The sequence below is a fragment of the Hibiscus syriacus genome, unplaced genomic scaffold (assembly GCF_006381635.1).
Source record: "Hibiscus syriacus cultivar Baekdansim isolate YM2019G1 unplaced genomic scaffold, ASM638163v2 tig00112857_pilon, whole genome shotgun sequence".
Taxonomy (NCBI): domain Eukaryota; kingdom Viridiplantae; phylum Streptophyta; class Magnoliopsida; order Malvales; family Malvaceae; genus Hibiscus; species Hibiscus syriacus.
The window spans coordinates 480245-618991 of NW_024063412.1; the positions used below are offsets into that span (position 1 = coordinate 480245).

The 138747-nt window shown below is 34.7% G+C and overlaps 12 protein-coding genes, 1 long non-coding RNA gene, 1 other non-coding gene and 4 pseudogenes across 15 annotated transcripts; 10 read left to right on the forward strand and 8 right to left on the reverse strand.

Moving 5' to 3' along the window:
• Positions 1-4803: 4803 nt before the first annotated feature.
• LOC120184134 (synaptotagmin-5-like) lies at positions 4804-11007 on the forward strand. Its single transcript, XM_039188684.1, has 14 exons — positions 4804-5307; positions 6347-6421; positions 6501-6608; positions 7195-7227; positions 7349-7438; positions 7577-7702; positions 7914-8057; positions 8207-8623; positions 9000-9134; positions 9230-9448; positions 9545-9817; positions 9905-10039; positions 10125-10427; positions 10519-11007. Exons 1-14 carry the CDS (start codon positions 5113-5115, stop codon positions 10714-10716), a joined length of 2451 nt encoding a protein of 816 aa, XP_039044615.1. The 5' UTR covers positions 4804-5112; the 3' UTR covers positions 10717-11007.
• A 4726-nt stretch (positions 11008-15733) lies between these two features.
• Positions 15734-29447, forward strand: LOC120184160 (annotated as a pseudogene).
• Positions 29448-48047: 18600 nt separating this feature from the next.
• LOC120184218 (aluminum-activated malate transporter 9-like) lies at positions 48048-50980 on the forward strand. Its single transcript, XM_039188739.1, has 6 exons — positions 48048-48457; positions 48980-49117; positions 49230-49499; positions 49594-49730; positions 49832-49978; positions 50168-50980. Exons 1-6 carry the CDS (start codon positions 48103-48105, stop codon positions 50840-50842), a joined length of 1722 nt encoding a protein of 573 aa, XP_039044670.1. The 5' UTR covers positions 48048-48102; the 3' UTR covers positions 50843-50980.
• A 1588-nt stretch (positions 50981-52568) lies between these two features.
• LOC120184057 lies at positions 52569-58710 on the forward strand (annotated as a pseudogene).
• A 986-nt stretch (positions 58711-59696) lies between these two features.
• LOC120184075 (protein PLANT CADMIUM RESISTANCE 3-like) lies at positions 59697-61243 on the forward strand. Its single transcript, XM_039188640.1, has 4 exons — positions 59697-59862; positions 59962-60033; positions 60753-60962; positions 61035-61243. Exons 1-4 carry the CDS (start codon positions 59715-59717, stop codon positions 61118-61120), a joined length of 516 nt encoding a protein of 171 aa, XP_039044571.1. The 5' UTR covers positions 59697-59714; the 3' UTR covers positions 61121-61243.
• Positions 61244-61708: 465 nt separating this feature from the next.
• Positions 61709-61780, reverse strand: TRNAD-GUC. Its single transcript has one exon. It is a non-coding gene; the product is annotated as a tRNA-Asp (tRNA).
• A 136-nt stretch (positions 61781-61916) lies between these two features.
• On the forward strand, positions 61917-62372 carry LOC120184161 (the record flags this gene model as incomplete). Its single annotated transcript, XM_039188698.1, has 2 exons — positions 61917-62033; positions 62124-62372. Coding segments are annotated over 2 exons (201 nt in total), but the record flags the coding sequence as incomplete, so codon positions are not given.
• A 3739-nt stretch (positions 62373-66111) lies between these two features.
• LOC120184162 lies at positions 66112-69953 on the forward strand. Its single transcript, XM_039188699.1, has 12 exons — positions 66112-66318; positions 66410-66507; positions 66705-66791; positions 66890-67055; positions 67269-67796; positions 67890-68038; positions 68126-68311; positions 68411-68501; positions 68592-68775; positions 69489-69620; positions 69707-69802; positions 69898-69953. Exons 1-12 carry the CDS (start codon positions 66112-66114, stop codon positions 69936-69938), a joined length of 1965 nt encoding a protein of 654 aa, XP_039044630.1. The 3' UTR covers positions 69939-69953.
• A 4135-nt stretch (positions 69954-74088) lies between these two features.
• LOC120184216 (histone deacetylase 15) lies at positions 74089-83993 on the forward strand. Its single transcript, XM_039188738.1, has 17 exons — positions 74089-74353; positions 74467-74646; positions 74803-74917; positions 78759-78835; positions 79391-79466; positions 79572-79636; positions 79811-79866; positions 80134-80257; positions 80375-80500; positions 80625-80675; positions 81031-81099; positions 81506-81614; positions 82334-82413; positions 82886-82968; positions 83052-83097; positions 83394-83565; positions 83740-83993. Exons 1-17 carry the CDS (start codon positions 74150-74152, stop codon positions 83847-83849), a joined length of 1743 nt encoding a protein of 580 aa, XP_039044669.1. The 5' UTR covers positions 74089-74149; the 3' UTR covers positions 83850-83993.
• On the reverse strand, positions 76048-78729 carry LOC120184217. The gene is made up of 2 exons (XR_005521993.1): positions 78609-78729; positions 76048-76120 (listed from the first exon to the last, which is right to left on the reverse strand). It is a non-coding gene; the product is annotated as an uncharacterized LOC120184217 (long non-coding RNA).
• Positions 83994-86763: 2770 nt separating the features above from the next.
• Positions 86764-87504, reverse strand: LOC120184070 (oleosin-like). The gene has a single exon (XM_039188635.1). It carries the CDS (start codon positions 87289-87291, stop codon positions 86824-86826), a length of 468 nt encoding a protein of 155 aa, XP_039044566.1. The 5' UTR covers positions 87292-87504; the 3' UTR covers positions 86764-86823.
• Positions 87505-89745: 2241 nt separating this feature from the next.
• Positions 89746-91803, reverse strand: LOC120184058. 2 transcript variants are annotated; one of them, XM_039188625.1, is made up of 4 exons: positions 91435-91803; positions 91233-91354; positions 90310-90495; positions 89746-90017 (listed from the first exon to the last, which is right to left on the reverse strand). In XM_039188625.1, the coding sequence occupies exons 1-4, from the start codon at positions 91657-91659 to the stop codon at positions 89915-89917; spliced, it is 636 nt and encodes a 211-aa protein (XP_039044556.1). In that variant the 5' UTR covers positions 91660-91803; the 3' UTR covers positions 89746-89914. The 2 variants fall into 2 exon arrangements, with proteins under 2 accessions (XP_039044556.1, XP_039044557.1); XM_039188626.1 differs by having other exon boundaries at positions 89747-90017; positions 90310-90477.
• A 4287-nt stretch (positions 91804-96090) lies between these two features.
• Positions 96091-97367, reverse strand: LOC120184117 (annotated as a pseudogene).
• Positions 97368-100775: 3408 nt separating this feature from the next.
• On the reverse strand, positions 100776-102908 carry LOC120184116 (flavonoid 3'-monooxygenase CYP75B137-like). Its single transcript, XM_039188670.1, has 2 exons — positions 101936-102908; positions 100776-101528 (listed from the first exon to the last, which is right to left on the reverse strand). The coding sequence occupies exons 1-2, from the start codon at positions 102905-102907 to the stop codon at positions 100902-100904; spliced, it is 1599 nt and encodes a 532-aa protein (XP_039044601.1). The 5' UTR covers position 102908; the 3' UTR covers positions 100776-100901.
• Positions 102909-103824: 916 nt separating this feature from the next.
• On the reverse strand, positions 103825-106330 carry LOC120184118 (annotated as a pseudogene).
• Positions 106331-110238: 3908 nt separating this feature from the next.
• Positions 110239-112087, reverse strand: LOC120184119 (40S ribosomal protein S13-like). The gene is made up of 5 exons (XM_039188671.1): positions 111934-112087; positions 111777-111849; positions 111547-111685; positions 111065-111251; positions 110239-110457 (listed from the first exon to the last, which is right to left on the reverse strand). The coding sequence occupies exons 1-5, from the start codon at positions 111954-111956 to the stop codon at positions 110424-110426; spliced, it is 456 nt and encodes a 151-aa protein (XP_039044602.1). The 5' UTR covers positions 111957-112087; the 3' UTR covers positions 110239-110423.
• Positions 112088-131666: 19579 nt separating this feature from the next.
• LOC120184047 (probable inactive leucine-rich repeat receptor kinase XIAO) lies at positions 131667-134099 on the forward strand. Its single transcript, XM_039188619.1, has 4 exons — positions 131667-132223; positions 132308-132568; positions 132655-133515; positions 133615-134099. The coding sequence occupies exons 1-4, from the start codon at positions 131791-131793 to the stop codon at positions 134097-134099; spliced, it is 2040 nt and encodes a 679-aa protein (XP_039044550.1). The 5' UTR covers positions 131667-131790.
• A 1728-nt stretch (positions 134100-135827) lies between these two features.
• LOC120184110 (protein PPLZ12-like) lies at positions 135828-138268 on the forward strand. Its single transcript, XM_039188666.1, has 5 exons — positions 135828-136025; positions 136840-136960; positions 137086-137177; positions 137490-137586; positions 137774-138268. The coding sequence occupies exons 1-5, from the start codon at positions 135831-135833 to the stop codon at positions 138142-138144; spliced, it is 876 nt and encodes a 291-aa protein (XP_039044597.1). The 5' UTR covers positions 135828-135830; the 3' UTR covers positions 138145-138268.
• Positions 138269-138747: the final 479 nt, after the last annotated feature.

A 138747-nucleotide genomic window follows, 5' to 3' on the forward strand; every position in this document is an offset into this window, starting at 1 on the left:
AAATGGTCACCCGACTATTCATTATATTTCATACTTGTCATTTTCTGTTAAAAATTTGACAACAATGTGAGTTATACGTTACCATGTTGACTTAGATGAGTTTGGAACATAATAAATAGTTGAGGGACTCAACAAAGTAACTCCTTATTGATTGACCATTATGTAACTTTTAATAGTCGAATAACTCAATAAAATAGTACTTATCATATAGTTGGGAGACAATTTGTGTACTTTACCCTTTCTTATTAATCTAAGGTACTTACAAGCGCTAATATCTATTCTAAAAACTCATAACCATTTGACTATAAATGTCAAAATACATTCTAATCTCTGGTACTTGAACCTGGGACATCTAGGAATAACAACCATTTTTTTATAACCGAGGTAACTTGATTCGTGCTTATAGATATCTATTTGAATCTGAAGCTGATAGAAATCTTAATTTCCAAAGTTAATCATATACTAATTTTAGAGAAAAAAAATCTGTTCAAATAATCGTAAATATCCCAATCCTCTCATCCCTCCCGGGTATGTAATTTAATCCCAAATACACACCAACCGAGGTCCCATCCAAAGCACATGGGTCATTAGATGCTACAGAGGCCCCATCTGACCCATTTTCTTTACAGCTTCTCTCGTTCCTTACAAAGCCCACAAACTCCCAACCCCATCCATATTACAACATCTATCGTTTCGTTGTCTTCAAATTAACTACTCAATCAGCAATTTAGCTGGTCGAATCAAACATATTTTCGAACCAAACTAATTGTATAGTCGGCCTGTGATGCTAAATCTATGAACCATGGTAAAACCTTGGTCGTATTTGTCCTTGTGTTCATGGAGACATTTACAAGGTTGTGGTCCTTGCTGTCTGTCCTTTATGTTTTTCTTCTTTTAATGTACATAATTAATTGTGTATATAAAAGTGGTGGTTTTGTGTCACATAACTCTATAAATGTATTCTTTCCAACAACAAAAAAACACTATAAATGTAGATCTCAAAAAATGCAAAATTCACACTCAACTATTCCATATTTGTTTTTATTAAAATGAGTCATACTTCATCCAAGGCTTAATATCAAAATAAGGGCTCAAACTATACATTAATTTTCATATAGGTGTCTAAACTATTTTTTGACTCATCTAGGTGTCTAACGTTACAAATATTAACCATCTAGGTGCATCGATCGTAATATTCGTTAAATAACCTCGTTAAGTGACACGTGTCATAATCTTAAATTTTAAATTTTTTAATTTTCTTAAATAATTTTAAAAAAATAAACCCATGTATATCTCCCCCTCCCCTGTTGTCCCCCCCCTTCCTTGTTGTCCTTCCCCTGCCCTTTTGTTATTTCCATTTCCATGGCCAAACAACCAAAATTCAAACGGCAGACTAAATGATCGACCAAATGACTAAGGGGATGGCTGCCACAACCGAATTAATAGTCAATTACCACGATCGACCTAAGGGATTTAAAGGATTGGGTATTTTGGATTTTAGGGATAAAGGATTGAAGTTTATGGATTTGGAATTTTTTGATTTTGAGATGATAGCAATGGTTATGACTGGTCAGTGGGTGGCCGTCGAATGACTGGCAATTGAAGAGACTATAATAAGAGATTTAGTGAGTTTGGGGTTTTCTTGATTTTTTTTTTTTAAAAATTGGGCCTTTTTCAAAAATAAAATATCTTTAAGTTTTAAAAAAAATTCCAAAATTACCATATTATGACAAGTGTCACTTAACGAGCTTTTTTAACGACCGTTTCTAATCGAGGCACCTAAATAGGTAACGTTTGTAACATTAGGTATCTAGATGAGTCAATAATTAGTTAAGGCACCTATTTGGGAATCAGAGTATAATTTGGACACTTATTTTATTTATTAAACCTTCATCTAATTATGTATCAAATAAACAAGGATAAATTATAGAAAATGGTCGCTAAACTTATTGAACTGTTACAAAATGACCACTACACGTTATAAAATAGCAAAATCGTTATTAAACTTATTGAACTGCTACAAAATGACCACTACACGTTATAAAATAGCAAAATGATTACTAAACTTATTGAATTGTTACAAAATGACCACTACACATTATAAAATAGTCATTAATTTTGATAAATTCAACGATCATTTTATAACATTTTGTACTGATTTGATAAAATTTAATGTTCATTTTGTACTAGTTTGATAAAATCTAAGATCATTTTATAATAATATGATAAGTTTAATGATCATTTTGAACTAAATTGATAAAAATTAATAATTATTTTTATAATAATTTTATAAATTCAATAATTATTTTATAACATCTGAAATTGTAATGATAAAAAAATTATTTTAACATAATTCAATAATCATCTACGTATTTTATCTAATAAACAAAATATTAAATGTGACCAATATGCTAAACAATGACCTCCACTATCCCATCTCGTTTTCTAACATCAAAACAAATAAAAATGTCAAAGGCTTATTAGGCAACAAGTATATGCTCTTGGTGTCTTGATTCCAATAATTTATTATTCCCTTTGTGTCATTGATATTTGATTAATTTCATAAGATATATTAGTTATATACATTTGATAAATTAACATTTTTATTTAAAATATTAGGTTAAAAGAATCGTTGTTGATCCTATAGATCACGGGGTTTTATAACACCCCCGAATATCGACCTGGTAGTTTCGTATCGACTCAATAATTTATTTAATAGATCATTTACATCATGAGGTTCCTTTGGTTCGAATTTTAGTTTAATCAAGTGAGAAATTAACCTTGTATAAGATAAAAAAAATGGATTTTTAAGCTTAGGAAGAAAATGGAATGACTTAGAGTGTAATTTTATCATTGAAGAAAAACATGGTTGAATTGGAAGGAATTTTAGCTGATTTCACGTGGGTGAGGGAGCTTTGGGCACACCATTTTTCTCTCTCTCTTCCCCAAAACTTCTCCTTCTTCATTCCCTTTTTCTACTCATTATTTCTTCTTCTTTCAAGCTAGATAAATGGGAAAGCTTGCACCTTTCTTCATCTCATTCTTGAATACTAAATCTAGAGGTAAGATTATTAATCTAGGGCCCTCAAGCTTCATGAAAAGCTCACCATCTTCTTCAATTGTGGTTTTGAGCTTCATGAAGGTTCTATGGTGGATTTAAGCTCCAAAAGTTTCCTCCAACGTTTCCATTTGATTTTTATGTGTTATAGTCGTTGTTTGACATCTAGCCTCCTTCATTTTCATGTTGGAATAATTTTGTGACTTAGGTTGGTGAAAATTGGTGCAAGAACCCCCATGAGTTAGATCAAGGAAAGGTTGATCCTTGGATAAGCTATAGACTTTTTGAGTTGCTAAGAGCTAAGGTAACATACTATAAATCCTCCTTACTAATTGTAATATCATCTAAATGAATATGTTTGGGTTCATGAATCATGTATTAATAATTCATGACAAATTTTATGTTTAATGTTTGTAAGCATGAAAAGTGACATCTTTTGACCCCTATGAACTCAAATAAGACTCTAAGAATATTTGTTAGCCTTAGTCTGACGAATAGGTGAGTTTTGGGTATGATTTCATGCTCAAAATAGAGCACTTCTATCCATCAATATTGGTATTGTAAGAGCATTATCGATGCATGTAAATTTCGGGTCGTACCAGTACAAATTCCGATATACGTAAATTCTAGAATTGTACCTTATGCTTGAGAGCATGTATATGTATGATCGGGATGTGAGGTTCTGATGCACATAAATTCTGGACCTCACCTCGAGCTCTCGAGGATCCGTGGTAGCCTAAGGGCAATAAGTTTCGATGCACGTAAATTTCGTTTCTTACCCTGAAGCTATCACGTTTGGGATAGGCTAGTGTGTTGTTTGAGATGCATGTAAATTCGTTCGACCACATCGCCTGACCTATCTCATGTTTTTTGATATGTTTCTGCATACTCATGAGATATTAGGTAAGGTAGGGGTGTTGGCCACACCACTAGACTTACCAGAACATGTTTTTGAGTGTATTTGTATGCACATGATTCTGTTTAGTAGTATGATCATTTAATGAATGCATGTAGTATGCTATAGGTATTGTGTGATGCGGGACTTGCAAGCTTACCGTTCTGAATGTGTTTTCGTTCGCATATTTCAGGTTTCGTGGAGTGCGATGGGACAAAGATATCATCCGAGGAGTCTCAGTGGAGTATCAGAGTAAAATAATGATGGCCTAGTGGGCACATAGAGGTCATGAATCGAAAAGAGTCAGCTTGTAATTTTTTAATTATTTATTTTATTTATCGAGTTTGTAAATTTGGGGCTCTATTTTTGTAAATTGTTATTATTTTATATCTTGTATAAATATTTTGAAGTGAGTATGGTTTCACAGAAAAAGATTTCGTTGACCGCGTGGTGGTTTTATGTGGCATTCGAATCCATGGGATTCGAGAGTTACAGGTTCGAACACCAACGATTGCAACAATGAGGTTGAGCGTTCATTGTTAAATAATTGAGAGTATTTAAAATAAATATTACATTATAATTACTTTAACTTAATAAAAAATAGCTTTATTCACTTATTGTTAGTTTAGTTTAATATTTTAGTTTTTATTAAATCTGTTATTAGTAGTAACAAAGAAGATGGCATAATCCGCGTTCTTATTACAGTATTCAGTAATTAAAACGGTCATTTAACTTCGTATATTATTCTCTCATCTAGAAGTCTCGGTGAAATTATTTGTTAATTGCCAAAAAAGACAATAATAATATTTATAGTTTAGTCATCATTGTTCTCTGTGCATTCGGATTATGGAATGACTTTTGACTTTTCCTCTCTCTCTGTGGCTCTTAATTCTCTTACACGGAAGATGGAGACTCAAAGTTGGTATCTTTGGATTTGTTCCTTTGGATTCCTTTTATGAGTTTTCCATTACGAATACATCTGGATACTGTTATCATAACCCTTTTATTTGTCCTTTTGGCTCATTTTCTACGGTGGGGAGATGTCGAAAAAGTATGGATTTGTGAGTTTGGGCTGAGACTTTTAAGGTAAACCACAGATTTTTGTTTTCCTTGGAGGACGAAGATTTGGAGATTATTTTTCTTGTTGGTGTTAGCTGAAATGGGTAGAAGAAGAAAAAGAAGCTTGGTGAACGTTGATGGAGTTGTGGACTTTTTCAACAATGTTATGGTGGAGAAGAAGCCTTATCTTCCTTTTCTGATCCCTTTGATTTTGATATTCTGGGCTCTGGAGAAATGGTTTTTCTCTTTGTCCAATTGGGTTCCTCTTGTTCTTGCAGTTTGGGTAACCATCCAGGCAAGTTCCTTCCTTTTCGATGTGTTTTATGCTTATGGATATGAATCAGCTTTAATGTTCACATAGGAATTGTTTAGGGAATGATCCTATATTTTTCTTTTCATTACAAGCTCGTTATGTCACTCATTTGAATCTCTGTTACATTTTTCCATTTTAGATTTTCTATCTGATATTAAATGCCGCGAGGGGAGAGCTTATATGTTGTTAGAAATGCTTTAATACTCCTTAGGCATACTGTTACTCCATTTTGGGTCCAAAACATGTATAGATTCAGTTGATTAGGTGATGCTATTGGATTTTAAGTTCCCCCCATGTGACCTGCTGGCATTTTTGTTTTCTGTGTTCAGATAATTACTTTCTATTTGGCTCAATATTTGCAACTTGATTTTGAATATTTTTCCTCAAATAGCCAGCCAATGGTTCTTAGTGGAAGTAACATAGTCTTACATGATTCTGGTACTTGATACTCCACAATTACGCTTGCTTCCTTTACCATGTCAAATGTCATTGTTACTTCAAGAAAAGAATACAAATGGAGTTCATTGTTGAAAGGGAAACTCCCTATATTGAATTAAATCGAATGCATATCCGTTTTTTAGTTGGTTTTGGAGCTAGCTAGGCATAGCCCTTGTAGCTAAAAATTGCTGTTTTCCTTCATTATTAGGACGGTTCCTCGACCATTCTCTTTTCCTTACTATTTTAATTTTTCTCCAAGGTGTAGATTTCTTCTTGTCAAAAATTGGATTCCTAGGTAATTTTGTAAGCAGTCTATGTTTCTCTTATCAGTTACTCGAATGTCGAAACCTAAGCACTTTAATCGTTCTTGAGGTTCATCCTTGACATGTTTTTCATTTCTTTTCCTCACTTTGGACTTTATTTGATAATAATAACTAGATTTTCGATCACTAAACTATTTTGTGATATCTAAATGTTTTGAAAGAAAATAACTGTGCCCTTCACCCTTTTGGTTGAGTGTGTTATGGCAATTAGTTTTAAATTTTTATTATGATGACATTAAGGTATTTCTCCTCCATTGCAGTATGGTAATTATCAACATCGAATAGCTGTTGAAGACTTGAATAAGAAGTGGAAGCGAGTTACACTGAGTACTTCGGTACGTACAATTTCTTTGACTTTTTACTTCTAAGATATGTGAGTATTATCATGATCAATCATTCGGCACTTTTGAACAGCCATTAACACCATTGGAGCACTGTGAGTGGCTAAACAAGCTTTTAATGGAGATTTGGTCCAACTACATGAATCCAAGGCTTTCATTAAGGTTCGAATCTATTGTTGAGGTAAGGACTGTGGGATCTTAGAGAAAACTTATTGAATTTAGTCTTATTGCAAGCTCCGGTTTTAAGCATTTTATCTAGTTGAAAACTTGTGGGATCTTTGAATGACAATTTCTTCTAGATTAAAATACCGGACATTGCCTGGTCCTATGACAAATATATGTTTGTTTATATTAACTTTGGAAAAAGCTTAAGTTTGCATCGAAATATCTGCTGTCAATGGTATATTGATAGACCAGTTTAATGCTGTTCTTTCCCCCTCTATTCTCCCCTTCGAAGGGGAGCCCAACGATGAGCAAAATAAGGTTTCCATCCCATCTCACTTTGCAGGAGCCAGCATCATAGTAGCCCGTTTTCGTATCTTACTGCAATATTTGGTGGTTCTTTGGCTTTTAATGAAATATTAACCTCTTGCATGAAAATGATGATTTTTTTGTAATACATACTATATTTGAAGAAATATTCAATTGTGGTGCTTTGAGATTATATTGGTTTTAATTATTTCTTCTTAAAAAGAGAAATATATACAAACATTCTTTTAACTTCTTATTTATTACATTCAAATGATCAAGTGTTTTCTTGCATGCAGAAACGCTTGAAACATCACAAATCAAGACTTATTGTAAGTGATGCAATTTGCATTTGGTTTTCAAGAAAAAGTTCAAATTTACAGTTTTATCCTTTTGATTGATTTTAATATTTAGATACTCACATGTTCACCAATGAGATTATCATTCATGTAGGAAAGAGTAGAGTTGCTGGAGTTTTCACTAGGTTCATCTCCACCTTGGTTGGGTCTTCATGGGACTTGCTGGTCAACTTTTGGTGATCAGGTTTGGATTCTGTTTTTTTTTTCATTACAACTTGTTATTCAAGGCCATTTTCCTTTTCACATCAAATGGTTTATTTTCTGTTGTCTGATCAATGAAATATATTTGAGATCTTCACAAAGCATCTACTCATTTTGTCAGCGAGTTATGCGCTTGGGTTTTGATTGGGACACAACTGACCTCAGCATTATGTTACTTGCCAAAGTGGCCAAGCCATTGTTTGGAACTGCAAAGATTGTTATAAATAGCCTTCACATTAAGGGTGATGTATGTTGAAAAGCTTTTGCCATGTATCCCTTCTTTCTATTCTTTATATCGGACAATGAAGTTTTATCTAGAATCTTGATCTATTTGATAGATTGGTTTGCAAATTTACTTTTAGAAGTCTTTGAATGTGGAGAATTGACAAGTTCTTTTACAAATCCTTTTGCTTTATTAATTATGATATAGTGATACTTACTTTACTTACATACTGCAGCTTCTCTTGATGCCGATTCTGGATGGGAAAGCAATTTTGTACTCGTTTATATCAACTCCCGAAGTTAGGATAACGGTTGCCTTCGGCAGTGGAGGAAGCCAATCACTACCTGCAACAGAGCTGCCTGGTGTCTCTTCTTGGTTGGTATGTTTCTTTCATACTTTTTTCTATGTTTTCGTTTTTTTTTATTCTCCGGACAGCGAGGACTAATCTAGAAATCCAACAGGTCATCTCAAGAACTTTAGCTCTTACTTTCCAATGTTGGGCTAATCTTTATTTTTCTCATAATGCAGGTTAAACTTTTGACTGATACCTTAGCTAAGACAATGGTCGAACCTCGCCGTCAATGTTTCTCTTTACCAGCCATAGATTTAAGGAAGAAGGCTGTTGGCGGTATTGTCTACGTGACGGTCCTTTCCGCAACTAAACTTTCTAGGAGTAGCTTGAGAGGAAGCCCCTTGAGAAAGCAACCAAGTTCCGGTGTAGATTGTTTACAACAGCACATTGACGATAAAGTTATGCAGACATTTGTTGAAGTTGAGTTGGGAGAGCTAACCAGAAGAACTAGTGTAAGGCCAGGCTCCTGTCCTCAATGGAATTTAACATTTAACATGGTTTTACATGATAATACGGGAACTGTTCGATTCCATCTATACGAGCATACTCCAGGCAGTGTGACTTGCGATTATCTAGCAAGTTGTGAGATTAAGGTACCGTAAAGTTGATGCTTATTTTATCAAAAATTTCAATGCCAAAGATTGATATATGGCTTTAGGTGGTTTCTATACGGTGTAAAAGAAGTGCATGCAATATATTATGAGCCCTAGGACAGCTCTGGGAAATAAAATTACTTGCCAGTAAAGACGTCGAGTACTTGCTTTGCTTTGATATGTTATCTTTTACATACGTAGCTTAGTTGCATAAGTCCATGTTAATAAAAGGTTTATATAAAGAGTAACATGCTATTGATTATTGACCATAATAGATATTCATCGAACAACCTTCTCTTTTTCATAATATTCTTTATTAACATCATCTTTAATGGCACTGGTAAGTTGATTCCCCATTTTCGTGTCCATTGAGCAGATGAAATACATTACAGATGATTCCACAATGTTTTGGGCAATAGGGCCAGACTCGGGTGTAATAGCTAAGCATTCTGAATTTTGCGGCAAAGACGTCGAAATGGTTCTTCCATTTGAAGGGGTCGATGCAGGGGAGGTGCGACGCGATGTGCCTTTCTTTAGTGGAGAATTAAAATATTGAATTTTATGCACACGAACTAAAATTGTTATCTTATCTATATAATTTAACAGTTGACAGTGAAGCTTGTGGTAAAAGAATGGCAATTTTCTGATGGTTCTCTTAGCTTCAACAACTTACGTGTTAGCTCACAACCATCACTGAGCGGGTCATCGAATTTCCTTTCAAGAACTGGAAGGAGAATTAGTGTAACTGTAGTGGAAGGGAAGGATCTTATGACAAAAGACAAGAGCGGAAAGTGTAACCTGTATGTTAAATTGCAATACGGAAAGGTGTGATGAAGTTGAGGTTACGAGTCTGATATTACACATTGTCGCAATAGAATTCATTATGCTAACCATCGATCTTTGCTATGAATTCTTTTTCAGGTTCTTCAGAAAACAAAGACGGCACATTCTTTTAATCCGAATTGGAACCAGAAGTTTGAGTTTGAAGAAATAGGAGATGGTGAATATCTGAAGATAAAATGCTACACCGAAGAGGTCTTTGGAGATGACAGCATTGGCAGTGCTCGTATAAGTCTCGAGGGACTGGTAGAAGGGTCACCAAGGGATGTTTGGATACCTCTTGAAAAAGTGAATTCCGGAGAAGTAAGGATCCAGATAGAAGCAGTTCGGGTTGAGGACTATGACGGATCGAGGGTAACTTTTTATGCATACTAATTGATGATCTTGTATATCAAGTGCATCTATGCTGAATCGCTGATACGTGTTTCGTATTTCCACAAGGGTTCTGCAAATCATGGAAATGGTTGGGTCGAACTTGTGCTTATCGAAGCAAGAGATCTAGTAGCTGCCGATTTAAGAGGGACAAGTGATCCGTATGTGAGGGTGCAATATGGAAACTTGAAGAGGCGAACAAAGGTATTGCGACTTGAATGAATGATGTATGTTTGTTCTATATTCTATGCTTCAATAGTTTTTAACGGTTACACGGATTGCCCTTCAGATCATGTACAAAACGTTGAACCCTAAGTGGCATCAAACATTGGAATTCCCGGATGACGGCAGTCCTTTATTGTTGCACGTCAAAGATCACAATGCCTTGCTACCGACATCGAGCATAGGTGATTGTGTTGTAGAATATCAGAGATTGCCCCCAAACGAGATGGCCGATAAGTGGATACCGCTTCAAGGGGTCAAAAGGGGAGAGATTCACGTGCAGGTTACGAGAAAAGTTCCAGAACTAGAGAAAAGACCTAGTGCGGACCCCGAATCACCCTTAACGAAAGCTCATCAAATATCAAGCCAGGTGAAAACTTTTTGTTTAGGTTGATTTCAATGGCCCTATACAATCGAACAATGTCGAACTCTGACATCTAATTTGATGTCGGTTTGTACAGATGAAACAAATGATGATCAAGCTTCAATCTTTAATCGAGGATAGCAACCTTGAAGGGATTTCGGCTCCATTGAGCGAACTCGAAACTCTTCAAGACATGCAAGAAGAATACACGGTACAGCTCGAAACTGAGCAGATGCTTCTCCTGAACAAGATAAAGGAGCTTGGTCAGGAGTTTTTGAACTCATCGCCTTCCTAAGCAGAAGATCTTCTTGAAGTTGAAGCAATTCACCGTCTGATATTGCACGTTAATATTATCGTTCTACCAATCTAGTTCCCGCTTACCGGAATGCTTACGCACAAAAGATCACGTACATCACATGCTGCATAATAATCCTCGTAGATTAGGCATCACTGCTTCGTAGATTTGGTTGATTGATAGCACTTGTATTGCTTTTAGGATGGCATAAGTCAAACACAAATGGTAGCTAAGGTCATGTATGATGAGTTGTATCTCTTAAATGTACAAGCAAAGAATTTGTATTATAAAAAGTTTGTTGTTCTTTTACAAGTTAAAGGCTTTACGTATCTCGTGTTTGGCATGTTCTTATACCAAGAACCCTTGTAGGATGCAAAGCTGAACTTTTTACTCTTTTAATCATTTTCAGCAAGATTCTTTTATCTGTTTCGTTGCCAATTTAAAGGAGTTTGTTGACGATGAAGATGAGGCCCGCAACGAATGGGAAGATGAAGATAATCTGAAAATTTTGAACTGAGTATACTGTTTTTCTTCCTGGTTCACACCATAATCAATTCCATTGAGATAATCGGTCCATTTTCCCGATAACGTCAGGCTGGAACGGGAATGTTGATCCATGATGGCCGATTTGTCTTCCCATCTTGCATCGATTTCCTTGCATCATCTGGACATGAGCTGGCATGTACAATAGCAATTTGTTCATTTTTAACACCACCAAGGTTTGGTAATGTATTTCATTTCTCAATTAGGGTTGGGGCTATATATTTGAAACTTGAGTTTCAAGAATAGTGCAAGTAGGGTCGTAAACAAGTCGAGTCGAGTTTGAGAATTGTTGAGCTTGACTCGGTTCAAAAATTTGCGAGCTTAAAATTTTCAAGCTCAACACAGAAAACGATCCCTCGTAGAAATCCTCCCTAAGATGACAAGCCATGCAACAATAGCATGTCAAGGAACATGAAGAGGGAACCGATAAGCCTATGTCAAGGAACAATAACACCTGCAACACGCATTTCTGACCAAATCCAAGCAGTCGAGACAACACTCCAATCAGCCCCCAATAGTGGAAACACCTTGTAATACCCCAAAAATTTCAACAGGTGACTAAAATGCAATTATGAAAGTTAGTGACTAAAGTATAAAAATTAGAAAATTCCAGGGACCTAAAGTGTACTTTTGAAAAAGTTATATATATTTTTTGGTCTGATAAATTAATAGTTTACCTTAAAAGAAAAATTTTTGTGCCTGCCATATTTTCGATCCAAAATTTGTAGAAAAAGTTATTAATTGGGAAAATTCGGTAAAATAATCGGATATCCGAATTGAATAAAAAATTAACAAAAATTTGAAGGATGGTAGTATGAGGTTAAAATTGTTGTTTTAGTATTTTTTTTATGTGAATAATTCGAAGTGGATCAGTCAGATTAAAAGAATTTACTGTCTTAGTGAAATAGTGCAATTTAGTGACTAAATTGAAATTTTAGAAAATTGTTTGGACTAAAAGGGAAATTGATAGATGAGATTTTTATAGTTATTTAATAAAATTAAACTATAAATAAAGGAAAAATAATTAAAAATTCATTTTAAATTAGCTTCTAATGGTTTAATTAAGAGATATTTTGATAGAATTCTCTTGAAATTCTTCTTATTCTCCAGCAGCTGACCGTAACCTCCGTAGCCAAGGTGAGTGTGATTTTCTTTTTCATTTTTTCTCCATTTTAATTAGAATTTGGGCTAAAGTGTGAAAAAGGAAAATGTTCTCCACTAAATTCTCTTTCTTTTGGTATAACTTTTGCATGATTCCATGCATAAAAAGTGAAATGGGTAGTGTTATGGAATCAATTACAAGCTTAAAAGTTAATAAAAAAACACTAAGGGACTAAGATGTAAGTATACAGTCATGTATGGGTTGTGTAAGAAATGTTAATATTTGGTTATTTTTTATATAGGAATGATTAGAAATGAATGGAAAAGAGTTGTAGGTGACTAAACCAAGATTAAATCAAAGTTGGAGACCATTAAGGAAAGATTCCAAAATTTTTGGCCTTAAGGAAGAAAAATTATGTAAAATTTTCTTTGGGGTTTGGATTAGATAGAAGAATGGTTTCATGTGAATAGAATTAAGTTTTGGATCAATTTGAAGTAATGTTAAGTTTATGGGACCTTTTTGCAAGCTTGGTGAAGTTGAAAGATTATTAGGTAATTGTTGGGAAATTGAGTTACTATGCTGGATATTGGTGTTAAAATAGTGAATTGGACTATTTTGTAGAATGGTACAAGATGGAGGACTAAGTTGGAAGTCTAGGAGAAGTTGATGATGAAATGGTAAAAATATGGGATTAAAGAAATTGCTTGGAAAAAAATAATTAAAAAAAAAGTATTGTTTGGAGTTGAAAATGGTGATTGACGTGGAATTAAAGTGATTGGTAGGGACTAAATTGAGGATTTTTTAATTATGGTGATTGATTTAGAAGAAATGTGTAATTGTGGGTTAGTCGTTAAATTGGTTAAGAAATATTATTTCAAGGACTTGGAAGGGAGTATTAAAAGAAATAAATTTGATTTAAATTAAGGGAAATAAATAAGTTTTGAATATGCATCGATTATATTTTTAGAAATTTGTTTGGATATACGATTATAATATTAGTTTAAGTATTAACATTAATATGTGTTTGAAATTGTTTATATGTTGGAAATCGGTAATCGAGTAGTTCATGATTATAATCGAGATTAAAATGAACTGGATATGAGGGTTATAACGGTGATCGTAGAGGAAGCTAGTGAGGCACTAGGTGAAAACAACTTACTTATTTTATATCTAATATGAGAACGGCTTACGATGAGTCAACCTCGAAGGTTTTCGATTGAAACAATTTGAATTATTTTATGAAATATCTTTATATTGATTTACTAAATGGTTTTTAAATGATTTTGGGTTTGAATAACCCAAATTATTTTATTCGATATTTTATTTCACAGCATGTGAATATTTTTTTGCATGAGCTGCCCAGATCTGGTTTTATATAAATGATTTTATATGCAAATTAGTAACTAATTTTGAATAAAACTCATTGTACGAAAATGAGGGTTAGTGGTACAATGGCATGCCATGAGGTGGAGTGAATCTGAATATATTTCTGATATAGCACCAATGTGGATCACTCTTGATCTGACTCGGTGTACCTTAGTGGTATACGAGGTAGAGTGATTCGGTGCATTTGATTAGCTATATATATGCATTATATGGCACCAAGATGGGTCACTCGTGGTCTGACTCGGGTGCCTTAGTGATACACGAGGTGGAGTGACTCGGTGCAATCTATTCTGACAAGAAATTTGGTATATAGCACGCTCACTTGTTATCTAACTCATGTACCGCGTATTATTATGACAATATAGTGGGCAAAAGTTTGATATGAATAAGAAAAATATGAATTTGAAATGATCAAATTTTGAAAAGAAAAGTACAGTTTTACATTGATATGAACTAATATAGAAAATTACAAATCTAAAATGGCACAGTATAATCTGATTACAGAGTTTTATGATAAATTCTTCTTACGAGTTGACATATGATTTTATACATGTTTTATTTTGTTAATGTCTTTATACAATACTATTTGTTTTATAAGTTAAATATTTTATTTATTTTATTTTACTTAGTTGCATCACTAAGTGAAAACTTAGCGTGTGAGTGTTTAACACGTCTGTGCAAGCTATAAGGAGAAAATAGGGAGCGCGTCAGTATCATTTTCGAGGAATCAATTCAGCCACCAGAATCAGTAAGTAAGGACATTTTGTCTGTTAACTTATTTACTAGTGGCATGTATATTAAAGAAGTTTCTAGCTGCTCTGATTCGAATCTATTTAAGATATTTTTGTTTAAGTTATGAAGGTTTGGTTTTACAAAGGACATTATAAATTATAGATATTGGTTTATTAAATCGTAATTATTTATGATAGAAACGATTTTCAAATCATACAATTTTCTGACAGTTTTGATTTAAGATATGTTACATGACTGTCTAAAATTTTATCAGAATTGAATTTAAATTTTGTTATTTAAATATTAAATTATGATTTTATGCGATTATTAGTTTTAAAATAAAGAAATGTATTTTAAGATTTTAAAGAAATAGTTTTTTACTAATTTTCAAATAGTAAATGCTTTGTATGACTGATGTGATATCTTTAACTTGTATACATGTATGTATATAAATTAAGGTCCCGTTTGGTTCACGGATTAAAACATTCATGGGATGAATCTTTTTTTCCGTTTAACTTACCCACGTTTGGATGATTATTATTCCCAAGTGAGGGTAAACTTTGAATACCAACAGTAGTTTTTTCCCTGTTTTACTGGGAATGTTAATCCCCCAGCTCCCTTAGGTATTTGAACATTCCCTTCCTCCTTGGCTAAAATACCCTTCTTCCCGTTAGCTTGCTTATGCGAAGGAAAACAGTGCATCTTCTTTGATTTGACGAGAGCTATTGCATTCTTCCCGTTAGTTTTCTTTGGAGTTTTACGGAGAGAGTTGTTGCATTCTTCTTCTTTGATTTCCCTTTTCTATCAGGAAAAACAGAGGAAATAAGTGATTTTTTTAGGTTTGGGTCTTTTTTTCTCATGTTGAATTTCAATAAAGTTTGAAACTTATTATCAGCTTTTAATTCCAGCATGCAATTAGTTCTAAAGCTGTATTTTGTTGTTAATTAAGCTAAATAAACTTTTTATGCCTTTTACTTTTGACATCTCTTATCTGAATTTGTTGAATGTTTGGGTTTTTATTAATTTTCTTTTTAATTGTTAGTCGTAATTTGTGCTCAAAATTTTGGGTTCGATTACACGGCGATAATTTGGATAGGAAAAGGGAGAAGATAGAACCTTCAGTTGTTTGATTTCCTTGTAGCTATTTTTAATCACTTTACCGAAATGGATGTTTTGTTTTAGGGAGGTGGATGGTGTAATAACATTCTAAGTTATGTCTTCCGCAAAACTACTCGACGTGGTTCATCAAAATTTATGGAGAAGCAAATAAATTTCACTGGAATTTTGAGCTATAAAGCTGAAGGAAACCCTGGTTTGTACTTATAGTATCATCTTAACCTGTTCTTTTTGAGCAAGTATTTATGTTGAATTTTTTAATGGGGCCTCTTGTGTTCCGCAGATTTCTACAACTGGAACAGAGTGAAGTTACGGTACTGTGATGGAGCATTTTTTGCTGGGAAGGACAGAATGAAGTACACAATAGTAGTATTAAGTATTAACATTTTGCAGCATTTCCCTGAACTATATTTAAGTTGCTCACGACACAAATATCTTAGTCTGTGTAAAATTCGATTCAATCGATGCTTATTTCGCTAAGAAAAAATAGATAGATGCTTATTTCCGGTTTTTAGCCTTAAAACTACTGTTATTTTTCCGTTGTTTCCTTAGAAGCGATTGTTGAGAAAGATTTTTATAACTACTTAGTTTAAGAACAAATTGTTTTCTTCTATAGCTTGTATTCTATTAACTTTTTACTATCTTAATATGGTGAAACATTCATGGTTAATCATAAGAAACAAAAGAATAATTTCTTACTTGACCAGCTGAGTACTTGCAGAGCACATAAGATTAAACTTTGATTTCTGATGTTAATAATTTCCAATTTTCAGGATTGATATAGTTTACTCAGGAGAATCTTGTGTTGATGCATGGATTGAAAAAGAGGTCTGAGATGACAACTAGCTGAGAATTTGAATTGTTATGTTACTAGTTATTTAGCATATTTGGTTTCATATATATAGGAGAATAAAATGAATGGCTTGCATCATTTGTCATTATCCTTTTTTATGTCACATTATAGTGAGGGTTTTACTTTACACTTTCTTCAATGATAAGTTACATTAAACTAAAAATTGTGTTATTGGACAACAGGGAAAAAAGAAAGAAACAAATCATAGTTTTGATTAGCTTGAGAATCTTCTAGGATTATTATGAATGGATGGTACAATATCATCTGATTAGTTAGACATGCAGCATATCCTTCTTTCAACCTTCTTTTTTTTATATAAAAAACACTTCTTAATGTTGAGGCCTCCAGGTAAATCATATTCAGTTAGTTCTAGAGATGTTGCTGCAGAATATATTATAGAGAATTGGAGAGGCCTCATATCAAATAAAGTCGCTTCAACTCTTCTAAACTTTATGCATTAGGGGATAGTTTCAATTATTCATCCAGCATTAGGGGATAGTATAAATTATGCATCTAGAACTGTTTGCCCTGTAAGTTATTCCTATATATCAATTAACAAGCAGTGCATGGTATGAATGAATAGGAATCTACTTTTTTAACATCATTTCTTGTTTATTCTATTCAAGCAAGCCACACTTTAATAACCACGTTTGCTTGAAATTGAAAAAAAATGAAAACATGTATGTCCTCAGTTAAAGCTTGATTAAATGGGCTTTGGCTTCTTTGGCCTACAATAATAGAAGTTGGCAAGTTTGCAGCACGGACCAGGAAAAGAAAGCAGGCTAGGTGAAAACTTGTATGCCCTCAACTATTATCTTTTGTAAGTCTGAACATTGTACAAACTTTTGATGGTTAATGTTATACTTCTTTTTGTTATGTAAGCTAAACAAAGAATGTAAGCTTATAAAATTGTATTCGGTATGGATGAGTTCATATCTACTATTCGGTATCTTGGATAGTCTTGTCAAAATTATCGTGGCTAATTTTTGTTGCAACAGTTGTTTGTAGTTTATGACTTATAAATAATGTGATAATCTTGTCATTAACACTCTTAAAATCACAGCTGAAAAGGTTTTCAAGATATTGGATAATAACAGTCCTCTTGAACACGATGTGGTTCCAGACTTCCAGGTAAGCTTGGAAGCCAATCAAAGTTCAAGTAACTTCTTGCATTAAATACATTCATATGGCAAGACGGGTTATGTGACAAAATAGGGCAGTAATCTGTGATATCCCACATGTATACATTTACAGAAATTGTAAAAGAGGAAATAAAGTTCTTGTTTCAAATAAGAAGCTTGCCTTTGTGAATAAAGCAATGCTTCTGACAAACAAAAGTAACTACAGGAGTAAATCTATGATTCATTAGGCAATTTAATCACCTTCAATTGAGCAATGGGTGCATTAATACTAGCCCAATATTTGATCCAGAAATCTCATTTTGCTTCGCAGTTGCAAGCAGTTCCTCTGTCAGAGCAATCACATGCATGCTAAGGTTTCAGCATAAGAATCCATCTAAACAATATTATTTATTAATAAAATAATAAAGGTGAATTTTATCATATTTCGAACTTAGAATCTCAAGATGAACATCGCAAATCAGGTGAATGAGAAACAGGCTGGTCATCACGACACATAGCACACCTGCAAAGGAATCAGTATGAAAGTGATGGGCAGCTTGCCAAAGCTATATATTTCAGAAATTTCTTTTTCTCACTAAAGTTCACATTCTGGAACTGTGAACTCTTTTAATATATGAACCACCCTCACCTTTTCAACCCTGAAACAGAAAAAAAAAACCTCCAACAGTGCCATTACCATTATCAGTTAATTGATATTGCTTCTTTTAGCAACATGTCGATTCCTTCAAATGAGGGAATGAAGAGAAATGATATTTTCATCGCCTTATCAAAAAGCTTCACATCTTAAAATACACCCACAATCTAAAACTGATATTTAGATCACTTTTTGGTGCTGGTAAGTCTTGGATTCACTCGAAAGAATAATCAATTATATCTTCGATAAAGTATGCAGAATTAAGTATAAATATAAAAGATAATAAATAAATTATTGTATATTGAAGATATAATAAATATTATATATTAGATAACAAAAATAATTTAAATCTTTTTATTATTATGAATATCTATGATAAATTATTGTATATCGAAGAAAGTAAACCTTGTCGATTGAAAAATACAAGAAACCTTCCAGTGAATGCGTCACGTATGAACCGAAACTAGTTTCCACAATGTAAATATTTAGTTAAATGTTGATGTAAAATTTTAATATATTTTTACATAAATTATGTAAAAATTAATATTAATTAAAATAAAAATAATACATGATATATTTAAATACTCGAGTAATATATTATCAACGGATAGAATTTTTATATAAATAAATTTTACTTAAATATTTAAAATTTCACTTGTTAAAAAATATAGACCAAGGACAATTTAGTAAAATATACATTCCAGTAATCTTTTATTCCTTCAACCAAACACTGTAATCTTACATTCCTGCCAAACCAACCAAACACAGTAATGTAACAATCCCAGTAATCCTATTCCCTGATACTCTTTTATTCACACTGGTGATCTTACATTCCGTTAACCAAACGCACCTTAAGGGTGTTACACATCTCCCGAGCTTTGAGAATCCTTCTCACACACCAACTAAAACGTACCCTGGTGACAGCCTATCAGAAACTAACACCTTTCAAGACATACGAGTGAATCCAAGCAACCCAAAGAGACACTTGACCTGCCAGGACATTCTTAATAAGAGTAAACAAACAAGCCTTGTTCCAGGATTTCAAATCCCTCAAACCAAGCCCACCCTCCGACTTGGGTAAACAAATTTGTAGCCAACTAACCTTCGGTCCAGTGGCCGAAGAATATGCCCCTTTCCAAAACAAATAGACACAAAGTTGTTCAACGAACTTGATAGCTGTCGGAACCGTCTTTCGGTTGGGCCTCGAAATTGGGCTTCGACTTGGATTAAATGGTTAGAGTCGCCACCGACCACTTTAAAACAAATTTAGGTGGGTCGGACACCATCTTACATGATCTGTGTTATACCATAAACATGTCGGGTTCGGGAGTCGGTTACGGTCAATGAAGGATTAGCACCATTGAACCGCCCTTTCGGTACCAATTAATTTTCCGGTTGTCTTTATTTGCGAAAATTTAAATTTAAATTTAAATTCAAAAATTCAATCCGAATTAATTACCTTTTGATCGATTGAGATTATTACTGAAAAAGACAAAAAGAATGTTAGATAGAAAAATAAATAAATAAAAATGAAAAGACAAATAAAAAATAATAATAGTAGTGATATAAAAAAATAAATCAAAGGAAAAAAGAAATAAAGATTAAAATAAAATAAAATAAAAATAATAGTAAACAAAAACAAATCAAAGAAATTAAATTAAATTAAATTAAATTAAAAAAATTAGATAAATAAAAAAATATTTTAAAAGTAATAAAATTGAAAAATATGAAATAAAAATAAATAATACTAATAATAATTAAAAAACATGATAATAAATAAAAAAATAAAATAAGAATTTAGGGATCAAATTGCAAAAAAATGTAAAATATAAACGAGGACCAAATTAAATCAATTGAAAATTCAGTGGCCAAATTGCATATGGTGACTGAAACGAATTACACTTCAGAACATGGGGGACGACGGAAAGAATTTAAGAATCCTTTAATTACACAGAGGCCCCTGGTATTTAAATAGCTCAATTACTATTTTTCTCTCATTTCTCACCATTTCATCTCTCTCAAACGAGAGAGAACTCTCTCAACCAGCTCCCCAGCCGAACCCCTGCCACCGAACGTCGCTGTCTCCGCGGCGGTCGAAAAATCAAAGCTCACCCCGAAACACTCGTCTTAATGCCCCCAAGCCAAAATCGAAACCTAAACACTCAAGAAATCTCCCCACCGGCGTAGATCTATGCTCAAAGCTTCGGATTTTTACCTTTGATGCGTCGCCCTATCGCTTTTCCGGCGACCTTTAGTGTTCAACGGTCGTGCTCTCTTCCGAATGGTTCAGAAACCGAACCTTTTGGGTTATGTTCTTTGTTGTTTCAAATATGCTTGCTTCGTTGTTTGCTGCCTTGATTTTTAGTTGATGGTTGCGTTTGGTTTGTGATTGTATTTCTGTGATTGGCTGGTTTTTGGTGTTTTGGTTTATTGTCTTGGTAGTATGGGTTGATGGTTCTATGTGTTTGGTCGATGATGGTTTCTCGTGATGGTTGATCTCTGTGTTGGTATTTTGTGCCCTCGGTTTGTTGGCTGATATGCGTTATTGTTCGGTGTAGACGTTCACCCCCCTTTTTTCTATCTGTGGTGGGGTATTTATACCCCCACCGGTGCTGGTCAGTTCCGATGGTCGTGGTAACAAACCCGTTGTTGGCCGAGGATTTCGGGATGGGTCAGTCCCAATTTCCCCGGCCAAAAATCTCGCGCTGTTGTGACTGGCTTTCGATCTCCCTATTTCCCTCCTTTGCGGTGCCTGTTGAACATCTAAAAACCCTAACCCAGGATTGAGCTGGTTCAGGCCCAATCTGGACTGGATTTGGACCCCGTTTAGACCCTGACAAAAATAACAATAAATGAAATTAAATTATATTAGATTAATAAAATGAAATAAAATAAAATAAAATAAAATAAATATTAATAGTAATATAGATTATATAATATATATGTTTCAAAAAAAATTAAACTATATATTATATTTAAAAACGTTTTCAAAACTATATATTATATAGTTTTCAAAAATGATTTTAAAAATATTATATAAGCTTTCCAAAATGTTTTTTTAAACTATATATTATATAAATTTTCAAAAACTGTTTTTTTAAAAACTATATATTATATTTTCAAAATGATTTCAAAACTATATACTATATAATTTTCAAAATGTTTTAAAACTTACATAAGTTTTCAAAAAAGTTTTAAAAAACTATATAATATATATTTCAAAAAATATTTTTTGAAAACTATATATTATATTTTTAAAAAATATTTTCAAAAATTATATTATATTACTATAATAAAATTAAATAAATAAAAAACCCAAATTCAGACGAAAATAAATGTCTACAATTTACACCAGTAATTTGTTATGCTAAACAACACAGAACGAATACGCTGTAAACACTCCACATGGTTCAGCTTCAAATTACACCAATGGCTCAATCTAGCTCTAATCGGTTTAACAAGAGGATAGTAATCTTTCTCAGTCAGCTTTTAAGTCACCAAAGGAACTCCAAGATATCTGAGAGGGAGATGACCAAGTTTAAACCTTAAAATCTACTGAATCTCCTCCAACCACACCGTACTAACCGCCGAAGCAAACAACTCCTTTTTGGAGGCATTGAGCCTCAAATCAGACTACACTAAAATTACTCAAGCACACTTTTCCCCATAACAGAGTGCAACGTGCCCTTACCTTACAGAATATGAGGAGGTTAACCCTTGCAAGTTGTCCTCTAGTGTTTTTACAATAAAGTTTCGGATTTTTTATGATATAATTACAATTATTACATCCGAACGAAGAATTCAATATAATGTATAAATAAAATTCTAACAATAATTTTATAAAATTATAATTATAATCAATTATTATAAAGATGAAATATCTTTTAAATACTTGTAAAGATTAACATCAATGTCCATCTATTAGATGGAATACATAAAAGGATTGATAGGGAAGCGGTGACGGGTTAATGAATGTTGCTCTTGTTGAAGAACCAAACCTAGAAAGCTCTAGACTCGATGAAGAACAATAAGGAAGGAATAGGGAAGGTGACGGCAATAGCTAGGGTTCTTTAAGGTTTCTTTTAGGTACTGGAAACAATGTAAGAAACAAGATTAAAACAAGATAAACAAAAGATAAAGGAATTGAAAATAAAGTAAAATAACTAAGAAATCAAAAGATCTCCCTTATGAAAGTGAACGGTAAAGATGATTGATGGCATGGATGGATATGTGGAAAATCGATGGATAACGTCCTATCGAGCCCTCCTAGTCGCAATGAAAAGATAAACACGATAATATGACTCTAACCAACCCTCCTAGTCGCAATGAAAAAGCAAATTGGAGTGTGAAGATTAATCTCCCTCACAAGAACTTGAAAGAACTCAAGGAGAAGAAGCTTCGAAGGCACAAGGCAATCAACACTTGCAAAAACGAACTCTCGTTGTATTATTAATAAAATAAATCTTGATTTATAAAGTTGAATGAATCCTCCTTTATATAGGGGTTGAGAAGGTCCTAAATAACTAAAAAATAAAATAATAATAAACTAAACATGTCTGAATTATAATTCCTAATAAAATAATAATAACTAAAAATATTGTTTTAACTCAACCTTAATTCCTAATAAAATAATAAATTTGATCCTAAAATATAATTCTTCATCCTATATTAAATTATATTACAAATAATCAATATAATTATTGAAAATTTGTAATATTTACAAAATACGTATTAATCCCGTATAGGATTTCCTCCATGCACCGTCTTCAGTAAAATGGCCATATCTTGAGTTCCCGATATCGGATTGATGCGATTCAAAAACCATTGGAAAGATAAGAGACATACAGTCGTATCTACATAAGACAACTTGAACAAATAAGATCAGAATCGCATTCAAAAAGTCATCGTAAGTATGCTTCTGTTCTGATCTTCTTTTCTAATGCTTGAACGAGTGAATCATTTAGAAGAGTTATTACTTCTTCCTTTAATGTGAGTCTTGTGATGCATGTATCAAGGATGAAACAAATAGAAACCAATGCATGTTAGATGGAATGATAAGAAGATTGAGTAATAAGAAATGGAAATGGAGACTGACAACAAATGGCATAATGGTCTCCACTATTCAAATCTTAAACACAACTGTTAGTGTTCAAAAGAAAACATGGTCTCCACTTGTTTTGTTGTCGGATATGTCTGTATGAATTCCGATTATTTCCAGATCAGGAAAAAGCTCTTCTCGTATACTGAATGGCTCTTTACTACTTGATGTCTCGATCTAACAGATGATCTTCACTTTTATTGGATAAAAACCTGAAGAAGAAGAAAGAGTTAAAACTCAGAAAACAAGCAACCATGAAACGAATATAGGAGATGATATTGATCAGAAAAACAGATGAGAAGGATAAAGGAGATGTTATGGTGAAGTGATGGAGCTCCCTTCAGTCCAATAAGTGGGCAAAGATTGGGGATAGAGTTGCTCCCACGCCATGCATCGGGCTGAATTCAACATTAACCTTGTATAAGCAACGAAACCTCTGACGGAGCTTGATAAAAAAAACGTTGAGCAGAACCGAATGCATGAGATGGCAGCTCTATCCACCCCTCTGCCCCCTGTATGGACCAAAAGGAGCTCCTTCCCCTCATTCAAAACCAGAAAACAAAGAAAAAAGGTGTAAATGCAGCCACGCTCCTTCTCTTGTTGCTTCCTTAAATACCCAGATGTCTGCCCTTGACACTGGTACTGTTCGTTTGAGTGTGGGGTTAGGAGCAAAATGAAATTTATTTCAGGGTTAATTTAGAAGTGGTCAAGGGCCGGTTCTTCACAATACCAAAGCAGGTGTTTACGTGCGCATGGCAATATAGCTTCTGTTGTCGTTTCGAGATTTGGTGAAATCTTCCAAGAGATTCAGCCGTACCCTATTATTCTCATTCCACTCGCTGCGAAACAGAAGATTTTGATCTGCCCTTTTGTTTTCATGCAACAAGACAAGTAGTAACCATAGACTTATTCATATAAAAGGAGTGTCGTAAAGCAGCTTTCGTATATACACCACTGCATGGCCACCGCCACACCACTCTGAGCTAGCTTCACCCCGGCCCTCGTTAAGCCCCAACCGTGTGATTGTTTCTCCATTCGTCAACGTGGACTAAAGGACGGCCTTGATCTTGTGATGGAACACCCTTTTCCCTTGTTGGGGGAGTGGGCGTGGTTTGCTTTTAGTGACATTGCTTTTCTTAGAGTTCCGAGCAGAGGATAGTACGGTTGGTAGGGCATTTTGTATTTGTCTTGTCTCCAAGCTGCCGGCGATTCGATTCTTTCTTCACATGCATGCAGGCATGCAGCATGCGCAAATTATATTCAACTTCACTTTTACATATGTAAGGTGATTATAAAGGGATTTATTAATAAGGCATAAATACTTCTACATATGTTAGTTCTTCAAGCTCTAAATTTAAAAAAAATAATTTCTTTAACCACTAAATTCATTTAATAGGTTCTATAATTAAATTTTTTATTATTTAAGGTATGATATGACTCGATCTACGAATTTAAATGGAACCAGTGCGATTACCAAACATAGTCAGACCTAAATATGTGTAGGGTAAACTATACATTTAGTATCTAAACTATCATTTGGTCTGTCTTGATACCTAAACTTTCTTTTTTTAAAACCACACCTAACGTTTAGTTTTTGTTTCTTTTTAGTATCCCATCGACCACCGTTAAAAACTTAACGCGTCTAGTGTATAAACTATCAGTTTTGGCCCGTTTTAGTACCTAAATTTTCAAAGAAAAATAAAAAATTAACATTAAATTTTGAACATGGATACTGAAATGAAACAAAAACTAAACTTTAGGTATCGTTTTAAAGAAATGAAACTTTAGGTACTAAAAACGGACCAAAATTGACAGTTTAGGTATTAAATGTGTAATTTACCCATATATGTATGACTTAGGTCAGATAGTTAGGGCTTTCCAGCCCAGCCTATTTGGTCCAGTCCAATATCAATATATAGTTACATAATTAAAAGCCCAGCCTACTTGGTTCACTGTAATAACAAAACACTAATCGGTTAATGCTTCGGCTCATAAAAAAAAATCCGGCAGCACGAGCAAAAACGAATGCCGGCTGATAGCGGAGGAGACGTCAAGCGCTACCGTTAGGCGGAAGTATATTTACTTTGAAGAATTTGACCATAACAGACAAACCGAGCGGAAAAAACGGGTGTCCTCTGTAGGCGAAACTAAAACCAAATCCCTGGCTTTACAAGCCGAACCGATACGGAACTCGCCGGATTTGAACCGTTTCCAAGCCGTCCGTCCTTGCTCGTCTTCATCTTCATCGTATAGGGTGCATAGAAAAAGGCAGAAGAGAAGCAATTTCAGCAACTCAGGAGCTTCTCGCCAATGGGTCTTCTCTTCCAATGATTGTTCTGATTGTAAAGGTATCGGATTTTGGAGTGTATATGTTTTGTGAAATGAAATATTTTAATATAACTGTATTTCGGTTAGTTAAAACATTGGGCAATAGCCAAAAATCATATTTTGTTTTCTCTTGATGTTAATAATTTTTTAAATTTATGCTGAACTGAACCTGTTGAATGAAAAAGTTTATATATTGGTTTTGATTTATATTGAAGCACTTCTATTTGTTTCTTTTGCTAATTAGTTGACTTATGGTGTATTGTAGCCATGTGTGTTATTTGATCTGGCTAACTCCATAGTAATCCTATGGAAGGAATGATAGAAGCGATGTCCTAATGGATCAAAATATATCAAATGACTAACTTGTAATGGCAAACATGATTACTATATGTGAAAGTGAAATCATATGTTTTCTTTTTGTGTTCTAATGTATTTTCCTTTATCTTCAGGCTTCAGCAAGCAGTAAAATCCACAGTTCAATGATTATCTTCTGGTTGAACTTTGAAAGCTGAAGAACTTAGCCATTGTTTTTGAGTATCAAATATTTGAATGAGAGTAATTTTGGGCGCGTAGGGAGGATGAATTTTTCATACTTTTTATAATTTGTCTTATCTCGACATAATTCTTTTAACTTTTTCTCTGCAGATAAAGTCTTTTATAATAGTATAAGTTTGATTGGGTAGAATTGTTGCTTTTCTGTTCATATGCAGCATTTATTTCCTATGGTAATAAAATCATGCCGAGATGCTTATTCTCATACACATTGAAGATCAACACAATCTATTATTATTGCTATTATTTATTTTACGCTACAGACTGCTTTCAACTCATTTGCCTAATACAAATGCGAAACATGTAGGAAGCAGTTAACTATGATCGAAGTTTTCTTTTGCTATGGAGTTGTCCCTTTCAAAATTTGATTCATTGCTTGTGAGCTCATCTTTTATTAGAATTGTTTTATTGTTCTAGTTTTCATTTTTCATCTTTGTTATATCCAACTTTTAAAATGTTAATTCTGAATGCAGATTTACCCTTTTGCATGAAGAAAATATAGAGTTCCAGGATTTTGAACTCCGTGACAATGTTGCACAATTTTGTGTTTTGAAGGTATTTTGGGGATGATTTATTGCTGTTTACCCAATTAATTAAACCTTGCTTTAATCCCATTTTAAAAGTGGTTGATTTCTTGAGCTTTTGTTAAATTATGTGATTTTCTATTTGCCTCGAAGAATTTCCTCATTTTGGTGATTCCTGAAGGATGCTTGGAAGTTTATCAGTTGCAGTTAATTGGTTTTCTGATTCTACCATCTATAACATCTTATTACTTTATTATTTTCTTGCTAAATATATTAGGTCTTCTATCTTGTACATTTATCATGTCTTTATTTGTACCAATTGAACCCTCAACATAATGTGATATTGCTTCCCACCCCCCAACCCAAATTCTTACATGTCCGTCACTATTGCTTATACTTATTGTAGAAGTAAATTTCTATGATTCCTTGTCTTTAATAATTTTCACTATGAAGACAGAACGACATCAACCAAAGTCTAATTCGCATGCAAATCCGTCAAAGTAAGTTTAACTTTTTGCGCCATCCCCCTTTGTATAGATTTCAGTAGGAATTACTCTGTGTTTGGTAACATTAGGTCTCAACTTTCTTATGTTTCAAAATAATTCTCAAATAACGAAAGTTGTTATCACTTAAATGTATTTGGTTTAAATAAAATGCAAATGAATTAAGTGGAAGCTTTTTGTTCAAGAACTGTACCCTAGAACCTTGTGTCTGGAAGCCTAGGAGCATTTACATGAAAACTTTTGTGTAGGCTTCGCAGCTAAAAGGAAATTTTTCATTGATAATTAGTTGGATAGATTTATTTCGTATTTTAAAACTTTTCCTACAAAACTGAATATACAGGATAAAAAAAGGTGAAGCTGTAGATTATTGGTCGGAAATATACATGTGTTGTTCAACCCAAACCGTGGAGACATAAAGCTGGGCCAGTACTGGGTGCTCAATGATGTTTTCTATTTTTAATCCCACAGAATTAATGCAAAATCCTCCCAAGTTAAAATTTTTCTCGCCTGTATTTTATTCCTTCAAAAATATGGAGGGTGGAGGATCCTTCTTGTTTAGAATCTCGTTGTCTTCTATTCATTGAAGCCATTGATGCTTGGAAATATAACATGCAATGATATAGGTCCGGCTGTTTCTTGAGAAGGCTTACAAGCTATCACAAGAATGGGGCAACATCCCTGTTATACTTGTAGGAGATTTTAACAGCATTCCTCAGGTGGGGTCATGCAACCTAACTACTACATGAATACGTACGGATTCAGTATACATCTTGTTATCTTGTTTCTGCTGGCCCATTCTTATCTTGAATTTGTTTCCATCTTGTCTCCAGAGTGCTATGTATCAATTTCTGGCATCATCAGAGGTGAGTTTTGGTTCTTCTGATGTTTCAAGTCCATGTCCTTGAAGTATTCTTGGTTTTTTTCACTTGCTGACATTTATTTGTTGTCTGGCTATATGCATCATTAATTGTTATTTGATTTTCGTTTCGCCGCTCAATACTCAACTCCATGATCGCTGACGGATTTCTGGACAGCTTGAATATCCATCACGGATAAGAGAAATTAGAGCTCAAAACAAGGACTTATACAGGTTTTTCTTTTATTATGATTTTTTATATCCATTGGATATATCGGAGTACCTGAGATTGTCTCCATTGAGGTTATATTAGAAATTCTATCTTAAACAAAATTCGTGGCCGTGAATAATCCTGATTTTTCTCCATTTTCCTGCTTTGAACTACCTTCTTTATAAGCACTGATTATTATACACCAAGTGTATAGAGGTGTACTTTTATTTGCTTTAACTGGATTTGGTACATCAGGCACCGTGTTTGGACACCTGTCTCCATGCAGTTAATGTCTGCATGTAGTGATGAAGAATTAGAGCTCGCAACCAGCAATAAACGAGTTAGTCATCTGCAACACAAATTGAACCTTTGCAGTGCTTATCTCAGTGCTCCTGTAAGTTTTCTTTAATTTTCTTTGCTCTCTGGTATATTTTTGGGCATTGGAAGTAAATGGCTTGCCCTTACATTAGTGTATCCGAACTTTCTAGGGGAGCCGTATAACAAGAGATGGTCATGGAGAGCCCTTGGCAACATCGTACCACTCCTTAGTTTATGGGAACTGTAGATTGAAATATTGTTTCGTAAAATACTGCATATATTTTTGAAACTTCTAGTCACCGACTTAAAAGCGATTCGTTCAGGCATACGGGGGAACTTGTTCCCGTGAGAGTTCTCGACACTTTACCCATTGATGTATTGAGAAGAAATGCGAGGCTTCCTAGTGAGGTAGCCCTGTGGAAGTAATAAATTGATTAACTGAGCATATTACGAAGTTATTCTCTCTAACTTCTCGCGACTCATGGTATATTAATCGAGAATTTACTACTTTGCAGAGGTGGGGTAGCGACCATATTGCTCTTGTATGTGAATTGGCCTTTGCTGATGATTTGAAGGGACCTTAAATTGTTATGTTTGTATGGGGTTAAACACTATAGTCTATAGTGTCTTTAGGGATCTGAAAATCATGTAGCAATATCCTCATCCTCATGCATAGAGCGAAGGCACGAGATCGTCGGGGGACGCAAACGCTTCTCTCGGCGAAAGACTACTGATGTTCCGAAAGTAATGGAGGGGAGCATTGAATTTCTTAGAAGTTGATACATTAGTTGTTTATGTTTTCTTGTACTTGAAATAATGAAAATTCAAATATTGTTGACCTACACGGATGCATTCCATCAATATCTTTCGACTTCAATCCGCGGCCACAAGATTCAATTTCAATGAGCTTACGCTACAGTAAACGACACCTTATGATTTCCAAACTTCCACATCCCAAAGACATTGACCTCCTTGTGTGAATGGTCTTCACGAATCATCGCGGAACGTGCTCTCTCCTTTGCGGTTCCACATGTAACATGTTTACCATCCCATAACTCCTCGCGTATCACACAATAGCGCATTGCCAGCGCCATTAGCTTTCTGGGTCCCGTCGGTATTATTCCCACCTCTCACGTCCACAGATCCAACGCGTTTGCCGACACGTCGCGTGGTATAGCTTCTTCGTCGTTTTCAAGCATTCCCTACTCCATAACGTGTGGTTACGTAATCAAAATGACGTCATCGTATGAGCTATCAAAAGGATGAAAACGACTGTAGATTCCTATTTTTTATTTGGACATTGTGTCGTCAGATAATGAGGATTAAAAATAAAGATTTTAACTTTTTTTTTTCATCTTATTCGAGGAGAATAAGTTTATCTCTGGGGAGAAGATGAGAAAATTTTGGACCTGTATTCTTTGAGTATCGTTATTATCTACTGCTAGTAATTCATTGTTTAAGTCATAAAAAATTTATTATCAGTTATTAATATTTTATCCATCTTTAATGACCTTTTCTCCAAATAAAAAATAACGAGCTACCATCAAAAAGACTAATTATTTATTGATGTATGTATTAATTATATCATTTTATATTTTTTAACATAACAAAACATTAATAAAGTATGACTTTGGTCATGTTCCGTTTTTTGTCTTTTTTTTTGTCTTTTTTTTTTACCTTTGGCCGCTTCCTTTTAGACAAATTGTGGTACAAGAAACCAATCACCCACTCAAAGCAATTTCTTTTTTTTAAAGAGAAAAAGATAATATTTCCGTTTGGTTAAGATTACTTGGAGTTTATCCCTTGATGCATTAGATATTGTGAAACTAGTTATGGAGAAGGATAAGAGAAAACGGAGTGAAAAGGAACGGAAAGAGGGGGTAATATTGGAGGCAAAGAAGAAGAAGAAGAAGAAGAACGTAACAAGAGAGGAAGAGGAAGAAGCCGCCGCCAGTGAGGAAGAGGTGGAGGAGTTTTTCGCCATATTGAGAAGGATGAAGGCGGTGGTTAAATATTTCAACGAAGGCAGCGGAACCGACGGAAAAGGGTGGAGGGCCGCAGCGGTTGAGATTGAGAAAACCGTTACGGCAGCCGAAGATGACAACAGCAGCGACGTAGACGCCGCCAAGGAAGTTATCAATAACAATAAAAACAAAAATAGAAGGGAAGCCGTGTCGGAGATCGGCGTTTTGGACTTGAACGAAGCGCCGGAGGAGGAGGAGCCGATCAGCAGCTGATGTTGACTACCGCTGCCAGAAGGTAGAGGCTTGAATTCCACAACCACATGTCATGATTGTCGGATATTTTTGTTGGTGATTATTGTTATGTTAGATTAAAGTAGAAAGCTGATGGACGTTCAGAGTTTTAACTAATTTTATTTACTTTTATTTTCATCGATTTTTATCTTAATATTATGTAGAAATTAGCATAAAAAATTAAAAGCCGAATCTCTTCACCTCTGCCACAACTCAAAGTCTCAACAAGTCGGTGAACTGATCTTTTTTTTATTATAAAAAAATTTCGTGAAGAAATTACGGCTTACGTATAACGAATATAGTATTACCTTTAAAAGGTATAATGACATATTCGTATCGAGTAAATCTGCATGATTGATAGTGCGATAACGAGTTATTTCAATCAATGAAGTATTATTGACCTCACATCACATGCCAATATATTTGCATTGGTTACCATATATATGTACATGTTTTGATGTATTTTCATTGTAACTCTTATACTCGACCTAAGAGTTACAACTGAATCAGAGTAGTCATGCTGGTCTCATAAATAATTTATGGATGGAAATTTATTTAATAAATTATTTTAAAAACATTTATCAAATACGAGATCAGAATAAACGCATGCCACAATTCAAAGAAATGAAAAGTAAAAATTTAACCTCACACGACATAAATCGAGACTACTCCTCTGATAGCCAAACCGATTAAAACATCTGGATAATCTGAGAATAGAAACAACAACAAAGTGAGATACACAGCCTAGTGTGTCCTCTAAATACAAATAATAATTAAGATATTTCAGGAATGATATAAGAATAATAAAATAATCAAGTAACAACAAAACCATATATTTATTATCATAAAATCATAAAGAATTCACCTCAACCTTACCTCTCGTCATAGATGAACAGAACGGAAAATATTACATGTTGAAGGAAACCTGAGATCTCCAAAGTGGATCCAGAGGAGAAAACATAAATCAAAATGGAGTGTTATCCTCTGAAGAGAAACTTGAGTTAACCTCAAAAGAGGAACTCATCAGAAATCAGAAACAGGACAAGGATATTACCCTCTATAGAGGATCCCAAACAGAAACAAAACTGGGCTAAATCTCATACAAAACATATTGAGGAATAAATCTCATGCAAAATCAGGAAGGGAATTTTGCCATCCGTAAAGAATTCTATGCGAATATAAGAAATGCATAAACATGCAAATAAATGATGTCAGAATATTCAAAAGTCAGATATGTCACATATATATAAATATATATAATAAGTTCACGAATATGTTTACATACAATATCATATAACATAACATGTTAAATATATCAAATAGGTCAAGGGACACATCTATAGCTGCTAATCGATATTGTCTAAGCCTTATGTTTCCCATAATTAGTAATACTAGCTCCTAGGAACGGAAACCTAATGATAATATTTTATTGTAAAAAACTAAAGTAATACTTAATTAATCAGAATCAACGAATAACTCAATTAATAATACTCACGTGTATCTCGAATCAAATGTGTGAAGTCAAGCTGAGCTGAACTGAACAAAAGTGATTTAGATTTACTAGAGAGCGATACGAAGACATATGACCACCTTCAGAATATAATATCATTGAGCAAGATCATAAATTTCAGAATTTACTTATCATAACTATATTGTAATGTACTAAAATATGCAAAAACAAGGGTTTCGGGTTAGAATTTGACAAAAATAAATGCGGAAACAGACTTAGAACGTTGAAAAATATCAGGATAGAGATACGATCAACGGTCAAAGTCAAATGTCAAAGTCAGGCAGACTAATTTAATTGGTTTTGTAATTAAAACTGCATGGGACAAACCACACGCGCGTGGCGACACGTGTGGATGCTTGGAGGATGTTTCTGTTGCCGAAAAATACTAAAATTTGCATAATTGAAATTTAAAACACGGAGAAACACTTAACGGGATTGGTTCGCGAAATTGAACTTCGAAGATGAGATGCCGACGGTGATAGCCACGGCGGTCAAGACGATGATAAAATTGAGCAAAAACCAATGAAGGCTAGAGAGAGGGAGAGAGAGAGAATACGTGAGAGAGAAATGGTTTAAATTCAAAATAGGGGGGGGGGGGGAAGTCCACAAAACTGATTTTGGTTTTCAACATATTAACCTTGGTCTAATTGCAGCAGACATCCCTACACTTTTAGGGCACTCACACAATGATACTAATATTTTGTATGATTAAAATTTAACCCCATTTTCGGGTGTGACATTCATGGTATATGAGCATATCTATTCTCATCGATAATAAAATAAAATAGATGAATATGACATTGGATCTACAATAATATTAGATCACTCATTGCTTATAAATCCGAAGAGATTATCTGACATCAAAACATAATTCAAAGTACATGTTTTTTCTCTTAATCCCACTAATAAAATCAAAATTAAATAATTATCCCGCATTTAATCCAATATTAGGATATACATATTCAGTAAACACAAAGTTCTAAATTCATTCCGAACATTATCTTTCCCTCTCTAAAGTCTCTTCTCTTTCCCTTTAGATAAAATTAAAACATGAACCCATAATAAAAATTCGAAACCCAAACCCATTATGAAATAGTAAGCATATAACCCAAACCCCTCCTCCACTATTTGTCGAATGCTTTACAAATTACACGTGACTTTGTTTTCGTACACGTGACTTTTCTAAGTAACAACCACATGCAAAGTGTTCAAAACACAATTAATGTAAAAACAAGAAAGAATGCAAATTAATAAAAATATAAAATATAAATTACATAAGTGGTACTAAACTATGGTTTTTATATCATTATAATCATTAAAATTTTAAAATTTATAAAATAATTAATAAAATTTAGGTATACTTTCATATAATGAAATAAAAAAACAAAAAATAGATGAACTTAGCTATTATAACTTAACTTATTAAATTTGTCCAAACTCTAAAATCCAAAATACACGTGTGTACGGAAGTTAAACTTTGTAAACAAATATTTTTTTTGAATTAATCATTGGTATCCAGTTTATTGGCTGGCTAATCTAGATCGAGTACTACAGAGATAAGGGCGACCCTCCTAATCCAGTTTGCTTCATTCGCAAACGTCAGGATTCGAATCTTTGACCTTGTTTAAGGGACCTAATGACTCATCCCACTAAACTTTGTAAAAAAATATTAATATTATAATTTATTAAACAAGTCGCATAATTAACTTTTAAAATTAAACTAAATAAAATTTGAATTACAGTCTTTAATACAATGAACGAAAAAGGAAATTAGTTCACCAGCCACGTCCACCTCAAGCAACTCTAATAATTATTAATGGGAATTCAGAATTGGCAAAGGGAAAAAGGAAATTGATTCCGTGAGAGTGAAGGAAAAACACAAAAAAGGTGTGAACACATTAAGTTGTTGGAAGTCTAGTCGTTTCTAACACTATCTCCATCTAAATCATTCACGTGGGTTCCATTGTGTTCCACGCAGAGAGAGATTCGCCGATGTCGGGAAAGTAAATATATTATGTGATATTTTATTTTTTTTGAATTAATATTTAAATTAAAATTAAATAGCATAGATAAACTGATTTTACCATTTGTTATTATTCTTTAAGCTTATAGATTTGAATATGAGGAGTAAAAGTTTTAATTGTTAAATAGTTGAGAATTTTTAAATAGATATTACATTGTATTCACTCTAATTTGATTTAATTTTGATTCGTTTCATACTTTTCTCAATATATAAGTATAGCAGATGCATAAATGTAATGTACATTATATATACATGTACCATAATATTGATCATACATATATTATAATATATATATTGTAGTTTTCGTTGTATATTGTTTAATTTATTTAAATTATAGTTTGTAATCTTATGTTTAATCAATTTAGTCCTAAAAAATATATTATTCTATTCAAATCCAATAAATTTTTGTTCACCAACTTTTTAAATAGATTCAATTTAGTTCATTTTTATATTAATTTTAACTTAACATTTTATAATTATTTTGATTTGGTCACTCATTCGTGTGTATTGTTTAATTTATTTAAATTTCATTTTGTAATTTTATGTTTGCTCAATTTATTTCTTAAAATTATATTTTTATTAAAACTGGCACATAATTTTTTATATTTTTTTAATTTACTCCAAATCATATACAATTACAAATTACAATTCGTCGTTCATGAAAGACGAAAAATAATTAACCAAAAAATGACCCCACATGAACTCAGTTTGTACCCGGTAAGATTTGACTTGAATTTTATTTGTCAATGATGCAACTCGATTTGGACATGATCCGACTGAAGTTCATCTGAACTTGAATTAACCTGATATTTAACTCGTTTAATAACTGTTTTGACATGACATGACATAGATTCAAGCTAAAATTAACCCATCTGAATCTGATGTCAAATTATCTTGAAATGAACCAAATTGATTTGACCCTAATCCTATATGATATGAGTTGAACCATCAAATTAATCAGACATAATATGTATCCGATTAAATCTAAACTGAAAGGATCTGACTAAAACCTGAACGATATCTGATTTCACACCTCTACGTATGTTTATAGAATATTCTAAATTTAGAGAGATTATTTTATCATTTGCCCGTTATATTATTGCATTGAATAAAAAAATATTTTATTATATTATTATTTTATTTAAAATTAAGTTCTAATTCTATAAATATTTTAAATTAGGATTTTTTTTCTCGTGAAAAACACATTAAAATGATCATCAAATAAATTAATAAATAAATAACTGCAAGAAAAACGAGCGAAGCCCACTCTTCTCCTAATTCGATGAGGGCCCACGCAACGGACTTCAAACATAAAAAGTCTTAGATTTAAATTTAGTTAATTTAACAGAAAAATTCAATTTTAAGAAAAGGAAAAAAACAGTAACTGAGAGAAGAAGAAGAAGAGACGGATAAAGGCAGCGAATTCAGCGATGACACGTCAAAGGCAACCCTTGCCTTTTTCGCCTGCGCTCTGCACGCGCCTCTCTTTATCTTCAAATCAATTTAAAATATTTTTTTCTTTTTCTAATTTTATATTTTAAAAGATTTGTTAAAAAAAGGCAAAATCAAAATATCCCCATGTTTCAAACCACTATATAAATGCCCATTCCACATCCTCTCCCTTCCCACTCAAAATATTTTCCCGCATTTTCTCTCTCACACGTACTCTACACTTCTCTCGCTTTTTGGCATCTTCTTTTTAATTTTCTCGCTACCCAAACAGTCTGAATAAACTAAACTAGATTCAAGAGTGAGGTTGTTTTCGTAAGAATGGCGATAGAGCATAACAACGGCAACAAGAGAGCCCGGGTAGAGTGTGAGGATTTTGAGTCGGAGGCTAGCTTGGTCCCTGATTCAAAGTTCGCTCGAGTCGACTCTGGAAAAACGGGCTCATGCTCACCTGTCGTTACTTACGTGGAGCCGGACCCTGATGACGGGGACATTAAGTCGCCGGAGGCAAAGCGCATACCGGAAGAATTGCTTAGTATCCTGGAAGATTCCGATCCGGTCATTGAACCTGACCCAGAGATTCAGGGACTGGACTTGGTTATCAAAAGCTTCGAAGAAGAGATCATGGTCCCCACTCAATATCCAATTCCGGTGACGCAATCGGATTCCGGTGGGTCCCGGTCGGATCTAGGGTTTCTTTTACAAGCTTCGGGAGATGAGCAGGATTTACCGTTGAATTTTTCGTGTGTAGAAGAGGGGCTGAAATTTGGGACCGTTGATGTGGAAGAAGGTGGAGGGCCGGGAGCTGTTGGATTCGTGGAAACGACGGGGTATGAGTTTCCGTTCCCGAGTTACGAATCGTTCGAGTTCGGAGTCGGCGGGGACTCGGAAATCAATAGCAGCGATAATAATAATAGTAATAGCAATAGTAAAAGCGGCGATTTTGTGCCGTTGGGAGGGTTATTCGATACAGCAGCGGAAATTTCGGAGTTGACGTGGCGGCCTGAATCTCTTTCCGCTTTGTAGATAAATAAAAAAAGATAAATTTGGTTGCCGATTCTTATTCTCTTTTTGTAGATATGGATAATTATATAAGTGAGAGAAAAAAATGAAAACCAAATTTAGTTTTGTTCTCATTTAAAAAATTGGATTTTAACGAATAACTTATTTATATCTTTTAAATTTATTAATTAGACTTTAAAAAAGTTACGAAATTTATACATTTCTATAATAAAAATTACTTAATTAATTTCTTTTTTAAGGTTATAATAAAAAAAAAAACCTTACCGAGTGCCGATTGAGTCAGTAACTACTAACACGGTCAAAGAGGAAATTAATATAAATAAAATGAAAATATAATAAATATAGTTTTTTTGGGAACAAATAACTCGCCTTGGGCTTTGCAAGGAGCCCGTGGATTCGATTAGATTCATGCAAAATATATTAAATGATAAATATATTTTTTTTATGTTTAAATTATATGTTAAATTAATTTTTTAGTGTCTATTTTTTTTTGTTAAAAGAAGTGTTTAATATTTTTTCAGTTATAATTTAAGGTATTAACTGTTAAAAAAAGTTAATTTATATGTGTCATATTTATATATTTTTTAAAAATAAAATATTATTTAAAAATATTTTTTTAAATCTAAACGTGACACGTGTTATTTAACTGTAAATATCTAAAAGTGTAAAAAAAAAATATGGTACTTGAAAGTTTATTAAGTTACTAAACAATGGCAGTTCTCGTCCACGGATTTCCGTTCTATTTTTTTCACTTTTCCCCTTCATTTCTTTCTCCCTTTCAACTTGTTGTTATCGTTGATATTCGAATTTGTGATTTCTAAAACTATGAATTATTCTTTTAACTGATATAATTCTATTTGTGCACATCTATTTAGTTATTTAATTCAAAATATCAAATTAATAATAATTATTTGTATCTTATAATTTTAAGTTTAATTGATGTATAAGTTTAGCACATTGAGTAACAACTAAGTTAAAAAATTAATTGTAATTTATTATTTATATCATAATAATTTTTTAATTTTTAATGACTATATGTTATAATAGTTTTATTTTTGTGTATACTCCTCTAATTACTAGAATTTTAGATGAATTTTTAATATATATTATTGAATAATTTATACATTGTCGACACATATTTTTGTCCGATCACGCGACATTTACATGTTACTTTATGTGTTGTTATTTTTATTATATAGTGTGTATGTATTATATGTATACATATTATATATTATAATTTAACTACTAATTTGTTATTTATTGTTACAGGCCCAAAGACCAAATGCAAACAAGTCCCAATGGCCCACATCAACAACCCTAGCTTCCATATTTTCTCACAAGCACCGCAACCAACGTGCAAGGGGGAACCGCCCGTCGAGTTCCACGGTCAACCCGAAGACGCCTCTCGCCTCACGTCTCCCTCCACGTCACCGGAATCCTCGCCAACAACCAACAAATCACAAGCAAAGCAAGAATTTCAGTCCTAACGGGAGTCTAAAACCGGATTAGCACTATAAATACACATGCAAGGAGGAGGATATGGGGGAGAGAAAATTTCATACGAAACACACAAAGGGGGGGAAGGAAAACTACGAGCACGATTCGAACCCAAAAAAATCCATAGCTAAAAAAATCAAAACCAGAGGGTTTTTTCAGAAACGAAAAGGGAAAAACGAGAGCATTTGGGGAAACCAAAAATCAAAAGAGAGGCTATTTTTTCATATTAAAAAAGAGAACCATCCGAGGGGATCCATTGGAGAAAACTAGAAACATTTCCTCAAATACAAAGAAGAAAGCAAAGAGCCAAGTAAAAAAACTTGACATTTCCATTCGAAGAAGCAATTTTCGTTCACAACCAAGAACCTTCAAAAGGTAGCCTCTTTCCTTTGTTAAACTGTGTAAACATCTTCTTGTGAGTTTTATATTTTAAGTTATTTAATGAAAAGTGGTGGTGCTTTAATAATGGAAGGAAACGTGGTGGTGCTTTAATAATGGATGAATCTGTGCATAAAAGTAAAAAAGGAAAATTCCATGCTTGGTCCCTTCCTTTTATAAACCACTACGTGTATTTTGTTTTCAATTTTTGGGGCGGGGAAATCATCAGTTTAAGCCCTTATCTTTGTAACATTGTCCTTTGGTCACTGAATAATGTATTACTTTCATTACGTGTTTCAAATATTATTTGTATGCACTTTGGTCACTGTTTCAATTTTGAATATCTTAGGTTTAATCATATTTAAATCCTCCATGTTTCTATGTAATTTATTTTGGTCTTTTATTTTTTTTTCCTCTTTGATTTATTTATTTATTATGTTATTTATTTATTTATTCTTTGATTTATTTTTTTTCTTTATCTTTTTTCCTTTTAATTTATTTTATCATTTTTAATTTTTATTTTTTTACATTTTTTCTTTTGATTTATTTAATATATTATTATTTTATTTTATTTTCCCTTTTGATTTTTTTCTTTATTTATTTGTTTATTTATTATTTATTTTTGTTTTATTATTATTTTTTATTTTCATTCTCAGGTTTTTTTCCTTGATTTTTTAATGTAATTATTTATTTATTCTTTTTTCTAACATTTTTGACATTTTTTTTAAGAATTTCAATCGATCAAAGGTACGTGATCTGAATCGGGTTTTTAATTTAAATTCTAATTTTCGCAATTAAAGGCAACCGATAAATTAATTGGTACCGAAAGGGCGGTTCAAGTGTGCTAATCCTTCCTTGACCGTAACCGACTCCCGAACCCGACACATTTTTGGTACAACGCAGATCCGGTAAGATGGTGTCCGACCCACCTAAATTCGTTTTAAACTGGTCGGTGGCGACTCTAACCCAATTATTCAAGTCGAAGCCCAATTCCGGGGCCCAACCAAAAGACGGTTGCGACAGCTTGGCGACTCTACTGGGGACCGGTAAGTGAGTCAGGCCGAAATTAATTTTCGGTTGTCTTTTTTAGCGAAAGTTATAAATTTTAATTTTAATTTATTTATTCGATTCTAATTAGTTGCCTTTGATTATTTTTCAAGTAAATAGTTGTACTGACGTTTTTTTAATGATCTCAGAATTTTCAAAATTGTCATCTCTAGCTCTATACCCGAGCTCCGAACCCGATTTAAGTGGGGGTGAAAGCAACGCCTTCGTGTGAATTTATTCACCGTACGGGCCTAGCAAGTAGCCTTCGGGATTCATATACCTTATGTCTTCGTGTGAATTTATTCTCCGTATGGGCATAAGGGAATGTTTCCTCTCGAGTTTAACTTAGTCCACACAAGCCTGTGATGGGTTTAGGACTAAGGGTTTGGTAAGCCTAAGGAGGCACCAGCAAGGAGAACTCAGGTACCGTTTTTTAGAACCTAACTCGGGAGACTACAAGGAGTTAGAGCCCACCTCAAAACCTCATTTCAAACCCTAGGATGCCAGAATTATTTCATGCTTTACTTTCTGTTCAAAGCATGCGAACTAGACAAATATGCGGTTAGGATTTGTGTGGAATTAGCATGCGGGATAGAGATCATGTCCGGGTAGGAATTAAAGCATGCGGGGTAGATATCATGTGTGGTAGGACTTTTCATTTTCATTTTTTTATTTATCCTTATCTCACTAACTTTTTTCTCCTTTCATTTTTGTTCTTTTGCATTGTTTATCATTTTCATCATTAAAACGAGGTGTTGATCCACCAAAAACGTGTTTGTTAAACATGAATAATCTGCATTAATGGACAAAGGGGTTGTAATACAAGAGATGAAAATGCAGAGGACAATCTACAAGGCGACTATGTGGTCCCCACAATTGAAGAGTATATCACTCTGGTGCATTATAAAAGACTCAGGATGAACCGGGTATACACCAAGTAATGAAAGTCTATCTTTGAAGAATTGACTGCCAAAGGTTGCAGAGCAAAACGAGGAAAAGGTTACAGACCTGGACGCTCCTTTCAAAAACTATGAGAACAAGACGGCGAAACCCTAGCTGAGCTGAATGTCATTACTGACGAATTCAAGAAGAAAACTTCGATAGAGGGCTCCAATGGTGTTGCTGCTAGGGAACAGACTCGGCAGAGAGTGGAACCCGGAGGTGCAGTCCTTCGAGACTCTTTTTGGGGCAAACACTTTTGTCCCCAATAAGGATTATTTTTAATAACATACACATTTTTGGATCAATGCCTCGAACATTGCATGCATCATGCATTCCTGCATATTTCGCATTATTTTCCTCTTTTTTATTACATTCACATGTCTCATAAAAAATGAGAACATTTCGATCCTATGACATATAAGGAGCTTTACCAACAGTTGTTTGACGCACATGTGATGTCACCATATCCAGAGAAATCCATGAAGCCCATGTACCCTAGGTAGTATGATGAGAACGTTCATTGTGAATATCATAGCGGTGTCCCGGGGCGCACTATCAAGAACTACTCCACATTCAAGAAAGTCGTACAGAAGATGTGTAACCATAACTGGATCGACTTCAACAACTTGGGGGCATCCAAGTGAGGAAGATCATTTCATCATTTGAGGCATTCTGTTTGAACTTGTTTTTTCTCACTTTTTCAAGTTTTGTAAGAACATTTATGTTATTTTAATGATGACGATCAATGAATCACATTTGCAAACTTGCAATTCTTTGAATATCATTTGAATTAAGAAACTATGTGAATGGTTCAAAGTTACAGATCTTTGACAAAGTAACATGATTTAAAACAAGGACTTTGACCTTATCCAGAATATACCCTCAAACACCGTACCCTGCTCTTGCAATTAACCAATATACCTTTTTCCTTTCATAAGGTGCGGACAACACGGGGCATCATTTGCATATGACAATTACTATGTTTTTTATTTAAGACGTTCAATGACGATGATGATCTTTACAAATGAAAGAGTCGAGTAGGTGAATCCAGTTTAGGTCAGTTGCTTGAAAATTGAACTCTAAAGATGAGATTCCTTGACTTTCAAAAACACCTAGACTATGACAGGTTCTTCTTGACAATCTTAAGAAATTAAATCCGTAAAAACTGAGCTATTCCGCTAAGGCAATTGGTTATAGAGGAAACTTGAAAGCCCTGGCCTTATGGGTAGATTACGTTCAAACCATGACATTGCTCGGACACTTGGCAATTCGGTGTTTGCTCCACTGCTCTTGTCAGGCGAAAGACTCTGTGATGAAATGAACCCTTCAGTTAACTTGATAAGAGTGATTATAATATTAAGCTGTCCCTCTAAAGCAATTGGTTAAATACCCCGGCTTTATGGATTCAGCTAGCCAGATAATGACAAGTTAAATCAAATTTATCTAAGCAAGAAATTTTCGGTAAAATGGACTAAGGGAGTTAAGGAACACCTGTTATAGTCGACTACACACGAGCACTCAAGAATTTCATTTTTAGACCGATATCTTTCGCACTGCCTTTGTTGGAGGAGCCTACAAAGCTTGAATAAATAGAAGATTTCAGAGGACCGAAATAAAATGTCTAGTAAGTGGTCATTCTAGTTGCGTCATTATGTCCGCACCCAAATGAAATGCCAAAACATATGTCGATATTTTAAAAAAAATGACATTTTGGGTTACCAAAACCTTAGAAAGGAGACCAACCTAAAGCCAACTCATCCATTTGAACACTTGTCAAAGAGCTGTAACTCTGAAAGCATTAAAAGAGCTATTGATTCCTTTGATATACTCTGAACTCATGTTTATAATTTGATTCAATTGCAAACAATATTTTACAGAATTTTTATCCTTTTCCCTCCTAAAACAAGAAAAAGGAGAAAAACATTTTTAAACATGACAGTCTCAAATATGAAAGGTCTGTAAAGCCAAAGCTCGAGAAGCAAATGGGGCACGGTCAATTCCATGAACCAGATTGGCAGGCAAAACACAGGACTCCAATCCAAGAGATAAAACATAACTCATTCATGTTACATGCATCTCAGACATACTTAGGTGCATCACATTCATCATTTTAGCATACATAATTTTTGCAGCTTTTAGAGTCAAGCTTCGACTTCATGATGAAGGCTACTCGACTTGTAAGCGTCTTTAAATAACGATGGTGGTTGCTTAACTCGGCAGTAATAAGCTACACCTCAACCGACTTGACATCTCAGAATCAATTTCAGATAGGTTCGAGAACCAGTTCAAAACAAGTCTAGTTCGACTCAAACTCAACCATGAGCAGCATGTTTCCAGTTAACACTTTCAAGCCAGATTTCAATTCCACGACGGAAGACATCCAGCTCACAAAATTTGGCGAAAGGGGCCATCATTCATTTAAAGGAAATTTACAGCACAACTTAAGTCAAGAAAAGTTTTCTGTCAACAAACAACTTTCCAATTTCATTTAGAGTCTATTTCAACTTCGCAGCGAAGAAAATTGGACTCGAAACGACACAATTAGCTCGAGAGTAGATTTCAACTTCACGACGAAGGATATCTAGCTCAAGGCCAAACTTTACGACGAATGGGTCATCTATGGTTTCAACTTCATGACGAAGGGAATCGTGTCCACACGCAACATACAATACTTGGAAGGATATTCAAGTCAGGGCTCAACTTCACAATGAAAGGGCCATCCACGATTTTAACTCCATGACGGAGGATATCGTACCCACACACCCGCGATTTCAACTCCACGACGGAGGATATCGTGCCACTCAAGACAACGCAAGTTCAACTTCACGACCAAGGGACCGCTGGTTGTCAATAAACAATTTCCCAATTTCAACTTCACAACGAAGGATATTGGACTCCAGACAACGCAAGTTCAACTTCACGACGAAGGGACCGCTGGTTGTCAATAAACAACTTCTCAATTTCAGAGCCAATTTCAACTTCACAACGAAGGATATTGGACTCCAGACAACGCAAGTTCAACTTCACGACGAAGGGACCGCTGGTTGTCAATAAACAATTTCCCAATTTCAACTTCACAACGAAGGATATTGGACTCCAGACAACGCAAGTTCAACTTCACGACGAAGGGACCGCTGGTTGTCAATAACCAACTTCTCAATTTCAGAGCCAATTTCAACTTCACAACGAAGGATATTGGACTCCAGACAACGCAAGTTCAACTTCACGACCAAGGGACCGCTGGTTGTCAATAAACAATTTCCCAATTTCAACTTCACAACGAAGGATATTGGACTCCAGACAACGCAAGTTCAACTTCACGACGAAGGGACCGCTGGTTGTCAATAAACAACTTCTCAATTTCAGAGCCAATTTCAACTTCACAACGAAGGATATTGGACTCCAGACAATGCAAGTTCAACTTCACGACGAAGGGACCGCTGGTTGTCAATAAACAATTTCCCAATTTCAACTTCACAACGAAGGATATTGGACTCCAGACAACGCAAGTTCAACTTCACGACCAAGGGACCGCTGGTTGTCAATAAACAATTTCCCAATTTCAACTTCACAACGAAGGATATTGGACTCCAGACAACGCAAGTTCAACTTCACGACGAAGGGACCGCTGGTTGTCAATAAACAACTTCTCAATTTCAGAGCCAATTTCAACTTCACAACGAAGGATATTGGACTCCAGACAATGCAAGTTCAACTTCACGACGAAGGGACCGCTGGTTGTCAATAAACAATTTCCCAATTTCAACTTCACAACGAAGGATATTGGACTCCAGACAACGCAAGTTCAACTTCACGACAAAGGGATCGCTGGTTGTCAATAACCAACTTCTCAATTTCAGAGCCAATTTCAACTTCACAACGAAGGATATTGGACTCCAGACAACGTAAGTTCAACTTCACGACGAAGGGACCGCTGGTTGTCAATAAACAACTTCTCAATTTCAGAGCCAATTTCAACTTCACAACGAAGGATATTGGACTCCAGACAACACAAGTTCAACTTCACGACGAAGGGACCGCTGGTTGTCAATAAACAATTTCCCAATTTCAGAGCCAATTTCAACTTCACAACGAAGGATATTGGACTCCAGACAACGCAAGTTCAACTTCACGACGAAGGGACCGCTGGTTGTCAATAAACAATTTCCCAAACTCAGAGCCAATTTCAACTTCACTGCGAAGGATATTGGACTCGAGGCAACACAAGTTCAACTTCACAACGAAGGGACGGCTGGTTGTCAACAAACAATTTCCTAGTTCCAGAGCCAATTTCAACTTCACGGCGGAGGATATTGGACTTGGAACAATACAACTTACTTGGATTTCAACTTCACGATGAAGGATATCCAATTCGAGGCTCAACTTCACAACGAGAGGCCATCCATAGTTTCAACTTCACGACGAAGGGAATCGTGCCAACCAAAGACCTTTGAGTTCGACCACGCTCAGCTCCAAGGCATGTCATTTGCAGCATAGCTTAAGTCGGGAAGGGCTATATGCCAACGAAGACCTTCTGAGTTCGATTTCATTCAGCTCGAGGGCCTATCAACCATAGGGTGGAGTCAAGAAACTACTTCCTAGTCGAATTTTTAAACCAAGGTCTTTAAACCGAGAAGAAGACCGAAGTTGACTACAATTGGGCAACAAGAAGCTGCATCCTGATTCAAATTTCGGATTACGGCTTCAATTCCAGATCATTTCAAGATGAAATCGATTTCGCGACGGAAGAATCATCCGCAAATTAATTCGACAGGGAGTTATTCTATTCCAATTTTAATTCCACTGAACGAAAATTTGTGTCTTTTCATCTTTGTCCTATTTTTCGTTCCCCGAAAAAGGACAAAGAGGGGCAGCTGTCGACACATATTTTTGTCCGATCACGCGATATTTACATGTTACTTTATGTGTTGTTATTTTTATTATATAGTGTGTATGTATTATATGTATACATATTATATATTATAATTTAACTACTAATTTGTTATTTATTGTTACAGGCCCAAAGACCAAATGCAAACAAGTCCCAATGGCCCACATCAACAACCCTAGCTTCCATATTTTCTCACAAACACCGCAACCAACGTGCAAGGGGGAACTGCCCGTCGAGTTCCACGGTCAACCCGAAGACGCCTCTCGCCTCACGTCTCCCTCCACGTCACCGGAATCCTCGCCAACAACCAACAAATCACAAGCAAAGCAAGAATTTCAGTCCTAACGGGAGTCTAAAACCGGATTAGCACTATAAATACACATGCAAGGAGGAGGATATGGGAGAGAGAAAATTTCATACGAAACACACAAAGGGGGGGAAGGAAAACTACGAGCACGATTCGAACCCAAAAAAATCCATAGCTAAAAAAATCAAAACCAGAGGGTTTTTCAGAAACGAAAAGGGAAAAACGAGAGCATTTGGGGAAACCAAAAATCAAAAGAGAGGCTATTTTTTCATATTAAAAAAGAGAACCATCCGAGGGGATCCATTGGAGAAAACTAGAAACATTTCCTCAAATACAAAGAAGGAAGCAAAGAGCCAAGTAAAAAACTTGACATTTCCATTCGAAGAAGCAATTTTCGTTCACAACCAAGAACCTTCAAAAGGTAGCCTCTTTCCTTTGTTAAACTGTGTAAACATCTTCTTGTGAGTTTTATATTTTAAGTTATTTAATGAAAAGTGGTGGTGCTTTAATAATGGAAGGAAACGTGGTGGTGCTTTAATAATGGATGAATCTGTGCATAAAAGTAAAAAAGGAAAATTCCATGCTTGGTCCCTTCCTTTTATAAACCACTACGTGTATTTTGTTTTCAACTTTTGGGGCGGGGAAATCATCAGTTTAAACCCATATCTTTGTAACATTGTCCTTTGGTCACCGAATAATGTATTACTTTCATTACGTGTTTCAAATATTATTTGTATGCACTTTGGTCACTGTTTCAATTTTGAATATCTTAGGTTTAATCATATTTAAATCCTCCATGTTTCTATGTAATTTATTTTGGTCTTTTATTTTTTTTCCTCTTTGATTTATTTATTATGTTATTTATTTATTTATTCTTTGATTTATTTTTTTTCTTTATCTTTTTTCCTTTTAATTTATTTTATCATTTTTAATTTTTATTTTTTTACATTTTTTCTTTTGATTTATTTAATATATTATTATTTTATTTTATTTTCCCTTTTGATTTTTTTTCTTTATTTATTTTTTATTTTTGTTTTATTATTATTTTTTATTTTCATTCTCAGGTTTTTTTCCTTGATTTTTTTATGTAATTATTTATTTATTCTTTTTTCTAACATTTTTGACATTTTTTTTAAGAATTTCAATCGATCAAAGGTACGCGATCTGAATCGGGTTTTTAATTTAAATTCTAATTTTCGCAATTAAAGACAACCGATAAATTAATTGGTACCGAAAGGGCGGTTCAAGGGTGCTAATCCTTCATTGACCGTAACCGACTCCCGAACCCGACACATTTTTGGTACAACGCAGATCCGGTAAGATGGTGTCCGACCCACCTAAATTCATTTTAAACCGGTCGGTGGCGACTCTAACCCAATTATTCAAGTCGAAGCCCAATTCCGAGACCCAACCGAAAGACGGTTGCGACACACATATATTAACACGTATAGTTATTATATTCAAAATTTTAAACAATATTTTATTTTAACGTATTCTTTTTTCATACACACACACACACGTGTGTGTGATTATCTAACATGAATATAAATGTTATTAAGTGATTATTTTATTATATTTAATTAAAAATAAGATAAAATAATAAAATATTATTTACCTATGAACTTAAATATTTTAAATCAAAATGATAGTGAAATTAAAGAATGTTTGAACGGGTAATTTAAGGTTTGATATAAAATACAATTCAATATTCAAATTATTAAGTTAATAATAAAAATACTTTTCATGTTTAAATATAAATAATGTGTGATTTAATATTAATATGAGGTATAATTCAACATGAATATCAATCAAATGATTTTTAATTATTATTAATAAAAAATAGGGACGAAATTGAGAAAGGTGGCGAAATTCAGAGGATAAAATGTTATTTTTGGCCAAATAGCATACAAATCAAAGTCTCTTTCGGCTCTTACGACGGACGGTTGAAATAGAGCTTGAACGAGATTCGGGCAGGCCGCCTCTGCGGGCCCAGTGATGGGTAGTTTTTATTCGTAGTTTCTTACCTCACCCACCAAGCTAGTCAACGGCGTCGTTCCTCCTATCTCAACCAACGTTCTTGGCATCATCTCTTACGATTTAAGACAGATATTATCGAAGGGGGGAATTTATCCTACACTGATTCACAGAAGAAGTTTCTGGTACTCAATGGCTGCAAAGCTGGGTTCGTTTAGGCACTCTCTGCTAGAGAAAAGGGATAAAACAAAAGGGTATTCAGTGCTGGGATTAACCAACGAAGAAGAAGAACGACGACGGGGTTGGTTTTCTTACGGATTCATAAGCGAAAAAGTGAACGGGTTGTTAAAGGAAGTTCGACATGTTTCAGGTCAGGCATGGAAGATGGGAAAATCCGATCCCAGAAAGATTATTTTCTCTGCCAAGATGGGTCTTGCCTTGGTGCTTATTTCCTTGCTTATTTTCTTGAAACTACCCATGAAGGATCTCAGCCAGTACTCTGTTTGGGCTATTCTCACCGTGGTCGTAGTATTTGAATTCAGTATAGGTAATTTCGTTTTTTTAATAGTTTTCTTATGTGGGTCATTCACAATAATTTATTAATTCAACTGTTCATCTTGTTGCTGATGCATATGTTTGACTGCAGTTTTTTATTTAAGAATCTTATTTCCTCTTTGGGATCTACTTTAGATGGCTGATCGAACTGTTTCTTCTATTAATCTGTTTTTAATTCTTAAAACTGAAAGCAGGATCATGTTTTTGCTTTGTTTTTACTAGAATCATATTTTCATGTCCATATACGAGTGTCGGTAGCCTCTTGGAAGAAATTTGGTCCATGGAGAGTCGTATATGACTAAGTGGCCAATGCGTGATCATAATTTGGTCCATGGGGGATCATTTATGTCTATGGGTGCCACAATGTTGTAGCTTTATTTATCTGTAGTTCTTTTGTCATTTTTCTTTTTTTGTCATTACTTTTTTTCCTGTTTATAATTATCCCGAATAGCACAAAGAAACATACTTTCTGTTCTCTTTACATCCTTTGGTCACTTTTTTTTTTTTGCTGCAGGAGCAACTCTTAGCAAAGGATTTAACCGTGGGCTGGGAACATTATCGGCTGGAGGGCTTGCTCTTGCTATGGCAGCACTGTCGGAGTTGGCTGGAAAATATGAAGAAGTTGTTGTTGTTATTAGCATCTTTATTGTAGGTACGGCTTTGTGGCCTTGATTTCTTATCTCACGTAGTATGTTATTAGTTAATAGTCTCTTTTAAGAGTTGCTTGCTGATATGTTTTCTCTTGGTATGCCATTGGTTGCCAGGATTCTTTTCAACTTATGCAAAACTATACCCGACGATGAAGCCTTACGAGTATGGATTCCGAGTGTTCATTTTGACGTATTGTTTCATAATAGTATCTGGGTATAAGACAGGGGACTTCATCCATACGGCCGTGACACGGTTTTTGTTGATTGCACTCGGTGCCGGTGTTTCTTTAGTTATTAATGTATGCATTTACCCAATCTGGGCTGGTGAGGATCTACACAATTTGGTTGCCAAAAATTTCTCGAGTGTGGCGAATTCCTTGGAAGGTTAGCATGTACCTATTGTCTGCTAATTCATTTGTCTCATCGAGATTCGAAACAAATGCCGTGTTCATGCTCGTCTCCTTCTGCTTTCTATCAGGATGTGTTAAAGAGTACCTTAACTGTGTTGAATACGAGAGGGTCCCTTCGAAAATTCTTACTTATCAAGCTTCCGATGATCCTGTTTACAGTGGCTATAGATCAGCTGTTGAAGCTTCGAGTCAAGAGGAAGCTCTGGTAATTATGTCGTGTTTATGCTACATCTTCCACAAAATATATGAAATGACGGTATTCTAATCTCCATTCCCTTTCTCTGTCCTTTATTTTCCTACGCAAAGTTGGGTTTTGCCATCTGGGAGCCTCCACATGGTCCGTACAGGTCACTTCTTTATCCTTGGAAGAATTATGCCAAACTAAGTGGAGCTTTGAGGCACTGTGCATTCATGGTCATGGCGTTACATGGTTGTATACTTTCAGAAATACAGGTAGATATTCATGGTCCTTACTTTCAGCATGCTTTGTTTGTTCTATATCGTATGGCACTAGGATCCCCGAGTTATCGGTTTTTGCTCGAAATGTGCTATACGATTGCTACTGCCACTTTTCTGTTTTGTTTATTGAAGATGTTGGGTGGCTGTCGTCCTTAATTTCAAATCTGAATACTTTCCTTATAGGCTCCACCAGAACGGAGACAAGTCTTTTATCATGAACTTCAGAGGGTAGGTGCTGCAGGTTCTAGTGTATTGCGTGAGCTCGGGAACAAAGTTAAAAAGATGGAGAAGTTAGGCCCTGTCGACATGCTATTGGAAGTACACGAGGCTGCAGAGGAGCTACAACACAAAATCGACCGAAAATCCTACCTTCTCGTCAATGCCGACAATTGGGAAATCGGGAACCGACCATGTAGTCCAGCAGAGCCTCAAGACTTATTGAACTTGGATGATGAAGAACACAAAGTCCTGGGTTACAAGTCCCTCAGCGAAGCAGTACTCGATCTCAGATCGGTTACTATACCAAATAGTTGGGATGGCCTGCATAACAGTGTCGGTGTCGCCCCCACTGTCCCTCCTCCGGATGCAACCTCTAACGACATCAAGAAGCAGATATCATGGCCTGCAACCTACTCGTTTACTGATGATGCATTGCCGCCTTTGGGAGAGTCGAAAACATACGAGAATGCAAGTGCATTGTCACTGGCGACATTCACTTCGCTTTTGATCGAATTCGTGGCACGGCTGCAAAACGTCGTCGACTCTTTTATAGAGTTGAGTGAGAAAGCCAACTTTAAGGAACCCAATGAGCCTACCAGTACCAGCAGCAGCAAGAGAGCTCACCGGCCTTTGGTCTAGACTGTTTAGAATAGATTCGTCTGAAATAGGGAGGATTAGAGATCAACATCTGGGCCACAACAAGTTTCTCTTATCAAACTATGTTATGTACATAGACTGTATATATAGATTTAAATATATTTTTTATTATTTAGCCAACCATATATCTCATTCTTAAAAATCTTATCCTTTTTTAATGCTCAAAAGAGGTTGGAGCCCGTTTTGGCAAATAAACCAAAGTTATTCATCAGTGTAAAAAGGGTTTAAATATAGTAAAAGCCTCTATATAATTTTATTGTTTAAAATTTATTTCTTATACTCTTTGCATAATTGAGTTTCAATACTATTTTTCTTTGAAAATTTTATCTCTTCTTAATTTTTAGTTAGTTTTGTCATTAACTTTTACAGTTATAAAAAATAAAATAGTTTATCTAGTCTTAGGGATGACAAACGGGTACAAATTCGTGGATTCCGTATCGTACCCTCTCTAATTGGGGTGGGGATGGATATAACTTTAGTGGGTAGTTGGCAGGTGTGGATTTAGAAAGTGGTACCCACCTCGCATCCTCCCCGCATCCGCCCACCTAGCATCTACCCGCCTACTAAATACCCATTAAATTTTGGACCATTATGAATCTAGGTATAATTTTATAAACTAATTTATAAATCTTAATATTGTATAAGATATAACTTATAATTATTGGTTTATTTTATTATGCGTCTTAATGAACGTGTTTGTTTTATGTTTGTTACTTATGTATAACTTAATGTTGTAGTCAGCGGGTCCGGGTACGTTTCCAGTTGAGTAGTGGATGTGAAGATAGATTTGAGAATGTACCCGTGTGGGCGGGTGTGGATCTAAATTTTTTTACCCATTATGGGTGGTGGATTTGAAAATATTAAGTGGATATGGGGATAGAGGAGAGGGTATCTGCACCCGACCTGCCTGTTTGCCATCCATATCTAGTCTTTTACGTTTATATATCAATTTATCTCTTAAAATTTATAAATATATATGATTAAAAAATTATATTATTTAGATAGTTATTTATTTTATTTATTTTAAGGATTAAGGACTCAATTGATAAAAAAAAATTAAACTTAAATAGTAGAAAAAGGAGTTTAAATGTTAGGAGAGAAAACGCGATTTTTAAATAAAAATATGACTCAATTTTACAAAAATGAAATATAGAGACTAAATTTTATTTTGTAAAAAGTACAGGAACAAATTTAAACAAAAAAAAGTTATGGTCAAAAAGAGCTCTCGTATGTAGAGATAATTACATAGAAATTAAAACACAAAAAGCTCTAATCTTTTACGGATCAATCCTCTCTTTGCCCTCATTTACATATCAGATCGAGCTTCGAGCAAATCCTCAACTCGAACCTCGAAAGGTACCATTTTTCTTTTTCACTATAAGGAAATGTTCTTCTTGGTATTATAGATCTCCTCTCCGCCGGTCTTCGGCTCCAGTCGATTCAAGTTGCAAAGATTTTGCACGTCTTTTTCGAATTGTTTATAGATTGGATCACCTTTTCTTTGCATTTATTACCATCTCTTTTAATCCATTTTTGTTATAGCTTAGGGCGTCGTTTATTCCTATACTCTTCTCCCTAACAAGGAGGGAAAAGGTTAAATGTTTGTTCGGAGTTTATGTTTTCTATTTTCAAAATTTCGATATCTGAAATCGAATCAAATGATTATTTTGAGTTTATTGGCATGTTTACAGGTGTAAGATCTTGTGAGTTAAGATATCAATGATGGATGAGCCTTTGTATCCCATTGCCGTGTTGATCGATGAGCTAAAGAATGAAGATATTCAGCTTCGTTTGAACTCGATCCGTAAGCTCTCTAAGATTGCACGTGCACTTGGGGAAGAAAGGACACGAAAGAATTGATCCCGTTTCTTAGTGAGAACAACGATGACGATGATGAAGTTCTCCTTGCCATGGCAGAAGAATTGGGAGTTTTCATTCCTTATGTTGGAGGTGTGGAATATGCTAATGTTTTGCTGCCTCCGTTGGAGACTCTTTGCATTGTTGAGGAAACGTGTGCGAGGGATAAGGCTGTCGAGTCGCTGTGTAGAATTGGTGCCCAGATGAGGGAGCAGGACTTGGTTGAGTTCTTTATTCCAATGTTGAAGGTTGGTTTCTTCTTTATATGCTTTTTTCTTTTTAAAACTGAAGTAAAATGTATAGATAATTTAGAAGGTTTTGTGTATAATATGATCATTTCTAAGCCTAGTGACCAGTTATTGATGTTATACTTAATATGTACTCAAATTTGTTTTTAGCGGTAAACCTCACTATACTTGATACTATAATTTTACCTTACTAATGAATGGGTTGTCCTCAACATGCAGAGACTGGCTGCTGGTGAGTGGTTTACAGCTCGAGTTTCATCCTGTGGATTGTTTCATATTGCTTACCCAAGTGCTCCAGAGGCTCTGAAAACTGAATTGAGAACAATATTCAGTCAGCTTTGTCAAGATGACATGCCCATGGTTAGGAGATCTGCTGCAACAAATCTTGGAAAATTTTCTGCTACTGTAGAAGCACCTCGTTTAAAGGTGGACATTATGTCTATGTTCAATGATTTGACACAGGATGGTATGTAAATTGCCTAATTTATCTTTCTCGCTTCATTATGACCACTTGTTTTGCTGATAATTCTTTGTCGAATATATGCTTTAAAGTACTTTAAAAGGGATAAAAGAGCAGGATAAGTGATCTGAGTTAAACAATCCTGGTTAGAAATCATAAGGGGAGTGTATCTTATGGTGTTCTTCCTTTTAGAGTGGGAAGAGGCAGAATTGGGAAAAGGGCTTTGTGCTGTCTCGTTCTAATTCTAGCCTTTCTTTTTTGTACTGAAAATTTCGAAGATCGCATTTAAGAAATCTTCAACTTCATCCTTTTATCTTTGTGGAATATATGCTCTCAAGTACTTTAAAGGGATAAAAGAGCAGGATAAGTGATTTGAGTTAAATGATCCTGGTTGCAAATCATGAGGAGAGTGGTAGTAGCGATATGGTGTTCTTCCGTTTAGAGGGGATGGAATTAAGGTCAAACATGAAGTGGCGGAATTGGGAAAAGGGTTGCGTGGTGCGTCTTTCTGATTCTAGCCTTTCTTTTTCATATTGAAAATTTTGAAGTTTGCATTTTGGAAATTTTCAACTTCATCCTTTTTATCTTTTTCCGTTTATTTCTGACATATTCAATATTTATTGCTTATGAGCTAGGGTCATGGACAGCCACCCCCAAAAAATAGATCAACAGATATTTGAACTGTTCTTACCTTCCCAGCCACCTATAACCCTTTTTTCCCCTTGTTCCAATCTTTTCTAAAAATTATATCAAAGGGTCTGTGGAATTTATCTAATGTTTCATATATAAAGCGTAACTTAGGCTGATAATGTACTTTATGGGATTTTAACCTTATTTTATAAATGAAAGAATAAATGGCTCCCTTATCTGTGGCCATTTAATATTTATGCCTTTTATTCTTCATATTTAGTTTTGCATTATTGTTTTTGAGTTCATAATTTGTAACAGGGTTTGAAATCCTTTTTTGCTTCAATTTCTTGTCCCTAGAGATCAAGATTCTGTGCGTTTAATAGCCGTTGAGGGTTGTGCAGCTCTTGGAAAGTTGTTGGAACCCCAAGATTGCGTGGCTCACATTCTCCCAGTCATAGTTAGTTTCTCACAGGTAGACCATGTATTATGAATATTGTTTTACAAATATTTTGATTCACTCTACTAGAAATTGAGTAACCTCTAAGCTTAAGTTTTGGTTTTATTTGTTCATTTGGTGAATATATCTTGTATAGGTGTTTGATGCAAATATTTTGCATGGTTTCTAATTTATTTTAAAGCATTTTTTATTGCTTCTTGAAGTGATACGTGATGGACATTATTGTTCTTTTAAGCCCCCTCCCCCAATTCTCTCTTTTTTCCATTCTTAAATATGGTTTATAATTTAGAGTTATTTTTTTAATGGTATTACGATTGCTTCCAGGACAAGTCTTGGCGTGTACGATACATGGTCGCCAATCAGTTGTATGACCTGTGTGAAGCTGTTGGTCCTGAGCCCACTAGGTAACATCTATAATCATGTGGCATCAACTGTTATATTTTCTGATGTCCTGATATCTTTGTTACTCCTCCTTTCTGCCATTTTCCTTCTTTCCTTCCCCTTGATCTCTATTGATGAATTTACATCTTGTCTCTCTATTTAATTAGAAATCTATAGAACTGGCATAGGCCAGTTATCCGTTATCATGCTTTGGCCATGCACACCTGATTTATTTAAATTAGTTTTTAATGAACTTTGTTTTTTGGATGTGCATATCAACTATCATGAAATTATATTGCAAGGCTTACATGTTTAGGTCGGACCTAGTACCTGCGTATGTTCGCCTACTTCGTGATAATGAGGCTGAAGTAAGGGTAGCTGCTGCTGGAAAAGTAACTAAGTTTTGCCGAATTCTGAATTCAGAATTAGCAATTCAGAACATTCTTCCTTGTGTCAAGGTAAAAATGCTTAAGGAATACTTTGACGACTACATCAAAGTTTTCACTTCATTTCTTTTGGTGATCTAGTTTTTCCACTCTTGCTATGTTCTGATTTAGTTAGTGTCACCTGCTGTAGGAACTATCTACAGATTCATCCCAGCATGTTCGTTCTGCTTTGGCTTCAGTTATAATGGGAATGGCGCCCATCTTGGGTAAGGTAAAAACAGTCCTTTTTTGTACTCAGATAGTCCACCTCTATGAAATTCATTTTTGGAAATAGTTTAGGTTTCATGATGTTTTCTGGTATGTTTCACTCTATACATGCAATAATGCTATCTCATTTGATGGTTGTAGGATGCGACCATAGAGCAATTGCTTCCTATATTTCTCTCTCTTTTGAAAGATGAATTTCCAGATGTCCGGCTGAATATCATTAGCAATTAGCAAGCTTGATCAAGTCAACCAGGTGGGACACAATTTAAGATTTCATTAATAACAGTTTAACAGATTTTTTCAAACTGTTAGCTTGGCAACTGATTTGGGTTGAATGGTTCTTATATTTTCTATGTTTGACCGAGAAGTGAAAGGAAACCTGTGACTATTAACTGCTAAGCCATAAAAAACACCGCATGGTTACTCTTCCATCTGATCGTGATAACTAAGAAGTTTCTTATTACCATAGTGATTGTTTAGGGGTTCAGATTGTCAAAATTTTTAACTTTTTAAAATGTATTAAAATAAACAGGGTGGCTTTTCAGATCAATTAGCTAAATAAGGCCATAACTTATGTGTATGCATCTTCCTGCTTGCATAATTGTCAATTTATTAAACTAGCATGCTTTTAATGGAAATTTCATTGCCCGTCAACCCTCCTAAATAAAGTTGTTGCCGTGTTGGATATCTAGTTGATACCTTGTTCCTTCGAGCTAATAGTGTGTTAATAGTGTCTTATGAATTAATATTCTTGGTATAAGTGAAAGCACCTAGGCTGCAAAACCTAGGATGATCTCCAACCAACCTTATCACCTGAGCCAAACCGGTGTGGCATTGCTTTATGGATTTATTAATCATATTTGACTGGCACTTATCACCTGCAGATTTGTTATTTCTAGGCTTGATGTTTTAATCATTTGTTTTGGCGGGGTAGTTGGAAGTGCTACTTCCTGGGGGCAAGTCGGTGAAAATCTCTCTCATATATTCAAATGTCTCACATTGTTAACATGCCCATCATTGCAGGTAATTGGAATTGATTAGCTGTCCCAGTCCTTATTGCCAGCAATCGTGGAATTTGCCGAGGATAGGCACTGGAGGGTTCGGCTTGCAATAATAGAATACATACCTTTATTGGTAAGGAGATGACTATCCAGCTCAATTGGTAGACCACAAGGTTCTTAACTTTGAGGTCGTGGGATCGAGTCCCACGGAGGGTATTTTATAATTCGGAGGTTTTCTACTATAGTTGCTTTCAACCTGGTGTTGGGAGCAGCCTACTATCTTATCTCCTCCTTACCTTATTACATATGGGAACGAGGGACAACCATTTATATCTTTATTGACAAGCAGTTAGGTGTTGGTTTTTTTGATGACAAACTTGGTGCACTCTGCATGCAATGGTTAAAAGATAAGGTGCAAAGTTGAGTTTATGTGCTCGTTTTTTTACGATTTTATTTCTCTTTGAGTGGCTCGTCAGAGAGTAGACATAACCCATATTAACTCAGAACTTAATATTGTAATATCATTACAAAATAAAATTTGCCAACTTCATAGGCATAATTGTAGGTTTATTCCATCCGTGATCCTGCTGCTAATAATGTGAAGCGCCTGGCAGAAGAATTTGGGCCAGAGTGGGCATTATAGCACTTAGTTCCACAGGTCAGTCTACTTATGCGAACGATAATTTTCTTTTCTTTTTAACAAATCTATACGAGCAAGAGAAAAGGGAAATACCTGAAAATGATGCTGGGTTCTGTTGACAGGTTTTGGACATGATAAACAACCCGCAGTATCTATATCGGATGACCATTCTACATGCGATTTCACTACTTGCCCCTGTTATGGGCGCATAAATTACTTGTTCAACCCTTCTTCCCGTGGTTATTAATGCTTCAAAAGATAGGTAATACTGATATAACTTTGATTTGAAACTATTTAATCTTAGTTCTTCAGATTAATTATGAGACCAAAACTTGCATCATCACAGGGTACCGAACATCAAATTTAACGTGGCCAAGGTGCTGCAGTCGACTATCCCTGTTGTCGATCAATCTGTAAGTATATTTACTTTGCCTTCAATAATCGTCATGTGGTAGAATTTGAGTGTTTGTTAGGGGTGTAAATGAGCCGAGTTGAGTTCGAGTATTGCTGAGTTCAACTCGACTCGAAAACTCTGAAATGAAATTCGACTCGAAAACTCGCGAGTTTAAAATTTTTAAGTTTGACTCGAACTCGAAATCCTGAACTGAAACTCGTGAGTAGCTCGAAATGAAGAAAAAAAATTCTCAACAATATTGAATCCTCAAACTTGAACTCGAACCTGAATCTTAAATACATGAAAGTCTTATAACATTTTTAAAAAAAAAAATCAACACAAATATTAATATTATTAATAATTTATTTTTTTTAAAATAAAATTTTAATATATTATATTTTCGAGCTGTTCACGAGCTTTTCGAGTAGAGTATCAAGTAGTTTGTTTCGGCTCGTTAAGAATTCGAGTCGAGCTTGAGTTCGAGTTGAATTCATTCGATCCGAGTATTTATCGTGTTTTGACCGAGTCGATCTCGAATAACTCACGATCTGTCTTGTCTCATTTATATTATAACTTTCAAGTAGTGGAGAAGACGATCCGACCATGTGTAGTTGAACTGAGCGAGGATCCGGATGTCGATGTCAGGTTATTCGCCACCCAAGCCCTAAGAAGTGATCAGCTCACCATGATGTCTAGCTAGAACCCGAGATTACTTGCATCTCTTTTAGCCCTTTTTTTCTGTCAACCTTTTGTTTTTGTTTTTAATTCTTTTTCCTTTTGTTAAATGTAATTTTTTTACCCTTTTAAACTCAAACTCGGTTGCAATATAGATATGTAACTTTTGCTGAGTTCTGTGTCAAACAATCTCGTGGTGCATTTTATTAGATGTCGAGAGAGTTCCAGTATAGGCGTGGTCCACGGATTCAATGTCGAGAGCCGAAGAATAGAAGGCCTCCCCTAGTCAATGGAAGGAGGTCCTGGTCATTAGCAAGTCTCTGATGGCAGTGAGGAGCTTGATGAACGACCAAAGCAGCGGAGGAACAGGCCTCCAAGGTTGTTTGAAGAGATCGACTTTCTTCTTGTCCGAACGACCAGATTCGTCATGGAAAATTCTAGTGCTTGTAAAGGAAGGACGACCCAAACAGAAAGCGTTCCGATCAATATTCAGTAGTGGCCAGATGGGTCTGTGGGGGGCAAGCGACCGCCTTTCTCCACCACCGTGCACGACTGAATAAATATAAACAATATTAAATTATAAATGCAAGTCACCGAGTTTCTAATTTTCATTCAATAAAAAAATAGATTGAAAAAATCTTAATTAGACTACCAAACATGAAAGCAACATAAAATGATATGATTTATAATAAATAATAAGAAAGTAACACAAAAAAACATAAAATATGTTTATCATTTACGCAAATTGCTTCCGAGTGCTACAATTTGTATTTATTATCCATTTTGATGATCAAGCAGAAGAAATATTCAAAGCACGTACAGTTGCACGTGGCAGCTCGAGGTTTCAGGGTTTACTTCTGCGAAAATTCATGTAGTTCCATGGATAAGTACTTTTTTATTTTTTCCGAGAGTTTATTTGTAAATAAAAAGGGTAAAATGTATTGGTAATCATTGAATTTTTAGAATATTTTTATTTTGGTCACTTAATTTTTAAAAATTATATTATAATAAAATCGAAACTAAAAATTAAAACTTTTCAATGTCACTTATCAACCGTCTGATCAACTTTAATACTACATTATGTTAAACTTCTAGTCAAATAAATTCTTTCCATTGTTAGGATTGGCAACGATCATTATGTTCGTTAAAAATTTGATTTTGGTGAAGGTTATAAATTTGGAAGCTTAAGGCTTTTTTGGGGAAGACAAATTTAACGTGTTATGTCGTCATTTCTTAAGGGAAATGATCAAATAAAAATGAATAAATTTAATGATTATAATATAAGTTTTAAAACTTTGGTGAGTAAAAGAAATAACTTAAAAGCTAAGTGACCACCAATATAAGTTATGCATAAAAGAATTTTAGTCAATGCACATTATATATATATATAAACGTCATAAGGAAAACAAAAAACCACAATAATCCATTGATTCGTAGTAATTCATTGGGCACCAAAGAATGTGTCCACATGATACTGGAAAATCAAGAATAGCTCCACCACCACCACCATCCGCAGCTGATCCACCGACGGTTCTGGCTCTGCCTGATAACAAACTAAATGAATGGTCCACCGGCTTCTGTAGCTGCTATGAGGATTGTTCAAGCTGTAAAGATTTAGTCCCCATTATTGCATATCCTATTGTGATTTATTCTTACAAATATTATTCTAATTTAAAATTTGTTCTTCATCTATTCTGCTTCGAAGGCTTCACCGCTTGCTGCTGTCCTTGCATCACGTTTGGCCAAAACGCCGAAATCATCGACCGAGGAACCACAAGTACTATCCCTCGGGAATTTAATTTTTGGGTAAACTACTCTCTTCATCACTCAACTTTGACTATATTCCTGTCTTGGTCTTTAAACTTCTAAAAAAATTAATTTGATCACTTAATTTTTGAATTATTATATTTTCGGGTGTCAAATAAAAAACAACTGGATAATGTGACCTAGTTTTTTTTTGCTGGTCTGGGCTGTTTTTATGCCCACTCTAGACATTGAATATCTCATCGCATCGTCCTTTAGCACTCCGTTGGTGTATATTTTATCAAAATCTATTTAAAACTCATGAAATTAAACTCCACTTGAAGAAAAATGATTCCAATCTAATATCGCATCATTGGATCACCATGAAAATCAAAATATATTGTTGGTTTTCTCTTCCATCTTCCAGCTATTTGGATATGGTAGAAGATGATCCAACGTCATAAAATCGAAGGAAACCAAAATGCTATGTTAGAAATTTGGGAAGTAGGATTTCAGGTGTGTTTGTACAAATCTAAAAGAAATTTTTGAGACATTTTCATAACAATGTTTATAATTAACAATGAAAGATAAAAAAAAAATCAAATTAGAAGAATTAAAGTTAAATGACCAAAACATGAATCTAATCAAAGTTGAGTCATGAAAATTGTGGTTTACTCTTTTGTTTCCTTTTATGCGTCCGCAATTATGGATAAACAGTCCCGACGGATGGAAAATTTGGTTGTGGTGTTGCAGGCTGTGTAACAGCGGGGCTGGTTTATTTGTTGCTGGCGCCCGTATGCTGTTCGTGCGCGTACACATGCACGTATCGGAGGAAGCTAAGGATCATGTACGGCTTAAAAGAAGGCCCTTGTGCTGATTACGTCGTTCATTGTTGTTGCCATTTCTGTGCTGTTTCCCAAGAACATAGGGAGCTTCAAAACCATGGCTTTGACCCTTCCGTAGGTAATAATGATAATAATTTATAATTTGATTTGATCAATGGCTGAAATGACTTTGGTTTATGTGTCGGAACAGGATGGATCACCAATGCTGACAGGTTGAACCGCGGCGGAGCCAGGCCAATGGCACCTCCAAATACGGCAGCACCCATGGCTCGTTAATTGTGAGAGATGGTTGGAATTTCTTCATGCGTATATTCAAAGTTTAAATTGAGTAGCCTTAGTTGGTGAATTATCTATGAGCATCTATGATGATTTGTTATAAATTATCACTTAAGTTCTTTTTAGTCCAGTTCGAAGATTTTACGATATGATCTTGTAGTTAAGAAATAAATTGAAGGGAAAAATGAGAATACGTGATGGATACAAAGATTTTAAACGTTTATGGTACAACTATACATACGTATATGCTTTAACAAAACGTAAGACTAAAATTACAGGGCTTTGCAGAAGGAAAGGACTAGAAATGATCAAATTATAATCGAAGGTATAAATCAACCAACAATACATATTGTAAGGAGCTTTTGTAAATTTACCCTAAAATATATTTCTAAGAGAACGAAAGAAATAAGAGTATAAGGATATTGTATACAATTTCTGAAATGACGGAATACAATAGATTATTAGAATTTAGATGGATTAAATCCAACAAAAATACATACTATAAGGACCTTTTTGTAAATGTAACCTAAAAACATATTTCTAATAAATAAAAGGACCTTTTTCACAATTTTACCTGAATAAAAAAGGCGCCGTTGCCGGGGATCGAACCCGGGTCACCCGCGTGACAGGCGGGAATACTCACCACTATACTACAACGACCTGTTGATTCCTGGACTTAATGACTGAATTAATATTTTATGACTCTTTTTTACATTTTACCTTCATCTGAAAAGCCTTGAAAAGGGGCGGCAATTGTTATTCAACGGAAAGTTACGGCTGAGGCAAAATCGAGTGAAAAAAAAAATTGGGTACGAACTCAGTGAAGTGGGGTTATGTTCGAATCATCACCGGCACCATTTTCGGTGGTATCCTTGGCTTCTACTTTATGCACCGCGTCGAGCTCAGCTACAAGGTCTTTTTCATTATTTTTTCTGTTTCTTGATTTGTTTTACAAAGATTGTAGACTTATTGATTTTTTTTTTTACTTTTTATTTTTCAAGAGGAGAAGATGAAGGAGAGATTGAGACAGTATGAAATTGAATTGAAAAAGAGAGAGAAGCTAGAGGAGCTTGAAGATTCCCTCTAGCTCTTCCTCTTTTACAGTTAAGCTGCGAACTGCTTTTTCTCTGAAGTTGTTTTCTAGAATTATACGCATATTAAGAATTAGAACATAATAAGCTGGGGATATATGAAATTATGATGGCGGCGCGTGATTCGAGATTGCGTTTTGACTATTGAGTGCTGAATTTAATAAACAAATTACTCGAGTGGTAGAAATGATTGCACAATTCCTACTTTTAATGGATTCTTTTGGGTGTCTTTTTCTGAATTTCAAGTTATTGCTATCCCATAACGCAAGCTTAAGACTGTTCTTACTTGGCTTATACTAGTATTAAAGGTTTGTGCTAAAACTTTGGTGTAGTGGGACTTTTCTATGTTGCAGGATCGAAATGTTTAAATGGATTACATTTGTGAAGGGCAACTTTCTTGTTAATAAATGATGCAAAAGTTTAAGAAGGGATTTTCTGTAATAAGAGGAATTTAATTTTGGGATGTGTAAATGTTGTCTCGATTCATTCTGGTTTTTCGATCCTGCTGATAGTGGCATGGAGAAGACGAGTTTTAAACATCATTCTGCTCGAACAAAACAGGAGGGATGGAAGAAAAGGATAAAGCGAAAACTGCATTTGTGTCTTAGATGAATATAGGACGATGAACATAAAGATCGTCTTGATTTTGGGTTTTTGAGCCTGCCAATAATGGTGTGGAAATGGTGAGAGTTTCAACATTGTTCTGCTTGAACAGCACAGAGCAGAATAGAGACAGAAGAAAAGGATATAACAAAAACTGCATTCATGTTTTTTAGGAATAGTGACAGAAGAACATATTCATTTTCTTTGTTATGAATTTGAACTTTTCATTTTCATGAAGCTATTCATTGAGCAACGAGTAATATACATAGAATTGGGTTTAGTCGCGGGATGTGAGCTGAAACTAACAAGAAATTATTGTTCCACTTATTATGTTTATATAGAACATTCTATGAAGTAATGATAGACCATTCATGTGCATTCTTTATACAATAGGTTTGACATATTCATTGTCTTGATTATATCTTTTGGGAGTATTCCCCCCCCCCTTAGGTTTTGCTTGGTAGGAGGGACAAAAAGGGTTTAAGAATGAAAGTCTGATTAACCCAATGATTGAACTTTATCGTCACTCTCGTATTTTTTAGCTAAACCATTAGATTAACAAGTTCATTCTTTCTACCACGCATCCTGGACATTACTTGCTTTGAATCTTTTGCCCTGTGAGTTGGATCATAGTTGCTGTTCTGGCTTTTATTTCTACTGTTCTGGATTGATCTTCAGTGAAACTGGTTGAACAATTGATTGCATCGTAGAGCAAGCTAAGTTTCGGGACCATAATAGTTGTGCTTCTTCTCCATGTGGCATTTAATAGGCAAGTTAAGTCGGATACATTAATGTCACGTTTGATAGGAGTGTTATTTTTTCCTCACGTTTTAGTACATGAGTTGCAGTAAACTAACTTCATATTTTTAACCACTCATATGACTTAGTTCGAAGAAAGATAAGGAATGTATATTGTTTATTTGAATAAGTATTACTTTTTACTTTATTTCTTCCTCGTCTTTCCAATTTCCGGTTTGGATTCGTACTAATTCTTCTTATGTTATGACAAACTATTTTAGAACTCATGTGATGATTACGCTGTAGTTTGTGTTAATACGTACCTAACCAAACTAGGCATATGTTGCGGCATTCGTGTAGGGACATACTCAATTGCTGGTTAACCAGACAATGATGATACGACTCTCAAGAAGTTAGACCACTGATCTGTTGGAATGGGTGATACTAGCTAGCACTGCTGAAATGAAGGTTTCTTGTTACATCGAGAAAGGTTCCTTGTAATATAATTTTACCTCTTGTTAATGGGTACTCTTGGAAGTGTTTTGTTCTTCCATTGAAGAGTTGGTGGATTTTGCACCAAGACATTCATTCCCAATGCTAATGCCCTTGCTATATTAGTTTTGCTTTTAATGCAAATTTGAGGTCTTCACGGTTTGCTGGAATGAAATGGGATGGAAAATGCGAGTGCAATAAAGGAGTAATAGGTCTTATGTACTTCCACTTTTTTCCGTTTTTGATCCGGGATTAAGAGAAGGGCTGTTCGGGTTTCAATTTGAGACTCAACGAAAGCAATCAAGTCATTTCTTAAAGGGTAAAGTACACGAATGGTCTCCCGACTATAGGGTAATATTTTATTAAGTCATTCAATTATTAAAAGTTATAAAATGGTCATTTGATTATAAAGTGTTCCTTTGTTGAGCCTTTCGATTATTAAAAGTTATAAAATGGTCCTCAAATATTCATTATGTTTCAAATTCATCTTTTTTGTTAAAAAATTGACGGTATTCTAAGTTGAACGTTAACCTGCTGGCTGTGATACGATAAAATCTAATCTCAGAATTTCAAACGGCTATCATATTCCAGTCATCGCGTTAACGTATGACTTAGACAACTGTCAATTTTTAATATATAAGGATGAGTTTAGAACATAATAAATAATCTGATAATCAATTTGTAATTTTTAATAGTCGATGAACTTAACAAAATAACATTTTATAGTTGAATGTTCATTTTGTAACTTTTAATAATGGAGGGATTTAGTAAAGCAGTATCCTATAGTTAGAGACCATTTGCTTACTTTATCCTTTCTTAAATGACACTTGTGGCTTACATAAATTCATAATTTTTTTAAACCAATAATATTTATTTATTAATCGATTAATCTAAGGGGGTGTTTGATTCAAGGATTGTGGGATTCCCATGGGATGGGAATCCCACATTCCCATGTTTGGTTGGCCGGGAATCTCATTCCCTGTAATGTTTTATTACCAATAGTAGATTTTTTGGGGTATATTACCGGGAATGTCATTACCTCCCTTCCCTTAGGTATTGTAACATTACCGGCGTTTTGGACTAAAATGCCCTTAAATTTTTATTTTTTTTTCAAAAATATCATTCTTCTGTCATTGAATAATAAAAATTCTACGAAGGTTAAATTACAAATTTATCCTTAAATTATTTTAGATTTACAAAAAAAGTCTATAATTAAAATTTTATATGAAGTTTAGGGGTTAAAAAAATTACCTTTTCATTAAACCTTTTTTATATTTTTAATTTTGTAAAAAAATTATATAAATATTATGAATTTAATTTTTTAAAGAAAATATATAAATATTTTACAATTTGTAATATTATACAAATATATAATAAGGATAATTTGGTCAAATATACATTCAAATAATCTTTTATTCCTTTAACCAAACACGGTAATCTTACATTCCTGCTAAACCAACCAAACACAAAATACAACATTCCCAGTAATCCTATTTATTGGTAATCTTTTATTCCCACTGGTAATCTTACATTCCGTGAACCAAACGCATCATAAAGTGCATAAATAATTATAGGGAAAACATTTCCAGAGTCCATCCTAATTTATTATATTTATAACGCCAATTTTTGAATCACTCATCTTATTTAAAATATCTAATGTATTTTCTCATTATAATTTTCTCTAAACACCAAAATTAGGGAGGAGAACTTAAAGAGTATTCAAAGTGAACGAATAAAAAATCAATTCTTCATTAACAGTAATCTTATCTTGCACATATACCCGAAAGTTAATAAAATGTAAAAAAAAAAGTTTAAAAAATGATTTTTCATTGATTTAACTGATTTTTTCTTCCCAAAAAAAACGAAAAGGACAAATATAGATGGGCCATTGCCAAACCAAGCCCACTCAGTATTTCCCTCCTCTTTAGTTTCACTCATCTCTTTCTTCCCGCCAGAGCCAAAAAGAAATAAATATTAGAAGCGAAATTAACTAAAGATGCTGGCAATAATTTGAGCTATTTTAATTAGTCTTAGTGTTCTTTCATTTCAGATTGATTTTTTTTTTAAATGGCCATTTCTCCTTCATCTAAGAAGAAGAAGAAGAATACGAAGAAGAGCAGCACTACCAACAGCACTAAGACAACGCGGACAACTGAGTCGGATTGCTCAACTGCTCCAGCTCTCAGTCCAAAACGTCGCCGCAACAGTGCGCCTGGAGTTCGACTCATTCACAACCGAATCTATGATTCTCATAACGGCAAAACTTGTCACCAGGTATTTTTATTTAGTTCGATGTTTTTAATCAATTATTTTGTTTAATCGAAAAGAATAATGTGTTTAGATTCTGGAGTAAAAATGATTGCAGTGTAGACAAAAAACAACGGATTTTGCAGCATCATGCAAGAGAAAGATCAATGATAAGCAATGTACCATCCATTTTTGTCACAAATGCCTCTTGAACAGGTTTTTTCCTGCCATTTTCTCTAAGCTATTTACTTTTGGAAACATTCTCAGACTTGCTGGATGTTACAAAATTCCATTGTCAAGATTCTTATTGTAACCTTTTGGCTATAGCTTGTTCTAGATCTAAAAATTAGGTTGTATTTCTAGAGATTTAGCAATATGACTGACTACTTGTTTTTTCTTTTATTTTCTATCAGATATGGAGAAAAGGCCGAAGAGATGGCTTTGTTAAGTGATTGGACTTGTCCGAGATGTAGAGGGATTTGCAACTGTAGTTTCTGCATGTGGGTCATATGTTTATGTAAAATTGATTGCAAGCATTTTCATATTGTTTGTATTTATTTGGGTAATCAAAATGCGAAATTTTATTGTAATCTTGTAGGAAGAAGCGAGGTCACCAGCCTACTGGCATCCTCGTACGTGCAGCAAAGGCGAATGGGTTTACCTCGGTCTCGGATATGCTGCTTCTTAAGGATTCTGAAAGATCAGGTTCTGAAGAGATCAACGATGCACCTGTATTGTCCAGAAAGCGAAAAGCTGCAGATAAGGTTTGGTTGGGATTTTTCATCTGTTTTATTGATTCAAAGGCTTACCATTTAAATCCTTGGTTTGTTTAGTTAGTGTTTGTTTTCCAAGAGAATGATCATTGAGAATGGATGCAAAACCTGTTTAATTGGGCGATTCTACTTATAGATACGGGTTCATTTACTGGTTGTTGAACATTATAAAATGAAAGAATGTTCATCAACTTTTTCTAACAGGAATGTGGAATAGAAAAAACTGGCAACTGCGAAAAGGAAAGTAGTTTTAAAGGGTCAAATGGTTCGATACAAGCCAATGATAAAACGGCTGCAACTAGAAATACCAAGTTGAAAAAACTGAGAAGCAAGAATAGAGAGGAAATCGTACCCGAAAGCAATGATGCGGATTTCTCAACCCAAAAGATTACTCCCAAAAAGTGTAAAATCTCCAATAAGGCTTTGTCCGAAGGAGAAGTGATTTCTGACATGAATACTGCCATCCAACTAATTGACATGAAGGTCTCTAAGAAGTGTGATCATGTAGAAGATGAAATGCTAAACAATTCAGACCCCATAGTAATGAACAAGCCAATTAGTAAGTCTCCAAATCCTAAGAAGAAAAATGTAGAAGTTAAAAGTGAGGCTTCTGATGACGATATCATACTGCCTCAAGGCAAATTACTAAACTGTATTAATGGCATTGACTTGCCTGCTGAGGATGTCGGCCATGCCTTGCAATTTCTAGAATTTTGTGAAGCTTTTGGAGAGGTAAACTTGTTATCTGTTTGTTTAGCATAAATCCTAATTGGTTAAATTATGCTTATTTCTGTTGTTTTTATCTGATTTATTGGTTGATTTTAGGTTCTCAATTTGAAAAAAGGACAATCTCAACTGTTACTTAGCGAGTTATTTATCGGAAAAAGCAAACGCAAACACAAACTACAATATCCTTTGACTGTGCAGTTTCATAATCAACTGCTTTCCATGATGCAAAAGGATTTGGGAAAAGAGTATGCATGCTTAAATCGAATGGCCATAAACATTCAGTTCCTTCTTTTAATTGGTATATTGATCATCTGAATTAAATCTTTGTGCAGGTATCCTTGCCTTAGTCAGGATTCATGGGTTCAAGTTCTTGGAGAATACATCCTTGGTTCTCAAACTCTGTTAAAACAGTCACTGTTGGATTGCTTAGATGTCAGTAATGATAGATATGAGAAATTAAATTCCTCTAAAAAACTCAGGCTCTTAAATTTTCTATGTGATGAAGCTCTTGGCACCACGTAAGTCATAAAGTTCTTTGATAAATTCTGGTTGCGTTATTTTTTTTTTGGATTCTTATGTTAAATGTACTGATGAAAAGTAACGCTTCTTCCCTTCAGAGAATTTAGAAGCTGGATCGATGAACAAAACTCGAAATTCGCTGCAAAAGAAAAGAAAGCAAAAGAAAAACTTCTTATTCTGAGGGAGAGGGTAATGGCTTTGATATGGCAACTTAACTCAAGCAAATGCTAGTGTTAATGGTATGTCTCTCTCATTGTCTGATTGTATTTCTTTGTATAGGAGAGAAACATGGAAAAAGAAATGAAGAAGAAGTTGCAGAATGAGATAGCCAAAGCTATTATCAAGAAAAATGGTGCTCCTTTTTCCATTTCAGAGAATGAAGCCCTTATTAAAAGAATAAAGTCGGAAGTTGCCCAAACTCTTGCAAGTACATTGGAGGTGCCCGAGACAGTGGATGAGGAGGGTATGCTCTGTGACTTTTTGCAACTTTAGTAAGCACTTTAGATTTTGTTTTTGCTTGTCAAAACATTTTTCTTTGAAGAAATGAAAAGAGCCAATTATCCAGGAAGAATAGACTAATGTCGTTTCTTTCTTAAAGACCAAGAACCGGAAATAATGGAAATTAGTTTGTTCTTTCTGGGTGATGTTGTGAAGTTTTTTGCTTGGTGTTTGTCAATCCATGCTTGTCCGAGCATCCTTTCCTGTGAAGCACATATCATGAGATGTAATTTTAAGCAATTGCTGGAGTCTTAGCCTTCAATGTTATTGCCATAGACCACACCATATTGTTCACAGATGGATTCAATGTGCCATTAGCTAGTTTAGTATTACTTTATTACACATCAATAACTGTCTATGCCCACTTTGCTCAAATCATATTTCTTAATTGATGTTAGCATGAACTTCTTGTTGATATTTTTATACTTCTAGATCTCTGATAGAAAATGTAATACCCTAAACCTGATCTAGACTATCCGGAGGATCTGTGATGCCACATTGGGTTGCCACAGTGACCAAACTTCAAAATGTATTACAGCAATTGAGAGATATTAACTTTTCTTTACAATAATTTATACCACCTGAGCATTGCCTTAATTCTTGTTGTTACATTGCCCTTAATATTGCACAAACGAATCCCTATTTGCATATTCTGGCTGACATGATTTACTTTACAAGTGATGCTGAAAGAGGACTGTCGATTAGATGCTGTTCGGTCAGAGCCAATACGTCAGGATGGCCATGGTAACAAATTTCTCAAATTCTGGAGGTTGAGCGGCTACTTTGGCGAGACAGATGTTCTGCTTCAAGGTTTATAGAATACTTGATTATCCTAAATTCGAGTTTCATCCGCTTTCAACCGAATTGCCATTTCATTTGTTTCTGCTAATGTACAGATATCGAGGCCGGGGATTCAGTTGCAGCTAAAGAAAGATGGTACACCTACAGCACCGAACAGAAAGCTATGGTCGAGAAACATTCTTCATCTTCAGGTATCCAAAGAAAGCTATCGTCGAGAAATATATTTCACCTTTCAAGCATTTCTACAGAACTTCATGATTTTCCTTTTATTCTGCAGGATGCAAAGGAAATGAGCAAATCTATATGCCTCATGTAGTTTCAATATAATACAGTAGTTACTGTATAGTGTTTACTCTCAGGAGAGTAAATCATTTTGTATACCAATATTGGGGGTCACAATTTTCTCTCTTTTTTTCCCTTCCGTTTTGTGGGGTCTGGCCAGGCTTCTGGCTCATGGCCCACTTAAATGGTGCCCCCAAATGGACCGTGTTTGTATCCTATATATATCCGGTGCGTGTTACTCGAAAAAAACTGTTAATTATGATCTTATCAATACAAGAGGCGATGTTACGTTTTCGTATGAATCGCAGTTGTTTATCGATTTAACGATTTAAATAGAGGTTAAAATCATTGAATTGAATAAGAGTTGGACCATAAACACTATGAAGTTTTGTTATCATGTACTCAATATTGTTACAATTTTAAGGATTTAAACTCGAAATTAACTTTGATTAGGTTAGAACAGTTTCGTCTCAATTGACTAAGTGTTTGGTAGTGAGACGGTAATGTTGTACTCTTAATGTAAAATTATTTCGTATCTTATATACTCTTTTGTCTTGAATAGTGTTATCATATTTTGATTTTTAATGGTAATCTTTCTTTTATTTATTAATTATTTAAAATTGCATTATTGATGTACGAATCAAGTGGTATTGGTGGTAAAGAAATTGTTGTTATTATTTGGGTCACGAATTCGAACATTAGAAATGCCAAAGGTGTGAGCATTCAATATCAAATGATTAAGAATGTTCTCTAAACAGACACTGTCTTGTACTTACCTCATATAAATTAGAAAGAAGTTGTATTATTGATAATTTTTTAAATAATTATATATTTTAATTTTTTGAATAAAATAGTATATGTATTTATAAAATTTAATTAATCAAAATATTTATAATTATTGAGGTCATTCGAAAGATTAACCTAAAAGATTAAGACAAAACGCCGGCAAAATCAACGAGATAATGCGTTGAAATTTTTTTTTCACGAGATAGTGCCCTCGTCAAATTAATTGCTCAGATGGGGTGATCTCTACAGTCCCCGGGCAGGTCGCCATCTACCAGATCGCCATGCACGCCCAACGACCTAGGTAGGTCGCCATGCAATCCAGCCCCCAAAGGTCACCATGCAGTTCATGAATAAATGTTTAGCCGTTTGGCAGCCGACTCATTGCTTAAACAAGCAGAAAGCAAACAAGCACAAGCCAAAGACAAGTCAATGAAAGTGGACAATATCATATTAATAATACTGCATCTTAGGCTGGAAAATACTAAATACTCATCCAATATAAAGAAATAAAAGGTCTAATCATGTTTTCAGTCGTTGTACTATCCAATTATTTAAAATGTAGTCCCTCTAATTTAAATCTAAGTATTTTTCACCCTTTTAAAAACTAATATTTCTTTTTAAATGTTTTTAGTCTTTGTTTAAATGAAGAATTATAATTTTCAACCTTTTGAAAAATAAAAAAGTTGATTTACTTTTTTTGTTTATCAATTGATATTCGATCAATTGATCGATTATTTCAGACTAGTTTTACATAAACTCATTTTAAAAATGGCATTGTCATATTAATTTATTTCATTCACAAAATTCCAATTATCTAAAATATTATAATTTTATCTCAGAACAAACATAAATTTCTAATTTCACTTGATTAGTACAGAACACGTGAAAAGTTCAATAAAAAATAAAAATATTCAACCTGAAATCTCTGGTTCTGAATTCAAGATTATAAGATTTTGAAAAACTGAACTGTGTTGATTTTTCTTTCTACTTGTATGACTTCAATAACACTTTATATCACATAATTCAATTTAGTACGTATCTTCAGGCATTTGCCAAGCATGGATTGCATGGCGACCTTTGGGGGCTGCATGGATTGCATGGCGACCTACCTAGGTCGCTGGGTGTGCATGGAGACATATCCCATCTAACAGGGACGTCGCCCGGAGCACCTGGCGACCTATATGCGGATTGTAGAGATCACCCCATCTGAGCAATTAATCTGGCGAGGGCACTATCTCGTGAAAAAAAAATTTAACGCATTATCTCGTTGATTTTGCCCAAAACAACCCTACTACTGGCAAAATCAACGAGATAATGTGTTGAATTTTTTTTTCACGAGATAGTGCCCTCGCCAGATTAATTGCTCAGATGGGGTGATCTCTACAGTCCCCATATAGGTCGCCAAGTGCTCCGGGCGACGTCCCTGTTAGATGGGGTAGGTCGCCATGCACGCCCAGCGACCTACCAGGTCGCCATGCAATCCATGCAGCCCCCAAAGGTCGCCATGCAGTCCATGCTTGGCAAATGCCTGAAGATACGTACTAAATTGAATTATGTGATATAAAGTGTTATTGAAGTCATACAAGTAGAAAGAAAAATCAACACAGTTCAGTTTTTCAAAATCTTATAATCTTGAATTCAGAACCAGAGATTTCAGGTTGAATATTTTTATTTTTTATTGAACTTTTCACGTGTTCTGTACTAATCAAGTGAAATTAGAAATTTATGTTTGTTATGAGATAAAATTATAATATTTTAGATAATTGGAATTTTGTGAATAAAATAAATTAATATGACAATGTCATTTTTAAAATGAGTTTATGTAAAATCTAGTCTGAAATAATCGATCAATTGATAAACAAAAAAAAAGTAAATCAACTTTTTTATTTTTCAAAAGGTTGAAAATTATAATTCTTCATTTAAACAAAGACTAAAAACATTTAAAAAGAAATATTAGTTTTTAGAAGGGTGAAAAATACTTAGATTTAAATTAGAGGGACTACATTTTAAATAGTTGGATAGTACAACGACTGAAAATATGATTAGACCTTTTATTTCTTTATATTGGATGAGTATTTAGTATTTTCCAGCCTAAGATGCAGTATTATTAATATAATATTGTCCACTTTCATTGACTTGTCTTTGGCTTGTGCTTGTTTGCTTTCTGTTTGTTTAAGCAATGAGTCGGCTGCCAAAAGGCTAAACATTTATTCATGGACTGCATGGCGACCTTTGGGGGCTGGATTGCATGGCGACCTACCTAGATCGCTGGGCGTGCATGGCGACCTACCCTGGGGACTGTAGAGATCACCCCATCTGAGCAATTAATCTGACGAGGGTACTATCTCGTGAAAAAAAAATTTCAACGCATTATCTCGTTGATTTTGCCCAAAACGCCAGTCCCTCTAAATTGAAAATTCCTTATTTTTAATATTTAAATAGATAGTATATTTTTGAAATTAGTCATCCAGATTCGCACTTAATGGTCGAACAACTAAAAACAATGGGATGAGTGTACAGTGTACTCTGAAAGACGATTGATGGAATTGATTTTTTTTTAATGTTGACTGATCAGAACATAAATACAGACAAAGTTAAGTGGCATAAACGTAGTTTACCCTAAATACAGAAGCAGTAGTATTTTAATCGCCACCCTCTCCCTCTCTCAAAAACACCACATTTTCATTGCGAGACCCTCCACAGTTTGCCCTAGCCAGGTAAAAAAGAAAAGAAGATTTTTTTTTTTTAATTCTTCTCTTTGAGCTCCTTCTATAGTGTGTTTTACTTTAAAAAATGCGAGCTGTATGTACTTATGCAGGCTAGAGTTTTGTAAAAAAAGTAATCTCGCTAGAGTCACTCTTCTAGTTGTGATGAAGCCTGAGAATTCCGATTCTTCGTTTTATTTTTTTTTATTATGAATTACTATGTGGTTTTTTATTCTTTAGTACATTTTTCCTTCTAAATTTATTTGTAGCTGAGCTTTTCTAAATTGTTTTAAATCTCAGTTTCTTTGCTCAACTTGTTGAGTGAAAAAAGAAAACATAATTTTGACTACTTTTTGTAATTAGTTTAAAGCCTTGGTAGTTGGTAGTTTAGGTCAGTGTTTATAATTTTTCTCTTATTGTAATTGGTATTTGTAGGTATAATGTGATGTGTAGTATAGCTTGGTTCTGCTCAATTTTTATGTTGCTCGAAATAATGTAAAATCCTGAGTTAATTGTTTGCTTTTCTATGTTTGATATCTTTGAAATTTGTGTTTTTATACCATTTTCTACTGTTCATTTTTCCAAATTTGAAAAGTTTAGTTATTTTCTCTCCTATTTTAATTCTTTTTTTCAAATTTCATAATCTGCTCTCCCTTGTAATGTGTATTAATTGTGTTTTTTTTAAAACTAAATTTCGTTGGCAGATGATTGAAGTAAATAAAGGTATGATTCTGGCTGAAATCTCTATTGAACTCTGAAATCAATATGGTTTCTGAAACAGTTCAAGTGAATTGTGTGACAAATGGGGGGACTGAGAGCAACCAAGGTTTTAAAAGAAAACATTTGGGATCTGATGAGCATGCAGCAGCTTCTTGTCATAACAGCTCTGATGCCAATGGGGATATGGGAGCATCTGGTTTAGATTTGAATGCCAATGTAGACGAAGACACACAGCTTGACAATGCTTCTGTAAGCAGCACAATTAAGGAATTCCTTTAATTTCAATGATATAGTTGTTGTGGATGTTGGTTATTGTTATGTTGCTTCTCAAGTGTTGAATTAGCTCTGAGATTTGTCTGCAGAAAAAGGTGAGGCTGCCAAAAGAATTGACTTTGCAGGATAAGTTCAACGACCAAAATGCATTTGATGATGGTGATGAGGATGACAGTGACTGGGAACCTGTACAAAATCACATAGAGATTTTGAAGTGGTTTTGTACAAACTGCACTATGGTCAATCTTGATGATGTTTTTCACTGTGATGTAAGTTTTTTCGTTCTTATTGATACTAATCCACACCCTTCCTTTTGTATGCTTTGTTTATAAACCTTCTGTTGTGATTTCTGGAATCTTCAATTCTCTTCACATTTGTTAAAGATTTTTTTGGCTATAGATGGTTTAGCAATTTCATCTGTGCAGATTTGTGGGGAACATAAAGAATCTGGCATCCTAAAGCATGGGTTTTATGCATCTCCTTTTTCACCAGAGGTAGAACTTATTCAGGTTGAATCAGAGGCTAGAGCGAGAGACAAAGGTAACTGCATTCTGCTGAGCCTAATCAATAATATTTTCATGTGTTGCCCTTCGAAGAGGACTGCCCTACTTTTTGATGTTTTCTTTTATTTTCCAGTCTTCTAATTTTTTTTTTCAAACTGCTAACCAAAATATTCTGAAATTGATATACAATTCCCAGTCTATAACAAATCCATTTTCATTTTGGTCAATCAGTTGTAATCATATGATACAGCATTGAAAATGTTGTTGAGGTTGTGCAATTATAGCATAGGATATTGTATGGAAAAAATATATTTAATTATACCCGTTACATGGTGAACTTGTTTATTTTTTTTTAAAGTGCACTACATGGCTCATAGCAATGGTTCAGTGCTTTGCTTGGCTGTTAACCTTGATTTGCAGAGAAGGGAAGATATTAACCATTAATCAATAATAACCGCTTTGTTATTGAATGACACTACCATGTTAACTCTTTATCAGTGATAGTGCCTCCTATTATTTCCTTATAGTGTTGCTTTTTAACGATGTTCAAGCTCTTATTGATGCACACAATGTTGATGGTTAAAATTATTGTTATCAAGTTCAAAAACAGGGTGAGATTGTCGTAGAGTGTTCAGTGTTGAGCATCTTTATTGAATTTTTTAAAAAATAAAAATAATGGATTTAAGATTTTGATCAAGTTATGGAGAATTGGAATGATTGCCTGAAATTTACTTTCTAATTAACTGTATTTAGATGATGTAACTATATAAGGTTCCATTTCAATCTTAATCATATATTGGCATCTGAGTCTCTCTTCTAAATGGGATTGAGAAGCTATTTTCTACTTTGTTATTTGCTTATTTAGTATTTACTAATGCATTTAAGTATTTTCTTTTAATGTGAAGCCATCACTATGCATTATAGCTAACTTGCCTCTTGTTGTCACACTTTTAAGCAGTAGAAATTTTCTAATTTTCTGTAATTTAGGTTATTTATGAGGACTTTTACTTCTATATTCTGTTTTTGACCTGAATCCTGAATTTCTTTCTGACATTCATATTATATTAAGTAATATTTTCAAGAATCAAGTAAGTCCTATCACAATTTTACTGTTCCTATATGGTTGTGGTCATAGATACTTCTTTGTCAAATGTAAATCATGTTTTCTTTGTACTTGCAAGGTGGTAGGCTGATGTTTCCTGATAAAAATTGTGAAATTCAGTATCTGAGATTTCCAGCTCTACATACCCTTTCTTTTTTTTTTTTGATAGAAGTTGGAGGTCTCATTAAAAACTCCCTTCGTATTCTTCCACATACTTAGAAGTATGTTGAAGAACAAGGAAGGGAGAAAAGAGTGCCTCATATTTTATTAAATATAATACTAAGTACATGAGGTAACACCAAACCCACATGCGGGAATAAACACCAATACAACCCATATCACCTAGAAATCTTACATCGTCAACCAAAAAGCCCCTAAATCACCTCAAGATGTAAGATAACATAACAAAAAACCAACAATTACAACCACAAACTTAAAAACGCCTCTGAATACAGCAGCCGAACAATCACAACCCAATTGGAGGATCAAGTTCTAAAGAAATATCGCAATCTTCAGGAACCCAAGAATTAGGTTTGAAGGAAGGATCAACTTCATGCACCAAGATTTTGAATAAATGATCCCCGACCTTCAACTCCAACAACTCATTAATTCTCACTTGAGCGTTTGTGAGTATTTGGATTTTAGCCCGATCAAAAGACGAAGGGAACTCACAACTGTTATCGATTGCTATTAACTTGCCCCACTTAGTAGCTATGTTTTTGAAAGTATCCCAATTCCAAGCGTGAAAAGGAATACCTTCGCAAACTAGCCAAACGCGCCGGCTCTCCACCACAAGGCTCTCAGACCAAGTTTCCACTCTGGAAAACCATTCTGCAAGAGTTTCTAACTTTTCATCCTTCACGCATCTCAACGAATTAGAATCTTCAAAAACCATTAGAACTACATTTCCAGCAGCTCTCATAAGCGTGAAACCCGCTAGTCCTTTGGCTTGTATTTGGTTAGCAAGATTACCAATCTTGATAAAGTTCTTGCACCACCCCACAAGACAGTTAGACAACACATGAAGTTTATCTGCGTCCACAACACCCTCAACTTCACAGTGTTTAATCGTCGGAAAAACTTCCAGCCCCGACTTACTATGAACAACTTTCGAGGACTTTCGCCAATAAGACTGTCGGGGTTTATGTTTAGCTAAAGAGACTCTAATTTTGTTGCCGTAAATACGATAACCATTCATCTTAGAAATCGATGTCCTTGCTTCTTCAATTGTAGCAAAGCGAATAAACCCAAAACGAACCCCATTCGAGTTTCTTTTTTTGGGAATGAAGGCATCAATAACTTGACCATGTGAGCCAAATATGGATCCAAGTTTCTTCCAATGGATCTTCTCTGGAAGGTTTTCGATAAAAATCGTGTAACAATCCTTTCTGGACCCATTGCGAAAATCTGGTTGGCCTTCTTTCGACCGATTATAAAACCCATTTCTTCTTCTTCCCACCACTTCGGAAAATTTTGCATCGGAATACCCTTTCGAATAGAACTCCTTGGCACCACCATGATCAACATTAGCGACTGGAAGCGTTGGTGTTGCGTGAACAAAAGACAACTTTCCGTTCCTATGTTTCCCTTCTTGTGAGCATTTCTTCAAAGGACTGGATGATAGTGGACTTTCACCCGACCTCGCCGAAACTGATCCCGAATTTTGTTGATTTTGGGTTGAAGGAGAGTGTCTGTAAGTGGTGCCGTCGGACTCAACTATCCAACCCGCCTCACGTGCCAAGGCTGCCAAAACATCGTTCTTAGCAGCATTCGGTGGAATAGAGAAGTTACCAAACTGTCTCAATCCGGCCAACAAGCGTCTGGTAAAAACTCTTCTTTGCGGTTTCCGTAACCTTGTCCTCTCCTTTTCATTCTCAATTTTACGATTGTCCTTACCGGAGTAAGATGAAGAGGCTGCACCAGCGGATCCAGATTTCTTGAGAAGACTGCCTCGTGGAACTGCATTTTCCTTCATTTTTAAATCATTAACCCGCTTATTCAACTCTGCCACTAATGCTTTAAGAGCCTTCACTTTCGCTTCTAATTCCTTGGCAGACTCCAGGGGGAAATCACCAGCTGCAACACGGCAGTCTGGTTCAAGCGGGAGATGAGAACTCCTAGACGAAGAAGGAGGAACAATAGGAGGCCTCACGGAGGAAGCAGCCACCGCACCAGCTGAGTCAAACCCTCGAAGTTGGCTGGGTTGAGACGTGGGTTGGGGTTCCATGGTGAATACTCAGCTGTACACCACTGCTCGACACAAGAGAAGACGGGATTAGGTCACGTTTAGGCACTGCGCTGGGTTGAGTGGCGGAGGCGAACTCGGACGGCTGGAGGCTTCGAAAATCTGCAGAGGGCGAGTGTAGATCTGCGACTAAAGACAGCGTTTTTCGCAAATGCAAGACCAGATCTGTATTCACCGTGAGCAGACAACCATCCTAGGAAAAAGCGGCGTCAAACGGTGGTCAGAGTGTGGCGGCGGACGGCTGACGGCGGCGGCAGACGGCGGGCGGCGGCAGCGGCCAGCAGGCAACAGACGAATGAGACAACACTTTTAAATTTAAAAACACCTGGGCCCTAGAGAGAAGCGGGAACTTCTCTCACTAGATATTATAATCCTTGTGACCTACATACCCTTTCTTTTAATCAAATTTTGAGCTCTATAGTTCACATTTCTATTGAATTTTCCACTCCTCTACAATCTGAAACTTATAATATTTCCCTTTATAGGCATGGGATTTTTGTGACCCTAATCTGGATATGCTTCTTGATGCAGATTTTTGGTCAGAGGCTTCAGCTTCAAACTGTTCCACGGCAATTGGGTTTGATGAGAGAATGTTGCTGCACTCAGAGGTATGGCACCGTTTTCTGTATGCATCCCTAAGATCCTTCACTTGAATGATATTTTTATGGTTGTTTGGCACCGTTCCATGATAAGATTAATGTATAGAATTTGATTATGAGTATCAATTGTAGGGAAAGTTTTGTAAGTTATATGTAATCTATCTCTGTTTGATTGCAAAGTTTCTGTTGCACTGCTTCTCTTTCTTTTTTTAAAGTTTTGACTGGTATTGCTTCTTTTCTACTTACATTTTTTGTCAATCTTTGTTTGTTTACTACTGGCTTACAAATTTCTTCCTTTTCTTTTTGTATTCACGATTGGGGAGTCCCATTGGATGGTGGTGTATTTGATCAAGTATTATTGCAATTATAAAAAAATGTTGTAACCTCAAATCATGAAAAGAAAGATTCACTTTATTGACAGAACTAAAATAATTAATTTCTTGTTTCTGCATGATCAACCATATGATGAGTCTGGTTGCTGCTCATATTTTGTTAATCATGTGGGATTTGTGTATAACTCCTTTTGCGCTCTTGTCTTTGGCGTTTGCTTGCTTGGTAGTGTAGATTGAAATGAAGTCACATCCCCATCCAGAAAGACCAAATCGTCTTCGAGCTATTGCTGCTAGCCTTGCTGCTGCTGGTATTTTGGTCTTGTGCTTCTTCTTTTTTTTCTTGGTATGAAATTCATATTTTCAGGCTTTTGATTTGTCTGTCATAATTAAATGGAAATTTTTAACATGTACAGGTATATTTCCTGGAAAGTGCTGCCCAATTCCCGCTAGAGAAATCACTCCGGAGGAGCTTCAAATGGTAAGGGCCATTCTTATTTTGGAGTGATATGGCTCCATCAGTTCTATCTTTCTACTTTATCTGGTATTAGTAGCTATTTTGTTTAATTTGCTTCTGCCATTGTCTTTTTATTTATTAATTTACTAAAAGGGTCGCCTTTGAAGCTTTTGTGTTTTTATGTTTTGGAATCCTTAGGTCCATTCGTCGGAGCATATTGCAGCTGTTGACCTTACTGCCCAAATGTTTTCTAGGTATATCGTCTGTCCTTTCCTGCTCCAAATGTATCCACATGTAGAACTTTGAAGCGCTCATATTGTCTTTGTGGGGATAAAAAAGAGCTCTTTTTGTTCTTTCTTTTATGGGTGGCTTGAGAGCATGTGCTTGAGTAGGAATGTGTGTGTGGGAGGGTGTCACTGTATGTGTTGTTTGTCGAACTCTAGTAGGCTTTATGTCAATTTCTCTTGGGTGATGTCCAAGTGAAACACAATCTTAATTGTTGGCTTACTTTTTACTGGCAGTTATTTTACTCCTGACACATATGCTAATGAGCATTCAGCACAAGCTGCTAGACTTGCAGCTGGTTTATGTGCCGATCTTGCTTCAGCGGTATTTTCTGGACACGTAAAAAATGGGTTTGCTTTGGTATGTATGAGTTCTGATATTCTGTTTAATATGTTCAATGCTTGTTGCCAACCTATATCGAATTCACAATGCAATGACTGCTCATCTGTCTTTATCTTCATTTTACTTCTGAGTCAGGTTCGACCTCCTGGCCATCATGCTGGTGTTAGACAAGCGATGGGATTCTGCCTTCACAACAATGCAGCAGTTGCTGCATTAGCAGCACAGGCTGCAGGGGCAAAGAAGGTGCTAATCGTTGATTGGGTAAGTTAAATTCTCTTGATACTAACTTCTTTGTAGAGGGAGAATTGGATTATTTTGAATTTATAGAAAAACGAGTGTAGGGCCATCAAAATTTTGAGTTAATGGCCCTCTTTCATTATTTCAGGATGTTCATCATGGAAATGGTACTCAAGAGATATTTGACCAAAATAAATCGGTGAGCTTTCTTGATTGTAAAGTTATGCTTGCAACACATGGATCAAATTTTTAATGCAATTGATTCTTGATAATATCATTTGCTGGAGAAGGTAGGATTGTATTGGCTATATTGCTTTTTTAATTGGAATTCAGCAATTAAAAACTGTTGAACCTTGGGCTACTAAGATTTAAAAAGAAATTTGTTATTTTGACATGAGTTTTATGGTAAGAACTAAAAGGCACATATAAGGCTGCACTAACCAACCAAATCCTTGATTTTCTTCTTTTTGTTCTGGTGTCATATGCATATCTCGCACCTTTTTTTGGGTGCACTCAAGGGTTATGCCCTAACAAAATCTTATATCTCTTTGTAGGTATTGTACATATCCCTACATAGACATGAAGGAGGAAAGTTCTATCCTGGTACCGGGGCAGCTTTAGAGGTACTTGATTATTTAGTTAAATAAAATTCAGCAGTTTATAAGTTTTGCTTTGCTAGATATTGATTTGGAATCTAATATCTCCCCTTTAAATAGTCCAGAGAAGGTACATATTGACAGTAATAAAGATGGGTTAATATTATAATCTATTTTTGACTACTAATTATGCCCTTGGGACTCTTGGGAGCTGGTTGATTTGATTTTTAGCGTCAATATTTGTTATATTAGAGAATTATACAATTCCAATTCTATTTAGGTTCTCTACTTTTTTTCATCTGCATCTGATGCCTCATGTTATGTCCTTAAATGAGAATCAGCCTTAAAGTTAGATCTTAAATTGAGCATTTAGCCATTCATTTATGTATCTTTTGTAAATGATGCTCCTTTTTTTCTGATTTAATTTTGTTAGGTTGGTAGCAAGGGTGCAGAAGGATATTGTGTGAATATCCCATGGAGTCGTGGCGGAGTTGGAGATAACGATTATGTTTTTGCATTTCAACATGTTGTGCTTCCTATAGGTTGTTATTTCTTATTCTGAGATACCTTTGCATTTCAATTATCATTTGCAAGATGAATATGGGATATGATGCACACTCGAAACTGCTAGAACCTTGAAAACCCAAACTCTAAACAAGCTGAATACTTGGAATCTTGTATAAACTTGAAAATGGCTTGAACTAATTTCATCTCAAAGGGACTCAAATTCAAAATTTTATGAACCCAAAATAGCCTAAACCTGACATGACCAAACCCAAGTCTACCCTATTCAAAATTTCAATTAAAAAATATTGGATACTTTTTTACTATTGTATTTAATCCTGTTTGTATCATTTGCATTCATCTTGGATACTTTTACACTTATTATAACGTCGTAGTGACCATTTTGTAAAAGTTAAATAAATTTAATTACTGTTTTGTAACTTTTGAAAGTTTAATGACCAAACGATCATTTGAGTGTAGTTTAGTGAACTCTGGTGTATTCTATCCTATTTCTTATTGCTTGAATATGAGCAAAGTGCATGTAATCTCTTTTTGCATGCTGTTAGCTTGAGAGGATTTCCTTCTTTTTTTTGCATTTGTTTCTTTAATCCCTTTTTATAAACTATTCTTAGTATCCTATTTCTATATTGGTATATATTATTCTTGACCATCACCTATTAATCATACAACTGCATCAGTTGATAATCTGATTTATTGCTTTAATCTATTAATTTTTTTTTCAAACTCCTAATGGCAGTTTCCAAGTTTGCTCCTGACTTTACTGTCATATCAGCTGGATTTGATGCTGCGCGCGGTGATCCTTTAGGATGTTGTGATGTAAGTTTGTTTCCATAACGCATGTTTTCACCAAGAAAGATATAGAACTTTACTGACAAAAGGGAAAAACTATGAAGAGAACCTTTTAGAAAATTGTTATTACCTCAAATCCCCATCATCAACTATAACTCCAAAATAAGTAAATTCCGTAAACAACGTAGAGGAAGAAATAAAGGAATATCTTAACAAAGTATTCGCATTTGTTTCAGTAGATATGTTGTTCTAGTACTTGAACCTGCTTGAATAGTGGTATACTTTTGTGGAAACAATTGCTTGGCTGTATTTAGAGTACACGTCTGCTCATGCAAATGGATCCCGGTTTTTGCTATTTCCTAAATATTTTTAATTCATCAAACTGAGTAAATGCATGGTTTGGTTCATTTTATGAGTTTTTAGAATTTTCATTTTGTAAATTTGAGTTTGTCCTTTATGTTCCTTGTATTGCATAATGACTATCGGTTTTTCATTGTAGGTGACTCCTGCTGGTTATGCACAGATGACACACATGTTGAGTACCCTCTCTGGTGGAAAGTTGCTGGTTATACTCGAGGGCGGGTTTGTGGTTTATTCTCTGCTGTTAGGTAAGGTCAAGATTATCATCTAATTAAAGCTTCTCATCAACTTTTTCATTTTGGCAGCTACAACCTCCGTTCGATATCATCTTCTGCTACTTCGGTGATTAAGGTAAATACACACAAAATAATGTAGATCAAATTATGATGCGCCATTAATTTTGGAAGAGTGAACTAGATGAAAAATAACAAGGCCATGTTGTAATTGTTTTCGTTTAACATGACGTTAGTCAATTTTTATATGCATTTGTACACCCGTGGTGTGTATACATAACTAGACACATGTATAATATTGTATATTGCATTGAATTGTGTCTTGGTTCTTCCATAACCCTTTTTAAATAGCTAAAACCAAGTCGTATAATGCAATATATTCTGACAGGCTCCTTTTTGTTTAATATGGAATAGGTACTTTTGGGTGAAAGTCGTGAGTGTGAGCCGGATAACGACGTTCCTTCTAGAGCCGGCCTGCATACAGTGCTGGAAGTCCTGAAGATTCAGATGAATTACTGGCCGAATCTAAGCTCAAGCTTTGAAAAACTGCAGTCGCAGTGGGGGATGTATTCCGTGGAGAACAAAAGTAAGGAACTGTTTTCGAGCTTCTCTCGGAGTCTAACCATTGATATATAGTTTGTTGCTGATATAGGGTTTCTTTTTTGTTTGTTCACGTTGTCGGGAACTCGAACTTACTGTGCGGTGTGAGGGTTCATTTAATAATATTATTTTCCTCGAATCCACTCTTTTTGTTTTGCAGGAAAACGAGTTAAAAAGAGACGGGCGTTCGAGCCGCCGATATGGTGGAGGTGGGGTAGAAAACAACTGCTGTACCATATCCTTACAGGAGGACAGTTTCATCCAAAATGAAAGCAGTGCTGAAAGTCATCTGATCCCACTTTCTTAATCGTGTAATTTTGTCCACTGTAAGACAAATTGTTATCTCGGATAGGTGTTTCTTAATCATAACAGATACCCTAATCTTGTTTTATTTAATTTCAATATGATCTTTGAGAAGTGTTTCACTGGACTTTATGGCACAGTAGAAAGTGTATGCTTTACTGTTACTTTTTTTTTAATACTGTGTTTCTTATGTACTCACATCCCATAATTTAACCCTTTCATTTTCTGAAAATTACAAATTTAATCTTTTTCTTTTAATTTGTTAAGATTTACTCTTCGTGTTTGAAGAAGGTTTTACCATTTTAGTGGTTAGCTTCAATGCTATCAACTATAATACTCTTTTGGATCGATTCATGTTGTAAAAGAAATCCCAATAACTTCACCATTTTTCTCGGATTGATTAAGCATTTCTAACGACCTAATATTGATATCAATTCATGTGATACGAAATATTGTATCAAGTAATGTATAACTAAATAACGATAAGTGGTCATAATATAATAAAGAACAAAGACAGACCATACAAGTTTATATAGAAGACTCTAAAAGAGAAAACTATGGGAAGAAGAGAGAAATCCAATGCAATTTCAAATTTATGAGAGGATTACGACACCTTCTAAGAACATCCATCACATATCTTTATTTCTTCTTGGATTTTATTTTATTCGTCAAATATATCGTACCATAAACTTTTTACGACGTTCAAATAATTCGGATCACAAACTCTAACGTAGTGTTTATATATACAACTACAGTTGAACTTGCTGAAGACATAGGTAGTGTGATTATAGGCCATCCATTGACCCCATTAGAAATCAAAGCTTTATGCGCAGCTTTTGCCATATATAGTTGTAGTAGTATGAACATTTTACCTTTGTGTGACAACACACACAACACATCAATAGATACATATCTAGATGTTGAAATAATTGTACAGTACAGTCCCTCTCTTTCGACTTTTTTTTTCTTCTGAAACCCTGAATCTAGATGTTGAAATAATTAGGGCAGAAATGTGGGTTCTATGTCTTTGGTAAACTATTGGGTACAGCCTACACTATGCAGATGATTTGAGAGCAAACGACACCAACTGTTCATGTTATAAATCTGAGAGGGAAACTTTCCCATCTTTCTATGAACAGTGTTGAGATCTATGTCTGGGGTGGATAAAAGCTTCTTGTTCTTTAAGCTTGTAAAAACAAATTTAAGTTCGTAATTATATGCATTTGTATTTTTTTTAATTTCAATGTCGATTAATTGGGTGATAGTGATACTATAGAAGTTTCGATATTTGATTTAAACACTAGGAATTCTTGGATGTGTATGGCGAGGTGCTTACAGGACGTCGTGATAGCAATTAGGTGGTTTAAATCTTAATTATTTTTATGATATAACGGACTGGTAATTATAATATATATATATATATATATATAGACATAAATCATAACAAATTTATAAAGAATCATACTTCAAATAAAATGTGAGAATCAATTTCAAATATTTTTTTCTATTAACGTAAGAATAATTACAATGGGTACTTTACGCTTTTCAACAATAAATGTTTAAATAGTTTATAATCGCTGGAATCTGAAATTTCTAAAAATAATAATCATTTTTAATCACTAAGATAAATCGATTCGTGTTCAATTTCAAACATTTTAAAACCGAAACCTGATCTATTGATGTATTAGGACTCCTAAAGAATGAATTATCAAGAACAAAAATGATTAATAACAAAATGGTGGGACCAAGTCCAAATGACAAAAGAATGTGGTGGGTCCAAACGAACTGAGAAACACAGATTTGTTCAAGTCTGTAAGGTTAAGTCCACGTGGGACATCATGTCCCCATAAGTCCACTTAAATATAATAATAACAATAAACAAAAGGGCGAAGACTTGGACCGGCAAAATTGCCAACTGAGTTGACCTACCTACTTGCTTTTTCTTGACTTCAGGTGAGTGCACGACACGGGGTAAGTCCCATGATCTGGTGCTTCGTTTTAATTGCTTTCGAAAACTACAATCACCAATAACGTCCTACCACGTGGATTCTCGGTCCTACAACGGAATTTCAATGGGCTAAAACTCACATCTCTCCCTCCATATATACCACCAAGCCACTGAAAGCGCCAAAATTTTCATTCGTTAGAAAAAAACCAAGCCGAGAATGGACTCATCGGAACACGGCTCTGCTTCACACAAACAGCGGCTAACTCTGGGATTCCTTACTTCATTCATGGGCCATGGCCATATGCGCCAGTCGACTTTCCAGGAAACTAAAGCCTTAAAGAAAACGGCTTAGCTTCCGGCACACCGAGACTCTACACGCCGAAATCGCGGGGGCCAAAGCAGTTTATGACAACGATAAGTAACAAGGCGATCACGATGGTGCGGAGGAAGAAGCACGGTGGTGGATACGGGAAGGACGCGGATGACTGTTGCGGTGACGGTGGGTTATGGCAGAGATCAATCCTGATGGGAGATAAGTGTCAGCCGTTGGATTTTTCGGGTGTGATTCATTACGACAGCAAAGGGAATCAACTCGACAAGTTGCCTGTTCGTTCGACGCGTCGCAGTCCCTTGCCTGGTTACTCGCTCAGAGAAGGCTTGGGTTACGTCACCGGTCGGAATAATTATAAATTCAGATAGAAAGTTGTATTTTATATTTTTTAATAAAATTTTGAGTACATTAAAATAACAATAAATATAACAATAGCAATAAAATTATCCTAAATTAATGAAAATAACAAAATAATATCTAATTAACTCATCTAAAACATCAAATATTAAATTAAAACATTATAAATATATAGAAAAACAAATTAAAAAGAAGAAACATAATAACTTAACAAAAATCTAAATTATCTTAAAATCTCTTTGAAATTATTTTATAAACAAAGGAAAAGCAGGCAACCCTAACTCCGATCTAAATTCATCCATTGATCATGCACCGGGAGCCGCATCCTTCACTTTGCTCTGCAAGTAACCACCGTATTCAATAGCATAATCCTTCACGTGGCTAGCCGTATCGTAAATCCGGCTACGGGCATAGTCGACCCTGTCGGATCCCGGCGGGTGCATGCCTCTGAAGTACCGGTAGATCCAACACAACCCCGCCACCGACAAAACCCCGAAGCCGCACGCCGAGAAGAAGCCGGCCAAAACGATCAACATCACGGAGCCTACCGGGAACCATATAGGGCTCGAGATGAGGATCAATGGCATCAACAAGATGAACCCGAGGCTGGCGACGGTCACGGTGACGCCGGTGAAGATTAGGAGAATCGAGGCGGTGACAAACAAGGGAAGTTGGGCGGAGTTGGGTGCATGAGCTTGGATTCTTTGTAGGAAAGTTGTGACGGTGGGGTTCGGTATTGGTGATCTCTGCTGACTCGGACTGCGCTCAGCCATGGTTAACAGACTTAGAGAGCTCAAAGGGTGAAGGGGAAGAGGAAAAGACTTGAGAAAACAGGGGAAGTGGTAAAATGATAACCATTAAAGCGACAAAGGTGACGATAAAGATTAGGGTTTGGTGACAAGTGTCGTGGAATTACAGTTTCTGGAGACATGCAAATGACACACGTGGAGAAGGCTTGGAGCTTTTGCAATCGTAGGGTATGAGACTAATGACCTTTTCTATTTTGAAAGATCTTGAGGAGTATTTTATAAGTTTCATCACTAAATCTTGATTGTATTTCTGTTTCGGATACTACACTTTAAAATATTATAATGTGGATATACAATTCGTGTACTCTTTTTTCGCTTTCCTAATTTTAAAGGTAGGGGAAAGATGCTTCATCATTGAAAAATTAAAGAAAACCCAAAATTAGAGTGTTTTTACAAAAATGAAATTTTTTTAGGCCCTCTCATAATTTTTAGAAAACAAAAAGGAACAAACATTCACTTATACTATCATTAATTATTTAGTAGCATAGTGATAAAGAATGAACAATTCTAAAATTTAGTAATTAAATTAAATTTTTTAAAACTTAATAACAAAAAAAAAAGTATGATTAAAGTTGAGTGGTGAAATTTATAGTTTACCTAAATCTTTTCTTATGTCAACATCTGGAAATTCCGAACTGCATACATTATTAATACATAGTTTTCTTGTATCATACAGACAACATTAAGAAACAAGTAATGAAAACTAATCAGTTAATCACACTAATTAACTTGAACCATTTTTCAAATACACTTTCTGTTCCAATATTGCTTTTTAGCAGTACCAGCTGAGCTATTAGCTACAGTTGCAGAAGCTGCCTAGCCCATAAATCTCTCCTAATCTATTTCGGTTGAATTATACTTTTAACTTGAGACCTCCCTCGATTCATGACATGATACATAGGATAAGCTTGTGTGTTATTGTGTGACATACAATGTCGCCACTTATCAATTTCATCGCCTTTGCTCCAAAAATAGTTCCTCGGGTTTCACCAAAGTCTCTAGCCATGGCAGACAGCCGAGGATAGGGACGATTCCAAAACGTCTATCGTTCTAAGAGTTGGAGATTTCAGTTAAGTTGCTTAATTTCAATTAGGCTCTTAATGTAATTTTTGAGTGAATAAATATAAATTGGATAAACTACATGTTTAGTACTTAAACCATCACTTTTGTTCTGCTTTAGTACCTAAACTTTTAATTTTTTTCAAAATTATAGCTAAAGTTTACTTTTTTTTTCATTTTAGTACCCCATCGTTAAAAATTTAGGTAGTAAAATAAAACAAAAAGTAAACGCCGAGTACTAAAATGAAACAAAAAATAAATATTAGGTATGATTTTGAAAAAATTGAAAGTTTTGGTACCAAAACGGAATAAAATTGATACTTTAAATACTAAACATGTAGTTTACCCATATAAGTTTTACGTTACCATTACTTTAAAGTTAAAATTTTGTAATTCTAAAAGGACTAGGCTATAATTTTAATATTATTTATTTCATAAAACTCAAACCTAAAATATTACTAATCTTTTATTAGTCGATTAAATAGAAGTTGGTCTATAGTATTTTTTTCCTCTTTAGAAGCCTTAAGTACCTAAGCTTCGATTGCATGACATACCAAAATATTTACCAAACAAGTTCTGATTTCGTGCACGTCATTTTGTTTGATTAATTGGGGTTAGTTTATTGCGTGAAAACTGAAAACTCTAGCCTTTTTCAAAACATAATTGGTGATAACACGATATGTACACATATTGGGGTGTTCATTTTTTCTTTTAACCGAATTAGTTCGGTTAATTCGGTCGGTCACTGAATTAGTTCGGTCGGGAAACAATCAATAATTTTTTTAGAATTCAATTCGAAATCGGTTAATTAGTTGAATTAATCGAATTAACCGAAATTAAATTTTATGTTTTAAATATTATATATAACATATAGGTTCAGACCAAACCATTTAAAACTCAATTAATAATTTAAGATCCAAAAGCTTTTAAACTTAAATCAATGTTAATTAATTAAAAATTCTAGATATTATTTAAATTAATTGTAAAATGTTTTTTGAATTAAAAAATATTCAATTATCATATAAATTGGAAAATTTAAAAAAATCGATTAATTCGAAAATTGACCGAATTAACCGATATTTGTTTAGTTCGGTTAATAATTTTCAAATAAATTTCGGTTCAGTTAACGGTTTAAGAAAAAAATTCGATTAATTCGGTATTAACGTTTGAACACCCAATACATATGTTCAACGCTCTTGATTTTGATTAGGACCACAGTATTAATGCATTAACTAATACAACAACTGTTCGATGGAGAATAACAATAATAACATAATTAAAATTATTTTTTATTAATCTTTCAAGTAAGATTAAAAGTTCGAATTATAAAAAAATCTCATTCTTTCATGGATCGAAGTAGACAACAATTTTGTATGGTGTCAATTTCCACTGTTCAATTCCTCCCTTTTTGTGTTTCGGTGTGGTTTGATGTTGTGTAAGAAGAACCCAAGTTGTAGAGAAAACTAGATCACAAACTATGTGCATTTTAGATACAATAATAACGATTGTAATGATCCAAGTTTGAACATCAACCTTCATTTGAATAGCTCTTTTTTTTCCTCGACCTCCAAATGATTGCAGAAGGGCTTGGACAGATTCGATATGGGATTTTTGTAGGAATGTCCGGTACCCTGCAATGAATGAGCCGCCACGGGTCAGAGCAAGTCACGGCTCTCATAGAGGACTAACAATTTTTTTTTTAAATTAATTTGGGTAAATATAAGGCAATATTGGTTCAAAGATAACTCTTGATATTGAATGTTCTTACACCTTGTTATTCTTGGTGCTCGAACCCGAGACCTTAAGGAGTAACAATACCATTGAGATCGCTCGGTTTGTGCAGAAGAGGATTAACAATAGTGAGAAAAAAATGGGGTAGCTTTGAAAAGAAAAGAAAAACAAAGGGTGAGTTTGAAATCTTACTGCAAACCCGAAATTTCAATTTGGGAAAAGTCCAAGGTAGTTGAACCGTCAAGCAGGGGCATCATATCTCTGGTCTTGCCCCTCACTGGTGCCAATTCTGGTTGTTTGATGGCAAGTACTCTGCAGCTCAAGCTGTTCGCTATGTTGTCGTCATGGGCCAATGCCAACCTGTTGCCACTCAAAACACTGATTTGAGTCAGTCTTCTTCTATTTCATGAAATTCACAAACAAATTGTAAACTTTGGATTTGGGTAAAATCAAAATGAATTGTTTTTAATATGTGGTAAGGATAGTGTGTGTGTATCATATTTGCAGAGCACAAATATAACACAAAATAAAAATTGCAGACAATATTCTATTAAAAAAATAGTATGCTAATGAGTTTGTGGTCTAACTATGTTCATTGTAAGAGTTGCTAGCCCATGATTTCAGAACCGCCCCATGCTTTAGGGTTCAGGGAACTTCTCATCCATTGCTAAGCGACAAGAGGGTCAAGGTATCCTAATAGCATCCCATCAGTTACTGCCACTATATATATATATATATATATATAGTAAACAAGGTGGACCCTAAATTTTCTTTTGGCTGTTTCTTCACCATTGACATAGCCACATGCTCCAAGCCGAGTTTAGTGAACAATGCCTAAAACTTTTCACCCTAAAGTACAACCCTGGGGCCTGTCTCTTGTGATCCTAAGCATTTTCTTTTAGTAGAATCAATCACTAAGAGAGATGAAGCCTAAGAATTAATTCTATTTAGAAACGGAACTAGGATCAAACATTAGAAATGATTAATTTATTTTAGATTAAAAAAGACCTAAAATATTATTATATAAAAAAAAACTACCACCCAGGAAAATGTATACCTCTAAAAACAATTATTAAACAATAATTAACATAAGAAGCCGAGTTGAGTTGACTCACTTGTAAAGAAAGCTCTGACGATGAAGGCCAACGACGAGAGAAGATGCACCAATCTCTCGCACCATGGCTACGATCTTTCTCCCTTCCTGGTCACCTTCCGTCACAATCATCTCAATATTTGTCTGTTTAACAAAATTCTCCCGGTATCAAAAAAGAAAAAGTCTCAATCTGTGATTACAGAGAACTGAGTTGACTCACTCACGTTAAAGAAATTGGAGTTGCACATCTCCTTGAAGGAGAGAGCCAGCTGATAACCTTTCAATCGAAGCATCCTGGCTTTCTTCTTGCTCATTGATTTCGTTGCCGAGAAGACGTGGAGGAGAGTCAGCAGGTCGCCGTATCGGAGCAAATTGTGGAGACTCCATCGAAGTGCTGTTCTCGATACTTCTACTTCTTCGACCACAATTACTATTTTCCTCACATCCATGGCGTTTTCTCTCTGTAGGGTCTTAGAGAGAGAGAGAGAGAGAGAGAGAATCAATATCTTTTCTCAGATGGATTTGTGTCAAAAAGCTACGACTCAGTGGGATTTTGAGCTTTGAGTTCCTTTTTGGCAAGACACTGGGATTTGATTATGCAAAAGTGTTGCTGGCTTTCTGTGGGCTTTTTTGGTAAATATATATATTGGCTAAAGTACACTAAAGGTTATTAAATTATATAAAAATAATTTTTTATCAACGATCTCTTAAAAGTTGTAAATTGATCATTAAATTTTCTAAATTGTTAAAAAAAGGTATCCTTCACTGTTAAAATATCAAAAAGTTTTGATAAGTTTAACGATAATTCTATAATCGTTTGATAAGTTTAAATATGATTTTATAACGGTTTGATAAATTCTAATGATCGTTTTATAATCGTTTGAGAAGTTTTTTGACCATTCGATAACATTCGAAAGGTCGTTGAACAAAAAAAATCATTTTTACATAGTTTGTGACTTTCAATTTACTTTCCCCATGTGTACTTTTTGGTACTTCAATTTGATTTTCGTTATTCAAAATGGTATCCAGATTCGGTTTCTTAATTCAAATTGGTTAAGGAACGATGAGTACCATATTAGATTCAAAAAAAAGTCAAAATCAAGTAGTAATTTGAACCAATAAGACTAATTATGTATTTAATCGAATCAAAAGAAAGTTTAAGCCTCGAATTAAATAATAAAACTAAATTTAAGTACCTAATCAAGATAAATAAAACTTCTAAGTGTCAAATTGAAACATTTAAGTCAAGTTCCCATACCAAAAGTTAAATATCTCTTTTTTATTTGTTTCTTGAAACGCTTGATGGGCTGGGTTACCTTAAATGGGATATTAGAATATGGTAATTGTTTACTTAGGCAACTTAATTAAAATATTTGAAAAACTTCCTTAAAAAAAGATAGAGTAGGTGAGTGCTAGGATCATTTGGCGGCATAAACATACACGACCCACGACAATTATGTGACATTTAATCTTAATCTAATCTAAAGTTCTACATATTTGGCAGGAACACAAAAACCTTAATTTAATTAAATTGCATATAACACGAATATTTAGGCCTTTTTATTCAAAAATCACCCTAACAACGAAATATTACATGTCATACATCATTTCTTTAAATATTACCGATTTAGCATCCTTTCTAACAAAGCGCGGATCATGAAGCACGTCTTCATGGGGTTATGTCCGAGCTGACACCACGGTAGAAAGCGCAGATCATGAGGCGTGACTTCACGGGATTCTATCTGAGTTGGCACTACATTGGAAGGCGCGGATCATGAAGCACGCATTCGCGGGGTTATGTCTGAGCTGACAAAAGGCGCGAATCTTTCATTTAAATCCAACCGTCCGCCACAAATACCACACAACCTTCCGTCCCCCTCCCCCTCCCTCATAAATACACTCTCCCTTTCAACACTCACACTATAAATGAAAATATTATAATTCTTCTTTCTATTTATCCTTCTATCAAATTTAAAGAATTAATGGTTATCATTTTTATAAGCTATTTTTTTTATTATATTATAATCATTTAATAGTTTATTATTTTATTGTATTAATTCTTTATTTTTTCTTGCATTTATAAAATGGTAGGTGGGTTGATATATTTAGATGATACTCATATTTTAAGTCATTTTACCGATAGAGTAATAATTTTAAATTTGATTTATTATGAATGTTTTATTTAGTTATTTTTTTAGTATTAGTTTCTATTTTGATTTGTATATTATTTATTTAATCAGGTGAATGACCGTAAATTAAATGCATTTTTTGTAACGTTAAGTTAGAGATACCGAATCGTGTCTGACCGTATTTAGCCGCGACTAGATTCGATGACATAGAAAAATATGAAGGACATTGTAACCTTGAAATCAACCTTATTTATGTACTAATTGGGAGTTGGAGACCAGAGACACATTTCATCTTTCATGTGGGGAGTATACTATTACGTTAGAGGATGTTTCCATACACTTGGGGCATCCGATAGATGGAAATGTTATTTATGGTGTGGGGATGGTGATTGGCGTTCCTTGTGCGAGAAGTATCTTGGAGGTATCCTGCCTAATTTCAACGGTGGTCGAATACATTTATCATGGTTGGCTACAAATTTTCGACAGTTGAGCGAAGACTATTCCGAGGAACAGACTAAAATATTTACTCGGGCTTGCATATTACAACTCATAGGAATAATATTGATGCCCGATAAATCTCGCAACCAAATTCATTGTATTTGGAGAAAGTGTGCTAATTCAATAATATTTAGAGAAAATGTGCCTGACATATAATATTTCGTTGTTAGGATGATTTTTTTAGTAAAAAGGTCGAATCTTTATTTGTTTTTAAATTTATATTTTCATCAAATAAATTGTACTATAAACTTTTAGAATTTATGAAATGATCATAATCGTTAATAATTAAAACAAGAAATTGAGTGATAAAATCCTACATATGATGGGTACAATGATTGTCGACATTGACATCACTTTCGATATTAAAGCCTAGTTAGGGATGGCAGTATGACCCGAACTCGATGAGGAAACTCGAAACCCGGTTAAGTTCGGGTCGGGTCGAGTTGAATAATATCGGGTTGGGTTCGGAGATTTTTTTCGGGGATTTTTTCGGGTAGGGTTTGGGGCAAGGTATTCCCGCCCCGTCCCGATTATATATATATAAATAATTTTTTATATTTTTATATTAATTATATATATATAATATTTTATATTTTTTATATTAGTTATATATAAAATATTTTCGGGTTCGGGTTCGGGTTCTGGTTTGAGTATAATATTTTGGGTCGGGTTCGAGGACGAGGTAAAAAAATCCCCGACGGGGTGCCCCGATAAAAAACCCTTGGGAGATCGGGTCGGGGTCGGGGATGGGGATTCATTTCGGGTTTGGAGACGGGGCGAGCAAAACCCGCCCCAAACCCGACCCGTTGCCATTCCTAAACCTAGTTGATCGCTTGATATTTATAGATTAAAAAAATTGTCTTTTCATGGATATTTTATGTTTCAATCCCAAACATGTAATTTGTTTTGTTAAACAATAAGGATATATGAAAAATACTCCAAAATTTAAAGGCATTAAATGGAAATGAAAATAACAAATGAAAGCAACACTTGTTTTATTGCTTGAAGTAATTGTATCTATTTCTTATTATTTATTTTGAAATCCGTAATTATTATTTTTACAATACATGTATGTGTCTATTCTGTCATGCTTTGGTTGTGTGAAATTTGTATTTTATTGATTTAATTTAAAAACCGATTATCTTAGTTTTCCCAGGACAGGTGGAGGGGGAAGTAGTTGAGTCGTGACGCCATTTTTTAAATTTTCTTTGGGTAAAGTATACATGGTCCCTAATTATAGGATAATGTTTTATTAAATTCCTCGATATGATTATAAAATAATGTTTTATTATGTTTCTTAATTATTAAAAGTTATAAAATGATCCCCTGATTACATAGTGTTGTTTTATTGAGTCATTCGACTATTAAATGTTACAAAATAGTCACCCGATTATTTATTATGAGCTAAACGTTAACCTGCTAATAATGATATGATATAATTTGATCCCCAGAATCTCAAATGACTATCATACCTCGATCATCATATTAACGTTCAACTTAGACAATTATCATCTTTTTAACTGAAATGGATGCGTTTGAAACATAATAAATAGTCAAGTGACTATTTTACAACTTTTAATAGTCGACGGACTTAACAAAGAAATCTTCTATAATTAGAGGATCATTTTATAACTTTTAACAATCGAGAGACTTAATAAAGAAATAATCTATTTTCAAGTGTACCCGCTTCCTTTTATTTTGACTTCCATAATAATTGACATAAATTATAAACTAAACTACGGACAAGGTAATAAAAACTTGTATTAATTGTTATTGGATCTGGAAAAATCTGTGGGGGTCTGGTTCGGCACTAGCATCGCAGGCTTACCCACAACTTCAATGATAAAATCTATCGGCAGTTCAGTCCACAGGGGTTCAGTATACACAACACTGGGCTTTCGTGATTTGCCAAATCCTAACAGAGAGATGGCCCATACACGGTTCCCCATGTCGAGCCATTCCATTTATGGTAGTGCTGGAGAAAGGGTTTATGAGCTATCTAATCACAACCGAGCCCGAGTAGCACAGTTTGGTCGAGTTGAGTGAGACTGCCATTTTTAATATTGGTTGAGCTGCAGTGATGATCATCAGTTATGGCATACTACTGTAATTGTGCGGTTGTGTACTAGAAGCAAAACTTTATAGCCATTATCGTCTGTTCTGGCAAGACATTAATATTATCAGGTAATGAGCAGGCACTCGCTGATACATTCATAGGCTTATCTCTTTCATCCGCCACTCTTACCATGATCTATTGGTATAGGGAAGTAGTATATAAGAAACATCAAAATTATTACTACAAAAGTAAATATTTAACAAACTTAACTACCTTAACTAATCCATTCATCGACAGAATCCCCGACCCACACAGGCAAAAGCAAAAACTGTCCTAAACAGACAAGACAAAATGCCAAGACAGAAACGCTAGTTTCCAAAAAATAACGAAGAAATAGTAGTAAAAATTATTGATCAAGCGCATTAGGCCCAGTACAGTAACTCACGATGTGGTTCCAGACCCACTGAACCAAGTACCTCCGTCTGATCCCATTCATGTTATACGTGGCGCCATCCCTACCGTTCAATAACTGGCCCGTGTACGACCCACCACCTCCGGTTCCGTAAATTCCCTCGCACAGGTCCGCTATTTCCACCGGAGCCACTGGGTCTTGTCCCGCGTACCAAGCGTTCACCAGTGGGTTGGTTGCCAGCTCGGCAACCTCGTGTCCAATGACGCTAATCATCCCGTCGACTCCCACGTCACCATTGGGTGACTTTAACGGCTTTAACCCCGGCATGTACGTCGGCACGGCGAAAGGGTAGGCGCAGGTTCCCGGGCAAAGCTTGGCGGAGTTTCCCACCCATGCGTACGGCAGCGTGTACCCCACGATCGACGGGAATGTGAAGTAATGGAACCCGCATACTTGGCCGCAAAAATCCTGGACGTACACGTCGTCGGATGTTAGAAGGAGATATACCCCGCTCTTTGGGTTTATCGGCAACGGTTTCGTACGGGCGGTCACCGCGCTTTTTATCACCGGCTGTATTGAAAGAAAGGCGTGTGAGAGACTTCCCGTGGGAGTAAAAACGGTCGTTTTTCTCTTCACCCAAAAGCACGGTACGGGAAATATTGGCCCCGGTTTGATCCGTGTATAGCTGGACCGTCTTCCACCACCCGGCCACCGATGGGTGCTTGGAATCAACGGCGGAGATCGAGTTGATGAACCCTCGGATGATCTTCTTCTGGGATTTCTGCCACCGGCCGTACCAGATTGGGTAAATGGTGATATTGGCGGTGAGGACTGGTCCCATGTGGTATCTCATATGGACAAACTCCGATGAGCCCTCGTATTTTTTGGAGCTACCGAACATTAATTCGGAGCTGTTGGGTTTTAAGTACGGCCATGGGCGATATCCGGTAACCGGAGTTACCACCACCACCACCAGTGTAGCTACCGCGACGAGGCTGAGCAGCACCTGTACACGGTGCATTTTCTAAAACTGTGTTTTTTGTAGAAAGAGAAAAAATTGGAAATGCGAGCGCGAGATTACTCTCGGTGAACGGTGATTATAAGCTTATATAGAGAGAGACAAACGGTGGAAGAGGGGGAGGGAATTTAATTTTTAAAATGGAGTAAAAATTATATAATATTTTAAATTTTACACTTTGTGGCTTTCTAAAAGTATAAAAAAAAATTATAATTTTGATGGTGCATTGAGTTGCGGGTAGATTCTTCCTAGTGAAGAGAGGCGAAGTGGGGACATTTGATCATATCATTATGATCCGATCTGATATTATCTTATCAACTTAGTAAAGAGCGCCAGAAAATAATATGGTGTTGGTCCAAATGGTAAATAATTTATATTATTTAAATAAAATTTTAAGGTTGAATATTTATATATGTAAAAAAAATTATCAGAAGACTTATTCACTAAAATTAAACGTGCGATACAGGTTGATTTTGATTGCTCAAGTCAAAGTTTACTTACATCTAATATATTTATTTTTGGTTTAAAAATATAATATGACTCTAACTTCATATATAATTGAAATTCATAAAATTATTGGATACTAAAACAATACCATATGTATAAAATTAGGACCAAATGATTTCAATACAAAATGGTTAAGGTTGTAGCATTAAAGCCTATGAAAGTATATGTTAGGTATATATGGGGCATGGAGAGAGCTTCTTCGTCTACCATTATTTATTCTTCGACTTTGACGCGGGCACGAGCTTTTTAGGTTGACAAAATTCAGGTCATAAATTGTATACGACCATACCTTTCGACTCCTTCGTAAAGTTTTTCAAATCAAATTAAATTAATTTAGTTTACTGGTATTCATTTGCTCTTAAAATTATTTTATATCTAATATGATCCTAAAATATTCAACCACTAATATATCACAGTCATCGTATTAACATCCAATTTAATCCATAGTTGTATATAACGTAAAAAGACGAAATTAAAACATGATTTATCTGAAAGCACAAGTGGGAAGTGGATTCGAGCATAGGCGGATAGGATAGGGGAATGAAGCGGTAATCACGGAGTAATTTGCGCTGCAAGCAGGGACGACATTGATATAAAGTGAAATGATTTCCCCATGCATTGACGTAAAGCTTGGATATTTAATTGACAAGGCAAAATAGTTTTGACTGCATAGAGGGGAAATGTCTATGTAGTAGGTGGGAAAAATCTACGCTGCCTTCCTCTTTAAGCTGCCATCTACAGATTTTGTTAGATTGAACCCACAAATAATGATGATAAAATCATCATCATTCTTTTTTCTTATTCATAAATCTCGAATGCTAAGTATTATTAAAGGATATCCAACTGCATATTATTCGATCCAACTTCAATTTATAAATGAGTGTGAGCGTTTAAATTGGCAGTTGAAATTTTTATTTTGGTCTCCTAAGTGCTATACAAGAATATTATATATTGTGCATTCATTACGTACAGCTTGTTAAGGCCGGTAAATAATTAAAGAAGGCAGGCAGTAAGGTGGAAAAATATTAAGTGTCGAATTAATTCACATATGTGAATGGCTAGGCATGCAATCAATTTAGCCACAACCGTTTCAATTTCACTCATCGCCCCGTATACAATTCAATAATTGTCCTGCTACATCATTCACTTGATTTTAAAAGAATTTAAAGATATTTTCCGACTGATGATCTACATATTCGTTCGTTTAAAATGATCAAATATTGCATGATCAATTGTGTCGTATCTTATAATTGTCTCTTGCATGAAATTATCAAGCGGTTTCAATGATAAAAGGGATATTGTTTTCTTTAGAGGTTCTGGGTTCGAGTAGTTGTGTTTGCATAATATCATTGACTGAGAAGGATTCTGAATAAACACTACCTTATAATCACTCTAAACTTTTCTATTCTTATTCAAACCCGCAAAAATTATTATTTTTAGTACAAACCCACAAAAATTATTTTAATCGAATATAAAATATTTCGTACAAAACATAATCAATTATCAAAATTAATATTTATTCATAATATTTATATCTGTATCTGATCATACGAAACTCGCTAAATATGCGGATTCATCCCTTTCATGATGGTGAAAAGGTCATGGACATGTAATTCATCAGTCATAAGCACGTTTTGTTCTTTTTTTGGCTTGAAATTGAAGCCAAATTAGTAATGATTCTTATATTAGTTTTTTTTAAAGCTTAAAATTCTTGTACTATGATTTAATAAAAAGCTTGCCCTAAAAATGATGCATGTCGAGGTGAAATGATTGTGAATAATAATAAAAAGAATCCACAAAATTAAGACATGACTTTGTAATAGTTTCTAGGATAAAGTATACAAATAGTCTTCGATTATAGGACATTGTTTTTTTTAGTCTCTCGACTATTAAATGTTATACAATGGTCCCCCGATTATAAAACAATTTTTGAATCCACCGACCATTGAAAGTTACAAAATGGTCACTCGACTATTCATATTTTCCAACTCGTCATTTTACAGTAAAAAAATTGACAGTCGTATGAGTTGGATATTAATCTATTATTTGGGATATGATAAAAACATATTTTTATGATGTATGTTGGCATCGTCGTTTCTTTTAAGCATTGGCTTGGTGGCATAATGTAAAGGGAGAGTTGATCCATGAAACAACTCAAATGGTCCTGGGATCAGATTTTATCATATCTCGATTTTAAAGATAACATCCAACTCAGACGATCATCAAATTTTTAACAGAAAATGACTAGTTGAACATATGAATAGTCAGATAATCATTTTATAACTTTTAGTAGTTGGGGGACTCAACAAAGCAAAGCCTATAGTTAAGGGACCATTGCGTAACTTTTGATAGTTGAAGTGCTCAACAAAAAAAATCTTATAACGGGGACCGTTTGTGTACTTTACCCTAGTTTTTACAATATAGTGTTGGAGATGAAAACACAAAAAGGGTTTTGGGGTCCCATAATTAACTTGACAAAATGATCACAAACAAAAACCAACACTTTCTTTTATTTTTGTGTAAAAAAGATGGTGGTAAAGTGTATGGAAATGACGTGGAAAATTAATTTGTCGTTAATTAATTCAGGGGTACTTGATTAAACATCTCAAACCCCAATTATTTAGGGAATACTTTTCTTCATTAAGGATTTATAGGTATGATTGTTCTCACTCTAAATAACTTTTATGTCTCAATCATCCACATCTATTAAATTTAGTAGAAAAAAATGCTCGACAGTAGTATCTATCTGAAAAATACTATTAATTTATTTGACAATAAATACTTAAATACCTTTCACCAGGGACGGAGTTAAGACCAAATATTGGGAGGACAATGTACTTAATTTCAAAAATAATAAGGACTTATTATGTATTTAATATAAAAATTTAGGGAGTAAAAGTCCAATTGTACTTAAATTTAAACTAATAAGGACCTAAAATGTTATTAAACCTGATTGCCTTTTGAAATTCTGAACGTGAGATAAAGCCCAAAGTACTCCTCGATTTAAGATACATATATTTATTGGGATCTAATTTATTAATAGAAGGAGAGTAAAGGGACTAACCAACTACTTATTCGTATTGCTGTGAGTTGGGTAAACGTGCGATTGGAACCACGAAGAGTGGTTCCACCTTCGACAAGACCAACGCGAGCTTGTCTCTGATGTCCGGTTTCTTGCCGTCCGGCGACACCCACTCAAAAGAATGCACCAGCGTCGCCAAAATATGCATTATCAGTTTTTCAGCTAGAGGAATCCCGACGCAAATTCTTCTCCCCGATCCAAACGGGAAGAGATGGAAACTGTTCCCCAGATAATTCCTTTTCTCTGATTCTCTCATGAATCTCTCTGGCTCGAATCGGAGAGGATTTTCCCAGAGCTCAGGGTCCCTTTGTATTGCCCACGCGTTGAAGAAAACATTGGAATGTTTGGGGATTGTGTAACCAGCTACGACGGTGGTTTCGCCAGCCATGTGCGGCAGTAGCAAGGGAGCCGGTGGGTGGATTCGAAATGTTTCTTTCACCACCGCTTCCAGGTAGCGCAGCCGAGGGAGATGAGTTTCTTCGACGACGTTTTGGCCGCCGACTACTGCATCTAATTCGTCGGCGACTCTTTTCAGTTTATCGGGGTGCCGTAGTAATTCCGTCATAGCCCACTCCATTGTTGTGAATGTTGTGTCCGTACCGCCGACTATCATATCCTATACCCGCAAATATTATGGTCAAAGAATCTCTCTTTCAATATCGAACATTAAACATCAGCAAAGATTTTATTTATTTCAAAATATTTATAATTTTAAGAATCAAAGTTGATCATCTGAGTTGACAAGTGAATCGACTTAGTCAAATTATAATGGGTAAAATATACAAGAGGTCGTTGAATTATGTTCAAATCATTATTTCATCTCTAAACTTTCCAAAGATATAAAACAGTTATTAAAATTTCTCAAAATATTAAAATAGTCACTGTAGTTTTATAACGAATGTAAAAGTTTTATAAATTTAATGATTTTTTTAATTAGTATAATGACCCAATTAATTAGTTGGACTAAATACTCATAGCATAGAGTATGAAATTACGTCAAAATTCATGGTAAAATTACATTACCAGCAGCAAAGCTTTGATTTCCGTCATGGACAACGAGGCTTTGGCATCTCCTCTTTGGTTCAGCTCCAACAATTGTTGCAGAAAATCTTTGCTTTCCTCCTGTTGTTCTGCTTCTCCGGCCTTCCTTCTCTGTTCTATTACGGACTCTAAAAACTCATAAAACCACGACAAAAGCTTCTTGGTTTTGGATTCAATCCCTTGTAAATCCAACGGCCTGAGAACCGGGAATATATCAGAAACGTTTGGTGCTCCGATTAATCCCACAAATTCCTCTAATCGTTCCTTGAATTCAACCACACGTTTTGCTTCTTCTTCGTTCAACGAATCACCCCACAGCGTGCTAATGGTGACACTCATCGTGGCCAAGAAAATTTGCTCACTAAGGTTAATGGAGGAGCCGATTTTCCCGTGTATGTACTTCACCATCTGTCTAATCTTGCGCCGACGGAGCTCGTAGCAAGCGTTCAGCCCTTTGTTGCACATAATTTCGCGAACCACAAGCTTACGCAGCTTATGAAGTTCCTGTCCGTTGGATCTCCACACGATGTCGAGTCCACCGTAGTATCCATTTATGGCTGCCGCCGGAGCGTCGCGGTTGGCAAAGGTGGTGTCGTGGTCTTTGAGGATCTCTTTGGCGATTGAAGGTGAGCTTATGACTATGTAAATTTTGCTTCCCATGCGAAGCTTGATGATGGGGCCGTAGATTTGAGATTGTTTGGTGACGTATTGAAGGAAATCGGGTTTGATGAACGGTAGGTTTCCGATTATAGGCAAGCCAGGGGGACCCGGGGGTTGTGGCGGTTCGATTTTGATGATGAATTTCTTGGCCCACCGTGAGAAACAGATGATTACCAGCGTTGCCACCATAAGAGTGGCTGACGCTTTGGTGATGATGGAATTGGTGAGTCCATCGTGCTGCCACAAACAGCTATCACCGTCGAGAACAGCAACCTTAACGTAGAAGGTGGACATTATTTAGTAATCTGCTAGAAATACAAAAAGCAGAGGAAATAGACTTATATAGCAATTCGCAGTTCCCACGCAAAAGTTGTAGTATTATTAAAATAAGGTCAAAATCTGTGTTTTTGGTCCATCTACCCAAATTTGGTCCCGCACAATAAATTGGGTCACTCTATAATTTCTTTATATTTAGCGGATGTTTATTTACTTCAGAATGATTAAACGTTGAATGATTCAAAGACTTTGAATGAATTAGTTCTGAATGTGACATGCTGTTTGATAATGACTTTGAATCATTCAGAATGTACTTCTGTGCTGAATCATTCAACACTATTTTACTGAATCAATCAACATTGTATCATTCAGAAGTGCAAAACAAACGCGCTGAATGCTAAACGGTTCAACATTCAACGCTTAACGATTCCATTAAGAAGCAAACAAACAACCCATACTTGTGACATCAATTCAGTTTTAAAAAAATTACAAAAATATATTTTAAAACGATAATAGACATAATTAAAATAATATATCTATTTTTTTTATTTTTACATAATCTTTAAATGAAATAATTAATAATTATTACTTAAAGAGTGAAAAAAAAATTAATAAATTCGTATACAAATTATTCATCGCTTTATTAATGTAATTTATTATAAATTTGTTAGCTATATTTAAAGTTTGAATTCCCATTCAATTTTCTCACGATCAAAACAAACATGTAATTTTATTACTGGTCAACAACTAATATAAAAAACAAATAAACAAGGCGTCAAGATTCAAGATGTAACGTGCAAGTTCATGAAGAATTTCATGTGTTAGGGGGTTTCAAAGTTGAAGAGTCTATGCTATATTTTGAATTAAAACGGTTTGAAAGTTCAATGATTATATTTTTCCACAAAGCAAAAATGAAAAATCAACAACTTTGCCTTACTTTGAATGTCCTCCTTATGAATTGACCAGCAAATAGCACAAGGGAGCTCACCGTGGCTGATGATGACTACTGCTGTCAGTAACTTCTTCCATCTCTTCCGCATCCTCAAAGCGTTGATCATTGATTTGAAGCTGCAAGTGGGGGTTTTTTTTTTTTTTGGCAGAAATGGGATGAATGAAACAAGCCCAAAAAGCAAATAAAAAAGCAAGAGTTTAATAGGTAAGTGGCTCACCTCAAGCACATTTCGAGATAGGTCATGATAACCATCAGAATGACCGATTATGTTTGTCAGATTCTCGGAGAAATGCCATTCCGAGTCATCAACCTCTGGAGATACAATATGAAAGAAATTCAAGAACGTATCCATGTTGTCTATCCCATAACTCCAGCTTCATCTTGCAACTGATCAGCACTAAAAATCCAATTATGTCCTTCTCCTTCTAAATAAAGCATAAACAAAAGCAGTAAATCCCCGCTCATTCAGTGAAAGGAAAACGTTCATACAACAGAAAAAAGAGTTCCCAATTTATAACTGGAACTCACCTTCGATAGGCTCCGGATTTAGCTCAGCACACTCGCAGGATACTTGAAACAGAGTATCCACTTATACAGAACAAATAGATACATATAAAAGCCAGCATTCATTGCAACTAGAGACACAACAATATAAGAACTAGTAGAGGAAAATACTGAATGATACACACATTGTCTAGCATTTGAAGGAATAAGCCTCATCTCTCTGATCTTATATAAATCTAAAACCTCACGGCGTTCTGAATCCGATTCCTCAGTCTCGTCTTCCACTTCATCATCATCAGTTTCAATCTTTAGACAAAACATCATTGATCAGACAATGTATAAAGGGAGGAAAAGAGCATGTGGATGAAGGACATAAAAAAACCATGGCATCTACAACTTAACATGGAGGAAAAAGAAAAAGGGAGCTCACTTAGTAAATGAGAAAAAACACGTACTACACGCACTTAACGGGAAGCAGAAACGTTGAATATCGCCACTGAAAATATACAGAGAAGTCATAACACTGCATTTTAAATTTTAACAAGAGTTTAGAGCCTTCTTTAGGCCTCTAAACGAACAGAACGTTCAGCAAACCGTTAGACAGGAAGTCCGTTTATGTTCATTTATTTATTAAACGAATAAACATGAACAAGATTTTATGTTCGTTTAATTAAATGAACGAACAAGAATAGATGACTTGTTCGTTCATTTACGTTCGTGAACGTACGATAATATGTTCGCTTATTTTCGTTCGTTTCTGTTCATTTATGTTCGTTTATTTATTTATGTTTAGCCCAATCTATCTAGACCCATTTAAAATATTAAGGCCCAATACATTTTAATTTGATACCCATTAATACTTTAAAAATCAATTAATTTTAAATACAAATAAAAAAGGCCAAAACAATTAAATACAAATTAACTATGAAGTTGAAACTTATGCTAATGAATTTTATATGATTATTGTTGTTGTGGTTTGTGTTCGTTTACGTTCGTTTATGTTCATTTATTATGTTCGTTTGTTTGTGTTCGTTTATTGTGTTCATTTATGTTCATTTACATCCGTTGATTATGTTCGTTCATTTGTGTTCGTTTATCATTTAAATGAACGAACACAAATAATCTACATTCCTTAACGAACGAACACGAACAATAAATTTTTTGTTCGTTTATGTTTGTGTTCGTTCATTTGTTTGGTTAAAGTTAAACGAACGAACATGAACATACCCCGTTTGTGTTCATTCGGTTCGTTTGCGGACCTAGCCTTCTTTATTGTTTAACTCTCATTCAACCCATATTTTTAAAAAGCTTAATGAGATCGGATTTTTTTTTCTTAAAACAATACTGCTTGGTTCATCAGCCAGGTAGTAAGTATCACCAAGTTCTGTTGTCCTTTTCTACTCAGTAATCAACCAAATTTTATTTGCAAGCAAGCTACCAAACAGCCAAAGAGAAAAAAAAAGGTGATGCTATTGAATGCATAAGCACGATTAACAACTAAAATCATCGTAATATTCGAAGAACTTAAGGATAGCAAAGGGAGTTAGTTTTCTGGGCAGACAAGAAAATCGAGCAAGAGAAGCATATGAAAACCTGAGCGTAAATACAGGGAGAAGGGTAGGCCTCGGGGTCCCTTGAAACAGCGTGCAGCTACAGAGACAAGAAATCAACGGCGTAGCCCTTTGCTCCGTCCAAGTCACTCAGCCAAGCCACTTGCCTACAAAAAAAATGAAATCATATATTATCGGTCTAAAATGCAATTGAAATAATGATTTCACAAGAAATAATTAGAGTATTCGCAGGTAGATTTGAAGGTACCTAGTGGTGATGTAGAGAGTTCCCGGCGATTCCGGGGCACGATTTCCGAGTGAAACGGAGACGGAAGGTTGGACATGAACGAGCTCCTCGCCTTTATCTGTATCAAGAACTGGCTCTCCGGCGCCGCTGCCGACTCTCGCCGTGAATTGCCTAAGCCCTACCACCATTTTATCTCCACTTGCTTTTGTTTGATGTGGGTTTTACTAGGGTTTTCCTTTAGTGTTGCCGCGGGAACGTAGCATTTGGTCGTTGGTGTAGAAAACGTAAATTTATAGGATCCTCGGGCTTGAGCACATTGATAGCGAGCTCAATATAAATCAGAGTTCACAAGTGATATATAGACCTGTAAATTCTTATTCGAATTTAAATTTTCGACTCCGTTTTATCATTACAAGTCAACAATCTAAACACATTCGAGATCAACTTGTTCCATATGGAAAGTGTAGCACAATGTGGTGGCTTCCGATGAAAATGTAGCAGGAAAACACCGTTCAACATCGACTTGTCGCATGAGATGTGGGGTGAGACTTGGACGTCGAGACTTCGAACATTCACCTTCAATTCTCTCGGTCGCTCGCGGTCTTCAGCCCCTCTGCTGATTACTAACTTTCAAGAATCATCTTCCTGATTATCTATTTGTTCTCGGTGATGGGGTTGTAGAATATATAACACAAGTGTTCTTCAAATGAATTCGTGACTCTAGCAATTAGACTTTGATTCATCTCTCGTCTAATGACTTACTAGTAGGGTTGCACATAATTAGGATTTCAATCCGATCCGGATCGGTTTTTATCCGATCCGGTTTTTTCTCATAGAAAAAAAACCGGTTTATAAAATAACCGGTTCGGTTTCTAACCGGTTTGGAGGGCCGGATATCCTAACCGGTGTAACCGGTTTCGGTTTTAAAAAAACCGGTTTTTTTAAAAACCGGTTATAAAAAAACCGATTTTAATATTTCAGATTGCTCATAGGGAACCGATTCCCCCCCAAGGGGGTACCGATTCCTCACTGAATGGTTTGGCTCCAAGATTTCCAGAATGCTCGGAGGGAACCGATTCCCCCATAGGGGTACCGATTCCCCCTATTCAACGGTCGAAATATTTGAATTTTACACTTAGGGAACCGATTCCCTATGAGAGGAAACCGATTCCCTATGAGAGGGTACCGATTCCCCCACGCTCCAAGCATTTTTATTAAATGTTTTCACACTTAAACGGCTATATTATCTTCATTAATTATCACTAACGTTCAGAAGTGATTCAAGGTGTATTTAAGCAAGCTTAGAAGCCATTGATCAAAGACAAGAAACATCAAGCAACTAGAATCAAGAAAGAATCAAAGAGAAAGCATCAAACCTCAAGTTCGATAAATTCAAATACTTAATTGAAATACTTAATTAACTCAACATAATTGAAATACTTAAATACTTCCAAGTTTGATAAATTCAAATACTTAAAAACTTCCAAATTCGATAAATTCAAATACTTAAAAACTTCAAGTTCGATAATTGAAACAAAGTTTACGATAATTGAAATAAAGTTATAAAATAAACTACATTGCCATCTCTTCTTCATCATCTTCGCCTTCTTCGTTTGGAGGGAATATTCCAAGTTCGACTTCTTCAATGTGTAAGTTTGCTTCCAAATCGGCATCAATTGCATCTTCTAGGGTGGTGATATGTTGCTTACGAGCCGCTCCATCCAAATAATCCTTTAAACAAATGCATACTTCCACCGACTCGGGACTTAGTCTTGATCTCCGTTGTGATATAACCCTGCCACTAACAGAAAAAGCGGATTCCGAAGCTACCGTAGAAGCTTGGACGGTTAGTAAATCACGGGCCATGGCGGCTAGAATCGGAAATTGTGCTTCCTTTTCTTTCCACCAAGCCAAAATATCCAAACTTTCAAACTCTTCAAATGTCATTTTTGATAGAAAATCGCATGACATGTAATTTCCCAACTCACTACTTGGGGTGGTAGTACGTGATCGTTTGGATTGTGAATTTACAAGAGTGTTAAAAAGATTCAAATTTATGTTACTTGGACGTCTACTAGATGATTCCGCATTCATTCTTATTTGATCGTGTATTACACTACTTGATCCGTATTTAGTTAAATAAATTGCAAACATGTCTCGAAAACATTTGTTAAAATAATTTATTTGGTTTTGGACAAAGTTGGGTTCATCATCGGTTAGATTAAAAGCAAACGCAATTTGTTCAATTAGTGTTTCAACCCCACCAACATTTAACGTTGGGTTTAAAGCGGATGCACAAGTAAAAATGGGGGGAATCTCCTTAAAATATTTTAAAAGTTTTTCCTTCATTGCAAAGTCAATTTCTTGAAAAACTTCGGTTTCAAATTCAAAGTCATTTAGTCGGGTAGCCAACAAAAATATTTGATTAAGAACCAACGGGCTAGTAGGGTAATAAACACCGGATAAAAAAGTTGTTGCATTTTTAAAAACCTCAAGCAAATCAGTTATTTTGGCTATAGTTTCCCAACTCGAATTCGGATAAATGTTTGGGACATGACCCCTCTCGAAAAGCCGATCGTGAAATGTTTGCAATGTTTCCCTTTGCCTTAAGGCAGTATGCATCATCATCCAAGTTGAGTTCAAACGAGTTAGACAATCCAAATTAGGACCCAAAGCTTTTTTATTAACAGACTTACAAAATCGTTTATAATCATTTAGTCTTTTGTTGTTGTTACAAAGAATCGATTTTATCATTGTTTTAAATTCTAATCTAATTGGCTCAATAACCTCCAAACCGGCTTGCACGGATAAATTAATTATGTGTGCAACGCAACGGATATGAAAAAACGCACCGTCTAAAATCGGTGAAAGTAATATTTTCAATCTTGGAACCGCGTTTGTATTATTCGATGCATTATCAAAGGATATAGAAAAAACTTTATTTTCTAATTTATAAAGACAAATTACCCGTTTTAAAAGTGTAAATAAATTAGCACCGGTATGCGGCTCACTGAATAATTCAAACGCGATTGTTCTTTTCATCATTTGTCAATTATCTTGATCTAACCAATGTGACGTAACGGCTAAAAAAGAATTTTCGGTATTATGAGGGGAACTTCAAACGTCACATGTAAGCGACACACCATAACGGTGTTCTTGGAATACTAAAATCATTTTTTTCCCTCGCCGTACGCCACATTTTTATAGCATCTCTTCTAAGGGTAGTACGACTTACTTGAGTATAACGTGGTTGCATTAGTTGTTGAATTGTTGTCGTGAAATCTTCATCATCAAAGTGGTCGAACGGCAATGCTTTTGTAATCACGAACTTTGTAAACGCTTCTCGTAATTTTTCGTTGTCGTAAACAAAAACACCACCTTGCGGTGTAAGATTCGATTGACTAGGATCCGATCTTGAGCGAAGTGCCTTGCATGATTTTGTCAAATGGTTCTTAAACGTTGTGTTTCCTTCCGATGCAAGAAACTTTAGACAAAGTTTACAACGCGCCCTCCTCGAGCCATTTGACATCTCACATAAATCGTAGTGATCCCAAATATCTTTGTTTCGAGTGTGTTCGATCACTCTCACGACTTCAAGGTTTCCCCCGACGAAAGATTCAACAGTGTTACTCATGATGAACAAAAAATTACAAAACTAAGATTTGAGAGATGTTTAAGTGTTGTGTAATAAGATTTGAGAAAATTGTAATCAACCAAATACATCCACAACCTATTTATACATGTTTAGGGTGGTAAAATGGTAATTTTTTAAAGAAAAAAACGGTCACAAACGGCTATATTAGGCTAGTTTTTTAAATCCAGACCGGTTTTTTTTTCAGATAAAAACCGATTTTTTACTCGGTTTTTTTCAAACCGGTTTTTTATCCGATAAAAAAACCGGTCTGGGTTTTTTTCTCCAAACCGGTTAAAATAACCGGTTTAAAAAAATCCGATCCGGTTAAAAAAAACCGGTTTTTCCCAAATCCGGTTTCGGATATTTTTTTCGTAAAATCGGATATTCGGATTTTTTGTGCACCCCTACTTACTAGGCAATAAGTTATCGTCAAATCCAGTTTAATGGTTGAACTTTAAATACGAAATAGAATTGAACACAAAAATGAGTTCTTAACTCTCTTTTCAGTCAACAAAACCTTTTAACATCTATTAATAGTCTTACATCAAAACCCAACTTGCCGGAAAAGGAAAATGCAATCTAACATGCTCGGTGCAACAATGTTGAATCACGAGGATGCCCCAAATTGCACTACATACATGCCAAATCTAGGCAACAAGAGTGCTGGCAGTTGTAGACTCACTGCAAACCAATGAGTTGAATCAGTACTCCAACATAATGCAGAAAAAAAAAGGAGCATATACACACAGGAATGATAGACCACTAGACAGACATGGTGATCCGCAATCAACAACATTACAAAATGAAGTAATTCAATCAAAACGAAACCAACACACGCATGATCAAATGATGGGACTCCGTATTTAAAAATAATGGCGGCAAAAAACAATCCTGTTTACTTAATGAAACGTTTGTATGTATTCTAACAACTCTCCCCCAAACTCCGACCATAGAAATGGATTTGAGCACCCTATGCTAAGCCCCATCCTGCATAACAGAGAACTAGAGTGGACCGGCTATTGACTCGATTAAAAATCACAATATAAGACCAAGTACATGAACAGCCATTTTGTGAAGGGATTATGCAAATATGGAGATGACTTAATACCATCATAACATACTTCATTGCATCTCCAGACAAACATAACAAGCATAAAGGAATCCAACCAAACGTATATTAGTTGACCAACACGTAAATTCTATTTGGACCATAACATTAAAATGGAACTATAAATCAATATACCGACAGGACACAAGTATAAAGCTATGAATCGATTCATAGACTTACTATTTCCAGACAGGAGGAAGCTTCTTTGTCTTCTTGTAGTAGCGAGCGAGCCTGTGAATCCTGCTCTCGACAAGGATCAACCTGAATTTGGAATCCTTGTCCTTCCTGTTTCTCTCCAAATGCTTGCGGATGGCAACAGCTTTCTTGATAAGGTGGTACAAATCCTCAGGAATTTCAGGGGCCAGACCTTTCGAATCAATAAATGAGCAGTGAATATTAGAGCTAAGCTAAAGACATAATTTTGAAAACCAAGAACCAATGCTAACCGTAGTGTTCAGTTCGGTTTCGAGTCCGTTTTTGGTTCAGTTAATTTTTATATTCAGTTTGGTTTGGGGGGTTTTTGAAAACCAAAATACTACATACTGATCAATTTTCCCCCAAGCCAATTCAAATCGAACGACTATCACCCAAATGAACGTTTTACAGCTTAAACATTAAGCTAATCGGAACTTGGAAGAACAAAATATTGTGCTGCAATTTACCGTGAGCCTTGAGGATACGCAAGATCTTGCTTCCAGTAACGCTCTTAACCTGAGCAATACCATGAGAATCACGAAGGATGACACCGATCTGAGATGGTGTCAAGCCCTTCTTTGCAAACTTGCAAATGTTGTCCTCGACCTAAGAAGATTTAACATCGAATAATAAGAAAATTTCAATGGGATTTTCTGTCAGCTGAGAATCTGAAAAAAAAAGGGGTTAAGGAGCTTACATCTTGAGAAGAGATTTTGAGCCAGCTGGGTGGAGTCCTCTTATACGGCAGTGCTGAGGCAGAAATACCCTTACTGTATCAAAGTGGAAGAGAAGAAAACGTTATTATGTGAATAAGTATACGTAGGAAATGCCAGTATATATAGAGAGAAGGGTACCCGCGGCTGTGCATGCGACCCATGGTGACGGTGACGGCGGTGGCGGTGAGATTTTTCGATTTCCTGCTAAGGTTTTGAGGCGAGCACTGGGCAGTTGGAAACGAGGCGCAAACGCAAACCCAAACCCAAACCCTATATTTTATTTTTTATGCGGGGTTTTTTGTTCTTTATTTTATAATAGCATTTTCTTTATTTTTAGATAATTATGATTATAAACAAATTGAGATAATTATGATTTTATAATAGAAAATGCACTTTAAACATAAAACTTTTAAAGTTTAAAATTCAATATATAAAAAGTATAAATGTTTTACTTATATCAACAAGTGTCGAATATATCAATAAGTCACATTACGAAAAGAAAATATAGACTTAGATATTAAAGACAATATCATTTAAAACCACAATCATAAAATTCATATGAAATATAGAAAAACGTTTCCTTTAATTGCTGAAAAAAATACAAGTATAGTCCATGCCATATCCTTTTTGTTTTTTTACCATTAGACTAGGCGAAAAAATTAATCGGCACAATAGATCAGTTCGAAATTTATTTTATAATTTACAGTAAATATTATAGTATAAAGTAAATTTATCACATCGACGTGACGAGTTTGTTCAAATAATATTTTTTTATTTAAATTTATCATGTCAACATGAGTTCAGGTAAAATATTTTTTTATTAAAATTTATCACATCGAAATAAAAAAGTTAAATAAGAGATATTTATTAGAACTCATCACGTCAACTTGACGAGCTTTAAATCACTATGATAAATACCGTAAATTTCTAAAAAATTACTTTGTATTATATTAGCCTAAATAATTAGCCTACCTAGGGATAGGCAAGGGTCGTGTAACACCCCAAAATTTGAGTCAGTGGTCAAAATGTAAATTATGAAAGTTTAGTGGTTAAAGTATAAAGTTTATAAAAGTATAGGGACTAAAAGATAGTTTTCAAAAAGTTTAAAGATCAATAGTGTAATTTTCCAAAGTTAGGTTTTAACCCCATAAACGAATAGTTCACCCCCAAAATGATGTTTTGATGGGAATCAGATTTTTGATCCGAAATTTATGTCAAAAGTTGTAAAGTGTTAAAGTTAGGTAAAATTCAGTAAATCAGATCGAACATAAATTTTAAGAAAAATTTAAGGATATTAAATTAAGCTTAGAAGTATTATTTCCATCTAATATCCAAAATTTTGGGCTAGTGATTAAACTGTAAAATTTAAAAGTTTAGGGACCAATGTGTAAAGTTGTAAAAGTTTAGGAACTAAAACCATAAATTATTTTAAAAGTTATATTATGGGTTTGTAAATAAGTAGTTCAGCCCAAGATAATTATTTTAGTGGGTTTAAGATTCTTTTTATATGGAATTTGCATGAGTCTATTAAAGGATAAAGTCTGGTAAGTATTTGAACAGTCGGATCGAATTCGAAGTCTAACAAAATTTGAAGGAAGGCATTTTTGGGGTAGAAAAATTATATGGATATTTTAATTAGTGGAATTTAAATTGGATTGGTGGAATTTGTGAGAATTGCACTATAAAGTAAAATAATGCAATTTAGTGACTAAAATGAAATTTTAAAAATTGCAGGGTCAAAAATAAAATTTGAGAGATGAGAAATCAATAAAAATAGTTTTTATTTTGATGCTAGGAGTGTTAGGGAGTAAAATATAAGCATGAAAATTGATTTGGAAACATTTCGAAGGACTTGTTTAAAAATATCGGTTACTATAAGGGTTTTGAAGAAATATGAAATATGAGTTATTTTGATTATTATAATATGGAAATTTATTGGAATCAAAAGAAAAAGAAGGCTGGGATTAGTGGAATTAATTAAGATTCGTTGAGAAAAAGTTTGGTTTTCATTTCTGTTTGAAAGGGTTGATTACAGTTTGTAATCTTTTAGCTTTTGTAATTAAAAAGAAAAACAGGAAAGAAAAGAAGAGAAAAGCCATATCAAAGTAATTGTTTATTATCGTTTTCTACTTATGCCACAGCTTAGTCATTTCCATCTTTATTTTATGGTTTTGTGATATCTAGCATTTCTTAGATGATGGAAATGAAATTTAAGTAAATATTAAGGGACTTGAAAGGGTTATTTTTATTAGGGTTTATTATATTAGTTAAAGTACTAACTCGTATTCGAAATTGTATATGTCGGAGAATCGATGTTCGTGTAGATCATGATTGAAATCAAATACAAAGCGAATTAAAAGAAACAAATTAATTTCGAGAGTAAGGCAAAAAATAGCATCAAAACGTAGTGAGACAACATGTGAGTGCAACTAACTTTTTAACGAAATAATATGAAAAGGACTTGCGATGAGTCAACCTCGATTGTTTTTATTAAAAAGTTTTTTTAAAAAAAGTTGTAATTGAAAATATATTTTATTAAGTGGTTTTACTTCATAGTATATGATTTTTTTGAGTATGAGATTTTATTTGAATCGAACACATTAATGTTTTAGTATGCAAATAGTATATATTTTTTTATATATAAGCCTATTGTATGTAAGTGAGAGTAATGGTACAATTGGCATACTAAGGGGTGAAGTGAACAAGTACAAGCTTACGAAGTAACATCAGTATAGATTGATCATATGACTCGTGTGCCTTAGTGGTTCCGAGGTGGAGTGATCTGGTACAATCTACAGAGTATTTTATATGTCATATTATATGACAGTGTTACTCATATGACTCGCATGGTGGAGTAACCTAATGCATTTTACGCGTGTTACTAGTAGCAGTTTCGACTGTATAGTGGGTCCTCACTCATATGACTCATGTACCATAGATTTCTCGTGACAATACAGTGGTCAACGATACGAGTTAAAAATAGAAAAGTACATATTTGATATGTAGTTTAAAGTAAAGGATTGTAATAATTGTTTTTATTTTATTTTTATGCATGATTTATTTATATAATTTTTTATGTGTAAATGTTTATTTTATATGTTATTTTTGTATTAAATTGCCTCACTAAGTGAAATACTTAGCGTGTGATTGGTCCACACGTAGGGAAAGCAAAGTCAGCATAGTAGGGAGCCAGGTAAGATATCCTACATTTTGACAGACCGGTTCAAACATCCAGAATTAGTATAACATCTTTCTGATGTTTTTTTATATTTACAGTTGGCATGTATATATTTTTATTTTGATACTCTGATTCTAATATGCCTAAACTCTTTTTGATCATATGATGAATGAATAGTAGTTTAAATATTTTATATTACTTAATTTAATGTCGTTTTTAAATGAAACAAAATTTTATTAATTTTTAAACAATATATGTTTTACAAGATTAATGTGACACTTCTACTTCTTATATGAGACTGTATACGGGATAGGAGTGTTACATTCCACATTTTAAAATGATGGAAACTAATATGAACCATTGGAATTGAGAATTTATTTTCATATTCAATTTGGACCGTTTGATGAAAATGGCAAGATTGAAATTCCTGGAAAGTTGCATGAATAAAGTTGTCAAGTGTATAATATTTTGTTCATCTTTGACTTTGGAAGATGATAACCAACATGTGGCTTGGTATGGATGTAATTATCAAGTTTCATTAATGGTAAAATTATCATTTCTTAATTAAATGAATTTTTAATTCATTTAAGCTTAATAAATGACAAATTAGCATGAAATTTGTTGAGTTAATCGATTGACAGAATTGGCCAAGAGGGGGGTGAATTGGCAATAAAAATTTTGGTGGAAGCTTTTGCAGAAAATTGAAAGAAATTGCACAGCGATTTAAAGTGGTTCGACTTTCTCAACCAAAGTCTACGTCCACTACCTTAGCTATCCACACTAAGGATTTTCCACAAATTCACTAATTTGTCTTTCTTTTGAGGACAAATAGTAACCTTACAAACCCTCAAGAATTATACCCCAAATTCTTGAGAACACTCTCTCCCAAAGAGAACAATACAAATTTGCAAACTTACAAGGAAATCCTCACAAGGTAGATTGTTTGCACAATTCTAGAACAAAGAAAAGAACACTAAAAAATGAATACAATTGAGCACAATAAGTGTTCAAAATGAATATTGAATGAAAAATAGGCTTGAAATGCTCAAACTTGAGGTTTGATGCTTTTTCTTTGATTCTCTCTTGATTCTAGTTGCTTGATATTTTTCTTGTTTTTTATCAATGGCTTCTAAGCTTGCTTAAATACACCTTGAATCACTTCTAAACGTTGGGGATGATTAGAGAAGATAATATAGCCATTTTCGTGTGAAAACAATTAATAAAACAACTTGGAGCGTGGGGGGAATCGGTACCCCCTATGGGGAATCGGTTCCCTAAGTGTAAAATTCAAATTTTTCGACCGTTACACAAGGGGGAATCGGTACCCCCTGGGGGGGAATCGGTTCCCTCTGAGCATACTGGAATTCTCGGAGTCAAACCATTCAGGGGGGAATCGGTACCCCCTTGGGGGGGAATCGGTTCCCTCTGAGCAATCTGGAATTTTTGGATTTGAAATGGTTCGAAATACTTTGTAAAATTATTTTGAAATTGTTTTAAGATTAAAACTTAATTTTACACTTGAGTAAGGATTAAAAATGATTTTTGAAAGATTTAGAGTAATGTTTTGATATTCGAATAATTATATCGAATATACTTAGAAAACCTTATTGCACAATCTTAACATTCATTTAACTTAATTTGTTATATCGAAACATCAAAATATTTTCAACAAAATTAACTAGAAATTTCATGAAAATAAGACCTTCTTCGACCTTCATTTCGTGCTCCTCATAACCTAGGTAAGAGAAATTTTATTTTTTATTTTTTAGCAATTTCCTTTGGATTTTAGATCTAACCGTGAAATATAAAATTGTTTTATTCGAAGAGCTCTATCATTTGGTACCATTATTGCATGCTAATCTTGTTTGAATGTTAAGTTTCTAAATTTTAGGGTTTATGTTCATGTTAGGTTTTTATGAATTGATGATGGATTTTGAGGTTGTTGAGGTTGTATAATCATTTCCAAACTTGTTTGATGATCAAAACCACCTAGAAATGCTATATTGATTTTTGGCCTAAACTCTAAATTAGGGAAGTTTGTGATTTGATGAAATTGAGCTAGGGGTTTGATTGTAGTTGTTTTAAAATGATGAATAGAGGTTGATTTCATGCTCGAATCAAATTGAAATCAAGTGAAATCATTAAACCCTACCCCCTTCACATTCGACCTAAGCTTTTGGAAGTGAGAAAAATTATGGAAAATTATACAAGGGTTAGAAATGATGTAAGAATGATCCTATATGTTTTAGAAAGTTCTTTGGACCAATTTGTAATTTTGAGAAAGTTGGGAGACCTATTCGACAATTTTGAAAAGTTATGGGATTGATGTGTAATTATTCAATACATGAAGTACTATACTGGAAATTAATGTTAGTGTGATGAATTTGGTGTTAGAATGTGAAATTTGACTATTTTGGGAAGTTGTTAAAGTTTGAGTAATAAATGACAAATATTGAGAAAATTAGTGACTTAAGTGGTAATAATGGAATTTTTGAGGTATTGGGTTGGAAATTAGATGCCGTAAATTTAATTAAGTTGTTTAAAACTTGAATTGAAGTAAAAGGCCAAATTACTATTTAGAATGAAATGGAAAAAGTTATGATGAATTCTAAAAGAATTCATAAATAGTAGTTAAAATGGAAAGTTGAAAAAGGTTATATGAAGTTTAGGTTAATTTGGACAAAAAGGGACTTGAATTGGTCAACTTGAAGCGTTAAAGTCAATATTTATGTTGTAACATGGAATTAGTATCGAACGAGCATCAATTTTTTTAAGAATTTATTTTCTATTGTGTGCCTATGTTAGTGAGATTTTAACATGTGGATTGAAATGTACATGTTTTGTAAATGATGTTAATTTAGATTGTGTGTTTGAAATCAAGATCAAGCAATGTTAAAGCTAAGGAGAGCTTAAGGATGAAATGTGAATTTCTAAGGAAAGTTGCAAGTTAAGGACTCCAGGTGAGTGCATATTTAATTTGTATTTATGATATCGTGCAAACATTGGCTTGCTATGAGCCAATGACGGAGTTACCATGATAAGAAGTGACTCCTAAATGTTATGAAATTTTGTGATTCACGCATATATGTTCATTTGATATGCCAATAGAATTAGTGAATAAGTTGAAAATATAAATTAGTGAAATCTGCCTAGATTTGTGTTATGAACAATAAGTTTAGAAAATCACCATAAATTCTATATAAATGATTAGGGGATGATTTTTGTTCCTTTGGTTCATATATTAGTATAATTTTGTTGAGAATAAACGGATATTGATTCCAAGAAGTATAAAAAAGATATAAATTTTTAATCGATGATAGGTCAGAAAACATGGCAATAAATTCTGCTCAAAACAACTTCTGTAAGTCAACTTTAAAAATGCACTATAAATTGTACAAGATGAACTAAAAGTTGTTCCTTACATGGTTAGATTTGTATTTGAGTCTAGTTTCTAGTGGTATAAGAGGAATAATTTTTAAGTGTGTAGATTAATAAAAAATAACATTTCTTTAAAGATAGTGCAAACTGCCAACATATGAAACTTGTCATAAATTATGTTTTCGTGTTACTCCTATGTTATATGTTATTATAAATGTTTGAAATGAGTCAACTTTATTACATTTGACATGATAGTTAAGATTATTTATTTCATGACGAATATAATGTGTTTATGTTCAAGAAAGGTAATTGATGATGATTATGATATATAAATGTTATGCGGAGATGAAATGTGTTGAGTTAATCGATCGACGGAATTAGCCAAGAGGGGGGTGAATTGGCAATTTAAAAATTCGGTGGAAGCTTTTGTAGAAAATTGAAAAGATTTGCACAGCGATTTAGAGTGGTTCGACTTTCTCAATCAAAGTCTACGTCCACTACCTTAGCTATCCACACTAAGGATTTTCCAACAAATTCACTAATTTGTTCTTTCTTTTGAGGCCAAAGAGATAACCTTACAACACCCTCAAGAATATACCCCAATTCTTGAGAACACTCTTTTCCCAAAGAGAATATTACAAATTTGCAAACTTACAAGGAAAACCTCACAAGGTAAGATGTTTGCACAATTCTAGAACAAGAAAAGAACACTCAAAGATAATTACAAATGAGCAAAAATGGTGTTCTTGAAAGCAAAATGAATATTGAAAGGAAAATTGGCTTGATTTGCACAAACTTGGTGTTTGATGCTTTCTCTCTTGTTTCTCTATGATTTCTTATTGATCAAGGGCTTCAGAACTTGTTTAAATACACCTTGAATCACTTCTGAACGTTGGGGATGATTAGTGAAGATCATATAGCCGTTTTAGTGTAAAAACAATTAATAAAACAGTTTGGAGCGTGGGGGGAATCGGTACCCCCTATGGGGAATCGGTTCCCTAAGTGTAAAATTCAAATATTTCAATCGTTGAACAGGGGGGAATCGGTTCCCTCCGAGCATTCTGGAAATCTCGGAGCCAAACCATTCAGGGGGAATCGGTACCCCCTTGGGGGGAATCGGTTCCCTCTGAGCAATCTGGAATTTTTGGCTTTGAAATGGTTCGAAATACTTTGAAATATTATTTTGAAATTGTTTTAAGATTAAAACTTAATTTTACACTTAAGTAAGGATTAAAAATGATTTTTGAAATATTTTGAGTAATGTTTTGATATTCGAATAATTATATCGAATATACTTAGAAAATCATTTTGGAAAATCTTAAAATTCATTTAACTTAATTTGTTATATCGAAATATCAAAATGTTTTCAACAATCTCCCCCTTTTTGATATAACAAAACATTTTAGTAATTTTAAGATTTTGAAATCAAGTTTTGAAATTACTCCCCCTTACTTTAACACTTCTCCCATTTATCATTTTAAAAACATACTTAAAACACACTTCTCCCCCTCTTTTTGTTAAATCAAAAAGATTCAAATAAACGTGAAAAATATGTAGCCAATTGATTAGGAATATGTATGCATAAGCTGCTAAGATCACAATCAAGAGAACCGTTAGCCATTAGTTCCATAATCAATATTCATAAACAATGTGATATGGTAAAATTGGTCATATTGCTAATAATGATGTAAATGATGCAATAATGAATAAATCACACCAAACATATGAGTTCACACCATCCATAAATTCAAACATTCCAAAATATTCAAAATGTTTTCAACAATAAGTTTGGAAAACAAAGTAAAACATTTAATCACATATCCGGATCAGGAGGAGGAAAACGAGCTCGCATAGCAGCCATTTCGTTAGTGAGGTCATTAATACGTGCGTTGGTTGCTTCATTATGTGCACGCATTTCCCGAAGAATTTCTAATTGTTGAGCTCCCATCGTGGATAAATGGGACTCTATAGAATTAAAGCACGAATCCATGGTCGCATATCGGTAATCAAATGTCTCCATAAAAGATTGAAAATATGGAGGCATTTGAGTCGATTGTTGTGCTTGCTCTTCGGGCTGCTCCTCGATCTGCTCAGGTTCATCTTCAGCTTCATCGATGTCTTGCATTAGTTGCTCAAGCTCGAGATCTTCGTCAGCTTCGGGTGGAGCTTGTGAAGAACTAGCTCCCGGAGTAGTTGCAGAAGATTGAACCTATTCCCCGGTTTCCTTATCCTTAATCCATCCCGCTCTCGTTAAGGAAAGAAGGTTAATTTGTTTCTTAAGGGGGAAAACGGCATCTAGACCGACTCTAAGCCTAGCTTTGGAAAACAGATTACTCAAAATACAACCGTAAACAAGAGATGAACAAAGTTTTTTATTAGGAACAAGATTTACGGTTTCAACAATTTCAGCAAAAATAATCTGAGGTAAGTTGATTTTAATATTGTTTTCGAAACAATGTAACCACCAAAGATCTAAGGCTCTAAGAGTAGAATAACGACCTCCAGATGGTCGAAACCACCAAGAAATCATTAGATGAAGAAAACGTTCATGAAGGTCTAGGATACTTGCACTATCCCTTCTTTTATAACGAGATCCTAAAACATGTTTTTCATTTGAAATCCCTTCATTATCTAATCCGAATGTATTGGCTATGTAAGCCGAGTCAATATATAAGAATTGTCCTAGAAGGTAGGAACGAATTCCTATGGTCTCGGTTTCAGTTTGGTCTTTAACACAAACGGCATTAGAATAGAAAATACGAACAAGTTGATGGTAAACGATGGGTTCAAGGTCAAAGAGTTTATCAAATTTCCACTCTTGTAAAAGAGGAAGATATTTAAAATTGATAGCTAATATAGCTTGACGAGAAGGAATACGTTCTTCCCGGATTTTGTAAGAGTCGAAATATTGATAATACCAAAAACGATGATTTCTAGGACCAGGATGATTGAAACACGAATTTTGGATAGTCAAATTAGGATCAATAGGATTAGGATTAGAAATTAGAATAGGTGGAGGATTTGGAGGTGGATTTGGTTGTCGGTGTGAACGACTAGATGAAGACCTAGCACGTTTAGGATTAGACATGGTGAAGGAAATCGTAATAGATTGGATAACCTGCAATTTTAAAAATAAATGTATGCAATTCAATTAATCCCAAAACTCAATTGAGTCCTCAATATTTCAAGGTTCTCTAAATCAATCCTAATGGGCAAAGTTTTTGAAAAACTTTTGAAAAATATGGTTTTGGGAAACAATATATGTATAGTTTTCATAACAACAACACAATTTAATCAAAACACAATGATTTGAAAAAACAACAATTTTTTTTATTTCGAAAATTTAAAATTTTTGGAAAATTTTTGTGTTTTTGATGAAATTAGTTGTAACATCTAGTTTCTAATCACTAAACAATCAATGCCCGATCACTATTTCAACCTAGAACTAATTAAAACTAATCCTATGTTCAAAAATTAATGAAATAGAGAGTTTAGAAAAATTTACCTTGAAAGATGAAGATTGAGGGGATTTAGATGTTGTTTGCACGATTTTAATGATTCCAACAGGTTTAGAAGATGATTTTTGAATCGAATTCCGATTAATATCTTTGATTTGAGGCAAAAATGGAGATTTGAGAAATTGAGAGAGAGAACGGCGGAAGGGTTTTGGGGTTTTGAGGTTTTGGGTGTTCTTGCCCGATTTTAACAGAACCCCAGGGGGTATCGATTCCCCTGTGGGGGGAATCGGTTCTCCTTCAAAGGGGGAATTGGTTCCCTCATGGGGGGATCGATTCCCTTTGCACCAAAATTCTAAAATCCGACTTTTAAGCACATAAAATGCTAAATTTATCTTCTCTAGTGGTATAGGTAACTCATATATTGAAAAATAATTATGTTCAAACAATTAAATTAATCTTTAATCAATATTTGAACATAAAGTTAATTTTTCATCAAGAATCATAAACTCCCCCTAACTAATAGCAATGAATGCAATCAAAAAAAATTAATATAATGAGCATTTTTCAGTATTTATTAAAAGTGTTAAAAAATATTTCTAAACACTAAGTGAAGATAGGTTGGTCAAACTTAATTCTCTCCTAAGTGTCCAAAATCTTTCCTTGTCTAAGGGTTTTGTAAAGATATCCGCTAATTGATGCAAAGTATCAACATATTCTAGAACTACATCTTCCTTAGTGACATGGTCTCTAATGAAGTGATGTCTTATTTCAATGTGCTTAGTTCTAGAGTGTTGGATGGGATTTTTAGTGAGACAAATAGCACTAGTATTATCACATTTGATAGGAATGGTACCTACTTCAATTCCATAATCAAAAAGTTATTGTTTCATCCATAAAACTTGTGCACAACAACTACCGGCTGAAATGTATTCCGCTTCAGTAGTAGATAATGCAACACAATTTTTCTTTTTTGAAAACCAAGAAATCAACATATTTCCAAGGAATTGACAAGTACCGGAGGTGCTTTTCCTATCTAATTTGCATCCTCCATAATCCGCATCAGAAAAGGCATGCAAGCTAAAGCTAGAGTCTCTAGGATACCAAAGTCCTAAACTAGGAGTGTCCTTAAGGTATCTAAAGATTCTCTTAACAGCTAGTAAATGTGATTCCTTATGACATGATTGAAATCTAGTACATAAGCAAACACTAAACATAATGTCCGGTCTACTTGCAGTTAGATAAAGCAGAGAGCCAATCATTGACCTATATAATTTAACATCTACACATTTACCTCATTCATCTAAGTCAAGCTTTGTTGAAGAGCTCATTGGAGTGTCATGAGGTTTCCCATTTTCTAGTCCAAACTTCTTGAGCATATCTTTGACGTACTTAGCTTGATTAATGAAGATGTCATATTTTCTTTGCTTGATTTGGAGTCCCAAGAAAAATGAGAGCTCCCCCATCATGCTCATCTCAAACTCACTTTGCATTAGCTTAGAAAATTCTTGGGAAAGAGCATCATTAGTAGAACCAATTATTATATCATCAACATAAATTTGAACTACTAATAAATCTTTACCTTTATGCTTTAAAAACAATGTAGTGTCAACCTTTCCTTTTGAAAAACCTTTTTCAATTAAAAAATTTGACAATCTTTCATACCAAGCTCTAGGAGCTTGTTTTAAACCATAAAGAGCTTTTGTCAATTTAAGAACATGATTTGGAAATTTTGAATCTTCAAAACCTGGAGGTTGTTCCACATACACTTCTTCTTTTATAAAACCATTTAAAAATGCACTTTTAACATCCATTTGATATAATTTAAATTCATGAAAACATGTAAATGCTAATAACATTCTAATTGCTTCCATCCTAGCTACAGGAGCGTATGTTTTATCATAGTCTATGCCCTCTTCTTGAGTATACCCTTGAGCAACAAGTCTAGCCTTGTTTCTCACTATATTACCACTCTCATCAAGCTTATTCCTAAATACCCATCTAGTACCTACAGTAGATTTATTACTAGGCCTTTCAACTAATGTCCATACTTTACTTCTCTCAAATTTATTTAACTCTTCTTGCATAGCCATAATCCAATGTTGATCATTTAATGCTTCTTTAATATTCTTAGGCTCTATGCATGAGATAAATGCAACATAATTACAAATATTTCTAAGAGAAGATCGAGTTGTTACCCCTTTTGATGGATCACCTATAATTTCACCATCCTTGACATAGTTGTACTCTCTTGGATAAGATACTTCCCTTTCTTCAATGGTTGGATTCTCAAGAGGATCATGAGTTTCCTCATTTTTCGTTTCTTCCTTTGATGATGGTTCTCCAACTTCATGTCTAACGTCATTTGTATTTATAACACCTACATCATCATTCACACAAGAATCCTTCATCGGAAGGGGATTATCGTCGAAAACAACATGTATAGACTCTTCTACAACTAAAGTTCTTTTATTAAATACACGATAGGCTTTAGAATTTAAGGAATAACCCAGAAAAATTCCTTCATCACTTTTAGCATCAAATTTGCCAAGGTTTTCTTTACCGTTGTTTAAAACAAAACATTTACATCTAAAAGGATGAAAATAACTAATGTTAGGCTTTTTATTTTTGAAAATTTCATATGGAGTTTTCTTTAAAATTGGCCTAATCATTACTCAATTTACAACATAACATGCGGTATTTGTGGCTTCCGCCCAAAAATATTTTGGCAAATTATTTTCACAAAGCATGGTTCTAGCCATTTCTTCTAAAGTTTGATTTTTCCTCTCAACAACTCTATTTTGTTGAGGGGTTATAGGTGCTGAAAAATTATGACTAATACCATTAGAATTACAAAATTCAATAAATCCAAGATTTTCAAATTCAGTGCCATGATCACTCCTAACACTAGTTATAGAGTAACCCTTTTCATTTTGGATTATTTTTGAAAATGTGATGAACTGTTCTAATGCTTCATCTTTAGTACTTAAAAATAGAACCCAAGTATATCTAGAATAGTCATCTACCAAGACAAATGCATATTGTTTTCCACCCAAGCTAGTAGTCCTAGTTGGCCCAAAAAGATCTACATGGATCAATTGTAATACTCTACTAGTTGATATGTCATTAATGGATTTAAAAGAAACACGCTTTTGTTTTCCTTTAGCACAAGCATCACATATTTTATCATTATCAAATTTAAGCTTAGGCAACCCTCGAACTAAATCACCTTGAATTAGCCGTTGCAAAACACTCATACTAGCATGTCATAGTCTCCTATGCCATAACCAACTATCATGTTCATCTTTAGCAACTAGGCATAAATTAGACATATCAAAAGAATCTAAATGCACCATGTAAATGTTCCCTATTCTATGACCAACAAGCATAATCCGATTAGATGCAATGTCAATGACTTTACAACCATTAATTTCAAATAAGACATTGAATCCTTTATCGCATAATTGACTAATACTCAATAGATTATCCTTTAATCCATTCACATATAAAACATTCTTAATTTGTATGGAAGATGTATTACCTATTGTACCAATACCTTCAATGTGACCTTTTGAATTGTCTCCAAAAGTCACTTCTCCTCTATTTTTGGCGTTAAGCTCAATGAACCGGCTTTTGTCTCCGGTCATATGTCTTGAGCATCCACTATCAAGGTACCTTGAATTTGAATTTGTTTCCCGTGCCTTGTAGCAATGCTCCTTTTCCTACAAACATAGATTAATTTTTGATTTTTGGTACCCAAATTCTTTTGGGTGCATATTCATTAGTTTCCAAAATCCTAGTCCCCTTAGGTATCCATTTGTGTAGGATATTTTTATCTTTAGTAGTAATGAGTTCTTTAGGAACCCATATACTTTTAACGATTTTTCCATTAGAGGTTCTTTGGGGACCTTTATGATTGTAGTTTCTAAAACTTTTTCTAACAAAGTTGGATTTTGAATTTCCACCTTTTTCAAAATGTTTTGTTCCAACTTTATCAAAAGAAGTTTTAAGATCATCAATTTTCTTTTGATAATCATCATTGATCTTTGAAAGTAAATTTTGCAAATCTAAATTTTTCTTTTCAAACTCTTCTAGTTTGATTTGCAAGTCTTTGATTTTACTTTCAAGATCGTTGTTGGTTTTGGATATTAGTTTGTTTTCATTTTTCAATTTTGAAACATCATTTTTATATTTTAAAAATAATTTCTTATAATCCGAAGCCAACCCATTATATTCCTCTAATAACTCATCATAGGATAAATCATCAAAATCGAATGAGTTAGAGGTTACCTTAGAATCTTCCCCAAATGCCATCAAGCACAAGTTAGCTACTTCTTGTTCCTCTTCATCGGAACTTTCTTCATCGCTCCATGTAGCCACATGAGCCTTGTGCTTATTCTTTGATTGACCCTTTTTCTTCAATTGTGGGCAATCATATTTAACATGCCCTGGCTTTTTGCATTCGTAGCAAATGATTGGGTCCTTCTCTTTCGGTTCATTTTTGAGGCCTTCATTTCGTTTGAATTTTCTTCTTCGATAAGGTCTCATCATTTTTCTGAACCGTTTGGCAAACAATGCCATTTCCTCGTCATCGTCATCGTTATTCGAATCACTCTCATCTTTTGTGGATTTGAGAGCAACTCCAATGTTTTTCTTCTTCTCCTTTTCCTTTGGTGTCTCGTCAATTTTGTCGAGGTCCACCTCATCTTCGAGCATCATTCATGAGTGAGGAGTGACCCAATTAGCTATTCAAGAGATAAGGACGTTAAGTCCTTAGACTCGATGATTGCCGTCTTCTTTGATTGCCACGATTTTGGGAGGGAGTAGACTAACTTCCTCACAAGCTTTTCATTTGAAATGATCTCTCCATATGATTTGAGACCATTGACAATCATTGAAAATCTATCTGTCATAGCTTTGATATCTTCATTTGGTTTCATCCTGAAATTTTCATAGCTATGCGTTAGAATACTAATTTTAGATTTCTTTACCTCATCGGTACCTTCATGAGTGACTTGAAGTTTGTCCCATATTTCTTTGGCGGTTGTACACGATGAAACTCTTTCGTATTCATCTGGTCCAAGAGCACAAAAAATGATATGGATGGCTTTGGAGTTGAGCTGGAACATTCTTGTCTCTCATTCACTCCACAACCTTGGATGAGTGAGAGGTTTGATGTATCCTTTTTCTACAGCATTCCATGCTCCCATGTCACTTGCTTGAATGAAGTACATCATTCTATTCTTCCAATAGGCATAATTATCTCTATTGAAGAAAGGAGGCTTGTTGACGGGCATTGAATCGAGACCGGAGTCGAAGTTTGAAGCGGAGGCCATTGATGACTTTGATAATCGATATAACTCTTCCCGAATCAACTCAAGAGGCGATTAAACCTTCAAATGAGTTAGGCTCTGATGCCAATTGTTGAGTTAATCGATCGACGGAATTAGCCAAGAGGGGGGTGAATTGGCAATTTAAAAATTTGGTGGAAGCTTTTGCAGAAAATTGAAAAGATTTGCACAGCGATTTAGAGTGGTTCGACTTTCTCAATCAAAGTCTACGTCCACTACCTTAGCTATCCACACTAAGGATTTTCCAACAAATTCACTAATTTGTTCTTTCTTTTGAGGCCAAAGAGATAACCTTACAACACCCTCAAGAATATACCCCAATTCTTGAGAACACTCTTTTCCCAAAGAGAAGATTACAAATTTGCAAACTTAAAAGGAAAACCTCACAAGGTAAGATATTTGCACAATTCTAGAACAAGAAAAGAACACTCAAAGATAATTACAAATGAGCAAAAATGGTGTTCTTGAAAGCAAAATGAATATTGAAAGGAAAATTGGCTTGATTTGCACAAACTTGGTGTTTGATGCTTTCTCTCTTGTTTCTCTATGATTTCTTATTGATCAAGGGCTTCAGAACTTGTTTAAATACACCTTGAATCACTTCTGAACATTAGGGATGATTAGTGAAGATCATATAGCCGTTTTAGTGTGAAAACAATTAATAAAACAGTTTGGAGCGTGGGGGGAATCGGTACCCCCTATGGGGAATCGGTTCCCTAAGTGTAAAATTCAAATATTTCGACCGTTGAACAGGGGGGAATCGGTACCCCCTATGGGGGAATCGGTTCGCTCCGAGCATTCTGGAAATCTCGGAGCCAAACCATTCATGGGGGAATCAGTACCCCTTTGGGGAGAATCGGTTCCCTCTGAGCAATCTGGAATTTTTGGCTTTGAAATGGTTCGAAATACTTTGAAAGATTATTTTGAAATTGTTTTAAGATTAAAACTTAATTTTACACTTAAGTAAGGATTAAAAATGATTTTTGAAATATTTTGAGTAATTTTTTGATATTCGAATAATTATATCGAATATACTTAGAAAATCATTTTGGAAAATCTTAAAATTCATTTAACTTAATTTGTTATATCGAAATATCAAAATGTTTTCAACAAAATGTTTAGGTATGAATTGCCCATTATGTTATGATATGAAAAGTCATTTATGTTGATATATTGATATCTTTGATATTCAATAACGTATAATAATTAATGGAAAAACCTATTGCATGTTGCATTGAGAGTCGTAAGTACACTTGGCATGCCAGGAAGTTGAGTAAAGTTCAAGTTAAGTCAAGTTATAGTACATTCGTGTACATTATGTATGGTACCGCTGGTGCATATGATATGTTTTGCACTTGGAGTGCATCTTATGATGATGATTGACACCTTGAAGTGCTTATTGCGCACATTATGTATGACTCATGTGTCTTGCATTCTCATAAATATGCATTGGGCTATGAACTTGAAAATAATCTATAAATCTAAAATTAAGTTATGAATATGAAATAAGATATGGGTCCGAAAATAAATTCTAAATCTGAGAATGAGTTCTGAAATGTGAAAGTACATATTATGAAATGAAATGTGAAAGTGAATATGAAATTAAAAGATGAAAATGGGATACGAAAGTTTTGTATATGAATTAAAAGGAATATGATATGAATATTATGTATGATATTGTTTATCATGCCTTTGATATGACTATTAATATGATATTGTTTATCATGGTTTTGATAAAATCATGAGATTATGATTTTCAAGTCCTTGATGAGGAAAAATGACTTGAATAAATCGGTTTGGATATTTAGTGATTTTATTAGAATTTAAGTTAATGTTTTAAATTGTCATGATATTATTAAGTTTTATATAAGTGAATATGTTGTTAAGTTGTTTGATATTATATCACTTTAGTTTGTTTATAATGCCTCGTTAAGTGTATACATAGCGTGTGATGATTTTCACGCGTAGGTAAAGAAGAGCAAGTGAAGTAAGAAGATGAATGAACATCAATCAATAAAGAAAAAATTACATGTATCAACAATGACATCCTACTATTTTAAATTTTCTAGATGACATGTATACGAATAAGAAAAATTTAAGATATGTTATTATGGATACAAATACGTAATTAAGTTTGTGTTTTAGATAAAAAATATATTTTGACGGAGTAAAGAAATATTTTAAATTAGACAATTTATCTTATGATATGGAACAATATAGAACTATCTAGTTGTTGTTTGAAACTGATGTTGATTTGGAGGCTTAAATACTATAATATGATTTTATTTGATTACATTATTTATTGAAAGGATTAAATAGGATACATTTTTAAAAGTTTAAAATTGTACTGAATTTTCAACCTTAAAATGTATGTAAAGTTATGTGACATCTTTAACCCGTGTTAAGGTATGTATACGGGTTAACGGTGTTACAGGTCTGGTTTCGGCCAACCTGACCCGACCTAAAAATTTCACACCCTCCATCCGACCCGACCTGACATTGACCTAATTTTTTAAGATAAAATCTAAACCCGACCTAACTTGAAATAATAAAATTATATATTTAATTGAAAAAAATAATATTTAGAGGGGGGTATATTGAGGTAAAATTTTTATAAGAGTGGGGTTACCGGTTTAAAGTTAAGCATTCGAAAGTTTTCTTTTGCTTTGGCAGTTTTCTATCTACCTCCTCTACTAAAGAAGATTATCCTCGATTTGATGTTGACCTTAATTCTAAGCTCTCCGATTCATATTTTTTATTTGTCTTTTTTATAAACGTGCAACAATATTTTTTTTAATTGTAAAAACCCCTAATTATGACAAGTCATTTTAATGAATGTGGCAAAAAAAGTTAATATCAATATTAAAAAATATATTTAAAAAAGTAAAATAAATAAAATAATTATAATTAAAAGACTAAATTCACTAAAAACATATACTACAAGGACTACTCATGAAGTAAACCCATAAGTATTGTGCTTTCCTTATCGCCCTACAAACAGCAAAGGAATGAGAAAAATGTAAAAAAAAAAGTTTAAGTTGGTTCTCTGAAATTTTATAAATTTAAATTGACTTTCTCCAGGGACGAAGCCATGTAGGTTCTCAGGGACGAAGCCATGTAGGTTCTCGGGGGCACTTCCTCCATTTTCTATTATTAATTATGCTTTTTTTTCCCTCTTAAACTAAAATTTTGGTTTTATATTGACCCTTTCTAACATAAAATCATACGTCTACCCTAATCTACAGCATCGACAGGAATCGAACCAGATTCCGTGAATGCCCAAGAAGCAGCATTGCTACAATATAATACTCTGTTCCTATCTCTTTTGTTGTTCTTCATGCAATCCGGGGTGGGGGGAACTCTATAGGGTAACCCCAAACCCTATCCTTTTGTGTCCCGGTTGTTAGAGGGGCATATCGGAGAGTAAAGATGGCATCCAATGCTCAATTATTCTGTCTACATTTCGGGTAAAATTCATGTTATGATTAACGCATTCACCTTTGCCTCTTTATTTTGTTTCCAAATTATTATTTTCATGACTGCATTTGTTGATGGTTGGTCGGGTGTGACAATTCACTTATTTTAACCTGGATGGAAAATTTTAAGGATCATGATCTAAATCTAAATTCAATAACATGAATTATTTATAACTTTAAATCTATAAATTAAACACATTTTATGAATTGATGACCTCTTCAAAATATCAATTAAATTAAATTTGATTAATAATTAAATAAGTTTAAATGTATTAAATTCCTTTCTGAAACACACGCCACAACAAAATAGAAAATAGTATAAATAAGGGTAAATTACATGTTTATTCTAAACTTTACTATCTTTCTTATTTTACTCACCGTACTTTTAATTTTTTTAATTTACTCACTGAACTTTAAACATTGAATTTTTTAGGTATGTTTAACACCATTAAATTAAAATTAAAAAAAAATTAAAAGTACAGTGAGTGAAATAAGAGAGAGAGAGTAAAATTCAGTGAGTAAACATGTGACATGTTATATATTATTAAAATAAGCCACGTAAACATCCCGTTATTGAGTAAACGGTCAAGTGATAAAAAAAAATTTAATGTTTAAAGTTTAGTAAGAAAATTGAAAAATTAAAAAATATAATAAATAAAATTTGGTGAGTAAGTGTATAATTTACTCTTATAAATAATATTAACATTATTATTAAATAAAAGTTCCTGCTAGCACTAGCAGTGAGAATCGATAATTGTAAACAGTAAGGACAACCTCTTAAATTTGTTTGTTTTATTATTATTATTTTGAAATTTGAATGTCGATTTTTATCAACTGCGCTTCACCCCCACTGGCCTCTGTCACCCTTCGTCTTGATCAGATGACCTTTTTCTTTGATGGAACCCAGATCGAAGGTTAAAATTTCAATAAAGGCAAATAAATCCAACGGTTCACAGTCTTTATCTTCCAATTCATCCCTTTCCCTTTCATTTCTAGATTTTTCTTCTTGTTGTTGTAATTATTCAACTCACTTTTTAAGCGTTACCCCTTTCTTCTACTGAAGCATCACTGCAAGTTTGTCTCTTCCCCTTGACCTACAAGACTGTAACTTGACAACCGAGAAAGCAAAACAGGGCCATTTTCTTTCCGCCAAAGCAATGGATTCCGTTTTCTTCAACCTTTGTCTCTTGTTTTTCTTCTTTCTCTTCACAACCCAATGTTGTTTCAGGGCAAAAACTGAGCTCAGAGCATTGATGGATGTCAAAGCCGCTTTAGACCCAGACGATAAATATCTTTCTTCATGGACTTTGAAAGGCGAGCCTTGTGATGGTTCTTTCGAAGGCCTAGCGTGTAACGAGGGAGGCCAAGTAGCCAACATTTCTTTGCAAGGGAAAGGCTTGTCTGGCAAAATCTCACCGGCGATTGCCGATCTCAAGCACCTGACGGGTCTTTACTTGCATTACAACGCCTTGTACGGTGATATACCAAGAGAAATAGCTAACTTGACTATGCTCACTGATTTGTATTTGAATATGAATAATCTCTCCGGTCAGATTCCTCCTGAGATTGCTGATATGGGTAGCTTGAAAGGTCAGTTTAGTGCTATTTATGTTTCGTTTTTCATTGTCTTTTGCATGTTTTGAAACATTTTTTTCTTTTGTTGCTTTTCTGTAGTGTTGCAGCTGTGTTATAACCAGTTGACAGGAAGCATACCAGCAAAGTTGGGATCTTTGAAGAGGCTCAATGTTCTTGCTTTGCAGTCTAATCAACTTACCGGTGCAATCCCATCAAGTTTAGGGGATTTGGGTACTTTAATGAGGCTCGATTTGAGTTTCAATAGTCTCTTTGGTTCTATCCCCCTGAAACTAGCTGATGCTCCTATGCTAGAAGTTCTCGACATTCGTAATAATTCACTTTCTGGCAATGTTCCTCTTGGTAAATCATCTGTTTTTCTTGTTCTTGTTTCAACTTTGGGTGATTTTCAGGCATTTGATTTCTTCTTTTTTACTTGTTTGATCTAGCTCTCAAGAGACTGAATGATGGATTCCTGTTTCAAAACAATCTCGGATTATGTGGGTCTGGTTTTCCATCACTGAAACCCTGTAATGTCCCCGGTCAAATTAATCGGAGCTGGCCCGAGGAATATGGGGCAACTGGTCTTTCTAGGGAAATACCAGAGACAGCAAATCTAAGGTTACCTTGTGAGCAAACTCAGTGCTCGAAGCCATCGAAATCTCGAAAGGGTCCTATTCTCGTTGGCCTAATTGTTGTCACGGTTGCATTATCGGCTGTAGGGTTCCTCACTTTTAAACAATATCGTCGCAGAAAACCGAAGCTCGGCAACTCGATAGAGGTTTCTAGTAGCTGCCTTAGTGCTGATCCAGCCAAGGCAGTTTACAGGAAGAACGGCGCACCGCTCGCTGGCCTCGAGTATTCTAATGGTTGGGATCCTTTGGATGGCAGGAATTTCAATGGTTTCGCCCAAGATGTACTTAAGAGCTTTAGGTTCAATTTAGAAGAGGTGGAGACCGCTACTAAGTACTTTTCCGAGGTAAATTTATTGGAGAAGAGTAACTTTTACGCTGCCTATAAAGGGTTCTTGAGGGATGGATCCGCTGCTGTGATTAAAAGGATCAGCAAAACGAACTGCAGATCGGATGAGGCAGAGTTCTTGAAGGGATTGAATGTTTTGTCATCACTGAAGCATGATAATTTGGTCCGATTGAGAGGCTTTTGTTGCTCTAAGGCCCGAGGAGAGTGCTTTCTTGTTTATGATTTCGTCCCCAACGGGAATTTGCTCGGCTATCTCGATCTGAAGGATGGTGATGGCATGGTCCTTGATTGGTCCACAAGGGTTTCCATTGTTAAAGGCATAGCCAAAGGTTGGTCTCTAGTTTTTGGCCTTAATCTATTGCATGGTTAGAGTGTGTTTCCTATTTGCTGCAAGCTAGATTTGTTTGATTGTCTTTGTTTTGGAACAGGGATAGCATACTTGCATGAGTACAAGGTGAACAAGCCGGCCCTCGTTCACCAAAACATTTCGGCCGAGAATGTGCTCATCGATCATCGGTTCAATCCGCTGCTTTCGGATTCTGGCTTGCACAACATCCTGACCATCGACATCGTCTTCGGAGCGCTCAAGGCCAGTGCAGCCATGGGTTACCTAGCTCCCGAATACGCTAACACCGGCCGTTTCACTGAGAAGAGCGACGTTTATGCATTCGGGGTAGTTGTTTTCCAAGTCCTTTCCGGGAAGCAAAAAATCACCAGCTTGGTACATTTGGGAGCCGAATCCTGTTGCAGGTTCCAAGACTTCATTGACCCTAACCTCCACGGTAGGTTCTTCGAGTACGAAGCAACTAAACTAGCGAGACTCGCGTGGCTTTGCACTCACGACTCTCCCATCGAAAGGCCTTCCATGGAAGAAGTGGTCCAAGAATTCAGTAACTGCAGTAGCCGTCTCTAGGTGCAACTGTACGAATGTTTTAAATGGTGATGTTGTTGTCACCAACTACTCATAATGTATGAATGGGGCACGCTGTTATTGTATCCTCTTGCAGAGGGCCACGTCCTGTGGAGTTCTGTGCATTATTGTACGTCCTGTGGAGTTTTGTGCATTATTGTTCTGTACTATCGGAATTTTAAGGTGGTTTTCACACGAGTTCGAATAGGTTCGAAAAATTTTACGACAATGGCAGGTTTTATTCGAACAAAGTTCGGAATCGAAAGTACATGTTTATCGAATGTCCAAGAGACGATAAGAAATCAACATTTATTTCATTATTATCGAAACCTTAATATCAACTAAAATTCATTTCAGTTAAAGGCTTTGGTCCGATATTACTCACTTGAAAGACAGTGAGTTTATTCAAAGTCATCCATTGTTTTCCCACAGCAATCACTTCTCCATTTCCTTTCCTTTTGACTTCAACCACCACATGTATAAGCTTTCCTTTGTTTGCGGTAACCTTTGATTCTAGCTCCACATGTTCCTATGCAGTCATATAATTATTAACAAACATCAGCCAAACATCTTTAATTTGATCAAAACAACACATAAAAAGGAAATTCTTAACTTCAATCTTAGCTGTTGAATAATACGAAACGTTGAAATCGACGGAGCTAATCACACGATTCACAAACGAGAAGATAGTAACGCCTCCGAGGACGTCGAGTAACGATGCTAAAGCTCCGACATGCCAATTTCCATCAACATCCTCCAAGAATAAAATCGAAAATTATTGTTTAGTCTTAGGCAATTTTCATAATGCAAACGAAGAGATTTCGTACCGAGACTCCGTTAGGAACAACTAAATCGAATCGTATAAATCCTTTTCGGCATGGACGACGCAAAGTCCTTTGAGGACTCTGGTATCCAATCCATGGCCTATTTTACCTTGAACAACATCATGAAGCCGTGCTAGGGCTCTCTGCAATGAATCATCTCCCATTCCTTGGACTTCTCCTTTCTGCAATGGGAAAGTGTTGTTCTCTATCTCTCTTTATCACGTTCATAGAACCACTGAAAGGTTATAACTTTTTTGCGACAATTACAATGTTTAATAGTATTATTTTTTGCGATGGCTTAAAGGTTTCTTACTTTATTTTATGATTAAATAATAACTAAATATAATAGTCGAGTACTTAACAAATAAATAGTCGAGTGATCATTTTATAATTTTTAATAATAAAAAAATTTAATAAAAAATACACTATTTTAAATAATCGAGGTCGATTTATGTACTCTACCCTAAATTTTATAACCAAAACGGAATTTAAATTATTTGATGCTAACTTAAAATTTGTACAGTCGATACGATGATAAGTCAACTCCCATTGACAAAGTGAAGGTAAAAATCTAAAGTACTCCTTCTACTACATTTTAGATTTCATTTTACTCCCCCCTGCTTCAAAAACGAGCATTTTGATCCTAGGTTACAAAAAGGAATAAAATTAACACGTATATGAAACTTTTTCTTTAAATTATTACATGAAACCCAGTGTTACTCACGTAAATTAATGATTTTTAACGCATAGAGATAACTTTGCCCGTTTTTTCTAAGAATGGGACTAAAATGCAATTAGATGTATAATATAAGTACTTTTATGGTACTTTTACCCCAAAGTAAAATTACAGAATACATATAAAACGACAGTCTTCCCGATCTCTTCAGTATTTTTCGATCGAGAAAAAGAGATGGGGAATACGTCTTGCATATTCTGTGCATGCGTTGAACAGGCGAATATCGGCGTGGTGGAGCGATTTGGCCGTTTCGAGAAGCTGGCGGAGCCTGGTCTCCACGTATTTAACCCTTGCGTCGGTCAGTATCTGGCCGGCATCCTTTCCACCAGAATCTCCTCCCTCGATGTCCGCATCGAAACCAAAACCAAGGTAAATTAGTTATCCACCAGTTATTCTATTGCACGCTTGATTCCTTTTACGCTATATGAATATGCATAGCTAGCAGAATTGAATTCGATTGATCATAAATTTGTGTTTGATCAGTTTGATGTTTTTTGACGAATTTATGATCAATCGAATTCAAGAGTGTGTGACGAATATACCACAGTTTTACTTCCTGCAGGAGAAGAAAAAGGAATTAAATTTTGAGTTCGTGAAAAGATTTTCGAATTTCATGATTTTTTCTATATCTTTTGTTCGAAGGCTTAGCCTAGACATAGGAGGATGGTGGTATAACGATTTGTAGTTGATATGATTCGAGCTCCAAATCTGTTGAACCTGGCGTTTTAAGAGTGTTTATATGAACCGATTGAGTTAAGCCCTGCTTCGACTTTTATGGAACATATTTGAGCTCGAAATCATCCGTTGCCTTTCAATAGTGAATTTATCTTTTGTTGAATTTACATAATTTATGACAAACCTTTTTATTATAAGTGTGTATGAATCATGATTAGTTAGTACAATACATAAACAAATAGCAATATTATTTAATATTATTAAATTTCTATGCATAAGGTTAAACAAAGAAAACACATTTATAATGACATCAACAATTTTAGTTTGAAAAAAATATTTAAATCTATTATATTTGCACAGAAACACACACACATACAAGGGAATTTGATAAGTTTTGGGACCAAAGCTCCCTTTGGTTCCTAACATGGTTCATCCCTCCATATCCCTGAGTTTTTTTGTTCTATCAGAAGAATCAATGACACGAAGATGAAAATGTCACATTTTGCAGGACAATGTCTTTGTGCAATTGCTTTGCTCTATTCAGTATAGAGTGGTTAAGGCACATGCTGATGATGCATTTTATGAACTGCAAAATCCTGAAGAGCAGATTCGGGCTTACGTGTTTGATGGTAACTTTCTTTGCTCTTCCTATTGCATATCAGCCTATAAATATATTATGTTATTCATCAATAAGTTATTCGCCCCACCTCTCCACCCTTTGGTTTTATTTCTGACATTTCATTTCTTGCGGTAGTGGTTCGAGCTCTAGTTCCTAGAATGAATTTGGATGATCTTTTTGAACAAAAGGGTGAGGTTGCTAAAGCTGTTCTTGAGGAACTTGGGAAGGTAATACGGTGCATCCATTTTCTCCCATTCACTCTCATTTAGCTAATTATTCAAGAATGCTAAAATTATGTGCAGAAGACATGTATTCTTTTGGCTTGCAATTTTGCAGAATATGAATGCCTAAGGGGAACAAGCATTTTGTCTTGTCAAACATGAGATGTGGATGCTACATGATAAAAAAAATTATGACTATCCTTTCTAATTTCACTAGAGCAATTATGTTTCCATCTGAACCTTTAAAAAAAAATCCACCGTCTGTGCTTGCTGTTCAAGGTTTTTCACGCATGCATAGATTCTGAACCCATGTAACAGGTGATGGGAGATTATGGATATAGCATTGAGCACATACTGATGGTTGACATTATACCTGATCCTGCTGTGCGCACAGCAATGAATGAGATAAATGCAGGTAAAGTATACAATTTTGGTTCTTTTGTTTCCTTTTATTTTAGATACAAGCATACTCTTATTGTTAAACAATGCAAATTAATCCCTAAACTCCAGTTTCTGTGAGAAGCATGTAAATGATGTAAACTAGATCATGTTGCCAAGTTAAAAAGACTAAACTTCGCAGTGGTGGTCTTTACTTTTTACAGCTCAAAGACTTCAACTTGCAAGTGTGTACAAAGGTGAAGCCGAGAAAGTGCTCCAAGTTAAAAGGGCGGAAGCCGAAGCCGAATCCAAGTACTTAGGTGGAGTTGGTGTGGCCAGGCAGCGTCAGGCAGTCACAGATGGGTTGAGGAAGAACATATTGGACTTCTCTCACAAGGTGGAAGGCACCTCGGCCAAGGAAGTGATGGATCTTATCATGATCACGCAGTACTTCGACACAATCAAGGACCTTGGCAACTCCTCAAAGAACACCACGGTGTTTATTCCCCACGGACCTGGTCATGTTAGGGATATCGGTAAGCAGATTCGGAGTGGGCTGATGGAGGCATCGAGTGCTCAACTAAATGTCGAATGAATATCAAGTAAATACAAACGAATCTTTGTGTTTAGATTTGTTATACAATGCTTCTACTTTGGTCAGTGGGGCAATAAGTCGAAGATTATTTGCTTTTGATGGACGTATGGCTCAGTAACTCTTCTGGCCATTGACAGACGGTTGCTGATGAAGTTTTGGGTCAATAGCTAGATGGTTTTCCGAACTAAAATTAATATATGTATATATTAAACATTTTTTTTTAAATTAATATATGTGAATTTATACAGGGAGAACAGAGAAAACAAAATAAAGATAGAAAAAAAATAATCACCGTTCGATCAATACAGGGTGATATCGTCGTTAATAAAGATGTTCTCTACTTAAAACGTAGAGAATGAGTTCTAGTCATCAACAAAATATTTAAAAATCCAGTCATTTCAATCAGCCGATTCAGTTAATCGATCGAACTGGCAAAAAATCATTAACTATTTTTTAAAAACTTTTAACTGTTTATTGAACTGATTTTTTTTCGATTTTTTTTAGTCAAACCGAACAAAGTTATGTTGATTCGGTTAACCGATCAAATTAACCAAAATTTTAAATAATATATTATATATTATATATTTTCAGTTAATTCTCTTA

Bases quoted from the DNA above. Each gene is read 5' to 3' on its own strand.
- LOC120184058 (XM_039188625.1), bottom strand. From the start codon at position 91,659: ATGGATGTGAGGAAAATAGTAATTGTGGTCGAAGAAGTAGAAGTATCG. The intron at 91,355-91,434 runs GTGAGTGAGTCA...TTTGTTAAACAG, and splicing joins GCAACTCCAATTTCTTTAAC to ACAAATATTGAGATGATTGT. The intron at 90,496-91,232 runs GTGAGTCAACTC...GACTCAAATCAG, and splicing joins CGTCAGAGCTTTCTTTACAA to TGTTTTGAGTGGCAACAGGT.
- LOC120184162 (XM_039188699.1), top strand. From the start codon at position 66,112: ATGGCCATTTCTCCTTCATCTAAGAAGAAGAAGAAGAATACGAAGAAG. The intron at 66,792-66,889 runs GTGGGTCATATG...GTAATCTTGTAG, and splicing joins TGCAACTGTAGTTTCTGCAT to GAAGAAGCGAGGTCACCAGC. The intron at 68,312-68,410 runs GTAAGTCATAAA...TCTTCCCTTCAG, and splicing joins GATGAAGCTCTTGGCACCAC to AGAATTTAGAAGCTGGATCG.
- LOC120184218 (XM_039188739.1), top strand. From the start codon at position 48,103: ATGGCTGCAAAGCTGGGTTCGTTTAGGCACTCTCTGCTAGAGAAAAGG. The intron at 49,731-49,831 runs GTAATTATGTCG...TCCTACGCAAAG, and splicing joins CGAGTCAAGAGGAAGCTCTG to TTGGGTTTTGCCATCTGGGA. The intron at 49,979-50,167 runs GTAGATATTCAT...CTTTCCTTATAG, and splicing joins GTATACTTTCAGAAATACAG to GCTCCACCAGAACGGAGACA.
- LOC120184110 (XM_039188666.1), top strand. From the start codon at position 135,831: ATGGGGAATACGTCTTGCATATTCTGTGCATGCGTTGAACAGGCGAAT. The intron at 136,961-137,085 runs GTAACTTTCTTT...TTCTTGCGGTAG, and splicing joins TCGGGCTTACGTGTTTGATG to TGGTTCGAGCTCTAGTTCCT. The intron at 137,178-137,489 runs GTAATACGGTGC...CCCATGTAACAG, and splicing joins TTCTTGAGGAACTTGGGAAG to GTGATGGGAGATTATGGATA.
- LOC120184216 (XM_039188738.1), top strand. From the start codon at position 74,150: ATGGTTTCTGAAACAGTTCAAGTGAATTGTGTGACAAATGGGGGGACT. The intron at 81,100-81,505 runs GTACTTGATTAT...TAATTTTGTTAG, and splicing joins GTACCGGGGCAGCTTTAGAG to GTTGGTAGCAAGGGTGCAGA. The intron at 82,969-83,051 runs GTTTGTGGTTTA...TCATTTTGGCAG, and splicing joins CTGGTTATACTCGAGGGCGG to CTACAACCTCCGTTCGATAT.
- LOC120184047 (XM_039188619.1), top strand. From the start codon at position 131,791: ATGGATTCCGTTTTCTTCAACCTTTGTCTCTTGTTTTTCTTCTTTCTC. The intron at 132,224-132,307 runs GTCAGTTTAGTG...GCTTTTCTGTAG, and splicing joins TGATATGGGTAGCTTGAAAG to TGTTGCAGCTGTGTTATAAC. The intron at 132,569-132,654 runs GTAAATCATCTG...TGTTTGATCTAG, and splicing joins TTCTGGCAATGTTCCTCTTG to CTCTCAAGAGACTGAATGAT.
- LOC120184075 (XM_039188640.1), top strand. From the start codon at position 59,715: ATGTGTCCACATGATACTGGAAAATCAAGAATAGCTCCACCACCACCA. The intron at 59,863-59,961 runs GTAAAGATTTAG...TCTGCTTCGAAG, and splicing joins CTATGAGGATTGTTCAAGCT to GCTTCACCGCTTGCTGCTGT. The intron at 60,034-60,752 runs GTACTATCCCTC...GTGGTGTTGCAG, and splicing joins CATCGACCGAGGAACCACAA to GCTGTGTAACAGCGGGGCTG.
- LOC120184116 (XM_039188670.1), bottom strand. From the start codon at position 102,907: ATGTCCACCTTCTACGTTAAGGTTGCTGTTCTCGACGGTGATAGCTGT. The intron at 101,529-101,935 runs GTAATGTAATTT...TTGCGGGTATAG, and splicing joins AAATCAAAGCTTTGCTGCTG to GATATGATAGTCGGCGGTAC.
- LOC120184134 (XM_039188684.1), top strand. From the start codon at position 5,113: ATGGGTAGAAGAAGAAAAAGAAGCTTGGTGAACGTTGATGGAGTTGTG. The intron at 7,228-7,348 runs GTAAGTGATGCA...TCATTCATGTAG, and splicing joins ATCACAAATCAAGACTTATT to GAAAGAGTAGAGTTGCTGGA. The intron at 10,040-10,124 runs GTATTGCGACTT...ATTGCCCTTCAG, and splicing joins ACTTGAAGAGGCGAACAAAG to ATCATGTACAAAACGTTGAA.
- LOC120184070 (XM_039188635.1), bottom strand. From the start codon at position 87,291: ATGGCTGAGCGCAGTCCGAGTCAGCAGAGATCACCAATACCGAACCCC.
- LOC120184119 (XM_039188671.1), bottom strand. From the start codon at position 111,956: ATGGGTCGCATGCACAGCCGCGG. The intron at 111,850-111,933 runs GTACCCTTCTCT...ACTTTGATACAG, and splicing joins GGTCGCATGCACAGCCGCGG to TAAGGGTATTTCTGCCTCAG. The intron at 110,458-111,064 runs GTAAGTCTATGA...ATTGGTTTGCAG, and splicing joins CTTCCTCCTGTCTGGAAATA to TGAGTCTACAACTGCCAGCA.